Source organism: Rhinatrema bivittatum, chromosome 8, assembly GCF_901001135.1.
Source record: "Rhinatrema bivittatum chromosome 8, aRhiBiv1.1, whole genome shotgun sequence".
Taxonomy (NCBI): Eukaryota; Metazoa; Chordata; class Amphibia; order Gymnophiona; family Rhinatrematidae; genus Rhinatrema; species Rhinatrema bivittatum.
The window spans coordinates 82556878-82682190 of NC_042622.1; the positions used below are offsets into that span (position 1 = coordinate 82556878).

General features: G+C 45.1%; 2 protein-coding genes across 2 annotated transcripts; one reads left to right on the plus strand and one right to left on the minus strand.

Annotated features, from left to right (window-relative positions):
* Nucleotides 1-4376: 4376 nt before the first annotated feature.
* Nucleotides 4377-57737, plus strand: PRRX2 (paired related homeobox 2). Its single transcript, XM_029613961.1, has 5 exons — nt 4377-4821; nt 42073-42257; nt 52436-52614; nt 55147-55218; nt 55668-57737. The coding sequence occupies exons 1-5, from the start codon at nt 4602-4604 to the stop codon at nt 55801-55803; spliced, it is 792 nt and encodes a 263-aa protein (XP_029469821.1). The 5' UTR covers nt 4377-4601; the 3' UTR covers nt 55804-57737.
* A 15639-nt stretch (nt 57738-73376) lies between these two features.
* On the minus strand, nt 73377-90564 carry PTGES (prostaglandin E synthase). Its single transcript, XM_029612939.1, has 3 exons — nt 90310-90564; nt 88552-88634; nt 73377-74883 (listed from the first exon to the last, which is right to left on the minus strand). The coding sequence occupies exons 1-3, from the start codon at nt 90415-90417 to the stop codon at nt 74634-74636; spliced, it is 441 nt and encodes a 146-aa protein (XP_029468799.1). The 5' UTR covers nt 90418-90564; the 3' UTR covers nt 73377-74633.
* Nucleotides 90565-125313: the final 34749 nt, after the last annotated feature.

Genomic DNA, 125313 nt, shown 5'->3' on the forward strand with positions numbered 1-125313 from the left:
GCTCGGCAGCGTCCTCCACGAGGGAGGATCACCGCCATGCGGCCAGGCCGGCCCTGGCTCCCGCGGCTTGCGGCAGACCCCCGGACCCAGCTGAGGAGGTAGGAGCCCGGTCGCTGACGCGGCGACCGCGGCGATAACACTTCTCTGCTCCTTTTCTAGGTCTGCTATATCTTTCTTGAGATGAGGCGATCAAGGCTACGCACAATACTCAAGGTGTGGTTGCACCACAGATCTAGACAGAGATCGTAGGATATTCACAGCTTTGTTCTCCATTCCTTTTCAGATCATTCCTGACATTCTATTCGCTTTGATGACCATCACCAGACACTGAGCTGAGGATTTCTAAATATTGTTCACAAATCATAAGGACTTCAAAATCCTTGTCCTGGCTGGTGATTTCTCATACAGAACCCAGCATTGTGTATATGTAATTAAGATTATCATTCTCTCTGTGCATTACTTTGTACTTGACCACATTAATTTATTTTTAACTCTTGTCTTAACATGAACAGACCGCATGTTACATAGTTTGAAAAAATACAACCAGGAAAGAACATAAGGTTCATCTTAAAGCTTTCATAAATTAAGAAAGTAGCCTCTGAAATGTTGTACTAATGTACCAGGTATTGAAATGTTACCATTTGATCCGAAGACTACAACGGCCCTATAAACTTTATAATCTTCCAGTTTCTCAAATTAGCAAAAAAGGAATGGGCTGAGACTACTGGATTATGAAGGATAGGACAAAGTGGAGATAATTGTTCCACTTATCTACCCAGACCCTTGCAAACATGCTGCAAAATCAGCAAACAGTGAGCAATGGCAGGACCACCTCTGCATATTTTCCTGACCTGCATGCAAGAAGGGGGTTGGTGATCAAGCATGCAAGCTTCTTCCCCATTGAAAGAGCTTTCTCTATAGACATCCATTTCATCTGCCATTCAGATGCACCGTTCCTCCATCCGGCAAGGTCTTTCTGCAATTCCTCAGTCTGCTTGTGTTTTAAGTACTTTGAATATTTTCATATCCTCTGCAAATCTGATCACTTCACTCATCGCTCCCTTTTTTGGATCATTAATGAATCAGTTCCAGTACCGATATGGAATATACATTCACAATCCCAAGGGAGAGGTGCTGAGTATTTTCTAATGAGAGGGGGGGAAAAGAAGGGTTATTAAAGGGACCTATGATAAAAGTGAACAGGAACTGGGAAAAATGATAGCAAGGCATTTAATTACTGTAAATATACTGACTCCCCCACCTCCCGACCATGTTATTTTGGAGCTAGAACTAGTTGCTATCAGCAGCGGGATATGGCTTTTATTTTCTCTGACCTATTCCACACTATATATTGTTCATTCCACAGGTGGCAGCCAGGTTCAAACAAATCCTTTCCTGGGTTCTTCTTGAAAATCCTTCCTGGAGTTGTTCTTAAAAGCTTGGATGGTTCTTGTGTTTATTCTCCTGGCTTGAACGCTGGTCTCATCTCCTTCCCAGCACAAATTCAGATGATGGGATCTTTCTCAATTGCTTCTCCTTCTGACAGCCTCCCTTCCCTGTCCACAAATCCCACCTTCATGACTCCCTGCTCCTCCCTTGCTCTGAGTGCTTATTCTTGTTTGGTCTCTTAACATCAAGCATCATAACCACTGTGTATTTTATATATACTATGAGAAATAAATTGTCTTAGATAATATTATAGGGGAGACCTTTTTTTTTTTTTTTTGGAACTAAAAATACATTTGTGATCAGTGTTGGAAAGCCACTCTTTATCATCAGGTCTGTCCAGCGCTAGTCATAAATGTATTTTGTAGTCCAATAGAAAAGACTCAACAGCTATTGTGGATGAAGAGGACTACAAACAGTAGTCCTGTCAGATTGTACTGTAGCTGTTAATGTCAGCTCTTGTCACTGATTGTTGTATCACACATTTGTGTGTCTTTCAGCCATTCTCCCTCCGCTAAGGTGTGAAAGTGGATATGGAAGGGAAAGACCCGTAGAAGCCAATGATTTCACTGTGTGGCTTTGTCCATTTTACCTGGAGCGTTGTCAAGCTCCAGGTAAAATGTGTCTTTATGCCAAACCATTTTGTGGAATCCTAAAAAGTAGTACTTGTGACAAAAAAAAAAAAGGATTCTGTATCAGATTTTACTTGTAGTAAGAAATCTTGCATTGCAAAGAACCAGACACTTTTTTCTCAGTGTAAATTTGGGAAATCTCACCAACTCCAAAGAAAAGCGCAATAGAGACAAAGGTTGTAGGCATGGAATAAAGGCCTGCCTAATTGTGTGCATGTGTGTGTCATTTATTTAGAAAGTGTGACCAATAAAACATATTTTATATAAACTCATATCTGGAGAGCCTGTGACACGCACTGCAAGAGCACAGACCATAGAGGCAGAGGTAGGGGCTTCATTCAATGCGGCTCTTCTCCCATCCCAGGTAGCTGAGAATCAGGCCCAATTGAACTGAATTTACACATTTATATTCTGCATTGTACAACAAAAAATGTGAACAAAGTGGATTACAGCAATCATCATTAGAATTGTTAAAATAATATAACAGAAAAAAATCATAAAAATGATCACAAAAATAAAATCATAAATAAAGAAAATAAGACAGTAAGTTCACATCCTTGTTATACTCTCCAAACCCTCAGCTCAAACATGTTCCTTCCTTTCGGTTATCCTGAAGTCCTACAGCACCTATCTTCATAGTGGAGGAGGAGCCTAGTGGTAAGCGCAGCAGACTACAAACCAGGGTTCAAATCCCACTTCTGCTCCTTGTGAGCACTTTACCTTCTGTTCCCTCAGGTACCAACTTAGGGCCAGATTCATTAAAACTTTTCTCCCATTTGTGTCTATGAGAAAAACCCTTAGGCGAATCAGGTATTTAGATTGCAAGCTCCTCTGGGGCTGAATGTACTCACAGTTCGCGAAATGCCAAAAAGTGGAATAATAATAATAATCTATCCCTCTGACGACTGACCAAAAAGTCAAGTTTTTAAAGCCCTGCAAAAGGGCATATAGCCAAATTGTTTAAGATCTAAAGGGAGAAAGTTCCATAAATGGGGGGCATACAAGAAAAGCGTCTTTCTCTTGGTCTGGCACCTCCAGGGCCACTAACTGCTTTCCCTGGCTAGAAGAGAGGTGGACCCTGAAGGTAAATGGGGGTTTATACATTTATCACACACCACTTTTCTGCAGCCTATGAGAATGGCATTAGAAGGATGAGGATGACTTGTCTCATGGTGCAGGAGTTATCCTGAGAGCTTGCGGAAAGCCTCACGATTTCCACCCAAACATTCTGAAGAGGCACGTTTTTTTGGATCATTCACAGCCAGCAGAACCACAATGCCACAAGCCTTCATCCTTTGCCAGTGAGATAGAAAAAATAAACTGAAGTGTGGAAAGGAATTTCTCTTGATGTTTTTCTATTCTCGCTCTGCGCATTGTAATGTCCACTGTGTACCCACTTCGTGCCCCTCCCCCCTATTCTTTGCACTAGCGTGTGCCCATGCAATGAGTTACTGTGCAGTGCCACATCTGAGGTTGCTCAGACCTAGGACAGGGGGGCACATCTGCGCTCTGCCAGGGGCAGGATAAGCACCTCAGCAGGAAAGCACTGGTAGAATGTGTATTCTTTCCCTAGAACAATGTTTCGCCTTAAAATAGAAAATCTACTCAGGTCTCTCATTCCTGATTTCCTCCTGAGTGTGCATCCCGACGACAAGCTTCCGTCTCATTTTCAAAGCTTACTTTTTATGATAAAGAGGAAAACTGGTTTTTTCTTTGGTGCAAGCTGGTTTTCATTAGGGAGGCCTCCTGCCCGTGCCCCCGGGAGGGGGCTCAGGAGTTTGGAAGTGTGCTGCGGACTCTAATTATCTCATTAAGCCGAACTGGGGGTCCCCCTGGGACTGAGTCCTGTACACTTAAGATTACTCTTTACTCTCGGGATGTTTTCGGGGGGGGGGGGCGGGGGGGGGCTGGGATGGGGTGGTCAGCTTTTGGTGTTTTATGAGGTCTTAATCGGGGTCGAATCCCTGTCCAGTGGAATCTGGGACTGTGAGTGAGTCCCAGGGCAGGCAGTGGTCACGCCACTCTCCCCCCAAAACTAAGGAAGGGTCCTCTTCTTTATTTCTCATTCCTAAATACATAAAAACAAAAAATAAGGGGGGGGGGGGAGGTATTAATAACCTTCGAGAAGGGGCTGTGGAAAGTCTTCTCTAACAATCTGAAAGAAAAGAGCCAAAGAGGGAAAAAGGTTGTTTTCTTCCAGACGTCAGCAAGGCGGAACGTTGCTTGGAAAAGGAAGAGAAAAAGTTTTGGGTATCTTGGCTTTAAAGTAAATCGTGAGAGAAAGAGAGGGGGTGGGGGGGAGAGAGAGAGCTCGGACTGACTGCCAGAGAGATCTCCCGGAGAGAGCGACAAAGACAGCCAGAGTAAGAGGACGGGAGAGACAGCCAGAGATGCAGAGAGGGGAGCAGAGGGGCAGAGAGTGAAGCGACAAGAGAAACCCAAGCAAGGGATTAAAGAGAGAGCGAGAGCGAGAGAGAGAGAGAGGGGGGACAGGAGAGCCAGAGCCGCGGCTCGGCGGGCATCATGGACAGAGACCTCGGGGCTGTGCGGGTCCTGGAGCCCCCCGAGCCCCCCCAGGGCAGGAAGAACTTCAGCGTCTGTCACCTCCTGGACCTGGAGGAAGTGGCGGCGGCGGCGGCGGCTGCGGGACTGAATGGAGCCCCAGAGCCCGGGATGCAGCGCCGGGAAGGCGGCCAAGAGCCTTCGGGGGGCAGCAGTGGCAGCGAGGCGGCCCCCCCGGACAGTAAGTGCTTCTCCGCCTCCAGGGGTGGGGGGAGGGGGGGTACTCCAGGGGGGGGGGGGGTCGCGCGACACGAAAGGTGGGCCACAGAGGAAGGGGGGAAACTTCTGTAAGGAGGGACGGGAGAGATCCCGCGGCAGTGCCGGAGCAGCCCGAACAGTAAAAACCTGATTATCGTCACCCGAAAGCAATAACTGTGACCGGAGAGTCACACATTTAATTATAAACCAAGAAACCCAGGGGGGAGGGCCCAACTCACTGTCTACCAGTTACAGACAAGGACAACCTCCGGGGTGTCCCAGTGTGACCGGTGCGCGCTGGGCTCCTCTTTGCCCTGCTGCTGGCTGCGGGTGCAGGAAGCATGGGGGGGCGGGGAGCCCCCTCCCCTCCCCTCCCTGCGCGCCTCTCACAGCAGGAGCCCAGCCCAGTCCCTGCGGAGAACGATTCAAACGGAGTCGTTCCCTCCCTGTTCCCGGACTCTGCCTCTCATCTTTTAAAGTGCATTGCATACAGAATAAAGCGGCTGGCTTCCGATCCTTTGCACCAGTCGGTGCTGCTTCTCTCCCCTCTCCCCTAGCACGACGCCTCTGTTATCCTTCAAACCTATGCAATGTTACTAAAGACGATGGAGAGCTTGGTGGCACCTTAATGAATTTATCAAGGCATGAGCTTGGTCACACGAGGACTCCCTGTTGTTTTCGCTACTCCAGGCTACCATGAGGTCATTGCTAGGATGTTACTGGTTTCTAGTCAGCAGATGGTGGATTTATTGGGGACTTTTTTGTTTGTTTGTTTGTTTGCTATGTATTTACTGACATTAACTTTTGCATTTTCTGCATTTAGGTTTTATAAATAGTACTCATGAGACAGCTGGACTGGAGAGGCCCCATGTTTCATTTTATGCCAAAGGGGGATAAAGACAGCAAAGGAAGTAAAAGCAAAGTTATTAACAAGAAAGGCAGCAGTACGGTGTAAAGAGGACATGCAATAGTAACAAAACACTGAGGTCTGGCAGATTTCCCGCTTTTCACCTGTTCAGATCCTTCAGTTTTAATCTTTTTATTCCTAGTCATGGTTCATTGGAAACAAGATTACCATGAATCGGATCCAAAGAGAGCAAGGGGCTCCAGGGATCCAGAGCCAAGATTTTCACATCTCGGTGCCTTTCAGACTGGCTGTCATCCTAGCAGGGTACTCTCCAGGCACTTCTCTGCAGCATCTCCTGCCACTAAAAGCACTCGCTGGACTCTTTGAGGGTTCCGATCCCTTTTAAAGGATCAGGCAAAAAAGCAAATGTAGTACCTGAGCTTTGCAGATCTCTCAGGCCTCTTCCTCTTCTGAGGTCTGGAAGGTTAAAGTGTGAAACGTTTGTCCTATTGGTCCTTTAGAAAGTCTCGTGACATCCAGAGATTCCATACCAGGAACCTTAGAGGGTTCCACAAGCACATTGCAGCCTAAACTAGGCTACAATGGATCTCCTGTGAAGTTTTCATTACATAATAACCAAAGATTTTGCCCTGGTAGTTTTCCTTCTGCCTCTTTTGAGTTTGGTCTCTTACCGGGCTATGGCCAATAACAGATTTGGGGTTTTGCTTCCCTTGGGGAGCCTCTCTCTCTCCCCCCTTCTTAGGCATATGGAACAAAACCCAAGACAGGAGTTCCTAATGACATTTCTCTGGCCCCCCCCCCCCCCCCCCCCCACACTTGTGTCACAGTATCCACTGCACTGTGAAAGCTGCAGCGGGATGGGCTGATACTACCAAGAACCTCCCTGACCCTGCATGGACAGCTAGGACCTCAAAACCTTGCTCTCCTAGGCTCAAGTGTGCCGCCATGAGCTTTAATTCACAACTGATGTGTGTGTGTGTGTGTGTGTGTGTTGGGGGGGGGGGGGAGGGGAGGAATTCCCCATTTTTCTAATTCCTCCCAATTTAGCCCAGCCATTCCAGTGACAGTCCTTAGCCAGGGGCTACAGACTATGGCTCCTTCTGGAACTCGGCAAAGCACTTCCTAATCACAATACAAGTTGCAAGGCAACAATTAGATAATGTTTAGAGAGAGAAAAAAAAAAAAAGAAAGGCAGAAAATTGTTTTTCTCTTGGAAAAAAGTCTCAGGCATGTGGATCCTAAACATCTGAAGCCAGTGGCGAGAAGAAGGGAAACGTGGTTTGGTATCATTAAGCTGTGAATGTGAGACGATAGTACTGCTCTTGCCAAGGAATTAGGGTAATCTTGCCTGTGTGTAACATGACTAATAAATTCCCTGCATATAATTACAGCCCTGTACAGCAGAGCACGCAACCTTCTGACTGCAGGCTCCAAGCATGCTGCTTTCAAAGAAAGAGATGATTGTCAAAAGTTCAGAGACATTTTCATTCTAATTCCCAGCAAATTCTCAGGAGGAAAACTGGAAAACAGATCCACAATCTACAGCTGCTTCTCCAGGGAAGGCTTCCTCCTTCTGCTGAATTAATATTAAAACTGGGCAGCTTTGTTTCAAAAGAAAACTTGGAAATGTTATTCCTGATCCTTGTACACTGAAGGAGGGACCATTAGGTTTGTGGGCCTGGCCTCCTGGCTCAGTGACAGTGCTACACGCTGCCATGCATTCCCATCACAGGTCCTCTGCTCCCTGGGTCAGCTGGGGCTGGGGTTGCTGCAGTGGGTGTCCTTGGCATGGGTCCATGTAACCCCTTCCAGTTAAGGCATAAAGGCAATTCAGGATCCATAAATTCAAAGGTCCAGCAGCAGCGCTGGTGGACTACGGCTGCAATTATTGAACTGAGTGAGTACAGAGGGGATATAAAGTTTGGAGGAAATCCCCCCTAGAGTTGCAAATGAAGGTTCATGGTGCCAGATTCCAGCCTACCTCTAACTGAGATGGAAGCCCAACGGAGCAGGAGAAAACTCTCAGCCCCTGTCCTCTCCCTCCTCCCCCTCCCAAAAAAAGTTAGGTTTTGTGCAAGCAACTTTCTGGGTTATTATGCTCCAGAAATGACTTATATTAACCAGATACTAAGAGCCAACAGACTGAATGCTCCTGGCCTGGGGATTTTATTTTTTAATGCAGAAGATATTAAGTAAATCATATATTTCCATCTCCCACCCGCAAAAAGACCTTGTGGTTGCATCGTATAGGAAGGCATGCCTGGGAGGGGCTTCTGCCATGGGAGGCTTGGCCAACGAGTCTAATTCTCTGCAGTCTCTTCAGTTTTTTACCCTCAAACAGTAGTAGAAGCAAACACAATGCACACTAAGACCTTTCTGTCTCAGCGTTAATATGGTAAAGGTCCGTACAACTAAAATCCTGGTGGAACAAGAAGATCCCCAAGGACAGAGAATCTTTCTGCATGTGCTGCTCCAGAAGCTCAGATTTAGATTGTAAGGTCACAAACTCTTGTGATCCTTCTCCATGAGTGCAGAGGGGACAGCAGCAGTCACTTATCATCTTGAAAATATAACTTTACCTCTTTCTGAGCCCTGCTCCGCTCTCTGCCAGTCTTATCCTAAAGTACTCCTCCATTTGTGCTAAGAGAGGTCATTACTAGAATCATTTCATGTCTAAAACATGTGAATGTGCTTCTCTTAGTTCTGCCTCTTCTGTGTTCATCCTTTAGCTGCTTGTGCTCTTTCAAAAAGTTATGCACATAGAGCATCATAAAGGAGAAACCTTCACAAAGCTCAGAAGTGAAATAAAAGTGGAGTATTTTGATAGCTTTCTCCTAGCTGCTGACTGGCTTGTTTATAAAGGAGTTTTTGGAAGTAGGTCAGCATTAAAACCAGCACCTGATCTCAAGGATCTGCAATTAATACTGTTCACTGTGCATCCCAGTGATGGGAGGCATAATACACTCTCTGTGTTGTGCACAAAACCACAGAAAGACAAAAACATATATGCCAAGACCTGTTGCTGTTAATTTTACTGTTTGCTTACTATTTCTGAATTTCTTCATTGCTTCCCTATATAACTTTCTGCTTGGTTGAGATGCTAAATTTAGCTCACACAAGCTGAATTTGATTGGACTTGGCTCTAATGTTGCAAATATCACGACACAGAGTGTGTCTGGATTAATTTGTGATTTTCTTCCAAATAGGAGTGCTGGCACAGCAGTGATGGGACAATTTTCTGGGTTCAGGGGTCATGGAATGCAAAGCATGTAAAAATGAGAGACCCGTTTGTGCCCGGGCTGGTGGGGCCTTGAGATTGATTGCTGGGTATTCCTACCATCATTGAAGTGGGGAACCCAAAGAGAAGTGCCTGAAGAATTGGAAAAAATACATTTTAGAGAGGATTCTCACCGACTGAGGATAGGAATTACTGCTCTGCAGGTATTCCACAATGGTTGGTGGACAGTTTCCTTTTGGTGTCTCTGTTTTCCTGCCTGTGGTATCTTGGCTCAGACTCTTGTCTAGCTTTTCATGAAACAGCCTATGTGGAGTCTGGCACAGAAGATAGCTTAATCTCCTTGGGTAGGATGCCAGGGACTGGAAATAACCCTTGATGGTTTGTCATGATTAGAAGAAAGATGCGGGGCGAGACTGGTTATGCAGAGTGAAAGTCAGTAATAGGCTTGGTTTAGCCTCCTAATATGATTTTCTGTTTGGGAGTTTCTTTGCTTTTGTTTCTTGGAAGGTACCTCTGTGAGGGCAGAATCTCAGCCTCAGGAGCTCTGGAAGAAAGCACCAGGCTGAGCAGCCTGTAAATATGGTGTTATTCTCCCCATCTGTTCTATGAGCGGTACCAGAACAACAGGATGGACAGCTGGATTCTCCCAAGTTATTGACTGGTTACCTGCTATGCTTTATTCTTGAAAGAAAGGAGCCGATACTCAGGTGCAGGGCCATTCTTGGGGGAGTGAAGGGAAAATTGGGGAAACTGTCCCACTCCTTGCATCTACCTGGCTTCAGGGTTCAGTCACAGCATAATCCTCCCCCTTCACATCCTCCCTTCCGCTGGCAGGAGGCATACGAGAGCAGCACTTCACCTGCTGGCACCTCCTCAACCACCTTCATGGCATGGGAAAAGCACCATAAGGGGAAGGAGGTTAAACGAGAGAGAGAGAAAGGCACCACTGGTGTTTTCCTTCTTTCTTTCTTTCTTTCTTTCTCTCTGTCTTCTCTGCTCAAATTTAGATTCAAGAAACGTTATTCTCATGGCAAAATGTGTATGTTGCCAAAGTAGCATATAAACTGGTAAAAAGGATAAAGAAGAAACAAATACATAGCAGGGCTAACAACAGTAATTAAAAATTGCAGAGTACAGAATGGTTAATAGGGTGGCCTATGGCCAATTACCAGGTGCTAGTGCTGTTCTCTGCTGTTCATGGTCATGACATACAGGGTGGTTGCACCCACTCTATTGGCCAGTGCCCTTTGTTTACAGCTCCATCCAGCCCCTCCCTCCCTTCCCAGGCAGCAGCTGCAGCCATCAGGAGGGGAGGGATGAGACTGGACTGGAGCAGGCTCCCTAATCCAGCCCCTCCTTTCTTGTTATTTCCCAGTAGCTGATGCAAGAGAAAACAAAATATTTTGGTACTAAGTCCCTTAAGTTTCAGCAGAAAAAAAGCACTGGTCACCTGTAATCATTTTAATAAAAGTCATGTGGTTGCCCTCTTAGTCCCCCTTGGATACGCAGAAGTAAGAGTCAGCAGACAAGCTGTGAGTCCTTTTTAGGTGAGGTACTCAATGCATATATGTCTCTCAAAAGCTAATCAATAATGTGTTGAGTTACTCCAGTGAAGAGGTATCACTTACAGCTGGTCTATTGACCTTTCTTTCCACTGTAATTATTTGTAATGTACTCAGTAGCTAAATGATAGGAATAATTATTCTGGTCAATAATTTTCCCATAAACGGGAGAGGAGGAAAATCCTGTAGCATATAGGCTCACCTTCCATGTTAAATATCTTTTGCATTTTGTTTAATGAGGTGCAGAACTTTTAACATGATTCTGAGGTTTAAAAGGGGCTTTTGAATGTCATTGTCATTAGTTTCCTCTGGTACAAGAAATATGGCTCTGATGTTAGCCCATTGGGAGCCACTGTACCTGTTGGTATCCAGAACTGGTTGGTTTTCTGTATTGTAATTTTCTTTAGATGTACATTTGTTATTGCTGAAGTGCTGTCATTTTATAATACTAATGACACTGTGGAGGGTTCTATAATGCTAGCCCCTTTGGACATCTCTGCTGAATGACTATTAAGGGAATAGACTCAGAAAACAGAATCTATTCTTCAGGCACCAAGTCAAGTAGAGCCAGACTTGGCCAGTCCTTCTGCCTAGCTCTAACCATGTGTGGTGTGGAAGGTGATCACAACAGAAGTATGCAATATGACTCAAATATTTCCACTTTTCAAGCCTTTCATGTAAGATTTGCTATAGACATGACATTTGTTGGCAGTTAATTTCCTGCCTGAAGGAACTGATGGCCCCATGCCAAATCCATGCTGAGCTTTAACCAAACACCTGAATCAATGTTCGGAGTGAATTCTAAGATACAATTGGCTTGATTTTTTTTTTTCAGGACATTTAAAACAAAATAAGCACAAACATTCCAGATAGTAGTGAAACGGCATTCTCGTGTTTCCACCAATTAGACTGCTTGCAATCTCATGCAATGCTCCAGTTGAGTTATAATATAAAACAGACATGATGGAAGAAGGCGTTTTATTACTGGCATTGCTGATCCTGCCTCAGGTCAGGAGAAAGCCCTTGATAGATTGTGCCCTGCGTTTACAGCCTTGCTGTGTCTTTGTGTAGGTACGCTTGCTACAGTGTAAAGGAAGAAAGGGGAGGAGAGTCCTGTACTGAAGCAAAGTATGGCATTAAAGAAGCACTTTTTAAAAGGGTCTCTCCAAGACAGATGGTTTAGATTTAAAACATTTAATAATAGATATTTTTAAGTGAAAAACTAATGGCAATATCATTATTTTATGTTGCTTAAAGCAATAGTACTAGGGAAATGTAGTTAATACATTTGAAAGAAGGATACTACTTTTATTTAGAGTTTTTATTGATTCTAAGTATTCAAAGTTTTCAAAGCTGCTCAACTTTATATTTATAAATAAATCGAGCACAGCAGTACTGCTTGTATGAAACCCCACACAAGTTCCTGGAGGAAAAGTCCAGAAACCACTATTAGCCATGTAGATCTGGAAAAGCCACTGCTTGTCCCTTCTTATGAGCAAGGATCTACCTTTGGGATCCTTTTGGGTATTTCTGGCCTGGCTTGGCGATTGCCAGAGACAGGATGCTAGGCTTGATGGACCCAATATGTCCTGTAGTGTGAATCAGGGCTGTTATAAGGATATTAGACATCCCAGACAAAACTGCAGCCTTGAGCCCATCCACCCTGCTCCTCCCTCCCTCCCCAGCTCTAGTAGTACTCTTCTACCTCTCTCCAACCAGATTCAGGAGCATTCCTGTATTCCTCATCCCAACCCATCCCCAGGACCAGGGCCGGTACAAGGGGATTAAGCACCCTAGGCGAACCTTCTGCCTTGCGCCTCCACACCCCCTTCCCGGTCATGCTGCCACCCCATGGTCTCGGCCCCGACTCCTACCTCATTCTCGATTGTGCCCGCCGAGTGTGTAGTTTTCTGGGCCTCGAGCAGGTTGGGCGCTGCTCGTAGCCCACCAAATCATCACGCCTCTTTGCCGCCGCTTGTGGCCCCATATGGCTCGCACCCAGTGGCATACCAAGGGTCTCTGACGCCCGGGATCTAATGCATTTGTGTGCCTCTCCAGCACCCCCCCCCCCCAATCCTTCTTGTACTATTGCTTAAAGCCACAGAAAATCAGTGGCGTCTCTAGACAGAAGAATTTTGTTTTGGGGGGGGGGAGCCAAAATTACATTTCCTCATCACACCCACCTCCATCACATGATCTCCTGCTTTAAAATTGTCTATAAAAAAGTCTTAATAAGAAAGACCAAAGGGACTTCTGCGTAATTTTAAAAAGCTGGCCAGTTTCACACCTCTAGTAAAACTACTATTAAAATTATTTGATAGCCTCATTCAACTAATTCTATATGGCTATGAGAGTGAAGTCTGGAAAGTATACAGGAAGGAAAAGAATGTCAATATAAATCCTGCACCTCCATTTCTGTAACACACTGTGCATCCATGGAAATTCACCCAACAATGGAGCTTGGGTGTTTCCCTTACAACTCAAGCAAAAAAATATTTTCCACTTCTGGTATCACCTCACAGTAACAGCAGCACAAACACCTTCCACTGCCAGACACATTGTGAACTAACACAAAACCCTGCAAAAAAGACACTCAAAATCTATTCTGCAATCCCATTGTAACATAACAGTAATAACACCAAGGACTTAAACAACAATAACCCTACCTGTGAAAAAGCAAGGGTAAATATTACACTGGGTCCTAGAATACCAATACACCACCTACTGAGGAAACAAAACAAACCCGATTGCTATAGATCCCTACACAGACACACTAGCAGAATCTCTCATAGTCACACGCACAGAGAAGAGACAGACCCTCACCAAATACAGAATAAAGGATCACAATTAGACACTGAAATGGAATCCCCAAGAAGCCAGATTCTGAGTGTAACAATGGAAAAACAGAACCACCATTCCTCATAAAACAAATAAAATCAAGAAACATAAAGCATCAATTATAATAGTAAAACCATTCTAATAAAAGAATATTTTAAAACTACTGATAAATAGTATTATTTATATTAATTAAAATCAAATACATTTTTTAAAAATTTCCCAAGCATCAATAATATATTTCAAAAGAGCATACATAACAAATAACACCCAGTAATTAAAACTAATAAGGATTTTAAAAAGCCCCTGCTGTCCATACTTGGAACTCTTGATTTCCTGTCACTCTGAAATTAAGTTAGGGGAGCACACAAACTTTATCCTCTCTCTCACATATACTCACATGTTCATTCTTTCTCACACATACACTGTCACATACACACAGACAGACCCCAGGAAGACACCCATTCATTCTCATACACAGACACACCCTCAGGCAGGCACCCATGCATTCACACACATACACCCCCAGGCAGACTCCTATTTATACACTTGCACACACTGAAGGCAGACCCCCATCTCTTTCTTTTGCCAGCAACCCCAGAGCCTCTCTCATTCCTCTGCTACTGCTGTCACTGCTGCCATGTGGATATTTGGGGAGGTGCTGATTGCTGCTACTGGCACTGAAGCCCATTCTGCTGCCTCCTCTATGCAGGCCCCAAGGTATTAAATATTTGCGGGCTTCCACTTCCTCCCTTTCTTGTTTTTTTGCCAATTCCTTTTACAGGGTTTTTTTTTCTATTTCTTTTCTCTCCATCTGTCTTCTTCCCTCAAACACACAATCAAGTTCTCATTCTCACATCCTGTGTATCTCACACACACACAGGTTCTCACACTCACATGCAGTCTGTCTCACACATATACACATACACAGTCACACACAGGGTCTCACACTCACATGCAGCCTCACGTATCCACAGCTCTCACTCACACGTGCTCTCTTTCATACATACATATACACACTGTCTCTCTCCTGCACACGCTATCTCACTCTCACACACACAGGCTCTCTCTCACTCCCACATGCTGTCTTGCTCAAGCATAGGGTCTCACTGTCACATGCTCTCCCTTTCACACAGAGGCTCTCACATGCTGTCTCTCCAAACATTAAGGTCCTCACACACACACACAAACTCATGCACTCTCTACAGGCCCTCAGCCTCTCTCTCACCTCTGGGCCTCCTCTGCACGGGTTGCCGCAAAATGGGCTCTGCGGCGGCCCTGATCTTCTCTGGCCGCCCGCGACGTGGAATCCGCGGCGGCTCTGCTACTGGGTCTCCTCCTCTTCTCGGGCCACCACGACATTGGATATGCAGCGGCCCATTAACGCTGCGCTTCTTCTGTACGCGGCCGATGCTCCTCCTCCTTCCTGCCCACGCGGCTCCGGCAACATTTTTCTTCCGGGGCTATGCAGGCAGGAAGGAGGAGGAGCACCTGCAGGTTTGGACGCAACCTTTTTCTTCGGGCCGTGATGAGACAAGCTCCACCAAGGCCCCGCTGATCTTCCTGCTGTGTGCATCCGGCACAGCAGTAGTTCCCTGCTCACCCGCTGGTGAGATGAGGTCCACCGGCAGTGGCATGGGCGTCCATGCCGGCCATCCGCACCCCCCTATGGCCCTGCGCCTGGGGGCATTGGCTCCCCCTGACCTCCCCTCGGTATACCACTGCTCGCGCCCCCTGATGGTCGGCGCCTTAGGCCCAGGCCTAGTGCTTCCGCCGGCCCTGCCCAGGACCATTCCTCTTCCTCTTCTCCTACCCCCTTCCCACCAACCCTAGGAGCATTCCTTTTCCTCTGCTTCACCCTCTCCCACCAGCCCCAGGAGTATTCTTACTCCTCTCTCTCCTTCCCCCCCCCCCCCCCCCCCCCAGACCCCAGGAGCACTTCTCTTCCTCTCTCCATATCTCTCCAGCCCCAGCGTGTGTTGAGAAACCAGCAGGGAGCATTTTTTGCCAGCTCCTGCTACCACAGCTGAAGTCCTGGGAACAAGGTTGGTGGAGTTCAGTGCTGCTGCTAACCTGGAAATGAAGATGGATCACAGCCGCCACTGAACGCTGATGCCATGGGAGAGATTGCTGGCAGAGTGACGGAGGCAGATGAAGTGGCAGGGGACATATTGGCAAGCTCCCGCTACTGTGGCATGATTCAGGCTCAATCGATGTTGGCCTGGGCCAGTCCTGCCAGTGGCTCCCCCCCCCCAAAAAAAAAACAACCTGTGATGCTGTAGCTGGCCCTACTAATGCTTCCACCGGCCCTGGTCTGAATACAGCTGAAATCTGATCTGAAGCAAGGAGATTTTTAAAAGAAGGGATATGAGCATGAATGCAATCCTTTTATTTCAAAGTGTAGAACTATAGGAAATAAAACTTACTGAGGCAATACAAAGACAGAAGGCCCAAGAGGGAGAGCCCACGAACAGTCCAGCTGATACTTGAATACCTGATACTGGACTCAATTGCTAATGAAAGCAACAAAAGGGAAAAATACAGGAGAACAGAACAGCGGCAACCCCTTTTCCCCATCAAGTTTGCATCAACAGGACTCTGCTGTAAATTGCATGACAGTGGGAGCCTGTGGGGAAGAGCGGCGATCCCACAGGCCTGGAGACAAACCAGACTGATTCCAGCCTTCTTAAAACAGAAACTCTTTATTATAACCTCACACATGCACAACCATAGACTGTCTTCTCCTCAGACAGTGTTCACTCTTTACTTACATTGTGTTCCTTCGTCTCAGCTCAGGGTTTAGACAGTACATAACATAAGAACATAACAAATGCCATACTGGGTCAGACCAAGGGTCCATTAGGCCCAGTATCCTGTTTCCAACAGTGGCCAATCCAAGTCACAAGTACCTGACAAGTACCCAAACATTTGTTAAATCACAAGTTACTATATTACTTATTAATTGCCATAATAGCAGTTTATGGATTTTTCTTCTAGGAACTTATCCAAACCTTTTTTAAACCCATTTACACTAACTGCTGTAACCACATCCTCTGGCAATGAATTCCAGAGCTTAACTATGTATTGAGTGAAAATGAATTTTCTTCAGTTTGGTTTGGAGTGGAGGAGTAGCCCAGTGGTTAGCGCAGTGGGCTATGAACCAGGAGACCAGTGTTTGAGTCCTGCTGTTGCTCCTTGTGACTTTGGGCAAGTCACTTCACCCTCCCTTGCCTCAGGTACAAACTTACAGTCCCAGTGCTCAGGCACCTCTCCTGGGTGTGAAATTCACTATTTAAATTAGGGCCTGTGCTAATAAATCCCTAGCACCTCGTCTGACAGCCGACGTCAGTTGTGTAACCCGCTGACAGCCATGGAAAATGGATGCCAGCAAAATTGAGCATCTGTTTTCCAACCCGCAGGCAGATTTATTTTTTTTTTTTAAATTTTTATTTTTTTTATTTTTGGGGCCTCCAACTTAATAATCGCTATGATATTAAGTTGGAGGGTGTACAGAAAAGCAGTTGTACACATGCCCAGTGCCATCTGAAATTAAAATGTGTGACTTGGCCGTACATTGTGCTTTCTGTGTTGCGGGTGAATACCTAATAGCACTCATCACATGCATTTGCATGTGATGAGTGCTATTAGTTTCAGGGGGGCGGGGGGCATTGGCCACGCATTTTCCACACGCTATTACCCCTTACTGTATAAAGGGTAATAATAGTGCGTCAAAAACACGCGTCTAAACGGCGGCTGTATTGGCCTGTTAGATTGTAAGCCCTTTAGGGATAGGGAAATACCTACAGTACCTGAATGTAATCCACTTTGAAGTGCTGAAATAAAAAAGTGCAAAAAGTGGAATATAAATAAATGAGCTACTTGCTAACTCCATGGAGTGCCCCCTGGTCCTTCTATTATCTGAGAGAGTAAATAACCAATTTGCATTAACTTGTTCAAGTCCTTTCATGATTTTGTAGACTTCTATCATATCCTCAACTCAGTCGTCTCTTCTCCAAACTGAACAGCCCTAACCTCTTCAGCCTTTCCTCATAGGGCAGCCATTCCATGCCACATATTATTTTGGTTGCCCTTCTCTGCCCTTTCTCCAGTGCAGCTATATCCTTTTTGAGATGCTGTGAGCAGACTGGCACACATTATTCAAGGTGCGGTCTCACTATGGAGCGATACAGACGCATTATGACATTCTCCGTTTTATTTTCCATTCCCTTCCTAATAATTCCTAACATTCTGTTTGCTTTTTTGACTGCTGCAGCACACTGAGCTGGGCGGTAACTCCTAAGACAGAACCTAACATTGTGTAACTATAGCAAGGTTATTTTTCCCTATATGCATCACTTTGCACTTGCCACGTTAAATTTCATCTGCCATTTGGAATCCCAATCTTCCAGTCTCGCAAGGTCCTCCTGCAATTTATCACAACCTGCTTGAGATTTAACTACTCTGCATAAGTTTTGTGTCATCTGCATACAGGAGCTGCCTTCCTCCCGGAGACCTGGGCCTAGTTTGCTTATCCCCACTTGGATCCCAGCCCTTATTCCTCCCTTGCTGGGTCCCACCCACAGAGCTTTCTCTCTCAAGGGGAATTAAAGTGGATCAGGCATCCAGCCTGGTCCCACACAGATTTAAGGGGGAAAATAGGGGCACTGTCTCACAGAGCCCTGACATCCTTCTCAGGACCAGGCAGCTTGTATTCAGATGGCAGAAAGAATCCTAAAGGCTGCCTCACTTCCAATATCCATGGGGAAAGAATGCCATTGCTGCTTCTTTAGTATTATTTATTTAGATTTTTATATTCTGCTTTTTCAGCAGAATATAAAAAGTGTACATAGGTATTTCTCTATCCCCATGGGGTTTATAATCTAATTTTGTGCCTGAGGCAACAGAGGGTAAAGTGATTTGCTCAAGGTCACAGGGAGCAACAGTGGGATTTGAACCTTGGTTTCCCACCCACTGCTCTAACCAGTAACCACTAGACTACTCATCCACTCAGCCATTTTTATCCTGAGCTTCCAACCTTGCAGACCTCTTGGCTCAATCTGTAATTGTTCCTATAGACCATTGCCTATGGCATTCACAACAAAATATTTAATGCTTTAGTTTGGCAGAGAGAAATTTGGGACTCTCCAACCTGTTTCTTCTCAGTTTTGTTTGCTGGGTAGTGGAGGAAAAGTGGTTGTAAAATTGATTACCATTTTACCTTATACCCACTTTCACCAGGAGATGTAATTACAGTAAAAACATTAAAATAGGAGACTTCCTTCTCCTACTGAGTGTAGGACCTCCAGGTGAGCCATATTCTCTCCCTGTTCCTCAGTTCTAATCAAGATTCAAATAACTTTATCATCACAACAATTTTGCATGTGTTGCCAAAGTAATATACAGAATAATTAAAATAAAAGGGTAGGAATAGAAGGGAAAAATGACAAAATGGTAATAAGTCAAGTAAAGGTACATGTTATGTTACTATGTATCAATAATAAGACACCTTAGTCTCAAATATTTTATCCTTATATGTTATAATGTTTAAATAATAATTAGCCTCCTCATTCTCAAGTTATTATGTACCAAGAATAAGATACCTTTTAGTCTTACTATTCCTGTAGTTACAATGTAAACCGATGTGATATACTCCAATGAATGTCAGTATATAAAAACAAATAAATAAATAAATGGGACGTACAGCTTCAGCAACATGTCTCAGGTTTTGATGCTGATCTGTAGGTTTTATTTCTGGCCTGGCGGCAGGCTACCACATTTTGCTGCTATAGTAAGTTTCTCCTCTTTCTGCTAGTATTATACAGAGTTTTTCTTGCTCATTCTTTTGTGGGAAATCTTGGATTTTCTCTGTCAGTTTTAGGAAATGTGCATCTCAGATATCTTTGTATTTTGCACAGCGCAAGAGGAAATACATTTCTGTTTCTGTTTCTTCACTGTTGCATTGCATACAGAGTCTGGCTTACTGAAGCTTCCAGTGTAGTTTTTGTCTGCATCTTTCTGTTTCTAATTTTTGCTCACTTATCCTGCATTTGGTGAGAGTCCATCTGTTTTCTGCGTCTGTGCCTGAGATGAGGCATTCTGCTAGTGTGTATTTTCTGTGTAGGGACCTGTAGTAGGTCAGTTTGTTCCGTTTTCCAATTTGCACTTTCTAATGTGACATGTATTTTATTTATTTGTTTAGGTGTTTTATGTACTGTTGTTCCAAAAGAAGATCACAACTGTTTACAATATCAGCATTCATATTCTTGGTCAACAATCACATACTGTATGTCAACATTCACATTCTTGGTCAACACCACAGCAAATACATATTCTAGTTCATGTTCATACATATTCTAGGGCATCACAATAGCAAATATATAAACTGGTTCATATTCATACATTTTCTAGGTCGACACAACAGTATATATAAATTCTTATTCTATTAACAATACACTTTACATCATTTATTACTTATTGCTTGCTCCACTAACATTATCTCTGGTACTGGCATTGAAGTTATCAGCATATTGGTATTTTACTTTAAACTGTATGCATTTCTTAAGAGCCATGTTTTCAGTTCATGCCTGAAACTCTTTCTTTCTGTTATCTGATGTAATGACTCTAGGAGAGAGTTCCACAACTTGGGGCCGGCTATGGAGAACATTTGGTCTCTTATTTGCGTGAGGTGTGTGATCCGAGTAGAAGGCACCATTAGAAGTCCTTTGTTTTCTGATCTTAGGGTTCTCTGTGGTGTGTAATGTTGAAGGGCCACTCCTAATAAGCATGGGTTAATATTGTTAATGACATTGAAAATTAGAGTTAATACTTTATAATGAATTCTGGATTGTACAGGAAGCCAGTGCAGTGCTATCAGCGAGGGGATGATGTGTTTGAATTTTTTTTGTCCCTAGTAAGAGTCTAGCAGAGACATTTTGAAGTAACTAGTGGTTTTAGGAGTCCTGAGAGTAGGCCTAGTAATAGGGATGTATTGATGTTCTAGGACATATTGCAGTATTTGCATTGCTGTATTTTCGGATGCCAACTTCTGGGTGTTAGTGCTGGATAGGTAGGTCAAGTTTGCTACATAGGTGCTCTGTCAATATATGTGTGAGACCTGGGGCAAAGTCCCTTTGTCTCCCTGTGCCTCAGTTTTAAACTCCCAGCTCTGTCGCTGTGTGTGTGACTTTGGGCTGAGTCTTTTTCTCTCCCTGTGCCTCACTTTTAGTCCCTGGCTCTGGCATGGATTTTCAAGGTGAGTCACTTTATCTCCCTGTGCTTCAGTTCTAAGTCCCAGCTCTGACAGTGTTTGTGTGTGTGGGTGTGTCCGTCCTAGGGATGAGTCCATTAGTCTTTCTGTGCCTCAGTTCTAATCCCCAGCTCTGGCACTGTGTGTGTGCCCTTGGGGGATGAGCCCCTTTCTATCCCTGTGTCACAGTTCTAAACCCTGGCTCTGGCATGGACTTTCAAGGTCAATCACTATCTCCCTGTGCCTCACCTCCACTCATGTTTAAATGTATAGAATCTGTGGGCCAGATTTTCTAACCTGCGTGCACAAATCTATGCCCAATTTTATAACATGCGCATGCAGCCATGCACATGTTATAAAATCCGGGGTCGGCGCATGCAAGGGGTGCACACTTGTGCACCTTGCGCTTGCCGAGCCCTAGGGGAGCCCCGATGGCTTTCCCTGTTCCCTCCGAGGCCGCTCCGCACCTTCCCCTCCCTTCCCCTATCTAACCCGCCCCCCAGCCCTACCTAAATCCCCCCCTACCTTTATTATTTAAGTTGCGCACGATTCCAAGCTGGTTGGTCATCCTGGTCAACACCGTACCCTGCTTAAGATCCAGAAGTTATATTGGCGGCCTGCGATCAAGAAGGATACCCTATCCTATGTGGCATCCTGTATCAACTGTGCCGAGTGCCGGCGCACGATTCCCCGGCCTAGCAGGCCTTCGGAGGCCTCTGGCCATGCCCCCGCCCCAGACAGCCCCGCCCCTTTTTTCAAGCTTGCGCGCGTCGCTAAGCCTATGCAAAATAGGCTCGGTGCGCGCAGGAGCGGGTTTTCAGGGTTACGCGTGAAACCCTTTGAAAATCAGCCCCTGTATGTATAACGATCTTTCAGAACATGTGCAGGTGAAGTCCTTGATGTTGGCATACAGTGCGCACCTTCAGATTACCTCTCCCCTGGGGTACCCATCTCTGGTCATCTTCAGACCGCTCCCACCCCCAAGATACCAATCTTTTCACATTATCAGTGTCTCCTCCTTATCTCTGAGGTTGCACAGAACAACCATCTCAGACTCCAATGTATCCCATCTCTGCTCATCCTTGGTTCCCCTCCCCCATATCCTTTTCTGCCTGCTTTCCCAGGAAACCTGCAACCTGCTTGGGACTGTGTCTTTCAGAGTTCAGTTTGCCTTCCTGGAGTTAGGTCTCGTCTTTGATAAGAGGCTGCAGTTCTGACCTATCCCTGGCACCTTCAGTCATATAGTCCAATGATTTACTGTGTATACCTGATTTATCAAGGCCAAATTAGAATTCCCCAGTCTCATATATACCTTCTTGTTCCCAAAATTATCAGAGAAAGAAAGAAGCGGAGATGTGACTCTTTGAAATTTAGTTAGAATTGTACTACCAAAAATGAGGAAAATATGAAGAAACAAAAAAAAAGTTAACAGAAACAGAATTTAGTTGGTTTTGAAAGCTGTTTTCTTTTTTCTTTGGCGGGTGTTACATGCAGAAGAGAAAAAAAAATCTTTACAATCTAGCCTTTAGGCCCAGAAACAGTTTTGCTTTTCCCAAAATAAAAATGATCTAGAGATTGCTGTTGCGAAAGTTTTACTCTAGCAACAGACAAAGATTCAGAATGTTACAGGGCATGTGTGGCCTTTCCTTGGAATTGTACCCCACATCTAGCAAAACCAAGAACAATAAAATAACTCCTTGGGAGGGTAATTTTCAACAACGCGTGTAAATCAGTACATACACGTATAAGTATGTGCACAACTGTGTGACGGAAACCGTGGTTTAAAAAATACCGTTAAGCTCTGCTCTGCAGGTATGTACATACGATTCAGAAGGCACACAAATTTTAACGCAGGGAGCAGCATCCTTTCTCTATTTTGTAAAAGCACACATGCATATTTTCTGCATGAAATAATTGAAACATATGCAGATATTTACCTCAGTTCATGCATAGAGGCAGGTATATTACATAGTAAGTGCATTCTCCATACAGGAAAAATGTTTAATCATCAGTTCTCCCAGGCCTCAGCTAGTTCACATAGACCCTCCAGCCCGTCACCCTAATCTCTCAGACCTCCCACCCAAAAACTGAAGCAAAAGACAAGTGCGATTTCATTGCCGTGTCTCAATTAGCAGCTGTAAAAGGGTGCATATTGTTGTGTTCCGCGGCTGTGGAAGGCCACGACCGCGGCCCCCTACCTTGCCTGAGACGGCGACCCACCGTGGGAGCTCCGGGGGAAGTCCCTGATCCTGTGCCCGTTGCTCCAGCACGGGCCCCAGAGATGGTCGCTGGGTGGGGAACCGTCCCTGCTCCTCCCTCGTGGCGTCCAGCAGTGTTTCCTCCGCGGAGGAAATCCAAGATGGCCGCCGCCATCTTTAGGTGCGAGGCCGTGCCTCCTCATCAGATTTAAAGGGACCTGATCCCTTTAACTACCCACAGCTGTTCCTTATGAGCCAGAACAGAGGAAGTATAAAAGGAGGCTTCCTCTGCTCATTCCTTGACTTGGCAACGTCCCACGTAGTCAGGTCTGCTTGCTACGGTGAGTTCTTGTACTTCGGATCCTTGTTCCTGTCTCGTCTTGGTGTTCCTGGTTCCTGACTTCGGATTGGCTAGCGGTGATTCTGGTGTGTGACTTCGGACTGGCAAGCGGCGATCCCTTGGTATAAGACCTCAGACTGGTAAGCGACGACCCTCTAGCACTTGACCTTGGACTTCTTCTGGATCATCATCTCCAAGGGCCCACCTAAGTCCCAGTGGCCCGGCTCCCTACGGGCTCCTCCCAGGGGGACCGTGGGCTTCCAGGGGTGAAGCTCCAGTTAGCCCTTGCACCGAACTCTCGACTCCTTGACCTCTCAAAAGTCCACCTAAGTCCCAGCGGTCTGGGTCCCTACGGGCTCCTCCTGGGGGGATCGCGGACTTCCAGTGGCGATGACTCCATTCTTCTCCTTGACGTCACGACTGTTCATCTGCTTCCACAGTCGCCTCAGTCTCCAGTGCCGAGGGTCAGCTGGTCGCATCTTCTGTTCTGCCTTGCCACCCAACGGGAGAACCTACGGATCTTCCTCCTAAGGTATATCATCCTCCCATCGGCCCAAGGGTTCACAAGCCTGAGCATAACAGATTTCCAAGTCCATGGACCCGGCAGAGGTATCCGCCCACCAGGCCATTCCGGGAATGGCCCAGCACCTGATGGACCAGCAAAAGACCCTGGATGCCCTTGTCTCTGCAGTGGAGGGCCTGAACCAACGCATTGAAGCGTTAGGGCCCATGAACCCCACTCTGACGTCCCCGCCTGTGGCTCTGGGCGGCTGCTCTACTCCTCAGGGCCCCGTGCAATTTCCATGCAACTCCCGGTGCCCTCTCGATACGCCAGAGATGCGAAGTTGTGTCGGGGATTCCTTAGCCAGTGCCAGGTCAGTTTTTCTTTGTTGCCTGCTCAATTCCTAGTGACCTGGTCAAAACAAGTTACATTATGTCTCTGCTCGATGGGAAGCCTTTGATCTGGGCCTCTCACCTATGGGAGAGAAGAGACCCGGTGTTTGGAAACTTGAACCAGTTTCTGTCCGCTTTCAGACAGATTTTTGATGAGCCTGTCCGCAAACCTACCGCTATCTCAGAACTACTCCGGTTGCGACAGGGTACTCGGACAGTGGCCGAATACGCAACAGAGTTCCGTACCCTGGCCACAGAGCTAAACTGGCGAGAGGATTGCCTACATGGGATCTTCTTGGAGGGGCTAGCCTCATGCCTTCAAAATGAACTAGCAGCAAAAGGAACTCCCGGACGATGTCAATGGCATGATAGATTTGGCCAATCGAGTGGATTGTCGCAAGCAGTTTCGCCTTCCGGAAGTAAAGGCAGCGAGGATGCCCTCACCTTCTCCCAAGGGCGCATCGGGAGCCCTTCAAATGCCCGCCGAGGAGCCCATGGAGTTGGGCCGTGGGAGAGTTTCGCCATAGGAGCGCCGGCGGCGAATTAAGGAAGGACTTTGTTTTTACTGCGGCACAGCGAGCCATCAATTAGCCACATGCCCAACGCAATCGGGAAACTTCCGGGCCTAGGACCTGAAGGAGGTCTCTTCCTGGGCCATACTTCACCTGCACCTCCACTAACGCTACCAGTGGCGTTAACATCTGCTGATGGTGAGTTCCACACCTTAGGCCTGGTGGACTCCAGCGCCGGAGGCAATTTCATTATGAAGATCCTGGTGGAACACTTAAAGATCCCACAAATTCATCTTCCAGCTCCTTTGGTCATCTCCTCGATCCAAGGTAAACCTCTTCCGGATCGTGTAACACACACCACGGTTCCCGTCCATTTGAGGGTTGGGATCCTTCATCGGGAGCAGATGCCATTCTATGTGTTGGAGTATTCCATACATCCGCTCGTCCTGGGCCTTCCCTGGCTTCAGGAGCATGCTCCTCAGTTCAATTGAAGACCTTGCAGCTATCTCGCTGGGGGCCGAATTGTCACAGCAATTGCCTCCAATCAGTGACTCCAGTTTCCTGTTCCATTGCCTCCACCAGTCTTCAGGGCCTGCCGGCCTCCTATGCCTTGTACGCGGTCGTTTTCTCAAAGCAAAAGGCCGAGATACTTCCACCTCATCGATCGTTCGATTGCGCCATCAACCTCCTCCTTGGCACTGAGCCTCCTTGGGGGTGCACCTATGCCCTCTCACCTATGACGCAGGCCATGACGGAGTACATCAAAGAGAACCTGGAGAGGGACTTCATTCGGAAGTCAATGTCCCCAGCAGGGGCTGGGTTCTTCTTCGTCGGAAAGAAGGATGGAAGCCTTCACCCTTGCTTTGACTACCGGGGCCTGAATGCTATAACGGTCAAGGACCATTACCCCTTGCCCCTCATCTCCGAGCTCTTCAATCGGCTGCAAGGTGCGAGGATCTTCTCCAAGTTGGATCTTCGAGGGGCTTACAACATGATCTGTATCAAGGAGGGTGATGAATGGAAGACGGCCAATATGAGTATTTAGTGATGCCGTTCGGGCTCTGCAATGCTTCAGCAGTGTTCCAGAACACCATGAATGAGATACTCCGCGACCTCTTGTATCAGTGCATGGTCATGTACCTGGATGACATTTTGATATTCTCGGACTCTCTGGCCACTCACCGTCAGCATGTCGTCCAAGTATTGCAACGCCTCCGAGAACACAGACTGTATGCGAAACTTGAAAAGTGCCTTTTTGAGCAGGAGTCCCTTCCCTTCCTGGGGTACATCGTCTCCAGCGAGGGATTCCGTATGGACTCCCAGAAGCTGAAGACCATTCGGGAATGGCCGCAGCTGTCTGGACTAAAAGCACTTCAACGGTTCCTGGGTCTCGCTAATTATTACCAATCATTCATACCTCATTATGCATCCATCGTTGCCCCGATGACAGCCCTGACCCAGAAAGGCGCAGATCCCAAGAACTGGCCTCCGGGAGCGGAGGCTGCCTTTCATCGCCTCAAAGATGACAACAACCTTGGCTAGAGGGGGAACTAGAGGGGGAACTCCATGCCTCCAGATTTGCGTACAGAAACCTCCACCCCCAAGTTAAAAAAACCCCCTAAAAATGTGGCTATTTCAACAGGCCTTCCCCTCTAATACCACTCTCCAATGAGAATAATGTGCTTTAGTTTTCCCCATTATGCTTTTACCCTCTCCCCATGATTACTTTTCCCCAAATCTTCATCGACACTGTAGATGTCCAAGCTTATACACGTCCCCCTGTACTCTTTATAACTTGAATGTAATCTTCTCCCACTTCTTCCAATAACACCTCCAATTCCCCTCAGCGTAATATTAACCTTCCCCCTATCTTCCGCTTAAACCCCTACCCCTCCCTCCTTTTCCCCGTTTTGAAAATCACCTTGTCGTTCTTTTCCCCGCTGTATATATTGTACATAGAATATTAGTTCTAAATTTATCTTTCAGTTAACCTATTTATCCAGCTAATTTCTTAAACGCTATCATATATCACGTATTTATCTTGGTTCCATGTAAAGGCTATGCCTAACTGACAGATTCCCTGTCCGAGTTTCAAGTTATTTGTAAACCGATACGATGTGCAAACGGTTGTCGGTATAAAAAAAATGCTAAATAAACACCAGTTTACGGTCTACACAGACCATAAAAACTTAGAGTACCTGCATCGGGCACAACAACTCAACCCGCGACAGGCATGTTGGGCCTTATTCTTCACCCGATTCAATTTTATTCTTTGTTATAGGCCTGCCGGGAAGAATGTCAAGGCCGATGCCTTATCATGGGTGTTCGAGTCCACAGACAATTCTGATGAACCGCAGATCATCATCGAGCCGTCACGCATTCTATTGTCCGCCACCACGACCATCCCTTCTGGGAAAACTCTGGTCCCGCCACACTTGCAGAAACAAGTCCTGGCGTGGGCTCACGATTCCCGCTACTCCGGTCATCCAGGACAATCCTGGACCTTACAGACCCTACTCTGATACTACTGGTGGCTGAAGGTCATCAAAGCTGTCCGGGCTTATGTAGAGTCCTGCCAGTCATGTGCTCGCCACATGTGGATCCCCGGTTCAATCCCAGGCTTGCTTCAGCCTTTACCAGCACCCTCGAAACCATGGACCCATTTGGCGACCGACTTCGTGGTCGATCTGCCATTATCCAGTGGCAACACGGTCATATGGGTGGTTGTCGACCGATTTAATAAAATGGCACACTTCGTGCCACTCCCAGGATTGCCGTCCACACCACAGCTGGCCCAGCTGTTCATCCAGCACATCTTCAGTCTACATGGCCTACCAAGAAGTATCCTTTCGGATCGAGGGCCTCAATTTACTGACAGGTTTTGGAGGACCCACTGCCAGAAGTTCGACATTACCTTAGACTATATGTCTGCTTACCACCCACAGACCAATGGTCTTGCGGAGAGAACGAACCAAACCTTAAAGCAGTTCCTCCGTATTTACGTCAATGAGAAACAGGATGACTGAGCTAGCTTGCTACCCTGGGCAGAATTTGCACTCAATTCTCATCTCTCCACGGCTACTGGATCCTCGCCATTTCAGATAGTGTATGGGAAGCAGCCATGCCTGTCGCTGCCAATTCCCATTTCAGTTACGTCCCCGGTAGCCCAACTCTCTACAGACGAGTTACACCACTTGCGGATCTCCACACGGCGTGCGCTGATCAAAGCCAGTCAGGCGGCAAAAAGGTATGCCAATCAGCGAAGAAGACCATATCCGCCCCTCAGGCCAGGCCAAAAGGTGTGGCTGAGCACACAGTTCATCCACCTGAAGCTGCCATCAGCGTGACTGGCCCCGCAATTCATTGGGCCGTTTCCCATCATTCGACAGGTTGGTGCCGTTTCGTATCAGCTTCGTCTTCCGCCTTCCCTCAAGATACTCAACACATTCCATGTTTCCCTTTTGAAGCCTCTGGTGTTACCATGGCCTTCCAGCACGCCTCCGACTCCCCAACCTATTGCCTCCGAAGATGTCCTCACCTATCAAGTCCGAGAGGTCTTGGACATGAGAAAGCATAGGAAGAAATGGGAGTACCTGTTAGCGTGGGAGGAGTTCGGCCCCGAAGAAAACACCTGGGAGCCGTTGGCCAACATCTTAGACCAGGGCTTGCTTGAGCAATTCCACAGAGACCATCCGTCTAAGCCCAGGCCTCCGAGGAGGCGCCCTTAAGAGGGGGTACTGTTGTGTTTCATGGCCTTGGAAGGCCACGACCGCGGCCCCCTACCTTGCCTGCGACGGCGACCCGCCGCGGGAGCTCCGGGGGAAGTCCCTGATCCTGTGTCCGTCACTCCGGCATGGGCCCCAGAGATGGTCGCCAGGTGGGGAGCCATCCCTGCTCCTCCCTCACGGCGTCCGCGGAGGAAATCCAAGATGGCCGTCGCCATCGTTAGGCGCGAGGCCGCGCCTCCTCATCAGATTTAAAGGGACCTGATCCCTTTAACTACCCACAGCTGTTCCTTATGAGCCAGAGCAGAGGAAGTATAAAAGGAGGCTTCCTCTGCTCATTCCTTGACTTGGCAACATCCCACGTAGTCAGATCTGCTTGTTTCGGTGCGTTCTTGTACTTCGGATCCTTGTTCATGTCTCGTCTTGGTGTTCCTGGTTCCTAACTTCGGATTGGCTAGCGGTGATTCCTGGTGTGTGACTTCGGACTGGCAAGCGGCGATCCCTTGGTATAAGACCTCGGACTGGTAAGCGACGACCCTCTGGCACTTGACCTCGGACTTCTTCTGGACCATCGTCTCCAAGGGCCCACCTAAGTCCCAGTGGCCCGGGTCCATACGGGCTCTTCCCGGGGAGACCGTGGGCTTCCAGGGGTGAAGCTCCAGTTAGCCCTTGCACTGAACTCGCGACTCCTTGACCTCTCAAAGGTTCACCTAAGTCCCAGTGGTCCGGGTCCCTACGGGCTCCTCCTGGGGGGACCGTAGACTTCCAGTGGTGAAGACTCCGTTCTTCTCCTTGACGTCACAACTCCTCGTCTGCTTCCACAGTCACCTCAGTCTCCAGTGCCAAGGGTCAGCTGGTCGCATCTTCTGTTCTGCCTCGCCACCCGACGGGAGAACCTACGGGATCTTCCTCCTAAGGTATGCCATCCTCCTGTTGGCCCAAGGGTTCACAAGCCTGAGCATAACACATATAAGTTTGGTAATGTAAGCATGCATACCACTTACAAAATATTAAATTTGTGTGTGAGTTACTGAACCCCACCTCGGAATGCTCCTAAATCACCTCCTTTTTTTCATTTATGTATAACACTGCTAATACATACTAGGAATGTGCCTTCGTTGGTCGATTCGTTTCGTTCATTTCAGTGGTACACGTGTATCTCACAAATAGAGAGTAGGCACGTAAAATGGATGGCATGCGCATATGTAGGCGGCCATCCACATACGTGTACACCATCAGTTTTGCGTGCCTACTCTCCATTTGCGAGATACATGTATACTGCCCAAACAAATGAAACAAATTGACCAAGGAATGCACTTCCCTAATACACACACATTTCAGGCTTTAACAAAATACTACTTATGTGCCTTCATGCGTAACTTACAATTTTACACAGGAAACCTTTTGAAAATGTACCCCAAAATGTATATATGGTTTGCCTAGATTATTTTATCCACCAAGACTCCTCCCCGGGTCCTTGGGTATAGGGTCATACTGCAGATGTATGGACTGTTCTGCCTTTGTGCTCTGCCTGATCAGATCTGCTTGCAGCTGTTTAAGGAGGCCCGCCTCTTGAGGCATGGGCCGTATAACTGGGCAGACGTGCGGCAGGCAAGGGGGAGGGGGGAGGGGGGCACAGCCTAGGTGCGGAGAGGGGCGGACAATGGGATTAGGGGCCAGTTCAAACCTGGGCATGAGCCAATGAGACAAGGAAGGCGGCGTCTCCGAGCTCGGGTACTTAGAGGTAGGGCGGGGTGGGGGGAGCACATTTGCAGCCTGGAAGCGAGAGCAACCCTCCCACCACCCCACAGCGCAAGGGGGCACTGGGATTGGGGGGATAAGTCGTCACAGCCATAACAAAAGGAACAGCGGGTGCCCTCACCGGAGCATAAGGGGATGTATCACTGCATAGAGGGGAAGTTTTTGGTGTTGGGGGAGGGGGAAGGGGAGGAGCACAGCACCAAGGACTTTGCATAGGGGGAAAGCGGGGGCATGGATATAACTAAGCATGGCGGAGACCGAGATAATGGCCGGTCTGGGGGTGGCCCAATGAAGGCCTGGCATAAGCAATAACCGCGGCCCGCAAGGCCAGGGGTGGGAGGAGGCGGCAGAATACTGCACGGAGCGGCAGTAGCCACGGAGGCGTTCACGGAGCGGGATGCCAGTGGCGGGTGTTCCCCTTCACGGAGCGGAAGGCGGGATTGGCATTCACGGAGCGGGGTGCCAATGGTATACCACCTTCACGGAGCGGAAGGATGGAGGGCTGCCGTCTCCAAAAAAGCATTGGGGTGGGAAGAACAAGCAAGGTACCGGTGAGGGCGTGGCATTTAGCTAATGCCAATTGATTAAGCTGCTGCAATATAAAGTAATAAGGTTATAATGTAAAATGCTGGCTGTGGCCGTTTCTTCCACTTAATAAAAGTTATCTTGGCTTACCTACTCTGTTGTCGCGTGGTCAAGGGTGGGAGGGGCGGTCGTCCGTGAGCTACGGCGTGCCACAGTTAAGGGGGATTTCCTGACAGTGCAAGGATAGGCGTGAGGTGGCTGATGACAGGAAAGCCTCCATTCAAGGACTATTACAGGGGGGCAGCTTGACATCCTACCCAACATTTCCTAGTTTAGCAGGCACGGTATGTGCAAAACACATTTATTTGTAGACACTGACCCCAGAGAGAAATGCAGAGAATGAAGAAGTTGTGATCTCCTGGGACATTCCCATGCCAACTGATAAAAAGTTTGATGCTAGAAACAAAAACCTGAACATTGTGGTAAAGGAGAAAAATGCAAAAACAGTGCTGCTACTAGAGGCGTCAGTACCAAGTGACTATTCTGTGCTGCCTACTTAGAGAGAAAGAGAAGATCATCAATACCTACACCTGCAATCAAAGTCCAAGAAATTGTGGCAGAAAGAATTAGAAATTGTCCCAATACTGGGTGCCACTGACTTGATTAAACAGACCTTCCAAGTGCACCTTAGATTAAACAGACCTTCCAAGGACACCTTACTGTACTGGACCTTGCTCCTTCTGGAATAAGTATTAACACCAGAGCTAGCAGTAAGTTTTGAGAGATTAAGATGGTTTCCAACATCTCCTGGTTTACCAGAGATGTTTATTCCTGTCCTGGTATGCCCAAAACAAACCCATCTGGAGACACTAACCCTGGGAGCTAGGAACAGATACTAGGGATTGATTCTTCTTGGTCAGCAGCCTTCAGCAGAATGAAAATCAGAGAGAATGATATAACCCTTGTAGCTGCAGGGCATGAGTTGAATCACTGAATTAAATCCTAAGAAAGTGGGTAGGTGTCTTTAAGAAGAGTGCAAGCATTATAAATGAGTAATAAACGGATTGTGTTAAAGTGTAATTCCACCAAAAGCTTCATTTTTGTTTCCAGTAGTAAGGACACAAAAAATACTTCATAAAACTAGAGAGGTGTACAATGACCTCATCTTTGAGAAATATCTTATGCATGCCGATACTGTTAGCAATATCAATATTTAATAATTAGGATTTTTCTTTTTAGCAATGAAAGCTTACAAGTAAAAACCCTTTCTATTGTTTTATTGTTCTAAATAAACATACACATTTTGTAGACTTTATAATATTTTTTGTAATACAATGTAACTATTTTATCACAACAAATGATTTTTTTTTTTGTTATTGAAGAGAAGATCCAGACTCTTTTCAGCAGAAAATAGAGTAAATAATTAATTGAATTAATCCTTGTTTCAGCTCAGCATAGATCCCTGGTATAACTCCTTCCTTTTGAATCTGACTGGCAGGAAGATCTGCCGTATTTTCAGTTCATAGATCACTGCAGTTTACTGTCAGCCTCCAGGACACATCTGGAGGAGTTTGGGTGGTGAGTTAAAACCCACCCTTTCCGGCCCTATCTCATCTCATCCCATCTCACTTCTGTCCCCCTGGGTAATAAGGACTCTCACTCTGTCTACTATGGGATTTCAGGCCAGGAATAGCTTTTTATGGTAGGATAAAGAGATAGGATGATCTAGCCATCTCTTCACTCTGCCGCCTTCCCTCTTACCTGCAGCCCAGAGAGGTTCCTGCAGTCCAGCCCTGGCTCTTAGATCTTCTAATGTAACCCTTCTTGGACTTTCCTCCCCCTGCTGCTTGCTGCAGGAGGAATAAAAGGCGAGCAGGGAGAGCTGAGCACCGGTTGTTTCTCATTAGCAAAGTCTACTGCACAGCGCTCCAGCCCCTTTCTCTGAAGTGCAATGAATTAAACTTGTTCTCACCTTTCCATCTGCTTCTTTAATTAAAGATCAGCATGCAATTCAGCTTTCATTCTTTGGGCTTGGACTGAATTTTAATTACAATTTTTTTAAATAACATGTTTTATTCAAACTTTTGAAGCAAAAATACAATTTGCAGTCTGAGTTTTGACATACATAATTATTTATTTATTTATTTATTTATTTATTTTTAATTTTTATATACCGAAGTTCTTGTAGGGACTACAAATCACTCCGGTTTACATACAACGAAGAACTGCTCAACAAAGAGCGGAGCTTTACATGGAACCGTATAACATATGGAACAGTATAACTGGTTGACAATTTAACATAGTGCTAAATAAAGTAATAATATTTTAACTGGTAATAAATAAAGAAATATAATATTTTATATAAGAAGTATAACTATTTAATGTAGCAATAAATATAAATATAAGCAGTGCCTAATATATATATGAAATAAAGTGAATTTTTGAGCTCAAAGATAATTGTCCAGTTGCAGATTCTTAAAAATAGTACTTGATACAGTGTCCATAGTTAAGGGATACCTGGTAATTAGGAAGTCTGTCAGTCACAGTAAGTTTGTCAGTAATTAGGAAGTCTGTCAGTCACAGTAAGATTAAGTGTCTGGGAAAGCTTGTTGGAAGAGAAAAGTCTTCAGTCTTTTTTTGAATTCTTGATGACTGGGTTCTAGTCTAAGATCTGGGGGAAGCGTGTTCCACTGGTGTGGGCCTGCTGAAGATAGCGCTCGTTTGCTCAATGATGATTTTATTTGCGGAGCATGCAGTGTTCCTCTGTATGCGCTTCTGATTGGTCTGGAGGAAGTGTGCGGTTGGAGTTGAGAGCTTAATGTGATGGGGGCTAATTTGTTTGTCGCTTTGTGGATGATAGTGAGTACCTTATAGAGTATCCTTTGTTTAATGGGGAGCCAATGTAAGTTCCTAAGGATTGGGGTGATATGATCTTTTTTGTTAGTGCTAGTTAGAATTCTAGCCGCTGAAAAAAAATTACATTTTTTTTTCTTGTCCATAATCTATAAGGTCTGGAACTTGGTTTTTTTTTTTTTTAATTTTCGATATATTTGGTTTTAATTCAGATTTTTTTTCTTTTTGCTGCTTTTTTTTTTTTTTTTGTAATGTTTATAATATTGTGCATTTGGATGTTGAAAAAATGTAAATGTGAAAAAGAAATAAATTGATGGTGACGAGGATAATACAATAAGGGTCTCTGGATCTATCTCTTCTCCTTTTACCATGCCCCCAATTTATCCAAGCTGATTTGTTTCTAGACACCCAGACCCTTGGAGTGAGGGATGGAGCTTTTAGGGAAGTTCTTTTCACCCATTATAAACACTTACACAGCCAGGGCTGGATTTAGGCAGAGGCAACACAGGCACAAGCCTAGGGCTCAGATTCTGAAGGCACCAAAACACTAGGGTCTCTCTTTGCTGATTTCTGATTTCTGGGATTTAAACCTCCCCCTGTTCCTAATCCTCTATCTTTGGGCACCATAATCTTAATTCCAGCCCTGCACACACCCTACGAGCTGGGAATTTACAGCATCAAGTGCTACTGTCTATCACAATCAGGAATCGTTTTGCAGCCTCTCCTAATTAAGGACCAGCTGCAGGATCCCTGATCCCTCAGGGGCAGGAAACTTCTGAGAGACAGATGGAATAGAGAATAAGAGCCAGAGAACGTATACATCATGGGTGAGATTATATACCCCAGTCAGATCTGTAGGGAGGGGGCTGTTCCCCAATCAGATCAGCTTTGGTCTGGTGAGATGAGGGGGAACTGGTTGGCTGGACAGGTTACTCTGAATGCGCCGAGGGCATCCCCCCGTTTCCTGATTCCAGATTAAGATTGAAGGGAGATGGGGAGGTCCCTGAACACCGTTCCCTGTAAACTGTGTGCGTGCGTGTGAATGCACATGCAGATTGTGAACCCCACCCACACTGCAAAAACATAGTGTGCACAAGAAATCTTGACAATATTTACATTATATTGGCTTGTAGTGCAGAAATTTGAACTCGGTTTATAAAAGTGGCACAAAATAAAACTTTTGTACATGTAGTCTTTCAAAAATTATTGGAACATTGTCCCTGGGAGGGGGAAGGTGTATGAGGAAGCTTTCCAATTTGTGTGCAGGGGGAAATATTTCCATGCAGGGGAAGGCCTTGCCCCTCTCTCTCTCTCTCTCTCTCTCTTTTCAGAGCACAGAATGAAGTATCTTTTCAGCCATGGCTGTAGGAAAAGTTCAGGGAGCAGTGTATGAGTCCATCAAAGTCTGTGGCTAAGCAGGCGCCAGTCCCTCACACTGAACCAGATGTGGGGAGGCGCCGCTCCTTGTAGGAGAGCCTGAAGCTTCACACGCGAGGAAACAAGAGGCCGCATGGCCCAAAAGTCAGGGCAATTCCACCAGAGAGCAAGGGAAGCCAGGGTGCAGGGGGCAATCCTATTCCAGAGCTGAGGAGAGGGGGAGGTGCAATGCACCACAGATCAAAGGAGTGGAAGGGGGGGGGGGGGGTCCTGTCACAGAGCACAAGTGCCTAGGGGCAGTGGGTACGCTCTGCACTAGGCACGGAAGGAGACGTTTCAGAAGCCTTTTCCTGGATAAATACCACACTCCCTGGGTAAACGAGCTGTATGGACGCTTCCCACAGCGCTGGTACGTTTTCGCCGGCTTAAGGCACAAGGTGGCATTCCCAGTGGCATTCTCTGGGCAGGATTAGGAAACAGCACAGCTACTTTGTATTTTGAAATGTTCCTGAGTTTGTTACTCGAGCGAATTTAGCTCATAAAAAAAAAAAAAAGCAGGTGCAAAGTCTGTGGCGCAGCGGTACCCATGGGCAATGTTGAAGGGGAAAGCATGATTAATTCTTTTGAATTGTAAAAGCGGTATATAAACATTTTTAAATAAATAAATAAATAAATAAAGCATCTATGGACTTGGCACCTGGGCACACTGGTTTGAGCGCATCGCCTGCTCTATGCAGGGATGACCTTAGGAGGGAGCTGGGCCCAAGGCGCATCGACCACAGAAGGGCCCTGCAATGCTGAAATTATAGTGTTAGTCTTGAGGCTACCATGGAGGTATGGGGCCCAGGCCCCCCCAAGATCAGCCCTGCCTATATGCCACGTAGGGCCAGCTGTAATCAGCATTGCTCCAGAGGCACATCTCGGGAGAAACCTTGTCTAGATTTGCCCCTTCATGTTTGAACTCTCTGTATTTCTTTTCCTTCGGAAAGGGTATTTACAATCACGTGATATAAGCAGGCTAGATGAGTGATGGTGTGTGACAGAGAGTAATTAAGGGTGGATGGGTGAGAATAAGGACTCTAGGAGTGTTTAATGTCTACTGATTGATGTTGTAATGGTTTCCATAAGCTCAGTGTGACAGTCACTGGAATTGTATTCGCTCTCCTGTACACTTTTGCCTTCCTGTTCACTATCTTTGGGGCCGATGCAAGATATTTTCGCGGAAAGCGGGCGCTGAAAAGTCAGCGCCCGCTTTCCTAACGTGTGCATGGCGCCCGCAAGGGGGGTGCCATGCAATATCTAAATTAGGGGGTCACGCAAGGAGGTGCTAGGATCGCTTGCGCAACCTTAGTGCCTCCGTGCTAACGCGACCCCGCCGCAGCTGCTGGTTATGAAGACCGACGCCGGTAAACTAGTCATCGGTTTTCATAACCGGCCTTCTGCCAGTAATGAAAATGGCCACCGGTAAACTCACCGTCCACTTTTATTACTGGCAGATGGCCGGTTATGAAAACCAATGCCGAGTTTACTGGCATTGGTTACTGGCGGTCTGCCGAGATATTTATTTATTTATTACTTAAAAAAGAAGTACAGATAAGCAGTTTTTTTCTGCTTTTCTTTTATCTGCACTCAGCTATTAATGCCTGCTCCAGGCAGGCGTTAATAGCTGAGCGATAAATGTGTGTCTGAGACCCATATTTCTTTTTTTGCATGCAGAATGAATGAGTAATAGGCTATTACATTCACTCCATGTCCGCCATGGGTTAAATAGACGCTAATCCCCCTATTGCATTAGGGGGTGGATTAGTGTCTATTTAACCTGCGTCGGAGTGCGGTTGAGCACACTGTATTGCATCGGACTCTTTCAAGGGTTTCCAGGCTCACTACACTCTTTTGTTATCTGGTGTGATGAAATAGTGGCTATCAAACTACTGGACTATCCACTACAAATTTATCTCATGCATATTCCTGGTGAATATCCTGAAAAGCCGATTGGCTGCAGGATGATCAGGACTGGTTTTGAACCCCTGCTCTACAGCGAGTAAGGCTACCAAATGGATCTATTTTTTTTCCCAAGAGGCTGATCCATTCTTGGTCTTACTAGGGCTAGGCAACTCTAGTCCTCTAATACTGTGAACAGGTCTGGGTTTCAGGATACCCACAAAGAATACTCATAAGATATAGCTGCGTACAATGGAGGCGGTGCATGCAAATACATCTCATGCATATTCATTGAGGATATCCAGTGAACCAGACCTGTTTTTTTTCATCCAAGGACCCTTGATTTATATACTCCTAATACTGATTTCCCTAAGAAAAGTAGGTCTAAATTGCCAGGCATGCAATATAATATCATATAAGATTTAAAATCTTGTTGTTGGTACACAAGACTTTGAGTGCCAAAGTTCCATTGTACATTAGTTTGGTGTTGAAAATTTACCATCCTCTTGGTGGTTAAGATCGAGAGAGAGAGAAAGCATTGCTAGTGATGGGCATGTTATACTGGAACACTCTTCCAGAAGAGATAAGAGCTGAAAGCTGCATCATTTTGTAAAAAAAATGTAAGGTGCTGTTTTTTGGGGTTTTTTTCCAGGCCTTTGGAGCTGACTAGTCAATATGTGATGGGCAATTAGGTTATAAAGTTGCTGGCATGATAACATAGGCACAGAGAGCTGTATGTTTATAAAGGTGAGAGTATATAATAGCTCGAGTTTATGGGGAACTGTTTTTATGAAGGTAGGAAAATATGGTGAGCAGGGATTTGTTTAGGATAGTGGGCCTGTGCAGTTGGGCATGTGCTGGGTGGAGAGGCAAGCCAACAGTGGAAGGCCATGTGAGTATTAAATATGAGTTTGTAGAATATATGTTTCATTATGTATACAATCTATTGTTACCCGACTAGAATAATAGATAATGAGGGATAGAAAATGTTAAAATAAATAAATAAATGAAATACAACCAGCATTGGATTACTTGTTGAGGGAAAAAAATGGAGTCAACTGGACAACCTATTTTATGACATAAAGAAGAGGTCAGAAAGTGAAGCAGCAGAAATATTCTACGGCACACAGAGCTGGCAGAAAGTACCGAGAGTCATGTTCCAGCATATCTTTTAGATTAAATATAACAGTGACTATGTTATTGAATATAAATGCAATGTAAGCAATCAATTGAAGGCAGAGATGATCCTGACTGTGATGAGTGAGTTGGTTGTATGGCAAGGGAAGGAGCACAAGTTATCTTTATTCACCCCACTGTGGAAATGGTCATTTCTGGCAGTTAATGCCCCATGTAGAGGCACTGCAGAAAAAAGGCAAAGTAGAGGGGCCCTTGACAGCAATTGCCCTGCTGGATGGGGCTGTAAGTGACAACTTCTCTTCATTGCTTCCAGGATAGTTTCCACTCTAATGAAGGGTGCAGAGCTCTTGAAGGTGGTTAGAAATGTACTGAGCCTCACCTCCAAATCGTCTATTCACTTTTATGTCTCTTCAAACTTCGATTTAATTAAACAAAATACACAAACTAAAAGGTAGTAGCAGATCTTGTGCAGCGTTTGTGTTTCAGGCCCTTCTCTGAACCACTTCCATCCTGAAGCAGAGGTCCCCAGAGCCTCTCCTGACTGATGCAGACCTCACCATGTGGTCCAAAGGAATTAGACATCCCCAATCCTCTCTGACTGACACAGGGCTCACCATCTGGTCCCGAAACATTTCATGGTGAAGTCCTAGCTCTTTGCTATTCCCTAAGAGCTTGGGGAACAGAATGTCTCTGACATTTCCAGTAATGGGAGCCACTTTGAGTGGTAAATCCAGGGATGTTGATCATGCCTTCACTCCCCATGGAGTTGCTTTGACTTTAGATTGAGTTTCTGCTGATCAGGACAGAGTTGTAAATGTCTTCAGGTTAGCTTAGCTTTGGCTGCTCATCTGCATGGGTGAATGACCCCAAATTTATAACGCCAACTGATATATTACATTCTGGTTTATATATAATTCTACAGCATTACAAGACGTATGTGAGTGTCTGTATCTGCAGAGTTCCTCTATAGGGAGAGATGGGAGCCCCCAGGGAGATGCCCGCTTTCAGCAATCAAGCCCAGAGCTAATTTGTTAAACCCATATTTTATGCTTGAAAAGCAGATGTTTATTTTTGCTAAACTGTCCGAGTGAGATCAGATTCTGAATTTATATTTCAACCTAAATGTACATTAATAAAAGTATTTATTTGGTCTGAGCCTGGGGTCACTGGTCATCACTTCACAGGAAAAGAAACAGAAGTGACTCTCAACAGCCTGGGAAGGCCAAGTCACAGACCTGCCATTGATTTGTCCTTGAAATAATCTGCCTGGTCAGTCAGAAGAATTACAATCCATCTCCATCTTGGGGGAGAAGGGCACAAGTCTGCCTCTGTAATGTATATATGTTTCTTTATTTTGCTGCCACCCGGTGTCATCTTGTGATATTGCACAATTTACAATTTCTGCACCGTTTTAAGATCACTGCCCTGATTGGAAGAAGGATCCAACAGAAGAAAATAGGATAATGCATAAGCATTGGCAAGTTAAATGTAAGACATTGATAAGACAGGCTAAGAGAGAATTTGAAAAGAAGTTGGCCGTAGAGGCAAAAACTCACAGTAAAAACTTTAAAAAATATATCTGAAGCAGAAAGCCTGTGAGGGAGTCAGTTGGACCATTAGATGATCGAGGGGTTAAAGGGGCACTTAGAGAAGATAAGGCCATCGCGGAAAGATTAAATGATTTCTTTGCTTCGGTGTTTACTGAAGAGGATGTTGGGGAGGTACCCGTACTGGCGAAGGTTTTCATGGGTAATGATTCAGATGGACTGACCAAATCACGGTGAACCTAGAAGATGTGGTAGGCCTGATTGATAAACCGAAGAGTAGTAAATCACCTGGACCAGATGGTATACACCCCAGAGTTCTGATGGAACTCAAAAATGAAATTTCAGACCTATTAGTAAACATTTGTAACCTATCATTAAAATCATCCATTGTACCTGAAGACTGGAGGATAGCTAATGTAACCCCATTATTTAAAAAGGGCTCCAGGGGCAATCCGGGAAACTACAGACCAGTTAGCCTGACTTCAGTGCCAGAAAAAATAGTGGAAAGTGTTCTAAACATCAAAATCACAGAACAAATAGAAAGACATGGTTTAATGGAACAAAGTCAGCATGGCTTTACCCAAGGCAAGTCTTGCCTCACAAATCTGCTTCACTTTTTTGAAGGAGTTAATAAACATGTGGATAAAGGTGAACCAGTAGCTGTAGTGTACTTGGATTTTCAGAAGGCGTTTGACAAAGTTCCTCATGAGAGGCTTCTAGGAAAAGTAAAAAGTCATGGGATAGGTGGCGATGTCCTTTTGTGGATTACAAACTGGCTAAAGACAGGAAACAGAGAGTAGAATTAAATGGACAATTTTCTCAGTGGAAGGGAGTGGGTAGTGGAGTGCCTCAAGGATCTGTATTGGGACGCTTACTTTTCAATATATTTATAAATGATCTGGAAAGAAATACGACGAGTGAGGTAATCAAATTTGCAGATGATACAAAATTGTTCAGAGTAGTTAAATCACAAGCAGATTGTGATAAATTGCAGGAAGACCTTGTGAGACTGGAAAATTGGGCATCAAAATGGCAGATGAAATTTAATGTGGATAAGTGCAAGGTGATGCATATAGGGAAAAATAACCCATGCTATATTACACAATGTTGGGTTCCATATTAGGTGCTACATCTAGAGATCTAGGCGTCATAGTGGATAACACATTGAAATCGTCGGTTCAGTGTGCTGCGGCAGTCAAAAAAGCAAACAGAATGTTGGGAATTATTAGAAAGGGAATGGTGAATAAAATGGAAAATGTCATAATGCCTCCCTATCGCTCCATGGTAAGACCACATCTTGAATACTGTGTACAATTCTGGTCGCTTCATCTCAAAAAAGATATAATTGTGATGGAGAAGGTACAGAGAAGGGCGACCAAAATGATAAGGGGAATGGAACAGCTCCCGTATGAAGAAAGACTAAAGAGGTTAGGACTTTTCAACTTGGAGAAGAGACGGCTGAGGGGGGGATATGATAGAGGTGTTTAAAATCATGAGAGGTCTAGAATGGGTAGATGTGAATCGGTTATTTACTCTTTCAGATAATAGAAAGCCTAGGGGGCACTCCATGAAGTTAGCATGTGACACATTTAAACTAATCGGAGAAAGTTCTTTTTCACTCAACGCACAATTAAACTCTGGAATTTAAACTCTGGTTAGTTCAGTTAGTATAGCTATGTTTAAAAAAGGATTGGATAAGTTCTTGGAGGAGAAGTCCATTACCTGCTATTAATTAAGTTGACTTAGATAATAACCACTGCTATTACTAGCAACGGTAACATGGAATAGACTTAGTTTTTGGGTACTTGCCAGGTTCTTATGGCCTGGCTTGGCCACTGTTGGAAACAGGATGCTGGGCTTGATGGACCCTTGGTCTGACCCAGTATGGCATGTTCTTATGTTCTTATGAATGATTCTGAACTTTCTATTGGGCCTATTCTTGTTTGCTCTATCTCCTTCTCTATGCCTTTCTTCTCTTCCTATTGGTCCCTTTACCCAAGAAATCTCTGGGGCAGTTTGTTTCCTGCAGAGACTTTCAGTTGGAAGAAACCTCTTGTCAGGTTAATAGCTTGTGCTCATCCTCTTTTGTGCTCTGAGAGGCATCTTCTTTTCACCTCTTATTTACTATAAACCTAAGCTACTGTCAACTTTCAGTGAAACCTATTACAGTTGTATCAGTCTCACCCACCTATTCGGCTACTCTTGGACCTTCTCATCTACTGTGAGTGCTGAACTGTTCTTCATTCAAATAAATGTTTTTGGTAACTAAGAACTGAATTTATTTGATATCTACAGCTGGGATAGAGGTTTAACTGATTGACTAGGGGTTCAAGCTAGACATTGAATGCCAAGGGCAGTATAGCAGCTGTCCACAAATACATGATGTTAGCAAGAAATAGAAAATATGACAGTTCCAGATAAAGAGCAAGCATCCTCCAGGACAGAATAAAAGTGCACCTTTTATGTCCTGGGTGTGGCAGTGGTGGGTGTCTTCCTGTAGCTTTTGGGGTGGGAATAGAGGCTGCCCCACTTTAGATTTAGGGGTGGGAATGGAGGGTGCCTTTTTCTGCTGTGGAGATGGATACTGAGTGTGGTACCCTATATCACTGGAGTTCTTCTGATTGTTGATGTGTAATTCACCTAAGTGGGTAACTCTGTATTTCTTTCTGCCTCAGATGAAAGCCTGAGTTTGAATCACAGTGTGGCCCAGAGAAAGAAGAAGCAAAGGAGGAACCGAACCACCTTTAACAGCAGCCAGCTGCAGGCTCTGGAGAGGGTCTTTGAGAGAACACACTATCCTGATGCCTTCGTTCGAGAGGAGCTGGCACGGAGGGTGAACCTCAGTGAGGCTCGTGTACAGGTAAGAACTCTTACTTCATGTTATCATCATGAAATCTCCTCCCATCATGGTGGATTTTGGTCTGGTCTGGTCCTTGTGCCGGTTGCCTACAGCTGGTACATGTGTCTTCAAAGCAATGCTCAGGTACAGAGGCAGGCAAAGCTAAACATAACTGTACACTGGTTGGCTTTGCTGCATGATACGTCATCCTAGAAATGACATCCAGGAACTGATAGGAGCTTGTTCTGACCTTTCACTGACTTTGAAATTCTGTGCACGTTATTTGCAGAATACATTTACATAAGAACATAAGGCTTGATATACTGAGTCAGACCAAGGGTCCATCAAGCCCAGTATCCTGTTTCCAACAGTGGCCAATCCAGGCCATAAGTACCTGGCAGGATCCCAAGGGGTAGATAAATTCCAAGCTGCTTATCCCAAAAATAAGCATTGGATTTCTGCAACTCTCCCTTACTAATTGTTAATGCACTTTTCCTCCAGGAACTTGCCCAAATCTTTTTTAAATGTAGCTATACTAATATTAATAGCTTTCACCACATCCTCTGGCAATGAATTTCAGAGCTTAATTATGCATTGAGTAAAAAAATATTTCCTCTTATTAGTTTTAAATGTATTACCTAGTAACTTCATTGTGTGTCCCCTGGTCTTTGCAATTTTCGAAAGAGTAAACAACTGATTAACGTTTACTCGTGCCATTCCACTCATTATTTTATAGACCTCTTTCATATCTCCCCTCAGCTGTCTCTTCTCTAAACTGAAGAGTCCTAACTTCTTTAGCCTTTCTTCATAGGGAAATTGTTCCATCCCCTTTATCATTTTGGTTTCCCTTCTCTGTACCTTTTTAAATTCTGCTATATCTTTCTTGAGATGTGGTGACCAGAACTGAACACAATATTAAAGATGAGATCGCACCATGGAGCGATACAGAGGCATTTATTTTTATTTTATTTAGTTAAAACTTTTTATACTTTTATAGCAAATAAAATTTGATCAGAACAGTTTACAAATATTTCTAATTTAACAAAATAAAATGTAAATATAAAATAAAAAATAGATTTTTTTTAGAATAGTAAAATAAAAATAAAGTTAGAACAAAAATACAATAGATAACATATCAATATAAAATAATAAATATATATCTATAGAGATTAATAAATCTATTTTACTAAAACAAAAAGATAGAAATAAGATAGTTATTTCAACCACAGGGGAGTAGACTAAGAGAAGTACCTTGCCTCTTATTCTATGTTTTTAAATGCTTCTTTGAACAAATATGTTTTAAATGACTTCTTAAAATCCTTACTGTTGAAAATTTGGTAGGGCATTCAAGTGTATAGGTCCTGCAACCGAAAATGCTCTCTTTCGGGTTACACTCAGTCTAGCTAGTCTCTGTTTTATTCTCCATTCCTTTCCTAATAATCCTTAGCATTCTTGGCTGATGCTGCACACTGAGCAGAAGATTTCAACCTATTTTCAATGATGACACCTAAATCCTTTTCCTGAGTGGTGACTCCTAATATGGAACCTTGCATTTTGCAGCTATAATTTGGGTTTCTCTTCCCTAAGTGCATCACTTTGCACTTGTCTACATTAAATTTAATTGGCCATTTACATGCCCAGTCTCTCAGATTTGCAATGTCCTCTTGCAATTTCTCACAATCCTCTTGTGATTTAACAACTTTGAATAATTTTGTATCATCAGCAAATTTGATCACTTCAGTTGCTGCTCCAATGGAGGTGATCAAATTTGCCAATGACATAAAATTATTCAAATTTACCAAAATTCACGACTTCTGGTTAAAAAAAGAATTATTATTCACACAACGCTATTCAACTGTAGTCTTTCAGCTGCAGTTCCAACATCTGACCACTAGGCAGAATATCAATATTTTAATTAAAGAAATAAATTGGGGACTTTTATGACAGAGTCCTTAAACATCAGTAATGTCATCAAAGCTTGTAATAAAGATCAAGGGGCAGTCATGTCATCCTGACTGCTTCTTGATCTTTATTATATGCTTTGATAACTTATTGATATATCAGTAGTATGTTTATTTTCTCCTCTATACTTTATGCAGAGTCCTTTAAAAAGTCATGTTACTGCATGCTGTGCTGTGTTATTACACCTTTATTAAGCATATTATTGTGACACTGCACACTTGTCGCACACACAGTTTGTTCTGCACAAATATACTTACTGTTGTGTTACTCATACTTGTCACAGGGATATCCAATTCAACTCCAGTTTTTCCCCTGCAAGCTGATCCAGTCCTGGTTTTACCTCACTGCACGCCTGGAGACAATATCTTGCTTTTCTTAGATAAATCAGAACTACAAATCTATGGGGTAGATTTTCAAAGGCTACGCACGTAAGATATGCGTGTAACCCGAGAAAATCTACCCCTGTGCGCCAAGCCTATTTTGCATAGGCTCGGTGGTGTGCACAAGCCCTGGGATGTGCGTATGTCCCGGGGCTTCGAAAAAGGGGTGGGAAGGGGGCGGGTCCGTGGGCGTGGTGGTGGGAAGGGGGCGGGTCTGGGGGTCAGGGGGCGGTCCAGAGGCGTGGTGGAGGTTCGGGGGCGGTCCGGGGGTGGCCCGAGTCCTCCGGCACAGCTGCCTGTGCTGGGGGATGGCGCGCCTGCTTCAGGCAGGCGTAACTTCTGAAGCAAAGGTGGGGGGATCTAATTAGGGCTGGGGGGGTGGGTTAGCTAGGGGAAGGTGGGGGGGAGTGGTAGAAAAGTTCCTTCCGAGGCCGCTCCGATTTCAGAGCGGCCTCGGAGGGAACGGAGGCAGCCTGCGTGGCTCAGCGCACGCATGTTGCACAATTGTGCACCCTCTTGCGCGCGCCGGCCCTGGATTTTATAACATGCGCGCGGCAGCGCGCACATGTTATAAAATCGGGCATAGATTTGTTTGCGCCGGGTTGCGCGAACAAATCTGCGCCCGTTCATGCACTTGAGTAAAACCAGGACTGGATCAGCCCGTCAAGAAGAAAAATCCTGCACGGCGGAATCTAGGGCAAATGGAGCCCTGGGCAAAAATTGCCCTACCCAGCCATCCTCCTGGCATTTCCCCCTTCCCTTCCTTCCTTCCTTCCTTCCTTCCTTCCTTCCTTCTCTTCTCTCTCTCAATCCAGATATTCTCTCCCTCTTCTCTTCCTCCCTCCAGGCATTCTCACCCCTCCTTCCAATCATTCTGTCCTGCTTCCTCCTCCTCCTTCAAGGTATTCTCTCACCCCTTCTCCCACCTCCCCCCCCCCCCTCCCGGCCAGGAATTTTCCTCTTCCTCCCTTCTCCAGATATTATCTCCTCCTCCCTCCAAGTTCTCACCCCAGTTTCCCTCCTTCCATTCTCTCCCCTCCTCCCAGGCACTTTCTTCTCCTTCCACCACTGTCCTTTCCTCCAGGCATTCTCCTCTGCCCTTCTGGCATTCTTTGGGTTTGGGAGATGTCTCTTACCCCCATGGAGATCAAAGTTGGAAATTAGGGAGCTGGTGGGAAGGGGTAGAGAAGATGAAAAGACTGATGAATTGATTGCATGGCCCTAAAACCAGTGTTACCCAATACTATTTAGAATACATTAAATATATTTTATGTACATAGGTATGTTGAATTAGCTTTTCCATTTCCTGAATGTAAATGGCTGCACTTTTAGCTTCAACACACAGATTACTCAATCTAGATAAGGCTGAACAGGGCTCACTCTGCAGTACCATAGTAGATGACAGCAGCAAAAGACCAATTAGTCCATCCAATCAGCCCAATTATTCTAGTCCACACTACCAAGGAATAGTTGGGTTGATTGGATGGGCTAATTGGATATATATTGATGTCTTGAACAAAAACTTTAAAATCTATACGCAAGACATTTTTATTTCCAGAGGCTTTCGATTGATGGTTTGTTTATTAAAATGTCTTAGTCGCTTCACACTCACACCCTAAGTAAACATACATAAAATCACCATAAATAAAACACATTACTTCACAGACAAAATATAAAGCAATTTAAATACCCAAAGTCCGACTAGCGACTAGATCTTAAAATTAGGGTATTATTTTAATAAATGCTAGTTTCATCAGAAAAGATCTTAACCCTGATTTAAATGTGTTAGAGCACTCCATAAATCTCAAGGTCGCAGGTAGGGTATTCCACATGGCAGGTGCCGCTACTGAAAAAGCACAATCTCTAGTAGTTGACAGTCTCGCTGCTCGTACTGCATAGTCTTATTTATTAGCAGTGAATGAGTCTTGCTTTTTTTCTGATTTGTTTTGTTACTTTGGTTTGATGTCCTTTCTTTTACTGGGCTGGTTTTATGCTGGTTTTTTTGTACTCTGTATGATAATTTTATTATATTTGTATATTTATATGTGAGTTTTATTATATTAGCCACCTAGAGCTTTGGCAATAGGTGGCATATAAATGCCAGTAATAAATAAATAAAATCCCATTTGTCAGCCAGGGAGAGTTTGCTGGGGGAAAAGGGGCAGAACCAGAAGAGTGGTTGCAGGGGAAGGGAGAAAGGAGGCAGATGATGGGGAGAGGAAGAAGGAGAGGGAAGAAGGCAAGGAAGAGGATGCTGGAGGAGGGAGAAAGGAGGAATCTCCAATCCCCACTCACTTGCAAGAATTATGTGCCCAATAGCAGAGTACATCCATACACATCCCAGAAAAACTTAGAGGGAGCATTCCTGCCCATCACCCCTTTCTCTCTCCCCTCTCTCATCTCCCCTCTCTGCTTTTTCTCTCTTCCTCCCACCATTAAAGCTCCCTGGCCCACTTCCCTTCCTTCCCCTCCCCCCAATTAAAGCACCTCTGCTCAGTATCCATTTCTCTCATCCCCCTCCCCTCCAATCTACCCCTGCCCAGCATCCTCGCTTTATCTTCCCCCCTCCCTTAAAGCCCCTCTGTCCAGCATCTTTGCTTTCTCTCTCCTCCCAAAAGCTCCTCTGACCAGTATCTGTGCATTCTCGCTCCCTCACACCCCCAGCCTCTGCCCAGTGTCCTTGCTGTCTCTTCCCCACCCCTTAAAGCCCCTCTGCCCAGCATGCCCGCTTTCTTTCTCCCTCCACTTAAAGTCCCTCCGACTAACATTCATTTCTCCCCATCCTAAACTTTTCACTCTCTCTCTCTCTCTCTTTCCCACACCCACTTTACCAGCAGTTTCGGCCCTGTCACACATCAGCAACCAAGCAATCAGCAAGATAGAACTGAAAGCACTCATCCTCTGTCTGTGGACAGGCACGGGCAGGAGGACAAAGCACTGTGGTCTCCTCTCCTGTACTGTCTGCAGTGCGTGTGGCAGCCCCTCCCCCATGATCTGTGCCCTTCTGCCTCCCGGGCTTCCTGCAGCCAAGCAGGAAGATGCCTGAGCACATGTTGATGATGCATGGCTGTCAGTATGGCAGTTCTGTGTCCGTGCCAGGGTGGACAGTAAATAAAAGACATGGAGTTTCTTCATGTCCCACAGCTATGTGACCACATTAACAATGGGCGATGCTGGCGGCGCTCGGGGGGGGGGGGGGGGAACGGACCCTCATCTCACAGTGCCCCAGGCGATTGCCCGGCTCACCCTACACAAGGATTGGCACTGGCAGTGCACATTGTAATGGGTTGTTGCATACTTATCACACATGCTGTTATGTTATGGAAAGGGGAAGGAAAGACTCTGCCATATAGATAACTTCAATTTCTGGCTCAAAATATTGTATAAAGAAAGTGGTTTTGGATACTTTGGCGACTGGGGCATGTATGGAACAATAGAAGGTTATATTGTAAGGATAGTCTACACTTGACTTTGGCAGGAAAGTGGATGCTAAGTGAGAAATTTAGATCCTACATTATCAGGCATTTAAACTAGACAGCAGGGGTGGCAGGAGGTGGCTAATGAAACTGAGATGTCACCCCCAAGCAATACAGGAAGTGGAGGAGAAAATAGGAAAATAAATCAGCTTAAAAAAAGCAGAAAAGGTGACCAGGAAGAGCAGCAAACCAAGGGAGAAAAATTGGAAAGCTAATAGCACAAATACTTGTAGTCTGGGTTGTAAGATCCCAGACCTGCAGGCCCTAATGTTGGAGGTGGTTCAACGAGCATTGGTTCAACGAGCACCTCCGTTTCCGCGCCTCAGACAGACCAACCAGAAAGCAATACCTTGCAACTCTGCACACTCCCTCACCCAAACTTACTAAGCTAGTGACCTCTCCCTCGCAGGACCTTCTCTCTGGAACAACATGCCCCTCTGCTTCCACCAGGAACCATGTCCTAGAAAATTCAAGCAGAATCTCAAGACATGGCTCTTTAAATAAGCTTTCACCTGAACCCTGTAACCTACCCTTCCACCTCCTCAATGATCGCATCCCGTGCTTCCTCCCATGATCTACCCCTGCCAATGTCTCCCTCCTATTATTAGCTTAGAAATCTTTCCTCCCGTTACTCTTTTCCCCCCCTGAACTCTGAACTCCCCCCCCCCCCAATCACTCACCATCATTCACAAATTCCTCCACAACCAAGACATGCGCTGGTTACTCTACCAATCCCCCCCCCCCCCCCCGTCATATTGCTACTCCCCATTTTCTTTACTGTAAATAATTAGTTCTCTTCCTGTTACCATATTTGTTTACTGTGTAAAGCCTGTTGCTACATTATTTCCCTTATGTGTTGCTTGTAAAGCCTGCTGCTGCATGTAAACCGAGGTGATGTTCCGAACCTGCCGCGGTATATAAAAAATACATAAATAAATAAAATAAATAGGTGGATTTGGACATCATTGCTGTTACATGATTCACAGAGTTTCATGATTGGGATTCAGCCATCCCTGGCTATAACTTATTAAGAAAGGACAGAGTGAGAGAAACAAACAAACAAATCCTTCTTCTGGAAGGAAGGAGAGTGAACACAAGTTTAGTGAAACAGTATAAGTTTTTTTATTTCACGGATTTGCAAGCATGGGTATCTTACAGATGTAGACACCCCCTAGAAACGTGTACATAGTTATTTATACTTTTTTTTTTTTGGCTTACATACCTTTTTTCTTTACCTCCCAGAGGACAGGAAAAGGGAATGAGTAGCTCTTTATATCAAAAACAATATCCAAGAGACATGAGGTAGGGGAAGAAGCATTATGGGCTGTCCTAAAACAAGAAGATTATGTTTCCATATACATGGGTATGGTCTATGAGCTTTCGACTCAGACAGAAGAGCTGGACAGAGATCTGGTCAAAGACATCCAAAAGGTGGGAAAGAAGGGAGAAGTGTTGCTCATTGGAAATTTTAATCTGCTGGATGTGGATTGGAGCATCCCTACTGCTAAATCTACAGGAAGCAGAGAGATAGTGGATGCCCTTCAAGGAGCTCTGCTCAAACAAATGGTGATGGAACCCAAATGGAGGATGTGATACTCGACCTAATACTCACAAATGAGGATAATGTCTCTAACGTTCAAACAGGTGCCCATCTGAGCACAGTGATCATCAGATGGTACGGTTTGATATTGCAAATAAGATGCAGAGAAGTCACATGAAGACCCAAGTTTTGAATTTCAAAAATACAGACTTTGTCAAAATAAGGATGTTCCTGGAGGAAGAACTAGAAGACTGGGAGAAAATGGGTGAGGTGGAACAACAGTGGGCCCGATTAAAAGGAGCAATTACAAAGGCAACAAATCTATATGTCAGAAAAGTATTCAAAAGTATGAGGAATAAGAAACTGATCTGGTTCTTAAAGAAGATGGCTAAAAATATAAAAGCAAAAAGAACAGCGTTCAAGAAGTATAAAGGATCCCAGAAAGAGGAATACAGGGAAGAATATCTGGTGAAACTGAAGGAGACTAAGAAATCAGGAAAGCAAAAGGTCAAGTAGAAGAAAGAACTGCCAAAGAGGTAAAGTGAGGTGAGAAAAATGTTTTCAAATATGTCAGAGAAAGAAGGGAAGCCCAAGGTGGCATAGTGAAATTGAAAGGTGATGAGGAGCAATGTGTGGAGAGAGTTGAAGACATGGCAGAAATATTAAACAAATACTTCAGTTCGATGTTCACTATAAAAGACCCTGGAGAAGGACCATTGCTGGTTGAGAAGACCGTAAATAGGGGAGGGGTAGACCAAACTCTGTTTACAGAAGAGAATGTATGGGAAGAGCTAGGAAGACTGAAAGTGGAACAAGGCCATGGGGCTGGATGAGATTCATCCAAGGACACTGAAGGAGCTCAGAGATGAGCTGGCGGGTCTGCTGCATGATCTGTTCAATAGATCCCTGGAAACGGGAGTGGTGCCGCAAGATTGGAGAAGAGAGGTGGTGGTCCCGATCCACAAGAGTGGAAGCATGGAGGAGGCTGGAAACTACAAACCGGTTAGCCTCACCTCAATGGTGGGAAAATTAATGGAGTCGCTGCTGAAGAAAAGGTCAGTGAACTATCTACAATCTAGTGGGTTGCTGGACCCAAGGCAGCATGGATTCACCAGGGGAAGGTCCCGTCAGACAAATCTGATTGATTTTTTTGATTGCGTGACTAGAGAATTGGATCGAAGAAGAGTATCAATGTGGTCTATTTGGATTTCAGCAAAGTTTTTGATATGGTCCCGCATATGAGGCTGGTGAATAAAATGAGAAGCTTGGGACTCGGCTCCAGGGTGATGGAGTGGACTACAAACTGGGTGACCAAAAGGAGACAGTGTAATGGTAAATGGAACCTACGCTGAAGAATGAACAGTATTAAATGGAGTGCCATAGTGATGGGCTTTGGGACCGTTCTGTAAGCAACATTGCAAAAGGGATGGAAAGTAAAGTTTGTCTACTTGCGGAAGATAATAAGATCTGCAACAGAGCGGGCATGCATGAAGGAGAGAAAGAATGAAAAGGGATTTAAGAAAGCTGGAAGAGTGGTCGAAGGCTTGGCAGCTGGGATTCTATGCTAAGACGTGCAGAGTCCTGCATCTGGGGTGCGGTAATTCAAAAGAGCTGTATGTGATGGGGCATGAAAGACTCATGTGCAGGGATTGGGAGAGCGACCTTGGGGTGATAATGTCTTGCAATCTGAAGGTGGTGAAGCAATGTGACAAGGTGTTGGCTAAACACAGAAGAATGCTGGGCTGCATAGAGAGAGGAATAACCGGTAAGAAAAATGAGGTGATAGTGCCCTTGTACAGGTCCTTGGCGAGGCCTCACCTGGAGAACTATGTTCAGTTCTGGAGCCCGAATCTCAGAAAGGATAGTGATAGGATGGAGGTGGTCCAGAGAAGGGCGACCAAAATGGTGTGGAGTCTGTATCGGAAGACTTATGAGGAGAGGCTGAAGGATCTGAATATGTATACCCTGGAAGAGAGGAGGTGCAGGGGAGATTTGATCCAGACCTTCAGATATCTGAAAGTTTTTAATGATGCATGTTCCTCGAACCTTTTCCATTAGAAAGCAAACAGTAGAACTAGGAGTCACAATATGAAACTTCAAGGGGGATTATTCAGGACCAATGTCAGGAAATATTTCTTCATAGAGAGGGTGGTGGATGCCTGGAATGCCCTTCCAGAAGAGGTAGTGAAAACGAAAACAGTAAGCAAATTCAAAAAGGCATGGATAAACACTGTCGATCCCTAAAAGCTAGAGTCAGAAATTAAGAAAAAGGTGCATAGAGGTAACCAGCATTTGAAGGCAACTACTATCCTTAACAGAAGGCATAGGGATTACTACCCTTAACCAATTAGCTTACATTATTTTGACATGACTGCAGCATCGCTCTCCGCTTTGACAGCGAGAGGGAAAATGGAGAATTAGATTCAGATGACAGCCAATGCTGGGCCCTGACGTTTACGGTCCAGTGTACCGATACACAGACATTAGGAAAAAAGCGCAGGATGGCTCCTACGGCCAAGTCCAACAGCCAGCAGGTTCAAGCAGCAGCATTGTATGAATTATCCAGAAGGCTGCTCACCCTGTAAAAATGTTGCTAGCAGTAATTTTGTTGCTTGGTTTTGATTGTTAATATTACTACCCTTAACATAAGGCTTGGGGGTAATCAGCACAGAGCGGCAGTTACTATCCTTAACGGAAACATGGTGTATCCTGTGTGGAGCAGCAGTCACCACCACAAGAAACTTGCTGGGCAGACTGGATGGATTATTTAGTCTTTTCCCGCCATTTTTGCTGTTACTAAGTTATTACACTACTAATGTAAAATGTTTTCTCTTGTGCCAGGTTTGGTTTCAGAACCGAAGAGCTAAGTTCCGGCGTAGCGAGCGAGCGATGCTAGCCAGCCGTTCTGTTTCTCTGCTCAAATCTTACAGCCAGGAAGCGGTTATTGAGCAGCCAGTGGCCCCCAGAGCTACGTCCGTGAGTCCAGACTACCCATCCTGGAGCTCCAGCCCTCCATACAGGTAAGGCAGCAATTCACATTGGAGGGGGGAGAGGGAAAAGGGGAAAGCAGCCTTCCACAGTAGCGTTGCCAGCTGGCTCAAGATTTTCGGGACAAGCTAATTCAGCCTGGGTTATACCCCTTGGCCTGCATGGACTTGCAGTTCTGGTGACCCTGTTGATTTCCCTATGAAATGCAAGGCTACAGGTTCTTGCAGGCCATGGGATAAAACAAGGACTGGGTCAACCTATCCTAAAAATCTGTCAACCCTATTCCACAGGAAGACCTCCTAGCCTAGAGCTGGGGAAGGGAAGAGCATCATCTGATTATTATGTGGGTATAGCCTAAGCCTGAAGTGGCAGAACCCATCCTACTTGCGGCCAGGTTTAACAGACAGGGCAGCGAGCAGAGCCCATCCTGCTCGCAATAGAAGACAGACAGAGGCATGGCAAGGTCATGAGTGGAGCCCATTCTGCCTGTTGCTGAAGACTGATAGAAGCCTGGGAAGGCCACGGGCAGAGACCATCCTGCCCACGATAGAAGACAGACAGAGGACTGGTAGGGCTGCAGGCGGAGCCCATGCCATCCGCAGCAAGAGAATAAAACAGAGGTCCAGCAGGGCAGCAAACAGAGCCCATCTTGCCCACAGTAGAAGACAGAAGAGAGAGATGCCTGGGAATGGCTGAAGATAGAAGAGAGAGACTGGGGAGAGCTGGGGCTGGAGTCTTACTGCCTGCAGAAGGAAGAAGAAGCAGAGGCCCAGATTGAGAAACCAAGAAAGTCTGTGAGCCAAAGAAAGATTGGAAGGGTGCCACTGTGTGTGTGTGTGTGTGTGTGTGTGTGAGGGAATGAGGGTGATTCTGATTTTTTTGTTTGTGTGTGTGTGTGTGAGGGTACCTGTGTGTATGTGAGAGAGAGACAGCTTGTGTGAGGGAGTGTGTATGAGTGACAGATTGGGTGCATGTTTGTGTGCTTATAAGAGAGGGAACTTGTGTGAGGTATATGTGCCAGAGAGAGAGGAAGCCTGTGTGAAGTGGTGTTTGTGTGCAAGATACAGAGAGTGTCTGTGTGAGGGGTGTATGAGAGAGAAAGAGGGAGGGTGTGTGTAAGAGAGAGAGAGAGGAAACCTCTGAGAGAGTGTGTACGTGAGTGAAAGAGAGAACTTGTATGAGGGTGTGTGTGTGTGAGTGAGAGGGATAGTGTATGTAGGAAAGAGAGAGGATGCGCATGTGAGAGAGAGGGAGGGAGCCTGTGTGAGGATGTGTATGTAAGAAAGACAAGGAACCTATGTGTGTGTGTGAGAGAGAGAGAGGGGACCTGTCTGAGTGAAAGAGGGTTTGTGTATGTGAGAGATAGAAGGTGTGAGAGCGAGACAGCATATGTGTGTGTGTGCATAAGTGAGAGAGCATGTGTGTGTGGTAGCATATGTATGTGTGTGCTTGTGTATGAGAGAGAACGAACATGTATGCATGTGTATATATGAAAGAGAAAGGAGAAAGTCTGTGTACAACAACCCTTGTTCCCCACCCCATCAGCTAATCCTCAACAATCTCAGGGCATTTGGAAATCAAAAGTTCCCAGGTATGGTGAATGGTTCGTTTCTAATCCTTGTTAGTTTTAATCATTGGGTGTTAATATTTGATGGGTCTGCTGTTTTTCAATATATTTTTGGGAGTTGGAACATTTTATTATTATTGATGTTTCATATTTCTTGATTTTATTGTTTGATATTTTATGAAGAATGGCAGTGTTTCTATTTTCCCTTTGTTGTGCTGCTTACAGAGTCTAGTGTCGTGGTTTCCAGTTCAGTTTTTGTCTGCACATTTTTCATTTATGGTCTCTTTAGTCTGTATTTGGTGAGGGTTTGTCTGTGTTCTGTACGCATGATTGAACTTGAGGTATTTTGCTAGCATGTAGTTTCTGTGTAGGGTTCTATAGCAGCTAGGCTGTTTTCTAATAGGAGGTGTATTGGTGTTTTAGAGCCTGGTGTAATATTTACAGAGTTGCCTTTTCATAGGTAGGGTTGTTACTATTTTGAGTGCTGGCAGATAGTGCTGTTCGGTATGGGAAGTTTACTACATTGTAATTGTAATTCACTTTACTTATGCCTTTGAATACTAAGCCTACACCCAACACGCATTACAAGAAGCCCAGTACCAGATGGGTTCTAAGAGTCTGGTCTGCCTTTTAGCAGGGTTTTCTGGTTGACATACAATATGTATATTATATTTACATGCACTGCTGTAAGGGATACTTTTATCTCAGAAAACTGTAAAATCTGTTATTATAAATGCATCATTTTTACTTGTGTGTTTGGGCCAGGGTGGGAGGCAGGCTAGGGCTGGGGCTGAGGCCCGGGGAGGGGGGGGGGGGGCACACAAGGCCGAAGCCTTACACCAGCCCCCTGTTTATGTGGCACTGTTACTTAAAGGAGCTTTTCTGAAAGGAAGAGCCAAGGCCAAGAGGATTCCAAGTACTCCCTGTCAGCTACATTTAAAAGAAAGCAACCTGTACACTCAGAATCTTTAGAAATGTTTCTCTTCTCTGCTTCCAGTGCTATGAGTCCAGTCCTTGTTTCCAAGCACCCTGCTGCTGACGGTGTGACTATACCTCAAGGTGCTCCCAGGTAATACATACACTATGCTCATACACAGCTCTACTCTGGGGCTCAGCCTGAATTATTGCCCATTACTCGGGGGAGGTAGGATGAGGTTTGGATGATGACAGTAATGCTTCGCATGTCTTCTCAGATACTGGATGGTGAGAAATCTGCTAAATTCCTTCTTCCCATGGCCCCTCCTGCAGGTCAGGGTGAGCTTTTGGTGTTGCATCTCCTCCCAGGAGCCTCCAGAAATATTTCCTCTGCAATCAGATGTCAGTCTTATCTGATTCTCCCTCAAAAAAAAAAAAAAAAAAAAAAAAGGAAAACAAACTTCCAGAAATTTCTGAGAAGTGTAGTTGCTGTGTAGGTCTCATGAAGGTTGTCAAAGTATTTTTTTGTGTCCCAGGTGCAGAAGATAAGCATTACCCAGAGAGTGCTCCATTAACACCTTCCTCCTCTCTCTGCCCTTTCAGTACTGTGCCATCCTACAGCCTGACGGGCACTGGCCCCCCAGCCACAGGGGTGAATATGGCCAACAGCATCGCCAGCTTACGTCTCAAAGCCAAAGAATTTAGCCTGCACCAGAACCAGGTGCCCACGGTGAACTGACGCCAACTGGACTCATGCAGAATCAAGAAACACAACTGTCGCAGGCAACATCATTTTATCCAGAGGCAGGCTGGGGAGTTGCAGACCAGTCCCTTTTTTTCCCCCTCCTCTCACCCTGCTCCTTCTGAGCCCTCTCTCCTCTCCTCTCACTCTGCTGTGATCTCTCCCCTCCTCTAATCCCTTTCTCCTCTCACCCCTGCTCCAATCTCGGCCCCTCTGATACCTCTCTCCCCTCCTCTCACCCTCACGGCTGGATTTAAGATTATGTCACCCATAGGCAGAGGACTTGGAGCAAAGGGGGTCCCCTCGTTCTCCTTCTTGGAAATCAAGAGGGCAGCAGGGGCATCGTCAGAAATTGGCACCCAAGGCACTTGCCTACATTACCTATGTCTAAATCCAACCTTCCTCACCTTGCTTCCACTTATCCCCTCCTCTCACCTGGTTATTTTTATCCATCCCTCTCCTCCCCTCCTTCCACCCCAGTATCGTATGATCCCTTTCATGTCTCTCCTTTTACCCTTCTCCCCTCCCCCTGTTTCCATCTATGCCATCCTGTCACATGGTTTCTGTTTGATCCCTCCTTACTCTCCTCTCTCCCCGATAATATCTGATCCCTCTCTCCCCTTCTCTTAATCTCCTCTCACCCCTCTTGTCCCCTAGGATTTTGTTCTCTCTCTCTCTCCTTTACTCATGCCTGCTCTTTTATACTTACCTTTGCAGTGTGCTGTTGTGTTGTACAATTGTAAAGGAGAATGGGCAGTGCTTTAACATATTTTCCCTTTTTTTGAAATAGACCCTGCTACATCCCTAAGTGTGTTTGCTTTAACCAGTGGGGCAGTCAGCTGGTAACGAGCAACCTGCTGAGACTCTGTAACGAAATGCCATAGTAAGCCTGTGGTCTTGAGGCACGCAGGCCTCCTCTAAGGACATTTAAAATGTCCTCTGCTAGTCACTGTACATATGGGATGGGCTTGTGATCAGCTTTGTCACTTTCTAAAGTAGTTAAGCTATTCCTTGTATAATAAGTGTGCTACTATTTTATAAACTGAATTAATTTCCATGTTTATACATCAAATTGTTGGATTTTTTTTTTTCTGAAGGTCAGAAAGGAGATTTCACAAAGGATACCTGCCTTTCTATAAGCGGCAATCCTGCATATATATAGTGTGAAGAAGACCTGCCTTTCTTTGGGTTGTATATTGCGGAATGTACTAGTAACAGTAGTTGGCAGGGCCTGTTCCTGTTTGTAAAGATTTTCTATTCCAGCTGCCGTGAAGGGAGGCCTTGCGTTGACTTGGTGCCAGCCCATCTCCCAGATCCGCCTGGCCTTCCCCCCCTTGGCTCCCCCATTGGGCACCCTGGATTGGTGCAGCAGGGGCCAGGGCTGCAAAGCAGAGGAGAGGAGGACAGGAGCACCGGCGCCGGAGATGCTGCAGAGCCCAGAGCAAGAGCTTCAGTCCTGGGGAGAATAAGAGCTCTGTGCCAGAGGTCCCCCACATTTACCCCTCCTCCCCTGTGCCAGGAGGAAGGGGGCAGCCACTCTTCCAAGGAAAAAACCAAAGACGAAGATGAGAGAACTGAGAGACCAGGGGGAAGAGCAAGGTGGGCCAGCCTTTAGAATGGTGGTCTGAGTAAGATTTTAAAAATCATTGATGAGGGGGGGCAGCCTGGCCCTGTCGCTCTATCTGGAGACTCTTCCATCGAACACCAGACTTCATCTGATATCTCTTCCTCCCGGGCAGTGATGGAACATTCTGTAAATCAGACCAATCCGGTTTTGCTGTAGCAGTACCCAAATGGAGCAGCCTAGAAATGTATCAGAAATCTCCTCTCCATTCTGTGTGCCCGAGGGCTTATTGATGGTTGTTAATGATATGTATATTTTGTAAAAACAGCTCGTGTGAACTCCTTGGGAAATAAATATCTCTTATGTACTTTGCATCCAGAAAGCTGAATCTTGGCTCCATGAAATTTCCCTGGGTGAGTGCCCATTCCCCCTGCGCAGCAGTGAAACCAGCCCCACACACAGCATCTGATTTATTTAAATTAGAGAAGTTACAGTTCAGCGATGTTGGAGATTGTTCTTGCCTTTAAACCATTTTCCTTGCTTTCTCTTTCACTCTGTTGGCTCTCTTTCCTTATTATTCTGCCCAGGAGCAGTGGGAGCAGAGACAGTGAGAATCAAAGCAACAGCTTCAGAGACAGCCGTGGGAGCAGAAACAGCCAGGACCCAGGCGATGGAAGCAGAGACGGGCAGGAATAAGGCACAGTTAAATTGTAGATGATGGCTGGAAAAGTCCACATGGAAAAATCTATCTGCCCCATTATTCCAGTCCACACTACAAGGATATCCCCCAGCAGCCCAGCTGCATAAGCTTCAGCAATTGCAGGATTTTGCTGCACAGCTAAGTCCATTTTTGTTGTCTTCCTCCTTGGTTTTCTGCCCTCTTGGGAAGATGAGCATCCAACATCCTATACTTAATGCAACATCAAGCCCTCCTAACACCGTCCTAATCCCACTCAACCACATTTTACCATCAAGCTTTGTAATAATCTAAACACCTGCAAAAAGTAAAAGGTTGTTGCCCAAATATCCAGCCATCTATGCCACCCCCATAGCCTTGCTGGCAGTGATCTGGGGAGTTGTATTCTGCAGGAACCAACCTGGCTCCCCATGGCCTACAGTATCATTTGGTCATTCTTCCTTTCTCTGTCCTTCTCAGGGTGGGCAGCGTGTGGGGGCGCAAGGGCACCATGTTTAAAAGTTGAGCGGTGGGAAGTAGAGATCACGGATGTGAGATGTGGAGGCACCGTTAGTGTGATTGTAAGCTAATGTTTGGAGTTATGGGCGGTGGGCATTGTTTGGAGGATTTACGAGAGAGAGAGAGAGAGAGAGAGAGTCATGTGGCATGATGACATCACTGCCTAGGTCGGCTGGCCATCCTTCCACCAGCACTGGCCCTTCTTGTTATGGACTCTGCCCGCGGGTCTCCCAGCGAGCAGGCACTCACCTTCCCTTCATGCTTCTGTTGCCGGACGTGGCTGGTGCCGCCGGAGTTGGGCCTTCAGCGTGGCTGGAGCCGCAGACTTGCTGTTTCCCTGCGGCCCGGAGGCCGCCCATCAGGTCTCTCTTCGCCGCAGCAGGAGCCGCAGACTTCGCCCTGCCTTCTTCGCAGCCGAAGCCGTTACCGACGTCTTCTCCATCTTCGCGACCAGAGGCCGCAAGCCCCGGTCTTGCCTGGCAGCTGGAGCCGCCCCCGGGGCTTCCTGCAGTGGCTGGAACCGCTGCTGTCATTGGGGCCTTCGTTCAGGCCCAGCCCTGCTTCCTGCGCACAGATGTCGGTGCAGGACCAGGCCCCGCCCTGCTTCCTTCCTCCTAGGCGCGTGGCCGCGCCTCTCTTTAGAATTTAAAGGGCCCACGGCCGGATATGCCCTGGGCCCCACCTATGGACTATTTCCTGCTTGAGCTCAATAAAAGGGCTGGTCTTGCCATTGTTCCTTGCCTTGCATCAGAGTTATTTCACTCTGGAGGCTCCTGCCTGCCAGAGCTCCGTCAGGTCTTCTTCGTGGAGCTCCTCATCGTCTCATCTTCATGTCATGTCATGTCATGTCATGTCTTGATTGCCTGAGGTCCCCGTCCAGGTGTCCTGGTGTCTCGTCTTTGGACGTCCCGCTTCCTTATGTTCCTGGTTCCTTGGTGTCCTGCTCCTGTGTCTTCAGCGCTCCTGAGCCTTCTGGTCCTGTCAGGCCTTGGTCCCTCGGATGACATCTTTCCTGAGTGTGGAGTGGCCTGCAGGTGGAATTTGTTCCTGTGCTCCTGAGCCATCTTGTCCTGCCAGCCTTTGTGGAGCTCCGGATGACAAATGGCTCCGTCGTCGAAGTTCTGCCTCGGCTGGATTCTTCCCTGCGCTCGTCCCACTCTCTGTGTGGTCCGTGACCAGCCTCCTCGGGCTGTGTAGGGCGCGCAGTGGGACAGGGTGGTCCGCGACCAGCCCATTGGGTCCGCCCGTGAAGGTGGGCTGAGTAGGGCACCCTGAGAGACAGTGCCAATGTCCTCCTGCCCAGCTTCTCATCTCGTCTGGACTTCATCAAGTTCCTTGTCTCTGATGCCGTTGCATCGACCCTGGTCCGTGATGTCTTTGCATCAGCCCTGGTGTCATGTCTTCAACAGTCCTGGTGTCATGTCTTCAACAGCCCTGGTGTCATGTCTTCAAAAACCTTGGTGTCATGTCTTCATGTCAAGGCCTCCGTCTGCCCTCATCCTCAGGCCGGCCTGCTGCTCCATGCTGATCCAAGTGGCAGGTCCGAAAGGGCTCGGACCGGTCGGAGGACCGTTCCCCTACCAACATCATCTTGTTGTTGGCGCTGGGAGCTTGCAGGCATGGCAGAGGGTAAGACCGTAGTCCCGCCATGCTGGAACATGCTGTCAACCCTCGATTCAGTCCTGGATCTATCTGGGGTCGGGCTGAGGCCCAAGGGCATACTAAAACACCCGTTACATAACAGAATGCAAGGCCTTTCGAGGCCGTCTGCAACATAACAATTCTGTTTTTTTACTATGCTCTTGTGGGAGTGAAGGATGGGTTGTTTGCAGTACTGGAACCTCCCAACCCTATTTCTACCACCGTCATGGAATATGACATCAGACTCCTCACTCCTGAAGGAAAAACGTCCAGCTGCCCCCACCCCTTCATTTCCTTGCTGCTAGAGATCCTCTGTGCTAGCCCATGCTTTCTTGAATCCTCCCCTGGGGTTCATTCTATGCATCTACTATCCTTTCCACGAAGGAATACTTTATGATATTGACACTGAGTCTCCTTCCATGGAGGGTCATACCGTGACAATCAGGACCAAGGCAGTAGGTACAAAGACAGTCTGGAACCAGGCAATAGGAGCAATCGAGGCAAAGAGAGCCAAGACTCTGGTAGTGGGTGCAAAGACAGCAGCCATAAGGGTGGACTTCCAAACTCCCAGGTATCGGAATTGCCTGTGGTGGTCAGATATGGGAAAGAGGCTACTGGGAAAGCTGTTTATTGTCAAAGCCCTATTGTGCTATTGAATTTCATGTGCAATAACAGGGAGTTTTTCCTGGAAACATCTGAAGGGCTGCACATTGTCAAACTTAATTTGTTCAATATTGACCCAGCAACAGCCACCTTGATTGTGTCTGAAAGGGAAAATGTCTGTAAGTTACTTCATCTGCTTGTCTCCCCAGAATCTGGGCCAGGTCCTCAGGTCATGCTAACCTGATCATGTGACACAGTGTAATATGGACTCAGAGTATGTCCTACAGGCAAGGGAGAAGCTTCCTCTCCTCCCACAGTCCTTCTGGAGAAGGTGAGATCGGAGGAAGATGGGGGTTCATAATTTGATCCCGTGCTGTAAGGGAAAGGGACTCCATCCTTCAGCTGAGAGGGAGAAAAAGAGTGAAGGGGGGCAACAGTCCAGGATTAGGGAGGTTTGCAGTAGAAGGATCAAATGGTGCTGAGGAGGGGGAGAAGGATGTGGTAAGGAACCATATGGTGCCTCACTCCCCTTCCTGGAATACAAATTATCTGCAACTTTTAAAAGTCAGAGAACTGTTCAACAGGGCTCACTTTAGGGGAATGGAAGTGGTTTATTTTGTTGGCTTTTTCCCCAACATATGAATCACGCGGGTGGGATTTAGGATCGGATCCAGGGAGTTTTATTGACCGCAGAGGAATTTTTCGACAGTGACTATTATTATCAGAGGCAAATACCCAGTGTGACAGAGCCCTGAGGAAGCAATGCGTCTACTACTGCTACCCACAGAGCAGACAGCACGAAAAACCAGAGCCGAGGGGTCTCAGCACTGCACCCTGAGATCCTGTGGCTGTGCTGTGTGTCTGCAAGTAGCAGTGCACCCTCTGGTGTCTAGCAGTCTTCCACAACTGGCAAGGATAAAGCTCAATCCATTGCTTTGCAGATGTCTCCCTCTGCTGGTTGCAAGATTCTCTTCTCTTTTTCTTTTTCATCCTGCTTTGCCAATGGTTGTAATCTCCCAGTGTTGTACACGTTCTCAATCTCATCCAAAAGGTGGTTCTTTAGGGCTCAGACCCTGCACTTGGATCGCAGCATTGCAGAGGGTAATATAGGATCCAGTCACTGCTCCAGTGTATGCCAGAGTCCAAGAACTCTCTTCTATTTCATGGCACTTCCATCCTAATTTTGATGAGAGGCTGTAAAACTGAAAAAGGTGTTTAATGACTAGAAGGGCTTTTTCATAAAGGAGCTTTTCCCATTCTTTGTCTATGGAAAAAGATTTATTGAATAAAGCTCAGAGGGTCAAATAAACTATTTGGTATCTAAGGGAAAAATGTTTAAAACCTCTGGTCACAGTGCTTAACCTGCCTGAGAGAGAGAGACTGTGTGTGGATATGTGTGTGTGGGGGGGGGGGGGGGGGGGGGAGAGAGTTGGTGGAGGAAAGAACTATGTGGATAGGATGGGTTTTATGGAGGTAGAAGGGCTGAATCTGCCAAAGTGGATTTCCAGCCATATTTTCTTAGCACTCAGGCTTTGAGTTACAATAAAGTGAGATGTTTCTGGGGGTGTAACTTGGTCAGGGGAGAAAACTCTGCATGTACATCAAAGTTTAAAGAGCATCAGTGTGTTTCAGACGCTGCTTTAGGTGATTTTACAAAACTCAGCTGCTAGAACTTTGACTGGCAAAAAAAAGAATGACCATATTACAGGGACACTCGCTGAATTACATTGGCTCCCAATCGAACAAAGAATACAATACAAGGCTTTATGTATTATTCATAAACTAATCCACGAGGAAAAAGCTGACTGGCTTAACACTGCACTGCGCGTACATGTCCTGCAAAGAAACCTGAGATCGGCTAATAAGGCTCTACTAACTGTCCCCTCTGTCAAAACAGCACGCCTCACGCAAGTAAGGGAAAGAGCACTATCTCTGCCTGGCCCCGTGCTATGGAACACCATGGCACTCGAAATTAGGCTGCAGAGAAATTTAAAAATATTCAAAACAAATCTGAAAACCTGGCTATTTAAACAAGCTTTTTATAAAGATAAAGAGAAGGAGAAAAACAGCTGATTAACAAGGACGCACCAATATTAAAGTTGTTACATGCAACACACAAATGCATATTAAGGTTAAATACAAACCGCCTAATTTAGTCCCAATATACAAGCTTAACTTACACACATAGATTATTGTATTAAAATGTTACCGTATTATGATGGCACATGATTAAGTTGTAATCTATACCACTCCTTTTATTATTGTGCCTTGCTGTAAACCGTTGTGATGGTTGTCTAACTTAACGACGGTGTAGAAGAATTTTTAAATAAATAAATAAACATGTACACGTGTGCTTTTAGCCATATAACACGCCCATATTCAATGTACATGGGTACTTTGTGTTTAAACAGCGGCTGCATTTGCATGGGTTCAAAAGTCGAGGCATGGAGTGCCCGTTAGTTTTCTACTGACAATTTACCTCATAATCTTAAGGCTAAATTCAGTTTATCATTGCAAAAAGTAGGGGGGGGTGAGTGCTGTCATTTCAAATCAATATATTTTCTACATTTGGGCTGTTGTTTTGTGTCATTTTCCAATGAAATAACAGAACCCCCCCCCCCCCCCAAAAAAAAAAATGTCAGTTTTAGTGTGTGCGGAAACTGAAAAACAAAGTGAAATAAATAAAAAATCCCTGATAAAAACGACATGAAATGAAAGCTTTTGCTATGCACACCCCTAGAAGAAAGACGTTCGGAGGGGCTGGAGAAAGGCGGAAGAAGCAGGAATCAGCGGGTAGGCACAACCCTCCCAGTCCGCCTTCCAGAACGGCAAAGATATGGAAACACTGCCAAAAAAAATAAAAAAAGAGCGCGTGGCATTTCAAAGTATGATTTCGCTAGCAAAGGGAGGGAGGGGCCCTGATCTTTCATGACAGACCAGACGCTGTCTATCTAGACTTCAGGGATAGGCAAGGCCAGTCCTGGCGGGTCCCAAACAGCTCTGCTTTTCAGGATATCCCCAATGAATATGCATGAGATATATTTGCGTACAATAGAGGCAGTTAGCCTAATTTTAAAACAAGCATGCATATGGGCGTGTGAGCAGGTATGTGCTGGAGTTTTAAATCATGCACGCGCTCGCTCATGTATGATTTGAAATATGCCTACCAGGCATAAGTATGCTCCTAATTTTAAGCCATTACTCGAGCAAATGTACTTTGCGTATCTTACTTAGGACTCTTTTTTGGCTTTAACGAGCAGAGGTAAACGGATTTTAAAATGTGCTTGCGCGAAGGACATTCCCAGTTTTCCAATTAATCCGCCAGTTTTCCCAGTCACCCTCAAGGTCACCCAGGCCCCTCTGCTTCTTCTGCATCCTGCACTCCCCCCAGTTGACCCAGGCCCTTCACCCTGTCGTGTTAGGCCTAAAGCATGATTTCAGCAGACTTACTCCTCTCGTCAGGAGCAGCAGTAAATATACGCGGCTAAGAAGCCACTGCACGCTGCAGTCTCTGGTTTTAAAATACAGATTTACACGCTTAACGTTTTGCTCCGCTCCAGAATGCCCAGCCCCACCGTTTCCCCCCCCCCCCTTAAGCTCGCACGCACAGACATATACATGCGTAATTAGCGGCTTTTAAAATCTGCGTTGCTTATGCGTGGCCCACATACGTGGCCGCAACGCTTTTAAAATTTGGCTCAGTGCAAATCACTGGGGATATTCTGAAAATCGGACCTATTTGTGGTATTCCAGGACCGGCGTTGCCTACCCCTGCTTTGCAAGTGAGCTGAACTGAGATACAGAGTAGGGCTAGTGATTTTTCTTTTATATCTTGCAACCTGATTTTCCTCACTTTCCCATATTAATAAAATCCTCTTTCCTTTGTTACTATAATGCCATTTGTCTGTGTTTGCTGTAGAGTATAAGAATCCTAATACGCTGTGTAACTGTGCGTGCACTGATTTCATATGCAATACTTGTTGTAGGTGGGTTTTATGTTATCACTTATTGTTCTATTCTCTCCCCATCCCTGGGAGACCCTTTAGTTGTGTGTCTTGTCCCTAAACACACAGCTGAGAGGTGGAGTTATTCTCGTGGCCCCTCCCACAATAGGGGAGAGGTTTACAGAAACTTTACTCCGGGTCAGAGGTGGAGTAAAAGTTTCAGTGTTTAAGGGAAGAATCATATCCCACATATCTGGCATTCAAATGAAGTTCACTGAGATGCACAAAAAAATGACCTGTTTGGAGACATTACTCCCGAGGAACATGTGGCTGCATGCATGTGCCATGTTTGAATGGGAGGGAGTGAAGGAAAGCAGGTGAGCTTCCTGCCACTCTCATTTCCTCCGACGGTACACGGGAAGGAGAGAGCTGTGGAGAGCGAGTGCTGAGCCAGGGAGATGCAGCCTGCAGCCTAGTAAGTCCTCCCCGAGCATCCCGTCCCTGTGCATCATTAGCTGTGCCTGGGCGTGCCATGAGCCTGCTGCTGTTTTTTGTACCCACCCCTTCCCACGTGTTCCATTTTCCCACGCCACACGCTTTTCAAACTCCCGGTACATTAGCCTATAGCTTGCTGCATATGGGGTTTAAAAAATAATTCATCTGTGCATTAAAACTGCACTGAAATCCAGTGCACAGCTTCTTAACACACAGATTACTGCATCTTCCTCTGATTGAGGAACTAGTTAAGCAGCAGGATGCAGAGGCTGACAGTAAATGGAGTCTGTTCTGGGGTTCCTCAGGACTCAGTGCTAGGACTGGTTCTGTTCAATATCTTTAACAGCAACATTGCTGAGGAACTTCATGTGAAAATCTACAGAATAAACCAGTGTTTTCCTAACGTGTAGACAGATGGACTCAGGACCAGGGGTTTATGCTCCCCTGCCAGCAGATGGAGACGGAGCAAGCTGACTTCAAAGTATATATAGAACTACAGTGACCCCAGCCTGCCAGTATTCTGCCAGCAGATGGTGGACGTGCATCTCTCTATGGGGATTGCTTCGAGCTTTTTAGAAGGAGAAATTTGAAATCTAAATTAAGGAAAAGAAAGTCCTGCTCTCCTGCGGGAGACCTAAAGGTCCCTCCCTCAGATGAGAATTCCTGAGGTGATTTCCGTGGTCCCTCAGAGGTGTGACTTGGTCTGGTAGCTGGTTTTGCTGGCGTGGACTTAGCTGATTGAGCGCCTGAAAGGCAGCGGGCGCAGGAAGCTGAGCACGACAGTGACGGCAATTGCCCTCTTCCCCCCCCCCCCCCCCCCCGCCAGAGACCATCTCTGTGCTCAGCCAGGTAAGGCTGAGCTCCGTTAATTTAAAAAAAAAAAAAAAAAAAAAAAGAAGATATATAGAGAGACTTAATGGGAAGTTTTACTGTGCAGGGCTTCCTTCTCCCACCCAGTGTCCGAGTTCGGTGCGCCATTCCGACATTCATCCTTCTCCATGGGAGGTCAAAGGACGTAAGCAGCTTGGTGGGTTGAGCAGCCTCGGTAGGTAGGCCCCATTCTGAGGCTTTTCACTGTGTTCAGTGTGGTAGGTTGCAACGGCTTTTCGCACGATTTCAGGGGCTGCCCTCTACTGGCTTGTCGGTCTGGCGTGTGCGTCTCACTGTGCATCCAGTTGTGCACCCAGCTTTTGGGTGCACAGTGCAGCCTTGAATTTTGAGCCCCCATGGTGAGAAACGCCTAGTAGTCGCGCGCTTCCATCAGCGCTCAAGTGGCACTGTGTGCTTGAGTTTTTTGTGCGCTCTCATTTTGGTCGCCTGGGTGAGCATCTACATGTGCGCACATAAGTCTTGGCCGCATAATTTTTGGGCGATAGTTGAGTGCATATATCAAAAAGAAAAAGGCATAAAGCAGCTAGGCACACGCCTCTGGCCACTGCTCAGCACATTGTCGGCCATGATAGCGCCTGTGCCTGAGAAGCCTAAACGCCTTATCATTGCACTGCCTGTTCTTTTCGGGCGTCTCCCCTTGAGTGCTCACTGCTTTATGCCAGCACTGTTTGGAGGCTCAGAGTGCCTTGTCTTCCTCTGTTTTTGGCTAAGCCTGGTTCTTCCCAGCCGGATGTGGTCTGGTTGAAGACGTCTCAGGTGGGGCGCCTGACCTTGGCTCTCCCCTAACTGTTCCTCAGCAGGGCAAGGTGGCTCGGTAAGTAGTTCTCAGATGTCTCTCGGTCTGGATGCTTCTGCCGTTTTTCAGTACTGCAGTGGCCCTCGAGTGGCAGCGGGTCTTCTGGATGAGGAACACCCTCCCTCCCCCCACCGGATTGGAGCCGTATAGAACTATGTGACGGTTCTTTCATAGAGATGAACTGCCAGTTCTGTTTTTCCAGACCTTGATGATGCTTGGAGCTCCTGGGGCAGATTCTGTGTCTGAGCCAAGGAGAAATCCTAGTTTGGTTTTCTTGCGTAAAGCCTCTTATTTTTTCGCCGTGATGGAATCCATTCAAGAACTGATTGAGCTTGAGTACAGTGCCCCAGAAGCTATTTCCAAAGGGGCAGATTTTGGAAGGCCTGTACCCTCTGGATTCAGTGGTGAGAGAGCGCTTCTGTTTTCCAAATGTAGATGCACTTGTATGTGCAGTCTCCAAGTGGATAGGCCTTAACGGATGCTCATGTTTGCAAGATTGATACTATCCTTGAGTAGATGTTTGAAGCTGTGGCAGTGACCTTGCATTGCTTCATGTTGTTCCTTAGTGGCTCACTCTTGTTTACATCTTTCCCAGGTGGTTACTGACTCTGGCATAAATCCTAGCACTATTTTGGTACCAGGTGCTGCTTTTTTGGCTGATGCGGGCTGTGCCTTGGTGCACACCTTGTCCAGAGGGATGACTTTGATTGTGGTGACTAGGAGCCAGTTAAGGTTTAGAAATTGATCAGCCGATCAGACCTCCAAGGCTAATCTCACCAAATTGCCTTTTAACAGCTCGCTCTTGTTTGATGAGTTGAAGAACCTGGCCAGTACGTGGAGTGAATCTCCAGTTCCTCCTTATCATGAGAGGTCATGCTGCAGGATCCAGGTGTTTGCGACAGATGAGGTGCAGGCTCAGATTGTGGACCCTCCTTTACCTCCCAATGAAGGTTTGCCAACCCACCTTCGGGAACAAGAGATAGGGGACATCTCTCTCTCTCTTTTATCAGAGGTGGGTCCTGGAGGTAATATGAGAAGGATATGCACTGGAATTTCGCAGTATTCCTCAGGACGTTTTCTTGGTGTCCCTGTGCTACTCCCCTCAGAAGAAGCAGGCAGTAGAGTTCACGCTTCAAAGGCTCCTCAGACTGAGGGCTGTGGTTCCGATGCCCACATCTCAAGAAAGTATGGGGCGATATTCCATTAATTTTGTTGTACCCAAGAAAGAGGGCTCCTTTCGTCCCATCCTGGATCTCAAGAGTGTCAACCATCATTTGAAAGTGACTCATTTTCGCATGGAAACCTTACGTTCTGTGATAATGGCAGTGCAGTCGGGAGAATTTCTGACCTCCCTGCATCTGTCAGAGGCTTACCTTCATATTCCCATCTGATTGGAGCACCAACGCTTTCTACACTTTGCGGTGTTGGGGCACCATTTTTTGTTTCGGGCGCTGCTCTTTGGTCTAGCCACCGCTCCCAGAACATTTTCCAAGGCTATGGTGGTCATAGTGGCAGCCTTGCAAAGAGAAGGGATCCTGGTGCACCCGTATTTGGACAATTGGCTGATTTGAACCGAGTCTCAGGAAGAGAGCCGCCTATTGACACACAAGGTAATCTTATTGAAGGAGCTCGGTTGGGTGGTGAGCCTGACCAAAAGCAATCTTCAAGCCATCCCAGTCGTTGGAGTATTTGGGCGTCTGGTTTTACATGGGGCAGGACAGAGTTTTCCTACTGGAAGTTCGGATTCAGAAACTGATGTTTCAAGTGCATCAGTTGGTGAACACCATGTGCCCAATAGTGTGGTCCTACCTACAAGTACTCAGCTTGATGGCGGTAATCCTGAAAGGGGTGCCTTTTAAAGAAGCATTCACAGCTATGAGCCAATAATAGTTCAATACATCAGAGAATGTTTACCTACCTGATATTCTTTATTTAGGTTTTTCGGCTTCTTTGTGTTTTCTGGCTGTCTCTTGCTTTTAGTAGTTTCAAGTATAGGGAATATAGTCTACGGCATATTAAGTCGCTAAAAGAAAGTTTAGGGTCTTATCATATAAATTGTATTTTCTCCTACTGTTATTTATTTTATTTTATTTAAAATTATTTATTTAATTTTTCTTAGTTTATTTTATTTTAATTTATATTTTAGTTTTATTTTTATGATTTGATTTGTTTTTAATACCATTGTAAACCGTTTTGGTCAATTTTATATTGTTAAAGACAGTATAGAAATGTCTTAAATAAATAAAAATAAATAAAAATAAAATAAATATGCATCCACTTCAGTGCTCTCTGCTTTCTCTTTGCAACCCGCAGTCTCACGACTGTGCAGTTTGGCTCCACTTGTCAGTGGAAGTCTTCTCCTGCTTCAAGGGGTGGTTGCAGGAGGATCATCTGAGGAAGGGAGTTCCCTTGTCCTCTCCGACCTGGTAAGTACTCATGGCAGATGCAAGTCTCCAAGTTTGGGAGGCTCACTGTTTAGAGTTGACGGCCCAAGGGTGTTGGAGTGCCGAAGGGTCCTCCTGGAACATCAAATGCTTGGAAACCTGGGTGGTATGGCTGGCATGCTTGCAGTTCAGCCACAAGCTGCGGGATCAAGCGGTTCACGTGATGTCAGACAACGCAACGATGGTGGCCTGTATCAATCGCCATGGCGGAAACAGGAGCCAGCCAGTGTCACAGGAAATAGACCAGCTTATGGTATGGGCGGAAGGTCATCTGCAGATGATCTCGGCCTCTCACACTGCAGGAAAAGACTACATGGGAGCGAACTTTCTAAGCAGGGAGTCTGGACCCAAGAGAGTGGATGTTGTCAGCCAAAGCGTTTCAACTGATTATGGATTGCTGGGGCCTTCTGTTCCTAGACCTGCTGGTGACTTCTCGCAATGCGAAGGTTCCTCGATTCTACAATCACAGGAAAGATTCATGGTCCCTGGGAATAATCGCTCTCGTACAGCTCTGGCCAGAAGACAAATTGCTTTATGCCTTTCCCCTGTGGTTCTTGCTGGGCAAGATAATTTGCAAGATTGAAGGCCACACGGGACTTAGTATGCCTGGTGGTGCCGGACTGGCCCAGGCATGTTTGGCATGTGGATTTGCAAAGACTCCTGGTGGAGACTCCCCTTCGTCTTCCGCCGCACATGGATCTGATACAGAGGGAACCGGTTCTTCATGAGGATCTGACTTGGTTCTGTCTTACGGTTTCACCCATGAGAGGGTTTGCTTGTTGAAGCGTGTTTATTCTGCTGTGGTGATTGCCACCTTACTTCATGCTCGCAAGTTCTCCAATTCCTTCGCTTATGTGTGGGTTGGAGAGTTTTTGAGGCCTGGTGTGAGGAGCATGGTGTTCTTCCTCATTCAGTTATTATCCCACTCATTCTGGACTTTTTGCAGAATGGATTGAATAGGCCCTTAATTCCTTGAAGGTGCAGGTTGCAGCTCTTACGTGTTTCAGGGACCAGGTGAATGGTGGTTCATTGTCGTTTCATCCTGATGTGATTCATTTTTTGAAGGGAGTGAAGCGTCTCAGGCCTCCCTTGAGGTTACTGGTTCTCTTGTGGAGTCTTAACTTGGTGCTGGATTTTTTGGCAGGCCCTATGCTCCGACCGCTGCGTAGCCTTTCCTTGTTGACTTTGAAAACTGTGATCATGGTGGCTATATGTTCAGCGCATCAAATTTATGAGCTGCAGGACTTGTCTTGCCAGGAGCCGTTCCTTCGGGTGACTCCAGGGGCATTACAGCTGTGTACTGTTCCACCCTTCTTGCCCAAGGTAGACTCGGACTTTCATTTGAATCAGTCCATCTCCTTGCCGTTCCTGGATAAGGTCAGGAATGTGGAGGAGTATCGCCTCTTGCTCTCCTTGGATATCAAGAGACTTGTGTGGTATCTGGAGGTTTCTGAATCTTTTCGAAAGACAGATCGCCTACTTGTTCTCCATGGCAGGAGAAAGTAGGGCGCTCTGGCTTCACAGGCTACATAGCTCGCTAGATTAAGGAGGTAGTCACGGCTGTATATGTGGATGCTGAAAAGCCATTGCCTACTCAGGTTAGGGCTCATGCAGTATAATGGGCGATATCTGCTGAGCTGCGACGTGGTCCTCCTTACTCACTTTTTCCAAGTTCTGCGACATGGTCCTCCTTACATACTTTTTCCAAGTTCTATCATCTGGATGTGCAAGCCCAGGAGGATGCAGCCTTTGCACATGCGGTGTTGACTGGACAGTGGGCAGCCTCCCACCCTGTTGGGGAGTAGCTTTGGTACATCCCACTGGTCCTGAATCCATTTGTCTACACACTAGGAAATGGAGAAATTACTTACCTGATAATTTTGTTTTCCTTAGGTAGACAGATGGATTCAGCTTCCCACCCTTGGCACTTTTTCCCCTTGAACTCTCCACATTCTTCCCCATTCTTTACCTCCCCATGGGTCTGGGAATGGTGTGTATGTTTGGTGGTAGTGACTGGTAGATGTGTAAGTGGTATCGGGAGGTGAGTGGAGAGTTCGTGTGTGTAGGGGATCCCACCCACCCTCCCTCTTCTCCCCTGTGCATGTGGGTATGTGTGCACTTTCTTCCTCTGCACTCCCCATTTCCCCCTCCTTCTCCCCTGTGTGTGTTGTGGGAAGGTGAGAGTGAGGGTATGTGTGTTGGTGGATGGACCTGTTCTCTGTATTCTCCACAAACTCCCCCTCCCCTCTGTGTGCAGGGGCAAGATGATGTGTGTGTGTTTGCTATGGAGCTGTTATGAGTGGTATTAGGGATGAATTGGGTAGGTGTATGTCTGGGGGTGTATGAGTTGGGTGTGCACGTGTGGGCACATTCTTCCCCTCCCAACTTTACCCCACTATCCCTCTCCTCTCCCTGCGTATGTAAGGGGAGGTTTGTATGTATGTGTTATGGGATTGGTGTGAGTGACTGGTGTTTGTTGAGGAATAACTGAAGCTGTGTGTGCATATCAGGGAGTGGCAAGACATGTGGGGAGTGTGTGGGTGGGGGTGCGCATGTTGGGTGAAGTTGGATGGTGGGGGAGTTGGGGGTGTATGTTGGGGGTGGAAGTGCAGTGCATGCATGTGTGCAAGTGCCGAGTAGGGGGTGCACATATGTATCTAGTGGGTGTGTGGGGAGGGGTATATGTGTAGGGGGGAGGGGCACACAGGTGTGGGTGGAGGGTGTATGGGTGCTTGTGTGGGTGAAATGCATGTTTGTGGGGGTTGGGGAGAGTAGGGGTGTATGCATCGGGGACAGTGGAGGCGTCGTGGGGGGGGGGATGTGCACTCTTCTCTCCCTTACTGCCCCTCTCCTTCCTCCATCCTTCTTCCCCTCTCACTCTCCCATGCCCCCCACCCCTTTCCCTCTGCTTCTTCCCCCTGCCCCCTCCCCTTTCCCACTGCTCACATCCCTTTCCCTATCCTCCCCTTTACTGTCCTACAACTTCCCCTTTCACCCTCCTCCACCCACTCTGGCCCGCCCTCGTCCCCTCCCACCTGGCCTCTGACATCATCATCATTTGCTGGGTCCTGGGAACACCCAGCAGCCCTTCTGCTGCATTACTCTTTCTATGCTGCACTGGTGGGGTTCGGGAAACCCCATCAGCTCTTCTTTTTTCGGTGAGCTTTTTTTTCCTGTTGTCCTTTCATTTTGCTGATGGAGCAGGGAAACCCTCATCAGCTGTTCTGTCTCCTCCACGGCTGCTTCCTTTTGGCTGATGGAGCCTGGGAAACTCCAGCAGCCTTTCCTTTGCCTCACTGCCTGCAGCCCCTCCCTCTGCTCCTGGCGAGGTCATTGCGTCGGGCAAGCACGGACGAGACGCAATGATTACCCAGAGCCCTAGTAATCTTGTAATATATAAAGAGAGAAATTTATGGCAGTGGCAATTTTATTTTTATATACCAATTTTCAAATGCAATTCAAATGGTGTAAATATAAAATAATATAAACAGCAACAAAAATACCAAATTATGTAAGCATGATAAACTCTGCGGATGCCGAGCACAAGCAAGCTGAAGAGGACAGTCTCAGAAAATGATGAAAAGAATGGTCACAATATATTTCAGTTCAAAACAAAAGCTGTTCCTCTTCCCTTGAGAGAGTTATGAGACCTTGGTCCGGCAGCTATGATATTGATGTATAAGTCAAATTATTCAATCGGGTGACATGATCGAGATGCTCCTGAAGAAGCCTTTTTTACGAAACACTGGCCTTTGTCGAGCTGTGATCATTGTTACTCCTTAATCTTTTTTTTACGTGCAAGTAAAATTTTTTGAAAAAAAGAGACTTTCACAGTACGCAAATGATGTAGTGGACCGGGTGGCCCATTTACATAGGGGCACGCCATCAGGCTTGCTGATGCGTGTATTATATTAGGCTCTAACCATCTGGTATATTAGAGTCCAATTTGATATTTGCTATTGTTTGATTTTTGCCTTGTTTGGTGTTTTTGATGTCATTGTTTTTGGCAATTTTTTGGCTCTTTTTTTTTTTGTGTGTGTTTTAACTTCTGAGTTAGCCAGCTAAATGCTTTTGAATATGGACCTCATAGTTTTCAAACTTGTCCTTGCGTCTGTGTAATTTATTTTGTTCTTTTGAGGGTTTTACGGATGGGGGATCTCAGGTATCATGCAGGTGTCACACTAACAGATGGAAAGCATGAATACAGTACAAACAGCTGAAAAGCAGATCTTTACCTGAACACTGTGCAGATGTTACATTGATACCTATATAAAGCAGGAACACAGCACAGACATCTGAAGACAGAAGTCAGAAGGTCATTTTTTGTAATAAAAGATGGACAGCTTTTATTAAAAAAAAATAAAAAAGTGGGCAAATATAAGAAACAAAATATAAGGACAAGAAAAGAAAAAAGTCCCAGGTCAGCTGCTTTATGCACGAGAACAAAATGAATAACATGTTGCACCAGGAGAAAGCAATTGAGAGCTGGGAGCCGAGCGCAGTCTGTGATGGGTTGAGGAATGGCAGGCCTGGACTTCCAGCTATCAGATGCAGGTGATTTCCTCTGATCCCTGATGCTGGGTCATAGTCAGACTTACAGATTGGCTGAAAGAGGCAGCGATGAACAGACTCTGGGATTGTCTGTGGAAGAACTGGAATACTGCTGCTGAACACAGGCAAGAGGAAGTCCCTGTACATCTGGACCATGTCTGCTCTCATTTTACAGTGATTTCTATTCTGGGATCAAGATGTCCTTGTTCTAAATCCATAAATTCTCAGATTGATTGTACTACAATTTGTCATACACCCCACCATCCCAGATCCACCCCTGATCTTGGGAAACCATTTCCTATCTGGATAGAGAGAATGGCCTCTCTTAAGAAGCACCTGATAAGCCATCATGCTCACTTTACTAACATGGGGATACTGGTGTGCTGCCATTAGCTGACCTTTACACATGATAACCAGCGTTCCTCAAATGACTCACACCTTGGGTGTTTTTTGTCTGATTCTGTTTTTAACCTTCCCTTACATTCAAAGAGCTGTAGCTCTGACTACAAGAGCCAATCCAAGCTCTTCTTCTCTGGCCATCACATCACAGAGGGACGAGCTCTACAGATTGGACATCACCCTGGCCAGCTATGAAACCTGGAAGGGAACAGCAGGGGGGGGGGGGTCTAGCTATAGGGACTCTGGGGTCCGTGGCTTTCCCATGGGAAAAGGTCCCTCTCATATTGCAGCTACTGCTTTCTGATCACCAGTAAGAGATGAGAGCACAGAGAATCTGAATGGCCATGGAGAAGCAAGGCAGCTGTGCAATACTGTACGCCAGGGACCTCACCGGTGCTCTCAGTGGCAGCAGGTAGGCTACAGTGTGCACAAGGCGCCCCACACAGAAGACACGGAAGTGGATGCGAGCCATGGTGGGGTGGGGGTCCAGCAGGGAGTAGATTGCCCCCAGGAAGAGAAAGGGGTAAATGTTCTCCATGTCATTGCGATGAGCTCTACAATAGAAACAAATGTTGTTAAGACTTACCCCCCAAAACTCAGAAAGCCCCTCTCGGTTACAGCCCTTCCCTCCAACCGCCTATATAGGCCCTGCATCACAGACTCTTTCACCCAATCACACCCTTTCCCCCCAAGTAATGGAATCATCCCCCAAATCATTGCCCTGGGATACAGTTGCCAAATCACAAATCCTGGGCTGCAGCTCCTGAATCACACTCCACTGGGGTAACAGCCCTCAGGCTGTGTCTCTAATCTTGGATCCATTCTCTTCTCCTAAATCACATCCCCCAGTTGCACATATTTGCCTATTAAATAATGTACATTTATTTTGCATAATATAAAGAACATAGTTTTCAAACTTTATGTCTGTGTAATTTATTTTTATTTTGTTCTTTTGGAGGGGGGGGGGTATGGATTGGGGATTTCAGACATCATGTAAGTGTCACACTAGAGTTGGAAAGCATGAATACAGCATGGAAAGCTGAACAGAAGATCTTTATCAGAACCCTATGCAGATGTCACAAATGATACACATAAAGCAGGAACACGGCACAGACATCTGTAGGCAGAACTCAAAGGACATAGAGAGAAATCCATATGGTGTGGCATTAAGATGGTGCTGCATGGGGAGGTGGGGGTGAAGGGGAGCGGATATAATCTCTGGGTAGAGATGTAAACATTGGAAGAGCATGAAAGTCCTTCCAGGGCTTCTCTAAAGCTGAGCACATCCTCTCTGAGCAGACCCTAAACAAATAACCTCAGGTCTGTATCAGAAGCTCCCCGGGATCTAGTCCTGCCTCTCAGCCTCTGACTGTAGATATAGAATGGTGCATCCCCTTTCTGTTTTCTTAAGCAATATTTACTGCTTTAGACTCATGGGTAAGCTTCCTGCACAAAATAAAACAGACATGTTTTTAGCCCCAGCTATGGAGGAGCTACACTTCAGCTCCCAAATTAGAAGGAAATTGCTATGAATGGCATTTGTGCTTTGTGATCTATCCTAGAGAACCTGTTGCCCATACTAGGAAACCATCCATCTCCCCCTGCTCAGCATGTTGGTTGACATAGCTCACAGCCGCTCGGGGCTAGTCAGCTTTGTCATCTCCTCTTTTTGCCCCTATGATGTTCCAAGTAGAAGAAGAGAGAAGTCTCCACACCTATTCCAATACCAAGGACCCTCCCCACCAATCCCAATATTTTTTACCTACCTTCTCCACCTCTGGTCTTAACCCCACCATTCTGTATGAGTTCCAAGCCTGTGTCAACTTTGTCATGATTCTGGTTTCTTCCACCTCCACTGGTAGCCTACTGCAGTTATCTTCCACAACCTCAGAAAGGAATATATTTCTTCTGAGCCTTCCTCCCTCCAGTTTCATATCATGATCGCTTTTTCACGAATTTCTTCCTTAAGGAAAATGCCTTCTTTTCTGCTTTATTGAAGCCTGATAAATATTTGAATCTTTCTTCCTCCTTTACCATAAAGTATTTTAAGGGTATTAAGCCTTTCTTTATAATGTTGTGTTGCGCAATGGCCTCATTTGAACACGTCATGGCAGGAATCTCGGGGGCGTCCCCGCCCGATGACATCAACCTGCTAGTATATTTAATCTGACCAGCCCTTGCCTTCCTCAAGTTAGCAAGGAGTTCCATCTTGCTGTATTCTCCACATTCAAGGACTTCCTGTTCCTGACTTGGTCTTGACATCCGGATGCTCTGAGTACCCGCTCCTCGGGGGCTCCCCTGCGTTTGAGGCTATCCGCTCCTCGGAGGGCCTTCCTGCCTGACTGTGACTAGACCTGCACCTCAGGTCTCTATCTCTCTCCAAGAACCATCTACTGTAAGTACCTCTACTGACCTCTACTGTACAGACTGCGTTGTGGATTCCTCGCGGTGTACCCCGACCCTCGAGCCACTACCGTCCTTCCTCAGTAGAAGCCATTCAGCTTTTCCTGCTCTACAGAATTCATATACAACATCTACAGGAGCCACTTCCGGGTTCCAGCATCACTACCAAGTTAATCAACATCTACTGTACAGACTTCCTTGGCATACCCCGCTCCATGGGCCACTACCAGATCTTCTCAGCTCTGCTCTCACTCTGGGTAATTCCCATTGCCCAGGACTGTAATACTATACCTCCATTCTGTGGACATTACTTTTTCCTTCCTTACAATAAAGACTCCTCTTCTAGCTGTGTCCCACACCACTGAGACTGCGCCTGCTGGCGGTGAAGCCCACAGGGCTCCTCTCATCTCAGCCCAGGGTTCACATTCTTACTTAAACATACAGCTTGGAAGAATAATCAGCAAAAACGGCAGGGCCTATGACAGACTCTACATACCAAAGCACCAGACATAGCTGACCAGCAGGACAGCATCACAAGTTTCAGGTAATGTCAGGTAATCCCTGAATGGGATAGCTAGCCCAAACCCCTGAGCAGGAAGATACGTTAGGCCTGAAGCTCACCCACACTGCACTCTGTCAACGGCAGGGCTATCCATCCTGCCTACAGGATAGTTCAGGTTAGCAGGAAGACACTTTAGGCAACCTAGTGAAGTGAGAAAAGCTAAAGGTAGTATTGGCCAGAACATGGTGAAAATATGGGGGAAAAGTAGTGTCTTTTCCCCTGCAGGTATACACTAAGATATACCAGAAATACCGCAATGTCTGAATGTTCATCAATGCCAATCGATGGGTGAAACGACATGGAACTCCTGCCCGGGTAGAACTCAGGCGAGTCCCCAGGCTCAGCGGCCTACATGGATCACCCACGGACTGCATTCAGTCAGTCCTGCCAGCACCTGACAAAGGTACAAAAACAGACAGAGTCAAGGAGAGGACACAGATACTAAGCTGCAGGTGCTGTATTTTTTTTTTTTTTAATAAGGGATAGGAATAGACTCTGCCAGAGTGCACAGTGACTAAGGCCCACCATGCGGCTGGCAGACATCAGAAAGAAGAAGAAAAAGGAAAAGAAATACAACTACCGTAATATAAAGAAAAGAAAATAGCTGCAGTCTAGAAAAAAATCCACTAACAAAAACTACGAGGAGAGAGCAAAGTTGAATACCATGGCAACTACAAAGGAATCTCAGTATATTTTTACAGAATGCTAGGGATCAATTTGGGTTAAGTTAAATAAAAGACACAGCATTTAATACGAGAATCTTGGAAGCAAGTCTAAGTAACTTCCACCCAGAATAGAGTCTGCTCTGGTACATCCCACATGTATGGACTGGTCTGTAGGACGTGAAGGAAAGTGAAATTTATACTTGCCCATTAATTTTCTTTCCTTTAACAGACCAGTCCAGGACTCATCCCGAGAGGAGAACAGCGGTCAAAAACCAAAATGGGGTGAGTGCACTTATAGATAGGAATATATACAAATATATAGATAAATAATTATAGTCGCATAGATGCCTATAGATAGAGGAAGACATATAGATAGACTTAGCAAAAAGAGAGCCTGTTGCCAAACAAGAAACACAGCCCAGGGAGAGGGGAGCAAATGGCATCCTCAATCCTTGTCTTTTGTGGTTTGATTATAAAATTATTCTTGTGTATAATGTCTTTTTTCTTCTTCTCTCTTTTAGTTCCAGGGGAACCTTACACTCAGGAGAGCCAATGGCAAGTGCAAGATTTTCCATAATGAATGCGGCAGCCCTGAGTGCAAACTTGGGTTTGGTATTTGGGTCCCAGGCCTAGTACCCAATAAATGATAGTAGATTCTTGTTATAATGGTAATTGGTGAACCAGAACTAACAATGGCTCCTAGTTGTTTTCTATCTCCAGCATAGCATACTGAGGAACTGAAGTAGCACCAGATCTTTTATAGAGAGCAAAGTCAGCTCTTGCATTTTTGTCTCTGCCTCCATCTGCTGGCCGGAGGATGCATCCCACATGTATGGACTAGTCTAATAGGACTAAATGAAAGGAAATTAACGGGTAACTATAAATTTCACCTTTCTATCATCTGTTTTGAAGCTGCTGCTTGTTAGTTAAATGGAACATTCCCTTGTTTTAGTATTATTTGAAAAGGTGAAGACTGGAGGGTGGCCAATGTAACCCTAATATTTAAAAAAGGCTCCAGGGGCGATCCGGGTAACTATAGACCAGTGAGCCTGAATTCAGTGCCAGGAAAAATAGTGGAAACTATTCTCAAGATCAAAATTGTACAGCATATAGAAAGACATGGTTTAATGGAACACAGTCAACATGGATTTACCCAAGGGAAGTGTTGCCTAACAAATCTGCTTCATTTTTTTGAAGGGGTTAATAAACATATGGATAAAGGTGAACCAGTAGATGTAGTGTATTTGGATTTTCAGAAGGCGTTTGACAAAGTCCCTCATGAGAGGCTTCTAAGAAAACTAAAAAGTCACGGGATAGGAGGCAATATCCTTTCGTGGATTACAAACTGGTTAAAAGACAGGAAACAGAGAGTAAGATTAAATGGTCAATTTTCTCAGTGGAAAAGGGTAAACAGTGGAATGCCTCAGGGATCTGTACTTGGACCGGTGCTTTTCAATATATATATAAATGATCTGGAAAGGAATACAATGAGTGAGGTTATCAAATTTGCAGGTGATACAAAATTATTCAGAGTAGTTAAATCACAAGCGGATTGTGCAACATTACAGGAGGACCTTGCAAGACTGGAAGATTGGGCATCCAAATGGCAGATGAAATTTAATGTGGACACGTGCAAGGTGTTATATAGGGAAAAATAACCCTTGATGTAGTTACATGATGTTAGGTTCCATATTAGGAGCTACCACCCAGGAAAAAGATCTAGGCATCATAGTGGATAATACTTTAAAATCGTCGGCTCAGTGTGCTGCAGCAGTCAAAAAAGGAAACAGAATGTTAGGAATTATTAGGATGGGAATGGTTAATAAAACGGAAAATGTCATAATGTCTCTATATCGCTCCATGGTGAGACCACACCTTGAATATTGTGTACAAGTCTGGTCGCCGCATCTCAAAAAAGATATAGTTACGATGGAGAAGGTACAGAAAAGGGCAACCAAAATGATAAAGGGGATGGAACAGCTGCCCTATGAGGAACAGCCCTAACCTGCTGAAGAGGTTAGGGCTGTTCAGCTTGGAGAAGAGATGGCTGAGGGGGGATATGATAGAGGTCTTTAAGAACATGAGAGGTCTTGAACGAGTAGATGTGAATCGGTTATTTACACTTTTGAATTATAGAAGGACTAGGGGGCATTCCATGAAGTTAGCAAGTAAACATAGAAACATAGAAATGACGGCAGAAGAAGAACAAACGGCCCATCCAGTCTGCCCAGCAAGCTTTCGCACTCTTTTTTTTTTTTTTTTCTCTTACTTATCTGTTACTCTTGGCCCTTAGTAACCTTTTGGTTCTATTTCCCTTCCACCCCCGCCATTAATGTAGAGAGCAGTGTTGGAACTGCATCTAAGTGAAATATCTAGCTTAATTAGTTAGTTAAGTAGCACATTTAAGACTAATCGTAGAAAATTCTTTTTCACTCAACGCACAATAAAGCTCTGGAATTTGTTGCTAGAGAATGTGGTTAGTGCAGTTAGTGTAGCTGGGTTCAAAAAAGGTTTGGATAAGTTCTTGGAGGAGAAGTTCATTAACGGCTATTAATCAAGCTTACTTAGGGAATAGCCACTGCTTTTAATTGCTTCAGTAGCATGGGATCTTCTTAGTGTTTGGGTAATTGCTAGGTTTGGCCTCTGTTGGAAACAGGATGCTGGGCTTGATGGACCCTTGGTCTGACCCAGCATGGCAATTTCTTATGTTCTTATGTTAACCTTCCTTTATTACCCATTCCATCCCACTCATGATTTTTTTTATAAACTTCTATCATGTCCCCTCTCAACCATCTGTTTTCAAAGCTGAAGAGCCCTAATCTGTGTAGCCTCTCATTGTAGGAGAGATATTTCAACCCTTTTATCAAATTTGTTGAACTTCTCTGCCCCTTTTCTAGTTACACTATGTCTATTTTGAGATGGGGCAACTCAAGGTGTGCATAAGAACATGCCATACTGGGTCAGACCAAGGGTCCATCAAGCCCAGCATCCTGTTTCCAACAGTGGCCAATCCAGGCCATAAGAACCTGGCAAGTGCCCAAAAACTGTTACGGTCCCGGGCCGTGCCCCGGTTCCTCCACCTACCTCGGGGGCGGCCCGGGCCGTTTCGACGCTTCCTCGGACCTGCAGGCCCTCCAGTGCATCTCTCCCTCCTCGGGAGAGATGCCGACGGCTCGGCGCGACTGGCTCCAACCCCTGACGCGCACGGGGAGGAGCTCCCCTTAAAGGGGCCAGCGCGGGAAAATCCTCTGTGCAGCTGTGGATGACATCAGATGCTTTCAGGGTATAAGTACCCTGCATCTAGGTCACTCCAGTGCCTTGCAACAAGGTTCCTGGTCTCTGGTTGTTGTTGCTGCGTTCCTGATTGTCTTCATTCCGACCCGGCTTGGCTCCTGACTCCTCTCCGCTTCATCCTTGGTTCCGGTTCTTCGTCCCGCTTCTGCTCTGCCCTCCTTGCTGGATTGACTCTTCTGGACTCTGACCCCTGGATTGGCTTTGGACTGCACTTCTGGACTCCGACCCCTGGACTGGCTTTGGACCGCTCTTTGGACTCCGACCCCTGGTCTGGCTTTGGACCGCTCTCTGGACTCCGACCCCTGGACTGGCTTTGGTCCGCTCTCTGACACCGACCCCTGGACTGGCTGCGGAACGCTCTTTGGACTCCGACTCCTGGACCAGCCTTTGGATTCTCTTCAAAAACTACCTACGACCTGCTGGAGGCACCAGCCATCTGGAACCCACGACCTGCAGGAGGCGCCTGCGTCCAGACCATCTTCAACCTTCAGGAGTCGCCTAGGTCCCAGCGGCCGAGTCCCTACGGGCTTCTCCTGGGGGGACTTCGGCTTCCAGGGTGAATCTCCAAAAGTCCCAGCAGCTGGACTCCTAAGGGCTCCTCCTGGGGGAGTGCCGGTCTCCAGGGTGAAGACTCTTCAATTCCCAGAGTCCAACGTCGTCCGTCCTCCCACGGGGTACCGAGTCCTTGGTTGCATAGGGCTCCACCGTAGTCCAGTGTCTCAGCTTGCTCCGAGTCTACGAGCACTCCATCCTCTGTCCTAACCAGACCAAGGGTCCACGAACACTAACAAAAACTAAGTCTATTCCATGTTACTGTTGCTAGTAATAGCAGTGGTTATTATCTAAGTCAACTTAATTAATAGCAGGTAATGGACTTCTCGTCCAAGAACTTATCCAATCCTTTTTTAAACACAGCTATACTAACTGCATTAACCACATCCTCTGGCAACAAATTCCAGAGTTTAATTGTGCGTTGAGTGAAAAATAACTTTCTCCGATTAGTTTTAAATGTGCCACATGCTAACTTCATGGAGTGCCCCCTAGTCTTTCTATTATCCGAAAGAGTAAAAAAACGATTCACATCTACCCATTCTAGAACTCTCATGATTTTAAATACCTCTATCATATCCCCCCTCAGCCATCTCTTCTCCAAGCTGAAATGTCCTAACCTCTTCAGTCTTTCCTCATAGGGGAGCTGTTCCATTCCCTTTATCATTTTGGTAGCCCTTCTCTGTACCTTCTCCATTGCAATTATATCTTTTTTGAGATGCGGCAACCAGAATTGTACACAATATTCAAGGTGCGGTCTCACCATGGAGCGATACAGAGGCATTATAACATTTTCCGTTTTATTCACCATTCCCTTTCTAATAATTCCCAACATTCTGTTTGCTTTTTTGACTGCCGCAGCACACTGAACCGACGATTTCAATGTGCTATCCATTATGATGCCTAGATCTCTTTCTTGGGTGGTAGCACCTAATATGGAACCTGACATTGTGTAACTATAGCATGGGTTATTTTTCCCTATATGCATCACCTTGCACTTGTCCACATTAAATTTCATCTGCTATTTAGATGCCCAATTTTCCAGCCTCACAAGGTCTTCCTGCAATTTATCACAATCTGCTTGTGATTTAACTACTCTGAACAATTTTGTACCATCTGCAAATTTGATTACCTCACTTGTCGTATTCCTTTCCAGATCATTTATAAATACAGTATATTGAAAAGCATGGGTCCCAGTACAGATCCCTGAGGCACTCCACTGCCCACTCCCTTCCACTGAGAAAATTGTCCATTTAATCCTACTCTCTGTTTCCTGTCTTTTAGCCAGTTTGTGGTTGCACTGTGGATTGATACAGAGGCAATATGATATTTTCTGCTTTATTCTCCATTTCGTTTTGGATCATTGATAACATTCTATTGCTTTTTTGACCTCCATCGCACACTGAGCCGAGAATTTAAATGTATTGCCCGCAAAGACTCTTTGGTCCTTTTTCTGGGTGGTGACTCCTAATACAGAACCAGCATTATGTATCTGTAATTGGAGTGATTTTCCCTATGTCCATCACTTTTCACTTTTCCACATTAAATCTAAGTCTGCAGTAGCTCACAAGTTTCTGCTGTTTTAACAACTTTGAATAATGTGACATCTGCAAATTTGATCTCACTAGTTCCCTTTTGCAGATTATTTATGAGCATAGATCCCAGCAGGCCTGGATTTGTCAACAGGCTCACTGGGCCTGTGCCTAGGGTGGCAAAAATCGGGGTGGGGGCCAGCAGGCTGGCTGAAGATTTACTGCTTTTCAGCTGTGCTGAATCTCATTCAGAGAACATCACTCTGTTTGCCGATGCAGCCCCGCCCCTCCAGGCAGCATCAGGGAACAGGAGAGGGAAGGGAGCAAGCCTGGAACAGACAGAGCACAGGGGGATCATTTTAGGGAGATTAGGAGGAGCTGAGAAGAGATAACTGGAGGTGGGAAGAGAGGCTGTAGGATGAGGGGGGAACAGCTGGGTAGTAGATGTCTGTGTGTGAGAGAGAGGGGAGCAAGGACAGGGGTGAGTATGTGTGTGTGAGTGTGTGTGTCATGTTGGGTAGGATGTTAGAGAGGAGATGCAAGGAGGCGGAGGACCAGAGTATGATAGGGACACCTCCTTCCTCTCCTCCCCACCCAGTGCAAGTCAAATCCTCCCTCCCTTGATCTTGGATTCTATCCCCCAGATCCTGGAACCCAGTCCCCAAACCTTCCTACTTCCTCCTTTCCCTCCTCTCCCCCTTTCCAGATTCTTACTCTCCCCCATCCCTAGTCTTCTTTCCTTCTCACGTGCCTTCCCCTTTCTCCTCACCCCATTCCTGATTCTCCTTTCCTCTTTCCATCGCTGCGGTCTCCTCCCTGTGCCGATACTTGAGATCATGTTTCTTCACCAATAAAAACAAAATTAATTATACTAATAATTATAGTATTAAACACATTTATTTTTATAATGCGATACAAAAGATAGAATGTTTGCCAATTTGCTTCAGAATTTTTACATTTATGCCACAGAATCTATCCCTGAGCTGCCATGAGAAAATAGGGGACCGTGTCTTAGAACTTCTGCTCCCTGTTGTCCAACATTGAAGTGAGAAGGGAATGACAGCACCAACAGAGCCTAGAGGTGCCAAAATACTAAATCCGTCTCAGGATCCCTGTACCAATCCCTATGGTACCCCACTAATAATCTTTCTTCATTTGGAAAACTGACCACTTAGTCTCACCCTCTGTTTCCAACTTTTAACCATTCACCAATTCACAATAAAACACTGCCTCCTATCCCATGACTTTTTAATTTCTTGTGGCATGTCTTGTGGAGGACTTTGTCGAATGCCTTCTGAAAACTGAAATACACTGTATCAACTGGCTCACCTTTATCTACATATTTATTTAGACCTTCAAAATGTTTAATAGATTTGTAAGGCAAGATTTCCTTTTGCTAATATCATGTTGACTATTCCCCGTTAAGCCATGTCTGTCTATGTAGCCAGTAGTTTTGTTTTTAATAATAGCTTCTACCATTTTTCCTGGCATCAATGTCAAGCTCACCAGTTTGTAGTTTCCAAATGACCCTGGAGCCCTTTTTAAAAATCAGCATTACATTAACCACTTTCCAGTCTTCAGGTAGTTTGCTGTTTTAAATGATAGGTGACATATTAATACAAGTTTGAAATTTCATGTTTGAATTTTTTCAGGACTCGGGGAGGGATACCATCTGGTCCTAGTGATTTATTATGCTTTGGTTTGTCAATCTGATCTATTACATTTTCCATTATCCCAGAGATTTGTTTAGTTGCTCAGAATCACCACCATCAAAGAACGTTTCCAGCGTGGGGATGTTCCCAATATTCTCCTCAGTAAAGACACAGGCAAAGAATTCAGTCAGTTTTTCTGCTATTTCCTTGTCCACCCTGAGCAATCCTTTTATACCCCTTGATCATCTAATCATGGCTCAGCTGACTCCTCAAAGGCTCTTTGCTTCAAATATACTTGAAAACATTTTTATTATTAGTTTTTACTTCTATAGCAAGCTCCTTCTCAAATTTTCTCTTGGTCTGTCTTACTAGCGTTTTTCATCTAACTTGCCAGTATTTATGCTCTTTCCTATTTTCTGTTTTTGAAAGGTACCCTTTTGGCTTTAATTGCCTCTTTCATCTCACCATAAACCATGCTGGTAGTCATTTGGTCTTCCTTTGACCGTTTTTTTACACACAGAATACATTTTATCTGGGCTGCTCTCCCAATCCAATCAATCCAATTTATTTATATTCCACCTTTCAAACACTTCAAAGGGAATTACATTCAGGTATTGTAGGTGCCAACATGGTATTTTTAAACAAAGTCCACACCTTATGCAAACTTTTAACCTTTGCAGTTGCTCCTTTTACTTATTTAGGTTTTTGTCTGACTAATTTCCTCATTCTTTACAGTCTCCCTTTATAAAGTTATATGCTACTGCAGGAGTTTTAATTAACGTGCTCCCTACAATGACTACATCAAATTTAATTGATTGCATTGCTTCGTGGTCCCACCATGTACCTCTTTGTACCAGGTAATGTGTTCCACTGAGGATTAAATCTAAAGTGGCTCCCTCTCTTGAGTTCTAGGAGAAATTGCTCCATGAAAGAATCATTTACAGCATCAAGAAACTTAATCTCTCTAGCATGTCCCTATGAGACACTAACCCAATCAATACTGGTGCAGTTGAAATCTCCCATTGTTATTGGTTTTGCCAAATGTATTTGCCTTTCTAATTTCTGCTAGCACTTCTCAGTCTGTTTCTTCATCTTGGCTAGGTGAATGGTAGTAGACCCCCACTGCCAAACTCCTACCCATCACACATGGGATTTCTGTCCATAAGGATTCCATGGTGCATTTTGTTTCTTGTAGGATTTTTATCATGCTTGAAGCTATGCGATCCTATATATATATTGCTACCCCTCCACCAATTCGATCCGCCCTGTCACATCAATATAATTTAGACCCTGGTATCACAGTGTCCCTTTGGGTATCCTCCTTCCATCACATCTCTGAAATGTCTACAATGTCTATATCCTCGCATATTGCCATACATTCTAAATCACCAGTCTTAAACTTCTGGCATTCGCATACAGACGTTTTAAAGTATGTTTGTTGGTTTGTATTCATGAACTTCAATGATTATTCCTAGATCTCCTTCCCATTTAACAGTTTCCAGTTCTTGTCCTTCTCGTTGGTAAGTGGCTAATGGAATTTTGCACCCCAGCATTGCACGATTGAAGATTTCTATGCACTGAAGCGCAGCTTCCAAATTCTTGACTGCTCTCCTAGTTTTTCAAGTCCCCTTTCATTTTATTTCACCTCTTCTGGCATGTCTGCTCAGTTACAGATTTTTGTACCATCTACAAACAAGTATATTTTCTCCTCACGTCCCTCTGCTATATCACTAATAAAGATATTGGGAAGAACTGGTCCTAGCATTGAGCCCTGGAAAACCACAGTAGTCACTTTAACCATCAGTGTGGGCACCATTGACCACCACTGCATATCTGTCTCCAGTGTATAATATATTGAGGGCTTTGATTCTTAAATATTTATAAGTTGTAAATGTTAAGTATTTATTTCCAGGTAATTAGGGATGTTTTGAGAGTACAAAAGTCAATGATTCAGTGTTGTTTCTGAGCAGGTACTATTCCTGGGTACCTTTTCTGGTAGAATTAAATACATACGTTTGATCAGCTAAGGAGTCTTCAGCACAGAAAAGGCACAATAACTAGAGTGGAGGATCCAAGGCAGGCAAGGGGAGGTGGACTAAGGGAAAAGAATTTTTTTTTTTTTGTGTTTATCCAGTAATCAGTGTTTACTGGTTAAAACCTAAAATCAAAGCCCTAAATCTGCTACGTCTGATGTGTGGGCCATATATGAATGTCATTTCCTGCCTTTGCTAAATTAATCCTTTTGTCCTGCGTACCAAAAAATTTAGCCAAGAGAGAGAAGCCAGAATTCATTCTGGAGATCACCTCTCTCTCTGGGTAGGAAGATTCATGTCAGACACCAAGAGTGCTTTCTACTTTCACTGGTGGTGCGAAGGGCTCAGACCAAATCCCTTTGCTTACATTTCAAAGATTTTCTGTTAAACAATAAACTGTAAATCTACCCACACCCGGAATGTATTATTTGACTTCTCAGCTTGCAGACTGCTGCTTTCATAATGTCTCTCTAGTACATCAGTGAGAAAACACTAACTGAACCCAACTGGGTCCCTCTCCCAGGGCTCAGCAAGGACAGGAGAGAACCCATATATGGCCCAGCTCCCCTCTCCCCCATCAGACCCCTATCTCAGTTCTGTGTCCCCCCTCTCTGCCAGTCTGCAGGGTCGTGTTCCTTCCTGGAGACCGAGGCTCTCACAGATCCAGACTCCTTATAAGGAGCTTCGCTATTTCAATTCATTCACCATTTTATTGCAAATGTTTCCTTTCTGAGTCAGCTTCCACACAAGCTGTTCCCTCTCAATGAAGGAATGATTGTGATTCTCTACCGACTCCAGGAGAGCATTCCCGCAGGGACCAAGATTATTCCCCCAAGAATACTGTACTATACACAGTGTCAAAACTAGAACTGGAAGCAGAGCTTCACTGCACACCAAAAAAAAGGTGTAAAATCGTGCATCTAGGGTGCAAAAACTTTATTGACCACTTATCGGCTAGGACAAGAAATGGGAACTGTTAAAGGAACAAGATCTAGGAGTTTTCCGGATATCCACAATGAATATGCAGGAAACCTATACACTGCTATGGGTGATCTCCTTGAGCAGTGCTTCAGAAATCTGATAAACATATATTGGGTTTCCAATGTATTTACATTTCCCTCATGCATATTAATGGTGGATAATCTGAAAAGCTGATTGGCTGAGGGGGTTACCAGCACAGGTTGGCGAAGCTCTGCTCTAATAGAATATTTCCACTGACCCCCACACAACTCTCATAATGTCACCAAAGTACAGTCTTCAGACCCACATCCCCTGATACTAGGCTGCTTTCTGAGTCATGCTGACCCAACCTCCAGCATCCGGAATCTTCTTGCCCTGTTTCTTATTTATATATATATAAAGCTAAATATGAGTATACAGAGTATACAGAGTATACAGAGTATATATAAAGCTAAATATGAGTATACAGAGTATACAGAGTATACAGAGGATTAAAGAACACCAGGCCTGGATCAGCCCGATTACATGCACTCTGTGGAGCTCTTCTGGGAGAGAATTACAGGGGCACGCACCTTCGATATCGTTCCACTTCTGGATCCTCTCGGTAGAACTGTAACCCTCCGTGTCGTATGGCATCTTCAGGGTTTATAAAAGCCTAAAAATATCAGTTCAGAGTTTACTCAGCATTTCCAAGTGGGAGCGACTCTCTCCCCACCCTCACTCTTGGGGTATCTGTATCCACAGGTAGGGGAGGCGGGCCCAGGGCTTTCTGAACCAGGTAGGGGCTACCCAGGGCTGATTGAACCCAGTGGATGAGTAGCCACAGTCATACCTGATCTCTCTTTGCTTTATGCCCAAAGCACTAGGTTGAAATAGTGGACTTTTATATTAAAATTTAATAATATGACCCAAAACAGTGATTTTCATTTACACTTTAATTTTTTTTTTCTTATATTGATTTCCCATTACTTTACACAAGGTCTAAAGTTTCACAAACCTCCATACAACTATTTAAATGTTTTTAAAAGCAGGCCACTGTTATATTCCTGCAAGTTAGTAAATTTTGCTGTCTGATCCTAAGTGCTGGCCCAATCCAGAGTACTGATTGAGGTAACTTTATTGTCAGGGTAATGTTACATGGGTTGCCCATAGTACTGTCTGGCCCCTGGGTGCTGTGTGAAGAACAAGCACAGGCCTGAGGTGGAGGGAAGGGAGACTCTGGAGTGGATGTGGATGCTTTTTTTTCTCACTATGCTGTATCTCGGCACTCCACAGTCTGGATTTGTTTCTCCTTCACCCAAGCCTGAGCTACAAGAAAGAAAGATGGGTGTCCTTTGTGCCGAACATAAGAGATGTGAGCAGCAAGATCAGTGCTCTTGTGACCGCAAATGACCGGGACAGTTATCTATGTGCTACCACCTGTCCAGGATATGCACAGGATTGCCTACTGGCTCCAGATTTTCAAGACAGGTTGATCCAGTCCTGGTTTTACTCCCCCTGCATGCAGGTACTTATAGTCTTGATTTTCTTAGGGAATTCATAGGTAAATCAGAATAAGTCCCTGTATGCAATGGGGTAAAACCAGGACTGGATCAACCTGTCCTGAAAATCTGGAGCCAGTTGGCAACCCTAGATACGCAGTGCCTTGGACATCTTTCTAATATGGGAAAGAGATTTCAAGAGCACATGTCCTCTGCTCCTATATTATTATCCTGATTTGTATAGCACAAACCAGATGTATGCAGCACTGCAGAGATACACATTGGACAGTCCCTACTCCCTGCAGCTTACAATCTAGTCAAGACAGACACTCCTGGGAAAGTCTGTTTTCCAAAAGATTCTCTAAGCTTTGCAGTACTCAGGGCTGTCTCTTTTCTCTGTCTTTCTGCCTGTAGCTCTCTGTCCCTCTGTCTCCACGTATTGTATAGGTGGTTATAGTTTGTACTAGTTTTGTGACTCTGCTCTGTTATTTTAATCGTTATCCGCTTAAAGCTCCAGCGATAAAATGGAAAATCAACTTCAAGTCTGCCTCCGGCTTTCTGTCCCAGTGTCTCATTTCTGCCTCCCCCCCCCCCCCCCAAAAAAAAGAAAGAGAAATGGCCCAGCCTCCCACATGCGTAAACTGTTTAATTTTCCACATGCAACGTGAAAATTGCATTTGCCAAAATAATAAAGTTTCCTGCTTGGTGAACATTGTCTGATCTCTTGCTTTTCTGAACCACGGCAGCGTTTCCCCAGCTCATCCCTGTACAATGTCTCCTTTCGCCTGAAGTCCAAAAACTCCTTATAAACCTGGGCTGGGGGGGGATAGTGGCGTTGTGACTGCTCACCTTCCTGCGGAGCCGCAGCTGCCCTGTCACAATGGCGACCGCGTACATTTTCAGGATCAGAACGGTGCTGTAGAAAGCAAAGGATGAGAAAACGCCATTCTCCAGCATTCCGAGGAGCTGATTTCTCTCCGGCGCTCTGCAGTTTGCCAGCGCTGGAGCCTTGGCTGAACTTAAGAGAGAGAGAGAGAGAGAGGAAGCAGGGAGGAGGGAGAAGGAGGGAGGAGAGTGTGTAGTTGACCAGAACTAATTTTTCTGGAATGCAGGGAAGAAACCCAAGATCCAAGCTGTTAAGTTCAGAGAGTAGTCAACCTTTTTCACTGATACAGGACTGAAGGAGTCCGTTTGGGGGCAGGAGCTGTGAGAGTCCTACCCTGCTCCCTCCCCCAGGATAGAGAAGTGCTGCAGCTCTCCAGCCCTGTTGCCCTTTCTCTGGAAATGACCTTCCTAGAGTTGGTGCTGGAGCCACAATATTTGGATAGAAGAGGGTGTGAGGACATAGGGAGAGACTCAAGTTGAGTTGAGGTATTGAGGGGAGCCTCAAAGGACAAGTGCTAGAGCTGAGATTCAAAACTGATTGGCTGGTATACTGGTTTGTTTCACTAGACTGCAGCTAGAAGCCAGGTTGCCCTGCATGGGATGCTTTCTTCAACAATGCGCCAGGGAGCTTCAGAACAGGTTCATACAGATCCAAAGGGTCCCTAGAACTACAATCTTGATCTCACTTTTACCATTTGGGTCTGGAGAACAATTCTAGACCATAATTCAACTGTAGGGAGTCTCAGGAGACATCTGAAGACATGAAATAGAAAATCTGCACTGTAAGAATGCTAACAGATCCAGACCTGAGTGTGTGACCTCTATGTCCCTGATTCAGGAAGGAAGTGGGAAGGTGACCTCTCCCTTCCTGCTTTTTTGTTGAATGCTGGAAACAAGAGAGCATGCTAAGTTCTGCATGGGAGGGGGGAAGTATATCTCATCCAGGTTGGTACTCACCAGAAGCCCCAGTTCCCTGACCTTCACAGGCAACTCCAGGATCGCTAACTGATTAATTCTATGTTGCTCAGCCCAAGGCAGTGCCATAAAGGGGCGGCAGCAGCAACTCAGACATGGCTTTCTCACTGAATCTCGTAGCGTTCCACCTCAGCCCTTCTCTATGCCTTCTCTGTAGCAGAGATAATATTCTGTGCCAGGAAACTGCACCGCATCGGGGGGGCCCCTGAAGCACCCCCTCCTCTGTGTAGTACATTATGTCCCAGATTATTATGGAAAATATTTCAAACAAGAATTTCTAAAGCAGGAAAATATGTGCGTATATGTTGGACACATGGTAAGAGGCATAGAAAGGGGATGAATTGGAACAATTTTGAAAATTTATGAGCAGTAATGCCAATTGTCAGGAGCAAGGCTTTAATCTTTGCATCTTTCGTAAAGTTCAGACTTCAGTTAAAACACAAATAAAAATAGAAAGAACGGGATTGTCAAGCAGATGAAATCCAGATTAATTTACAGCATCTGGAACAGCTCTTTCTCTCAGCAGCTGGACCTACCCCCTCTCCCTCCTTCCTTGCTCCACAGACTGAGCTCCTGCAGGGACTGCAATCTCTCGGTAGAAGGCCTAAATTGGGATGGGCAGCCAGACCCTGCACTCAGTGTTTTGCACCCTGCTGTTTATTTGTGCACAATCTGTAGCCAGACTGGGCCTGGAGAGAACTCAGCCTTTCCTCAGGGCAGGCAGTCAACTCCACCCAGGGTCTGCAGCAGCATTGTTGGGGGAGAAGGAAGCCCAATGGCCACAGAAAGCCTCCATCCTCCACACCCTCTCCAGGCAGTCTGTGTAAGAGTCAGTAGAAAGCTTTCTGTCTCTCAAAAGAAAACCCAATTTGCCTTTTTCAAATCACTTTTCAATTCAGCTAAAAAAAAAGCATTTGAGGGCTCGTTCAATCTGTCAAGAGGCATTAGAACATCCATGAAAATTCGCCGTTCAGGTTTAACCTCAAGGGCCCGTAGAACCAAGGGTCTGGCTTCATCCTATTGAAAATGATCTTGATCCGATACAGATGAGATCATTTCTAATAGGGTCAAAATTGAAAAGTACTAAAAAAAATCCCTATTGAAGCACCACTTTTATTTTCTTATTTAACATGGAGGAAAACAGCAGCCTGGGTGTCACATGCCACGCCTGTCCCTCTACAGCAGGTTTTAAACAAAACTTTGAATGATTAACCTGTGTTACTACTTCAAGGCTACGCTCAATCTTAAGTGGAAAATGTGTGCTCACATAATGCAGAGTATGAAATAAAACCTGAAACTGCTTCCTGCTCTACATTTATTCTACAGAGCGTTACTATTGATGGCCTCTCTTTCACTGGAGGGGGGTTGATCAGATGTCTGCTTTTGGATATACCAGCATACAAACACGATACTAGGTTTAAAAAAAAAAAAAGAGAAGAAACATTTTAGCTAAAACTGAACGAAGGTCATAAGGAATTGTTCTAGCAGGGACTATAGAATGAAATGCCATTGTAAAACAGCCTCTAGTTTTCATGCATGTGACATTAGTGGGTAGGAATTAAAACATTCCTTCATACGAGTTGCAAGCCAAGTTAGAGATGTGTCAGACCCCCCTGATGCACCACCAGATGGCCCTAGATCCTTTATCAAGAAACACAGCCTAGTGAGATTTCCATTCCTTTTCAGGCCCTCCCAACCTGGAAAGCTGAGATTGGTTGTCTCAGGTTACTTAGTGAGGTGATCAGTAAGTTCAGGGTGGTCATTTTTAGTTAAGCCTTTGGAGAGGCAAGGAGCTCCTTTCTATTCCCCTTCTAAGTTGGGCCCCTAGCCCAATTTAGATTCTGGTAGAGAAGGTTCCCCTCTGTACACTCCCTGTCTGAGAGATCCCACTTTATTTTTGGATGAGAGATAAATTTTTACTGGGCTCCTTTTAGATTTTCATTCTGGGGAAAACTTTGGTTTCCTTGGAGAGGGTCATCCCCAATCCCGGGACCAGAGGTTGAAGACCCGTGAGCCATTTGGTTTCCTTGGAGAGGGTCATCCCCAATCCCGGGACCAGAGGTTGAAGACCCGTGAGCCATCTCTCTACTCCCTGGGTGGGGGGAGGTGCGTTAAGCACCAGTGACAGCACTATCTAGCATGGGGGATTTTTGACAGCTGGAACTTATCCTGTTTTTGAGATTGGGACTGTTGTTTAAAACTTGAACCCTTTTGGAGAAGGCAACCTCCCAGGCCCAAAAGACAAGGGCTGGAGATCTGTGAGCTCCTTTCTACTCCCTAGAAGAGGCGAGCACAGTGACAGCGTAGCATCAGCCACAGAGAGAGTTTTGAAAATAAGAAGGTATTTCCATTTTGTTTGTGGGGAGGTTTTTTGATCCCCCCCCCCTCACTGGAAAACAGAGCTGGGACAGCCAGTTACCCATTCTCCACAGACTTTTCCTTCTGAGAAGACACAGACCACTGAAATTCAGGAAGAAGGATCAAGATTATGGAGACCCTCCGCAGGATCTCCACCCAAGGGGACAAGGACACAGGCTGGGAGACTGAGATTTAACAATTGGGCTTCGGTAGGATTTTTCTGGTTCTAATGAGATTGTTACATTTTGCAGCTTGCGGGCAAGCCTGCCACTGTCCTGACTTTTGTGGCGAGAGGCAACCCAACTCTCTACCTGCTGCTTGGGACGCCGCCTCCACCTCTGCCCCTTGGGGCCATTCTAGGCATGCGCGTGCCAGACTGCATGCTACTTAAGGGGCCTACAGCAGGAAAGTGCCCGAGGCGCCTTTCAATGACTCTGTGCCTCAGCCCTATATAGGGCTTCCCTGGACATCCTCTCTTCGTCTCTACATTCCCTATAGTGTGAATTGCTGCATAGTCCCCAGTCTGCCTCTTCTTTTCAAACCCAGCCTGCCTCATCTCTCCACCTTATTCTTATCCAGCTCTGACCTTCCTTCCTGCCCTGCCATATCAGTCCTCCTCCTTGCTTTCTATGCTTGCCTTCGGACTGACTTCTGGATTCGACCCTAGCTTGGACCCTGATCCTCCTTACCTGCCATTGACCTTAGGCTGACTCTGGACCTTCGCTTCCATTGCTTCCTAACAGGCCGATACAGAACGGTGCACTCGGCCAAGCACACGTTTAGCCCCCGTTTGGCTGTGCGTTTTAGACGCACTATTATTACCCCTTATACTGTAAGGGATAATAGTGCGTGGAAAACATGCGGCCAACCCCCCTGAAACTAATAGCATTCATCACAAGCAAATGCATGCTGATGAGCCTATTAGTTATTACCCCGGAATACTGAAAGTAAAATGTGTGGCCAAGCCGCACATTTTACTCTCAGATATTAACGCCTGCCCCAGAAAGCACCGGGAAAAGTGTACAAAAAAGCAGAAAAAACTGCTTTTCTGTACATCCTCCAACATAATATCATAGCGATATTAAGTCAGAGGCACCAAAAATAAAAAAATCCCCCCCCCAAACAAAATCTGCCTGACGGTCGATGGGTTCGAAAACAGATGCTCAATTTTGCCGGCATCCATTTTCCGAACCCATGGCTGTCGGCGGGTTCGAAAACCAACGCCCATAAAATTAAGCGTTGATTGTCGGACCTGCTGACAGCTGCCGCTTCTGCTAATAAGGAAGTGCTAGGGACGCGCTAGTGTCCCTAGCACCTCCTTATTAGCATGTGGCCTAATTTGAATAGAGAATCACGTGCTCAGGAGAGGTGCCTGGGCGTGCATCGGGAGTGCAGGCGCTTAACTCGGAGCACTGGCTCTCCCACACATTTTATTGAATCAGCTTGTAAGAAACTCTTTTAAGACCTGCCAGTCCCTGGAAACTGAGGGCTCAACCCAAGGGGAAAGGGGTTAGTATAGGTGAAGCTCCAAACTCATCTCTTTCCTGTGTAGCTCCGCCAGTTGTTGGTTAGGACCTATGGGGTCCTCCCCGTAGGTTGAACCAACCTTCCCACAGCAACAAAGGTCCATGAATCTTACAGATTGCTGAGGCCATAGACCTGGCAGTCTTGACCTTGCTTCAGACTATACCAGGCTTGGCCCAATGTGTCTCAAGAGCAGCAAGGCATGCTGAACCAGGTAACTGTTGTCCAGGAGAAGCTAGCGCACTGCATGGACACCTAAACATCAGCACTGGTTCCTCTTCCAGTGACTCACCCTTTCATGACTCCTCTGGCTAGCTTGAGACTGCTATCTCAACTTTCTGAACCTGCACGATATATGGGTGATCCCAAGGAATGCTGTGGGTTCCCAAGGAATGCTGTCGGTTTAATAACCAATGCCACATGCATTTCAAGCTACAAGCTGCTCTCTTCCCTGCTGACCAATCTAAAGTGACCTACCTGCTTTCGTTACTGGGTGGTACCACTTTGGCCTGGGCATCTCCTTTATGGAGCATGATGATCCTGTACTCCAGAGCCTTTCTGACTTCCTCTGGAAGTTCAAACTCATATTTGAGGAATCTGGTCGAACATCTTCTTTGGTAGCAGACATACTCCGGATCCGCAGGGTTCTCAACCACTCAGGGAATATGCCATAGAGTTCCACACTCTTGCCTCTTAACTGCACTGGCAGGAGGACAGTCTCACCGCCATTTTATGGCAAGGCTTATCAAGCAGAATCAAAGATGAACTGGCCGGGCGTGATGTTCCACCGACATTGGCTGACTTGATTTCCTTGGCTGGCTGTATTGATCACTACTTTTAGGAAAGGGCACTATAGACCAACGGCACTCAGCAAACGGCATAATTGGCCCTCCATTTTCAACGACTTCTTCTTATCTCTTCTCCAACTGAATCCAAGGCTCTGGAGGAACCCATGCAGCTAGGCAGAATTAAACTCTCTCAGGAGGAGAAGCTTCATCAGACAGTTGGGTCTCTGCTTAAATTGTGCCAGCCATGGACAGATGGTGTCCCAATGCCCCGAAAAGTTGGGAAACTTCTGTACCTAGGGTTGACCGGGGAGTTGAAGTAACCATGCCACTCACTCTCAGGCTGATACAGTACAGTGGGCACCAATCGCGGGTTAACAGTGCGCTCCGCACTGTTAACCTGCGATTGGATGCGCGTTTTCGACGCGATAGCTTTACCCATTATTCAGTAAGGGGTAATAGTGCGTCGAAAACGCTCGTCCAACCCCCCTGAACCAAATAGCGTCCGCAACATGCAAATGCATGTTGATGGCCCTATTAGGTATTCCCGCGCGATACAGTAAGTAAAATGTGCAGCCAAGCCGCACATTTTACTTTAAGAAATTAGCGCCTACCCAAAGGTAGGCGTTAATTTCTGCCAGCGCCGGGGAAGTGCACAGAAAAGCAGTAAAAACTGCTTTTCTGTGCACTCTTCGACTTAATATCATGGAGATATTAAGTTGAAGGCCCCAAAAGTTAAAAAAATTAAAAAAAAATTTTTAAATGGGCCCATGGCTTGCGGGTTGAAAACTGGACGCTCAATTTTGCCGGCGTCCAGTTTCCGAATCCGTGGCTGTGAGCGGGCTCAAGAACCAAAGCCAGCAAAATTGAGCATTGGCTGTCAAACCCGCTGACAGCCACCGCTTCTGTCCAAAAAGAGGCGCTAGGGATGCGTTAGTGTCCCTAGCGCCTCTTTTTGCCGCAGACCCTAATTTAAATAAATTATTTTACTGTATCGCGCGCACAGGAGAATGGGCGCTCGCCCGCTCTCCTGCGATTTTTACTGTATCGGCCCGAGCTGTGCACCGGCCTTCTCCATCAGGAGATTACCTCTCTCCAAGTCCTCCCTTGGGCCATGAACCCACTTATTTTGGGGTTACCATGACTATGCCAGCACCAGCCAGACATTGATTGGAACTCTCTGGAACTGGCACAGTGGGGTCCACCTGCTTTGCCACCTGTCTCACCTCAGTATTTCCCCTGCCTCGCTTGATGTTAGCAGTTGCTAAACCTGGGCTACTGCCACAATATGCAGATTTTGCAGATATATTGTCCAAATAATGTGCAGAGACACTATTCCGCATCGCTCATACAACTGCGGCATTGACCTTTTTCCGTATAAGGTGCCCCCACAAGAAAGGGTTTACCCGTTATCAGTACTCACAGAGCCAATGAACCTGTACATCAAGGAGAACCCGGCAAGAGAGTTCTTTTGCCCAACTTCTTCTTCCACTGGAGTGGGCTATTTCTTCGTGGGGAAAAAAGATGGTAGTCTCCACCCCTGCATTAATTACAGAGATCTTAACGCTCTCACAAAGAAAAATCGTTACCCGTTACCTCTGATCTCAGAATTGTTTGACCGCCTGCAAGGACCTAAGATCTTCACCAAGTTCGATCTATGAGGAAATTATAACCTCATTTGCATTCGAGAGGGCAACAAATGGAAAACACCATTCAATACATGCGACAGACACTACGAATACCTCATCATGCCCTTTGGACTTTGCAATACGCCAGCCATATTTCAGGATATGGTGAATGAGATTTTCCAAGATCTCTTGTACTTCCACATTGGTCGTATACCTCGATAATATACTTATTTACTCCCAGTCTCTGAGCTCCCGTCAGGAGCATGTTAAACAGGTCTTGCAATGCCTGCAACAACATCATCTATATGCGAAACTCACAAAATGCCTCTTCAAGCAGGAGTAGCTTCCCTTCCTGGAGTATATCTTTTCTCAAACAGGTTTGCACATGGACCCTGCTAAACGGGCCCCAACTGGTCAGCCTGTGGGCATTACAGAATTTCTTAGGATTCAGCAACAAATAATGCCACTTCATTCCTGGGTACTCTACTCTTGCAGTATCACACTGCCTTGACCAGAAAGTGCACCTGATACCCAACATTGGACTTCAAACATTGTTAATGCCTTCCAGGCTCTCAAGCAAGCCTTTGCTCAAGGACATTGCCTTCAACACACGGACCCTGGTTGCCCCTTCATCTTGGAAGTACATGCCTCTACCTTTGGAGTAGGGGCTATCCTTAGTCAACCCAGTGACCAAGGGAGCCTCTTGCCATATTCCTTTTTTTCTAAAATGTTTGCCTTGGCAGAGAGAAATTACACGATTGGGAACCGTGAACTCCTCACAGTGAAACTGGCCTTATAGGAGTGGTGACCTTCTAGAGGGGGCTAAACACCAGATCATGATCTACATGAACCACAAGAACTTAGAGTACCTGCAGCAACCACAATTCCATGCCAGATAGACTCGCTGATCCCTCTTCTTTAACCGGTTTGATTTTGAGCTCAGTTACAGAATAGCAGTCAAAAATCAGAGAGCAGATACCCTCTCCCTCTCCCTCCAAACAGAGGACATAGCAGAGATATGCTGACACATCATTGACCCTTCTCAGTCCCACCTGGAAAGATGGTAGTACCCAAATGTATGTGGCACAAAGTGTTAAAATGGGCCCAGAGTTCTCACCTGGTAGGACATCCTGGAGTAGACCATACCCTTGAACTTCTCCAATATTACTATTGGTGGCCCTGAGTGAAGATGGACGTAAGAAGTTACATGGAATCCTGTCTTGTCTGTGCATGGCATGAACCTACTTGTGCCCAATCCTGGGGACTGTTACAGCCTCTGCCAGGCCCCAGGACCCATATGTCCACAGATTTTATCTGGACCTCCCTCTCTTACACAAATCCACCACGATATGGGTCATGGTGGATAGATTCTCCAAGATAACGCATTTTGTATCCCTTCCTGGCTTGTCTTCAGCTCCGGAGCCAGCACGGCTCTTCATCCAACACATTTTCAGAATGCATGGATTACCCCCTCATATCTTGTCTGACAGAGGCTTCCAATTCACAGCCCGGTACTGGAAGTGTCTTTGTCAGAAATTTGGACTTTACCACAGTGTACCATCCTCAAGGTAACAATCAGATGGACAGAGTCAAAACCTCAAAACCTTCCTCCACCTATAAGCCTACATGACTGGGCCATCCTGCTACCATGGGCAGAATTCTCACACAACAACCAAGTTAGTAGTGCTACTGGCTCTTCTCTCTTTCAGATTGTTTATGGCAAGCTTCCATGAGCTACCCTGCCACTGTCTCTCCCCATTGCTTGCACAGCAGCCCAATTTACGGCCCAGGAACTTCAGAATCTATGGGTACAAATGAACCATTTAATTTCCAAAGCCACAGCTCAAATGAAGAAACACACTGACATCAAATCCAGACCAGCTCCACAATTCCAAGTAGGGGTCTTGAACAGCTAGAGGAGGGGAGAAGGAGTCATCAGGTTCCTTTTACCGGCTGACATGATGATTTTGAGCCGGCACTGGGAGTTTTCTGTGCAGTGAAAGGAAGTTTACCTGTTTGGCGTTTGGATACCATTTTAGAGACTTGTTTGGGAGTCCATAATCTCTGCAAACTTTATAATTGGACAACATTTGAAATCCAACTAGTGGAACATTTCTTTAAGATACTACCTTTGGCAGTTAGCAACATTGAACCTGGAGACTTCTTCGTTGATGTGTTCATCACTGTGGATATAAAATATGTTAAGTATTCATGATATTTTTCCTCTTTTGGATTCATCTTTCTTGGATTGTCTTTTTGGGGTATTGAATTTTAAAAAATATGTGAGATGTGCGGTTTGTGATGAGAGGTGAAGATGTGTGGTTGGTGTGGAGCGTGAAAGGCATTGGCAAGTAGGTTACATTTGTATTTTGTTATTGACATTGTATTGTATTATTATTGAATGATATTTGTATTGCAGAAATGGTAAAGTATTAACTCATTAATTAAAGAATTTATATATATTTTTGTCTTATTTTTCTTATTATTTGTTTATATTTGCATACTGTTTGATATAGGTTATTGATGGTTAAGTACACAACATCTGCGTTTTCATGTCCCTTCTCTATTCATAGGTCCTTTTCCAGTCCTGTGTCAAATTGGACCAGTAGTGTATCAACTTAGACTTCCTGCTTCTTTAAAGATACACAATGTATTCCATGTATCCCTACTGAAGCCTCTGGTCCTCTCTTGACCATCTTGACAGCCTTCCAAACCCACAGCAATTTCTTTGAAGGAAGAGACGCACTGTGAGGTACAGGAAATTTTAGACTGTTGCAGACGACATAATAAACTGGAATATCTCATTGCATGGAAGTATTACGGAGTAGAGGAGAACTCCTGGGAGCCGGGCCTTTTGAAAATAGGCCCAGCTCATGCAAGCCTGGTTACACATGTGAATCCTCCGGATTCGCACGCGTAACCTTTTTAAAATCCGGCCCATAGTCTTCATGGACTCCAAGCTCCTTTTCCTGTGTGGTGATTCCCAATACAGAGCCCCACATTGTGTATCTGTAGTTGGGATTATTTTTCCTTATGTGCATCACTTTACACTTTTCCACATTACATTTCATCTGCCATTCAGTTGCCCAGTCTCCTATCCTCACAAGGTCCTTCTGCTTTTCCTTGCAATTCTGTGCTGTTTTAACAAATTTGAATAGGATTTTTTCATATGTAAATTTGATCACTTCACTTGTCTTTCTCTTTTCCAGATTATTTATGAATATATTAAACAGTACAGGTCCCAGTCAGACTGAACCCCGTGGTACTCCACTAATGACCTTATTCCATTTGGAAAACTAAAACTGACCATTTAGTCCTAGCCTCTGTTTCTGCCTTTTAAGCAGTTACCATTCCACAATCTTAGCAGTGTATGAGCAATGCACAACTAGCAGTCTCAGCAGTGCTCTTCTGTCACAGGCTTTCTGTAAGGTCTGGTATCTGGTACACAACGACATTTCACAGGATCTGCTTTTGAAAGGACAGTATCTTTTATAGGATATGTATATTAGAGGGTGGTTCCTGTAGGACCTGTGTAAAAGAGGATGGTACGTTCCAGAAGATCTGTGCATGGAAGCAGGAGCTCACTGGGGACATTTCCTCTGTTAAGAGAAAATGGCAGGGAAAGCTGCAGGCAGGACTTGCTGTGAACGTCAGTGCTGGGAGGGAATACGAGGATCCTCAACAATAGATCTTTTCCTGTCAGCTAGTTTAAAATAAACAATGATCTTCTATGTGTAAGGTTTGGTCTGCAGTCCAGGCTGCTGTTTCTTCCTAGTTATATCCCATTATACAGCTTATCTCCTTCCACCCTTTTATCTGACTCTCACCAGGGAACCATCATGCAGGGGTTTCTCACATTATATTTTCCATCTGTTTCTTATCAGGGAGGCATCTTGCACAGCTCGCCTGTACCCTTTCCACTCCCTTTTTTAAACCACTTCCTCTCTCACATACAAACCAAATGTTGCAATGCTGGTCTGCAGCCAAAACTGAGAGCAGGGCGCAGTTTTCTCCAGAGCTACTTCAAGTGGTATGACCTGTCCGTTGGATGTTACTCTGAAAAGAAAGCTTGCTTTACGATGTGATATCTCAGATTGAATGTCGGTATATAAAAAAATAATAAATAAATAAACGTTAAGAGCCATGAGAAGTATTTCCCAATCCCTCCTGGTCCTAGAGAGCAGAAATATGAGCTAGGAATACAAGTCGGGTTTCCTGCTTGCCACAGTACTAGCCATTGGGCCAGCAAGCTGGCTGTGTAATGATTATTTTCTCTGGGCCCTGACCCATGGCAACACCAGTTCTCCTGCCTCCTACCGTGGGAGTCAGCATCCATGCTTTATAGCCAGTTGAAGTCAGCTGATGGTGCTGCTTTTCTTTGCCTCTGGGGTGGGAAACCTGCTAGTCCCGAGGTGGGCTCAGGTGCCAGAGAAAGTTTCCATCTGAACTAATGAACAGGGCTGACAGAGCTCTTAAAAAGCTTTTCCTTTTCCCAGCTTATCAAAGTTTCATTTTGTGTTCTACAAACTTCCCATATTCTCAGCTCACCTTGAGACTTGGAGTTTTTAAACACATGGATAGCTTATTTGGGTACATTTACTAGAATTACTCATTCCCATACATACAGAAACAGGTCATGTACCATAATATGGGATAGATTTTAAAAGGAGTGTGCATTTTCAAAAGGACCCGGCCATGCATATAAGTGCCGATATGCACACAAGTGCCAGGCCCTGAAAAAGGGGCAGGCCAGGGGCGAGTTCTGTGTGGGGTGGGACGGAGGCTGGCTGGGACAGCAGCCATTAGCTGATGGCCTGGGGAAGCGCGTGCCTGCAGCTGGCTAGCGCACGGAAACTGTTTGTGCTCCAGAGGAGCAATAAGTGGTGAGATAAAAAGATTTCGGGTATCTAGGTAGGGGTTAGGGATTGGGGTGGAGAGGGGAAAGGGAAGAAAAGATAGGCAGGCAAGTAGGGAAGTGCCCTCCCAGCCCACTCCTTAATTGGAGCGGACTGTGAGGGAACTGGGCGAGGCTCAATTGCGTCACCAAGCGTAATATTCGAAAATCCACCCCCCCCCCCCCACTACGCACACAGGAGGTAGATTTTATAAATCTGCGCCCGCGCGTACTTTTGTTCGCACACTAGGCACAAACAAGAGTACGTGGAATTTTAATAGATAGGCGCGTAGCCGCACGTATCCATTAAAATCCGGGGTCGTTGCGCGCAAAGCTGCCCAAAATCAGCAGCCTGCGCGCACCAAGCCGCGCAGCCTTCCTCCGTTTCCTCCACCTCCCCCCACCTTCCCCTCCCTTCCCCTACCTAACCCACTCCCTTAGCCCTATCTAAACCCTCCCTACCTCTTGTTGTACAAGTTACGCCTGCCCGAAGCAGGCGTAACTTGCATGCGCTGGGCTGGCCACCGGCGCATGATTCCCAGGCCCGGGAGCCATTTCGGAGGCCTCGGCCACGCCCCCGAAATGCCCCTGGGCCGGAACCACGCCCTCGGCCCCGCCCCCAAATGATGCGCCGCCGCGACACGCCCCCCCAGGAAAGCCCCGGGACTTACATGCGTCCCGGGGCTTGCGCGCGCCACCAAGCCTACTCAACATAGCTCGGCGCGCGCAGGGGGTACTTCGACCAGGTTTTCGGGGGGGTACGCGCGTACCCCTTTGAAAATCTGGCCCACAGATTTTAAAATCTGGCATGCATGTGTGCACAAGCAACTGATTTTATAACTTGCATGCGCTAGTGCTCGCATGTTATAAAATTGGCATACTCCTTTTAAAAGCTACCTCTTTGTGTATTCTATCCATGTGTGTTTGTATATCTATCAAATTGCTTTAAGACATTTTTGCATGCTTTATGGCATGTGAAAAATGCCATAATGCATGCAATAAACAGTACACCATAATGCATATGCCCATAACACAAATTCTGTTTTGGGCATTTTTAGGCTGGGGAAGGGCCTGAGATATGAGAAAGAGAGAGAACCTCTAGGGGTGGCACCATAGAAGGCAGCTATTTAGGAGGCCCACCTAGTAACTCGAGGTGAGGTTTAGGTAGTAGGGTAGGAGTTAGAGGCCACTTTTATATGCAGAGTGAGACATAAGAACAGAGCAGTGTACAAACTCACACAATGATGGCATTTGTACAATGTTCTCTCAACCTAGCTTGATATTACCCAGGTAGAGAGTCCATCAAGCTAGGTTGAGAGAACATTGTACAAATGCCATCATTGTGTGAGTTTCCTCACTCTGAAGGACATCAAATCTTCACAAGAGTATACTATTCTGTTCGTACGTCTTACTCTGCATGTAAAAGTGGCACTTTGCAGGTAGGGAAATGCAATTATGTAAGTATTAGTGTAATAAAAATGCCCCTTTTCCTATCGCATATGATATTTAGTGCAGTTTGATAAATTTATAAAAAAAAAAAAAAGCACTAACCTTATTAAAAATAGGGGATCAAAAAATAATTAAACACCCACACATGTATCAAATTAGTAACTAAAACCCTTTCTGATAAAACTGATTTAACAAGGCTCTGACAATTTTGTAAATCATTTCAAATAATGCTAAACACAAACTAGTGCTGAAGTAAAACCATCACATATCCATTCAACAGCACACTCACAAACAGGGTGACTAATAAAATCTAAAGTTTGACCTCCATATACAACACCTATGTGTACACTACCCAAAATTGCTAGAAAACATTTATAAATAAAAAAATTTAAAAAATCAAACAATAAATCAAGCAGCTGTCTTGGTACAAATGATGTCATGGAACAATTTTGTATAAATTCCAAAAGTTAAAAATCAGTTCTTGGGTTAACTGCTTGGATCCCACTCTATATAAGGCCATTTATAACCAAAACATGCAATGGTTTCCCGAGCACCTGTATTTACAAAAAACAAACCGTCCAATCAGATCTCAACATATGGCCAGACCACCGATCCCTTCTCCTAAACTAACCAAACTACATCCACAAAAAAACGTTCCCTCATTATAGCAGGAACCAAAATGTGGAACAGTATGCCCACTGATCTGCGCCAAGAACCCTGCCACCGAAAATTTAAGCAGAACTTAAAAACTTGGCTGTTTCGAAAGGCCTTCCTCTGAAAGATGTAAATTATGCAATTACATACTTCGCTTCTCAACTTACTCTTGATTCTTATATACTGCCTCACCTTTCCCTTTCCCACCTACTCCCATTCCTCTCATTACTCATATATATTTGATATGTATTCTTCTAGTTTTACTATTAATTTAGCACATTACTTATTCCTCTGATGTTTATTGTAAAGCCTTTGGCTGAATTACTGTTTACTGTAAACCGAGGTGATGTGTATTACGTTCCGCGGTATATAAAAAACTATAAATAAATAAAATAAATAAAATATGCTAAGATCTTAAAGGCACATAAATGACAATAATCAATCCATGGACCCAGTGAGTGGATCCCGCTGAAAGCTCCCAATAAAGGCCTTCATTTTGCTGTATACTGGGTTTCTTCAGGGGATAGTTCAACCACCAAATGTGTACAAAAGCACAGGCTGTAGTCTATTACTGTAAACAAACATCTCAAGACGCTGATTGTGAAACTTCGGACTTTTTTACACACTCGTTGGTTGAACTATCCCCTGAAGAAGCCCATTATACGGCGAAACATTCGTACACACAAGCAGCTACCAATATACATCACGCCAAACATACTCCACCATGCACATTCATAGAAACAAAGAAACTTAATGGCAGAAAAAGACACCAACTTTTCAGCTTTATGATCCCTATTACTCCCTTTGAAATTCTCTGTGCTTATCCTACAGCTTCTTGAATTCATATACTGTCCTTGTCTCCACCACTATTCAGGGAGGCTCTTCTATGCATACACTATTCTCTCTGTAAAGAAATATTTCCTTATATTACTCTTGAACCTAGCCCCTTTCGTGCTCATCTCATGATCCCTCATTCTAGAACGGGGCGGATTCCGGATAAAGATCGGCCCGGGGATTTTCTGCCCAGGCCAGCCCAGGAAATACCCCGTGGTATTTCCTGGGCTGCGCTCTGTCGCGGCCGCGCTCGGCAGACCACGTGACCAGAGCAACCGGCCCACCGGGGGATGCCTGAGCCCCCGACAGGCCAATCCGCCCCTGTTCTAGAACCTCCTTTCCTTTGAAAGAGGCCTGTCTCCTCTGCATGGAAACCTTGTAGGTATTTAATGTCTCTATTATATCCTCCCTATCCTGCCTTTCCTCCAGGGTAACTTCACAAGTAGAAATAGTGTCACTTTTTGATAATGTTCTCAATATGGTAGTAGTAAAGATGAAATCTAATTGAAAAAAAACTAGCATACCATAATTAATATCAACTCCAAATATTAATTCAGAATTATAAATGACCATCATATATGGGCACAATGTGTTCTGTAGGTACACATTATTCAGTGTGCATTTGCACATCACTTCTTGCCACAATATTTAATCATCGGTCATTTTTAGTTTTTTTAAGTGATGCAAAATTAGCTGAGTTGTGAAAATAATAATTCTTTCACGTGATAAAGAATTGCACAATATTATTCACTGTATTATGAATAATAATAGTTTGACTTAGCTCAAACGATGTTGTAAGCCCAGGTAGATGGTAGAATTAAGCTGCAGAAAACATGGGCTGGGCTGGGCTTACAATATCGTTTGAGCTAAGTCAAACTATTATTATTCATAACACAGTGAATAATATTGTGCAATTCTTTATCACGTGAAAGAATTATTATTTTCACAACTCAGCTAATTTTGCATCACTTAAAAAAACTAAAAATGACCGATGATTAAATATTGTGGCAAGAAGTGATGTGCAAATGCACACTGAATAATGTGTACCTACAGAACACATTGTGCCCATATATGATGGTCATTTATAATTCTGAATTAATATTTGGAGTTGATATTAATTATGGTATGCTAGTTTTTTTCAATTAGATTTCCTCCAGGGTATACATGTTTAGATCTTTAGGTCTATCCCCATATGCTTTAGAATGAAGATCACTGATCATTTTGGTAGCCATCCTTTGGTCTGACTCCAGCTGGTTTATATCCTTTTGAAGATGCAAACTCTAGAATTGTATACATTATTTAAAATTGTCTCACCAGGGTAATATCACCTCTTAAGAACATAAGAAATTGCCATGCTGGGTCAGACCAAGGGTCCATCAAGCCCAGCATCCTGTTTCCAAGAGGCCAAACCAGGCCACAAGAAGCTGGCAATTACCCAAACACTAAGAAGATCCCATGCTACTGATGCAATTAATAGCAGTGACTATTCCCTAAGCGGCAGATTTTCAAAGGGTTACACGCGTAAGATACGCGCGTAACCCCTGAAAAGCTACCCCTTCCACCCCCTGTGCGAGCCGAGCCTATCTTGCCTAGGCTTGGCGGCGCGTGCAAGCCTCGGGACATGCGTAAGTCCCTGGGCTTCCCTGGGGGGGGGGCGTGTCGCGGCCGGCATGTCATCAGGGGCGTTCCGGGGGCGGGGCCGCGGGCATGGTTCCGGCCCAGATGCGTTTTGGGGGCGTGGCCGTGGCCTCCGGACCAGCCTCTGGACCGGAACATGGCGCACCGGCAGCCGGCCGGCACGCACAAGTTACGCCTGCCTCAGGCAGGTGTAACTTGTAAAATAAAGGTAAGGGGAGAATTAGTTAGGGCTGGGAGGTGGGTTAGATAGGGGAAGGGAGTGGAAGGTGGGGGGGCTGGAAGGGAACGGAGGATGGCTGTGCGGCTCGGTGCCCGCAGGCTGCCAATTTTGCGCAGCCTTGCGCACGTTGACCCTGTATTTTATAACATGCACGTGGCAGCGCGCCCATGTTATAAAATCAGGAGTAGATTTGTTCGCACCGGGTTGCGTGAACAAATCTACTCCCGAGCGCACCTTTTAAAATCTACTCCTAAGCAAACTTGATTAAAAGCCGTTAATGGACTTCTCCAAGAACTCATCCAAACCTTTTTTGAACCCAGCTACACTAACTGCACTAACCACATCCTCTGGCAACAAATTCCAGAGCTTTATTGTGCGTTGAGTGAAAAAGAGTTTTCTCCGATTAGCCTTAAATGTGCTACTTGCTAACTTCATGGAATTCCCCCTAGTCCTTCTATTATTCTTCTCCCTATGCACCCAAGCATCTTTCTGGCTTTTCTCATCATCTTATCCACCTGTCTGACCACCTTAAGATCATCAGAAATGATCACCCTAGATCCCACTCTTCTTTAGTATTTAGAATTTTGCCCCTTATAATATATCTCTTCCTTAGGTTTTGCAGCATAAAAGCATAAGTCTGCATTTTTTTATCATTGAATATTAGCTGCCAGACCCTAGACCATTTCTCAAGCTTCTCTACATTCTCTCTTCATATTTTCCACACTTTCCTAGCTGTCTGTTGAAGATTTTGTCATCATCGGCCAAAAGCAAACCTTTCCTGATAATCCTACTGCAATATCACTCACAAAAATATTGAAAAGAACTGGTCCAATGACTGATCCCTGTGTCAAACTTCTAGTAAGAACATAAGAACATAAGAACATGCCATACTGGGTCAGACCAAGGGTCCATCAAGCCCAGCATCCTGTTTCCAACAGTGGCCAATCCAGGCCATAAGAACCTGGCAAGTACCCAAAAACTAAGTCTATTCCATGTTACTGTTGCTAGTAATAGCAGTGGCTATTTTCTAAGTCAACTTAATTAATAGCAGGTAATGGACTTCTCCTCCAAGAACTTATCCAATCCTTTTTTAAACACAGCTATACTAACTGCACTGACCACATCCTCTGGTAACAAATTCCAGAGTTTAATTGTGCGTTGAGTAAAAAAGAACTTTCTCCGATTAGTTCTAAATGTGCCACATGCTAACTTCATGGAGTGCCCCCTAGTCTTTCTATTATCTGAAAGAGTAAATAACCGATTCACATCTACCTGTTCTAGACCTCTCATGATTTTAAACACCTCTAACATATCCCCCCTCAGCCATCTCTTCTCCAAGCTAAAAAGTCCTAACCTCTTTAGTCTTTCCTCATATGGGGAGCTGTTCCAGTCCTCTTATCATTTTGGTAGCCCTTCTCTGTACCTTCTCCATCGCAATTATATCTTTTTTGAGATGTGGCGACCAGAATTGTACACAGTATTCAAGGTGCGGTCTCACCATGGAGTGATACAGAGGCATTATGACATTTTCCGTTTTATTCACCATTCCCTTTCTAATAATTCCCAACATTCTGTTTGCTTTTTTGACTGCCGCAGCACACTGAACCGACGATTTCAATGTGTTATCCATTATGACACCTAGATTTCTTTCTTGGGTTGTAGCACCTAATATGGAACCTAACATTGTCTAACTATAGCATGAGTTATTTTTCCCTGTATGCATCACCTTGCACTTATCCACATGTAATCCACATGTAATATACATTTATTACCACCCTACATCATCTCCCACTCAACTAGTTTCTAACACAGTCAATCACTTTAGAGCCCATATTAGGGGCACTCAATTTATTTATAAGCTGTCTATGTGGAACCATGTCAAAGGCCTTCCTGAAATCGAGGTACACTCTGCCCAGCACTCTCCTCTGATCCAGTTCTCTAGTTACCTAATGAAGGAAATTGATCATACTACCTGAGGTCTTGTAATCCACTGAATTACAGACACTGCTCTAGCCTCTATTTTAGCAGTGATTCCATTAATTTGCTCACCACAGAGGTCAAACTAATTGGCCTGTTATTCCCAGCCTCCTCCTTCCTTCCAATTTTGTGCATAGGAACCACATCTGCCTGTCTGCAGCTCTCCAGAACTATTCCCAGTTCTAAAGAAGTATTGAAAATATCAGCCAGCACTGCTTCCAGAACTTAAGACTCTTGAATATACCCCATCTGGCCCCATCGCTTTATCAGCTTTAAGTTTAGTTAGCTCCTCTTGAACAGACTTTTCTGAAAATCGATTAAAGTTTACCTCACTTCCAATCCTATTTGTGTTTGTTTTGTGGTCCTGCTCCAGGCCTTCTATAGTGAACAGCAAATAGAAATAAGCCATTTTGCTTTTTTCCTCATCAGCCTCTACATATTCCTCCCTTTCAACTCTGAGTCTCACAATGCTACTTTTGCACTTTCTCTTATCACTACCATATCTAAACAAAAGGTGTTGTCCCTGCCTGTTTTAACGTATTTGATATTTTTCTTCAATTTGTATCTTTGCATTCCTAACTCCTTTCCCAGCTTCTATCAGCTTTACCAGATATTGTTGCTTGTCTTCATCTTTCTGCAATCCCTTGCAGTTTATTTTTATTTTAATTCATTTATATGCCACATTATGAATACTAATGTTTTTATTCTTTCCTTTTCAGCTACTTCTTTAGAAAACCATAGCAGCCTCTTTTTCCTCTTTCCTTTATTTACTTTTCTAATAAAATGGTTATTTATCCTTATAGTATCTCCTTTTAGTTTTGCCCATTGTTCTTCTACTTCCCCCTAGACTTTCCTTCTTGAGGTACTCCCTCATTTTAACAAAGTTAGTTTTCCTGAAGCCTAGGACCCTTGCATTTGAACCTTCACCACATGTGCTTTGATAGTGAAGCACACTATCTGGTGATCATGCATTACAACATTAGAAACACTATCTCCATTGGTGAGCACCAGGTCCAGTATCACTCTTTCTGCATGGGTTCTGTTTATTTATATGTTTACATTTTTTTTATACCTCTTATAATAGAACTACCATGCTAAATAGTGTACAATGGGACATACCATACTTAATAAAACAGGGATGATAAAATCAACAACAGCATATCTTTAAACAACTACAATTAATAATATTTTTCAATTTTCACTATAAACTGAGTCGAGGAAAAGCCAAATGAAAAAGATGAGCCTTCAACTTTTTCCTAAAAAGAAATCAGTAATCAGAAATAGCACAAAGGACTGATGGCAACTCATTCCACAAGGTGGGGCCAATGACAGAAAAAGCTCAATTATGATTGTGATGCAGACATATAGTCCTAACTGAAACCACATTCAACAGTGATTTATCAGAGGACCTGAGGTATCTGAGGGTGTAATCTATATGACAAGTAAGCAGGACCATCCTCCGTCAGTGCTTTGAAAACCAAAATTAAATCTTTAAACCGAATTATTTGTAACACAGATAACCAAATGCAGGAAAAGTGATATATTCTCTCATGGGGCAGGCTACTATCAGATGTGCAGCAGCAACATTCAGTAACAGCTGCAAATATTGTGTCATATAGGGAGGATGGCTGCGAGGCTCGGTGCGTGAAGGCTGCCGATTTTGCGCAGCCTTGCACGTGCCGACCCTGTATTTTATAACATGCACGTGGCAGAGCGAGCATGTTATAAAATCGGGAGTAGATTTGTTTGCGCTGGGTTGCACGAACAAATCTACTCCCACGCGCACCTTTTAAAATCTACCCCTAAGTAAACTTGATTAATAGCCGTTAATGGACTTCTCCTCCAAGAACTTATCCAAACCTTTTTTGAACCCAGCTACACTAACTGCACTAACCACATCCTCTGGCAACAAATTCCAGAGCTTTATTGTGCATTGAGTGAAAAAGAAGTTTCTCCAATTAGTCTTAAATGTGCTACTTGCTAACTTCATGGAATGCCCCCTAGTCCTTCTATTATTCGAAAGTGTAAATAACCGAGTCACATCTACTCGTTCAAGACCTCTCATGATCTTAAAGACCTCTATCATATCCCCCCTCAGCCATCTCTTCTCCAAGCTGAACAGCCCTAACCTCTTCAGCCTTTCTTCATAGGGCAGCTGTTCCATCCCCTTTATCATTTTGGTTGCCCTTCTCTGTACCTTCTCCATCGCAACTATATCTTTTTTGAGATGCGACGACCAGAATTGTACACAATATTCAAGGTGTGGTCTCACCATGGAGCAATATAGAGGCATTATGACATTTTCTGTTTTATTAACCATTCCCTTCCTAATAATTCCCAACATTCTGTTTGCTTTTTTGACTGCTGCAGCACACTGAGCTGACGATTTTAAAGTATTATCCACTATGATGCCTAGATCTTTTTCCTGGGCTCCTAATATGGAACCTAACATTGTGTAACTACAGCAAGGGTTATTTTTCCCTATATGCAACACCTTGCACTTGTCCACATTAAATTTCATCTGCCATTTGGATTCCCAATCTTCCAGTCTTGCAAGGTCCTCCTGTAATGTATCACAGTCTGCTTGTGATTTAACTACTCTGAATAATTTTGTATCATCCGCAAATTTGATAATCTCACTCATCGTATTCCTTTCCAGATCCCTGAGGCACTCCACTGTTTACCCTTTTCCACTGAGAAAATTGACCATTTAATCCTACTCTCTGTTTCCTGTCTTTTAACCAGTTTGTAATCCACGAAAGGACATTGCCTCCTATCCCATGACTTTTAGTTTTCGTAGAAGCCTCTCATGAGGGACTTTGTCAAAAGCCTTCTGAAAATCCAAATACACTACATCTACCGGTTCACCTTTATCCTCATGTTTATTAACCCCTTCAAAAAAATGAAGCAAATTTGTTAGGCAAGACTTCTCTTGGGTAAATCCATGTTGACTGTGTTCCATTAAACCATGTCTTTCTATATGCTCTACAATTTTGATCTTGAGAATAGTTTCCACTATTTTTCCCGGCACTGAAGTCAAGCTCATTGGTCTATAGTTATCCGGATCGCCCCTGGAGCCTTTTTTAAATATTGGGGTTACATTGTCCACCCTCCAGTCTTCAGATACAATGGATGATTTTAATGATAGGTTACAAATTTTAACTAATAGATCAGAAATTTCATTTTTTTAGTTCCTTCAGTACCCTAGGATGCATACCATCCAGTCCAGGTGATTTGCTACTCTTTAGTTTATCAATCTGGCCTACTATATCTTCCAGGTTCACAGTGATTTCATTCAGTTCGTCTGACTCATCACCCCTGAAAACCATCTCCAGAATTGGTATCTCTCCAACATCCTCATTAGTAAACGCTGAAGCAAAGAATTCATTTAGTCTTTCTGCAATGGTCTTATCTTCCCTAAGAGCCGCTTTAACCCATCGGTCATCTAATGGTCCCTCACAGGTTTCTTGCTTCGGATATATTTTAAAAAAGTTTTTATTATGAGTTTTTGCCTCTATTGCCAACTTCATTTCAAATTCTCTCTTCGCCTGTCTTAACTTGACAATGTTTATGCTTATGTTTTATCCTATTTCTTCAGATGGATCCTTCTTCCAATTTTTGAAGGATGTTTTTTTTGGCTAAAATAGCCTCTTTCACTTCACCTTTTAATCATGACGGTAATCGTTTTGCCTTCTTTCCACCTTTCTTAATGTGTGGAATACATATGGACTGCGCTTCTAGGATTGTTTTGTTTTTTTTTTTTTAGATTTAATATTTTTATTGATAAAAGCGAAATGCATAACAAGGACATCAAAATGATCATACAAACATTATCAACTGGTTTCATATAATAGCAACATATATGGATATATCTCCCCCCCTCCCCCCATCAGGCTGATAAGAAACAGATATAATATAAAATACAAAATACAAAGCAGATTAGGGCTAGCATGCCCCCTCGCTGAAAACAACTTACTCCAATATAACACATTTGGTGAAAAGTACTATCACCAAAATATCGCAGAATCGCTTCAGTAAATAATCAAGAACGTGAACATCGGACACAGTTCGAGACCTGTTCTGTGAAATGTATAGATGTCATATTACTTAACAATAGGACAAGTTACAATGTGACACCTGTAATCTAAGAGATAAAGCTGCAAAGGTTAAACGTGTTCAACAGGCTTGGACATTGTTTAAAAATACAATCCTTTATTCTCTTTATCTCTTAGATTATAGGATTGTATTTTTAAACAATGTCCAAGCCTGTTGAACATGTTTAACCTTTGCAGCTGCACCTTTCAGTTTTTTTTCTAACTATTTTCCTCGTTTTATCAAAGTTTCCCTTTTGAAAGTTTAGTGTTTTTATTTACTTATTGTCCCTCTTCCAGGTATTAGTTTAAATTTGATCAAGTTATGATCACTGTTGCCAAGGGGCCCCACCACCGTTACCTCTCTCACCAAATCCTGCGTTCTACTAAGAATTAAATCTAAAATAGCTCCCTCTCTTGTTGGTTCCTGAACCAATTGCTCCATGAAGCAATCATTTATTACATCCAGGAACTTTATGTCTTTAGCAAGTCCTGATGTTATATTTACCCAGTCAATATTGGGGTAATTGAAATCTAAAATTTATAAACAAGAAGAGTCAGTACAGTAACCCAATCAGTAAACTGTGAAAAGCAAGGGCAACTGAATTAAATTTAAATTATAGCCTAAGTGACGGTGTCATCAAGCCAGATGTTGTGATTTTAACCCAAAACCCAACCGGTCTTCTAATCATTCACCATCACTGTAAAAATTATATTTATTAATTGAAGAAATATATTTTTTTTGTTTTTTATAATTTTTTCTGGGGAATTAAAAGTCTGTCAAAAACTTTCAAAATCAGACCTATTTTGATCGCCGACCACGTCCCCACATTCCTAGCATAGTCCACCACGTCCCCGCATTCCTAGCAATTTTTTATTGCATCTTCTTGAGATTGCTCTAAAAAAAATTTCTTTGCATTTAATCATCAATTTTACCAGCAGATTCATGGGACAGCTATGGGGGCGACCATGGCCCCAGATCTGGTGAATTTGTATATGGATACCTTTGAAGAGCATTGGCTAACTCAGAATCCATTTTTCTGGTCAATTAGTGATATGGAAACGCTATATCGATGACATTTTTCTATTATGGAAAGGCACGTATGAAAGTTTCACATTATTTTTGAACTGGTTGAATACCTGTGATTCCCATTTGAAATTTACATCGGAGATCAATGATTCCTCTATATCTTTTTTAGATATTCAGATCACTATGACTGGTGAGGGTTTTTCAACTTCCATTTTTCGAAAACCCATATGTTCTAATACATACCTTTACTTTCAGAGTGCTCATCCTCGGACTTTTAAAGCCAGTCTTCCAATTAGTCAGTTCATACGACTACGACGGCTTTGCACAACAGCTGCTGATTTTGAGATACATGCGAAAGATCTTTCTGAATGATTTCTACAACGTGGGTATCCACGCTCATGTATCCGAAAGGCTTATTTACGTGCAAACTTTGCACACCGTGAGTGGCTGTTTCTTCCGCACTCCTCTTCTGATGACACGTCTTCTTTGTATACATGTGTTTTGCCTTTTTCTCCTGAAGCACATAGGATTCGCCAAGCCATTTTTGATAACTGGCAGGTTTTACAGTTACAAGAGGTTTTTCGATCTCCTCCTCGAATTACATTTTCTAGGGCATCTAATTTAAAGAATATGTTGGTGCATTCCGATTTTGTCATTAATGATACCATCAATGTAAATGTCTCTCACCAACCTTGCAATAAATATTCTGTTTGCCCGATGTCCATGTCAGTCACTGATAAAATTATTCTTAAGTCGGGTTATACAATTTTTCTCAAATATGCAACCTCTTGTACATCTACAATGGTTATTTATCTAATCCGTTGTCCCTGTGACTTGTTATATATTGGCAAAACCAAGCATCTCCTTAAAACTCGGATGATCGAGCATCGACCTAATATCAAAAATTCTCGTATTGATGAACCTTTGGTTGCACATTGCCTGGCTCACCATCATCAATTTGCTGATCTTTCCTTTTGTGCCATTGATCATGTACCAGAACATTGGCGTGGTGGGAATCGCGAATTACAGCTTTTAAAATCAGAGCAGCGATGGATATATCGTTTGGGCACTGTCAGCCCAGCTGAACTTAATACAGATCTCGATCTACACATGTTTCTGGGATAATGGGTTTTTCATTATCTTTTTATAATTTTTCATTTCATTGTTTCACGTTCTTTATTACTGTGGAGTTTTTTTGTGATATAGTGCTTTTGATGTGTGTGCTCAAAAGTGTTCAATCCCTTCTGTGATTTGTGATTTGCATTTTTTAAGGACGTCACTGCATGACATCACGTCTGTCTAAGTATTTAATGAGACATCGACGCCAGCCTTGTTTCCTCCTGTGTGATGAAGAAGAACTTCTGAGACTTCGTGTCCATTTTGAACTGGTAGCCTACAGTGGTCAGATAAGTGTTTGCCTTCTCATTTTTTCTTTGAAAATGATTCTAAGATCATGTTTTGTTCTGTTTTTAGGCAAATACTCCTGTGGTAACATTATTTACATGCCCCTGGAGGTGGAGGAGAGAGGAAGTGCCGTTGGAGGGAGAGTTTCGCCGAAATACTTGATTTCTTCAAAGTTTTCTGACGGTTGCTGGGCTTTCCTAGCCTGTATAAGGACTTCCGCATCGGCTGACGTCATCAGACCACGACCGGCGTGAGGTATAAGATCCAACCCCCTCAGGCACTCCAGTGAGGTGGAGGAGAGAGGAAGTGCCATTGGAGGGAGAGTTTCGCCGAAATACCTGATTTCTTCAAAGTTTTCTGACGGTTGCTGGGCTTTCCTAGCCCGTATAAGGACTTCCGCATCGGCTGACGTCATCAGACCACGACCGGCGTGAGGTATAAGACCCGACCCCCTCAGGCACTCCAGTGAGGTGGAGGAGAGAGGAAGTGCTGTTGGAGGGAGAGTTTCGCCGAAATACCTGATTTCTTCAAAGTTTTCTGACGGTTGCTGGGCTTTCCTAGCCTGTATAAGGACTTCCGCATCGGCTGACGTCATCAGACCACGACCAGCGTGAGGTATAAGACCCGACCCCCTCAGGCGTGTCGACGAAGCCGCGCGCCAAAGGGGCGCGCGGCTTTACCTGAAATATTGGTTGAAACATCGCCGGAGAAAAATTTTGGGTCTACAACATCAAATACTCATCTGGAAGTAAGTGTATCAAATTACTTTGATTCTTCATCTGAAACCTCCAGCTTACTCATGAAGGCAATATATATTTTTTGAGTAAAGGGGTTAATAAGCTAAACGGTGGCACTTTTCAATTACCACATAACAATATGCCTCACACCAAAAGGAAGGCAAAAGTCAGGGAGTTGATTACATCTTCCCCTGTACTGGAACCTTCCCAGCCCCGGATTTCAGCTTTTTATGCCCCTACAACAGGGCCAAACCTGGAGGACTTGGCCGCTGTAGGCACTGGTGGGGAGCAAACACCAGGCCTACTGGCCGAAATATCTTTGAGCCCCGGGGCACCGAACACTCCTCCTCCACCTTTAAATGTTTCTTCTGGTATTTCCAATGTAACCTCTTTGCTTCAAGAGGTTAGAGAAGGAGTTCCAGCAACACTTGGGGAATTTGAATCTGAAGAACTGGGGAGCTCTTATTCTGTCCTGACCAAGCCTGCAATAATAACATTGGACACCCTTTGGGGAGCTATAAAGTCTTTGGAAACAGCAGTAGTTAATTTAACTAAAATTACAATGGACTCAAATCAACGGTTTAAAAATATTGAACATTCCATATCAAATTCTGATGTTAAAATGACTCAATTAGAAAAAAGATTAGATAAGATGGAAAGATATCAGCAAAAATATCTGAAAGCAGAAATTGTTTATGAAAAAAGGTTTGAAACATTAGAAAACACCTTGAAGTATTTAAATCTTAGGGTATTAAATTTCCCTAAACACGATCTGATATCCCCTAATGATATGTTTAAAGAATATCTAGTGGAAGTTTTAAAGTTGCCCTCGCAAGCCATTCCTGTTGTGTCAAAGATTTATTATGTTCCATCAAAAGGAAATCCTTCTGGCAGCAATGTGATTGAAGATCCCCCTTTAAATTTAACAGGGATAATTGAATCTGATTCCAATACCATCATAAAAAATAGATCTGTATTGCATGTATCCTTCTCTTTCGTAACAGATAGGGAAGCAGTTTTTAGAGCTTACATGCGTAATCGATTGGCTAGTTTTCATGGGGAGAAAATATGAATATATCCTGATTTCTCTAAGCTAACGCAAGACAGAAGGAAAAAATTTTTAGGCTTGAAATCAGAGACGGAAGCTAAAGGAGGAAAGATGCTGCTAAGATTTCCTTGCAAGTGTGAGATTATTTATCAGCAGCAGAAATATATTTTCTTCGAAACATCACAGCTCCGCGTCTTTCTTGATTCTATTACCCAGGAGAGTGTAGCTGTAGAATCAGTAGCAGTAGGAAATGAGACCAGTTGAACTCAATAATTTCAATGGTTCTTCTTTAGGGGAATTTTTCCCTATTGTTACCTCTACTTAATTTTGCTCTTCTTTCTTTTTGCCCACATGAGTTATTACAATGTAAAATATTTCTAATTTTGAATATGAGATGTAATTGATATTGCAGAGAACTGTAATCAAGTTTTGTTTTCTTTTTTTTTTTTTTTTTCTTTCCTGGACATCTATATTCAATATTTATTTTTGTTATATTGAAAATGCAAAATTAAAAATTAAAAAAAAAAAAAATGACATGCCTCTGAGGAAGCTTTTCCGTGAAACACCGGCCGTGTTGGGCTGTGTTTATATTTTGCACTGAGAGACTGCTACTTAACTCTTCTTCATATTGTCATTGGAGTTGAATGTCTACAAAAGACTGATTTTGAAAGTTTTTGACAGACTTTTAATTCCCCAGAAAAAATTATAAAAAACAAAAAAAAATAAATTTCTTCAATTAATAAATATAATTTTTACAGTGATGGTGAATGATTAGAAGACCGGTTGGGTTTTGGGTTAAAATCACAACGTCTGGCTTGATGACACCGTCACTTAGGCTATAATTTAAATTTAATTCAGTTGCCCTTGCTTTTCACAGGTAATTGAAATCTCCCATTATTATTGCACTGGCAAATTGGTTTGCTTCCCTGATTTCTCTTAGCATTTCATCATCTGTCTGACCATTTTGCCCAGGTGGACGGTAGTATACTCCTATCCCTATACTCTTACCCAACACATATGGGATTTCTACCCATATAGATTCTACTGAGCATTTAGTCTCTTGTATGATCTTTATCCTGTTAGACTCTATACCCTCCCGGACATAAAGTGCCACACCCCCACCAAGTTGATCTTCCCTATCATTGTGATATAATTTGTACCCTGATATAGCACTGTCCCATTGGTTATCCTCCTTCCACCAAGTTTCTGTGATGCCAATTATGTCAATCTCATCATTTGCTGCTATACACTCTAACTCTCCCATCTTACTACTTAGACTTCTGGCATTGGCATACAGACATTTCAAAGTGTGTTTTTTGTTTGTTTTAACAACCTGCTTTTCAGTTGTTTGGAATAATTCGGAAATCATTAGCTTTGGTGATTTTTTACATATAGGCATATGGACTATATTTGCTTTTAATGGAACCTCTCTGTTGGGATGCCCTAACTCTCCTGTTTCATTAGTATCCTTCAAGGATACATTTCTCCGAACCATGCACTGCTGAGTGACTGTCGGCTTTCCCCCTTGCTCTAGTTTAAAAGCTGCTCTATCTCTTTTGAAAGTTAGTGCCAGCAGCTTGGTTCCACTCTGGTTAAGGTGGAGCCCATCCTTTTGGAAAAGTCTCCCCTTTCCCCAAAAGTTTCCCCAGTTCCTTACAAAGCTGAATCCCTCTTCCCTGCACCATCATCTCATCCACGCATCGAAACTCTGGAGCTCTGCCTGCCTCTGGGGACCTGCACGTGGAACAGGAAGCATTTCAGAGAATGCCACCCTGGAGGTTCTGGATTTCAGCTTCCTACCTAAAATCCTAAATTTGGTTTCCAGAACCTCCCTCCCACATTTTCCTATGTCATTGGTGCCCACATGTACCACGACAGCTGGCTCCTCCCTAAAACTGTCTATAATCCTATCTAGGTGACGCATGAGGTCTGCCACCTTCGCACCAGGCAGGCAAGTTACCAGGTGGTCCTCACTTCCACCAGCCACCCTGCTATCTACATTTCTAATAATCGAATCACCAACTATGATGGCCGGCCTAACCCTTCCCTCCTGGGCAGTATCCCTGGGAGACTTGTCCTCAGTGCGAGAGGACAATACATCACCTGGAGAGCAGGTCCTTGCTGCAGGATCAGTTCCTGCTACACCAGGGTGATGTTCTCCTACTGGGAGACCTTTCTGATCCAAGGCAGCACTGGGGCTGCCAGACTAGATTTGGGACTTGGCTACTATGTCCCTGAAAGTCTCATCAATGTACCTCTCTGTCTCCCTCAGCTCCTCCAAGTCTGCTACTCTAGCCTCCAGAGATCGGACTCGTTCCCTGAGAGCCAGGAGCTCTTTGCACAGAGTGCACACATACAATCTCTCACCAACGGGTAAAAAATCATACATTTATTTATTTATTTATTTATTTTTCTATTCCGATGTTCCTGTATAATATACATATCACACCGGTTTACAAGGAACTAGAACTGTCGCCTCGGGGACGGGATACATTGGAACAAATAACAATAGAGAACTAACACAAAACCACTTCGGAAACTTACAGAGAAAACAAGGCCTAATTTAAATGAAATATAGTACTACTCAGAAACATGTACAGGAGGAGAAAAGGGGACTGGGGTCAATAATGTCATCGTATTCCTCGGGTCTTAGTTCTCCGGGAATGTTTAAGCGAAAAGCCAAGTCTTTAGCTTCTTTTTGAATTAAATATGGCAGGGTTCTTGGCGAAGGTCCGGAGGGAGCGAATTCCAGAGTGGGGGACCCGCCGTGGAAAGAGCACGTTTCCTCAGAGAGGTTTTTGCCGGCTGGGTGAGTAGCATGTTCTTGTATGCACTTCTAATCGGTCTCTTGGTGATGTGCTGCTGCAGTTGAAAAGTTAAGTTGAGAGGGGAGATGTTGTGTAGGGCCTTGTATATCATCATAAGGGTTTTAGAGTGAATTCTGTATTTAATCGGCAGCCAGTGCAGGTGCTGGAGGACTGGGGTGATATGATCTCTTTAGTTGGTGTTTGTGAGAATTCTGGTCGTCGCATTCAGGACCATCTGGAGTGATTTTGTGGTGCTGGCGGGAAGGCCCAGAAGGAGAGAGTTGCAATAATCCAGTTTCGGGAGGATGATAGCTTGTAGTACCAGGCGGAAGTCTCGGTAGAGTAAAAGTGGTTTTAATTTTTTTAATACTTGCAATTTAAAAAAGCATTCTTTTGTGGTGTTGTTTGTGACACTCAATGCAAAAGACTGGAAAGCCCCCCTCTTGCTGCTGGACTGCTGCCTTCATCTTAGTTTTATTGAGTTCCTAGTTAAGGTTAGGATACTAAGGGAGTTGGAATGAGAGTACTTTAAATTTACTGGTGATTTTACTAATTAATCAGCTAGTATCCTACAAGGGGATGATTAAACTTTCAATAAGGGCTGGTACAATACTATGATTTAGATAAGACCTTGATTGATTTTTAATGAGAAAGTGTCTCATGCCTAAAGTGTCTCGTGCCATCTCTTCTTTGAATTCCAAAATGATGCTCATCAGTTCCTTTTCATTTTCTTTTATATCTTTCCGAATCTCTATAAATCATCCACAGATTGCCACATAGTCAAATTGTGGCCAATGGATAGTCTCAGCCTTGGAATCCGAGGAAGGTGACTTCATCAAACATGGCTGGAGAAACTGCCTGACCCATTAAGATCTTTTAAATAGTGTTGAAAAGGTCTTTATCAATTTATTTATTTATTTAGGCATTTTATATACTGTCGTTCCATATATAGATCACAACAGTTTACAAAGTGACATTCATAGTTATAACTCAACATATAAACAAAGAAATGTTACAGAGATTTTATTCATAGGCAGGCATTAATATCTATCATACTAAAACTGATCCTGTACATAAGGCAAAGTGTATGGGTAATTAAAAATGAAATTATAGTTTTCTCATCTTAGTCAGTGAATTGTTTTGAGAATCTTGCATTCTCTCGTTTGATTTATTCTTCATGATTTGATTATTATCTTTTGTCCTTGTCCTTGTGTTTCTGTATATTCTGAAATTTTAAAGTTAAATTATATGTGTTTTTGAATAGCCATGTTTTTAATTCACGTGTAAATCTCTTTCTATCTGGTTGTTGGAGCGTGCGTCGGCCTTGAGCTTGGGACGCTCAAGGCTTGGCAATCCTGTTGCGCTGATGATGGAACGGAGCGTAACCTAAGGCTCTCCAGGATGGGACAAGGAGAATGTGTGCCCTTGCGGTGAAGACAATCCAAGTCTCAAATCCTCCACCGACCTGCATGCCCATGAGACCACCAACGCAATGGTGGTCTCTGAATGGTCCTCCGACCGTTCCAAGCCCTTTCGGACCTGCCACAGGGTGTAGCAGAGGCTGCAGGCCAGACAGAGGTCACGGTGGAAGAAGTTTGTAAGCATTGGAGCTTGACGTGAAGACTAGAACTTGGAATGAAGACTGAAACTTGGAATGAAGACCGGAACTTGGAGTGAAGACTCTGATGTGGAGCTTGGGACGAAGACAGGAAACAAGAGGTATGAGCAAGACCCTAAGGCGCCCAACACAGCACGTGGGGTTGGTCACGGACCACACTGTCTCCTTTGAGCCCTACACAGCTGGATGGCTGGTCACGGACCACGAGGAGATCAAGACAGGCTCAGGCAGTCTGATAGCGCAGGTTAGTGGAAACCCCTCGGATCCTCCAGAGTCGGAACTAGGGAACCAGATAAAAGCTTGGAGTATGGAAACTTGGAGTAAAAGCAGGACATCTCCGGAGGCACGGGTCCCACCTCCTGGTGCATTAGGACCGGGAACATGACGGAACTTGGGACATCAGGACATCAAGGAACATCAGGACAACAAGGAGACCATGGAGATACAAAGATACAGGATACGGAAGTCCAAGGATGAAATCAGGATGCCAGGAAGGAGCTGGAACAAGGAGTCCTTGGGAGAAGTAGCCTAGGAGGACTAGCTCCTTGCGGAAGCAAGGACTGACTGACGGAGAAGCCCTTTTATAAGGCAAGATGCAGGCAACTCCCTGGGAGGAGTTCAGATGGGGCACACCTGGCTGGCCCTTTAAATCCAGGAAGAAGCCATGGGCCTGCCCCTTAGGAAGGAAGGGGCAGGATTCTGGACAGCGGCCATGCTGCCGCTGCAACGCTGAGCTAGAGAGGAGACGGAGCAGGCAGGCCCGATGAGGAGCGGCGGCTTCAGCCGCACAGGAGAGGGCCAGGGGCGGCACAGGCGAACAGGAAACCTCAAGGGATGTGGCCTCCAGGCTGCGGCACCAGATGGCAGCGTCGGTGGCCTCCCAGGCCTTGAAGGAAGGCCCGGCACGGCTCCTGCCGTGCCGGTAAGATGGCGGCCGGACCGCAAGGTCCCAGCGTCAGCAGCTCCTGCTGCGAGTAGGAAGAGGCAGGCTGCGGCCTTACTGGGCCGCAGGACGGTGGCGGCTCTACGCCGCAAGAAAGGCACGTGCTTCATGGCCTCTGGGCCAAAGGTAAGAGCCTGCTAGTGGCCCTGCCGCAAGCAGGTTCGCAACACTGGTAAAATACATAACATCTCAGGCAGAGAATTCCAGAGCTTTGGAGTCTCCATGGAGAACACTCAATCTCTTATTTGCGTCAGATGTGTGCACCCTATTGTGGGAAAAGACAATAGTCCTTTACTTTGAGATCTTAATGTTTGTTGAAAATTGTAAGGTTGTAGTGTCACTCCTAATAAGTTCGTGTTATTGGAGTGAATGATGTTAAATATTATTGTTAATACTTTATAGTCTCAATTGTACCGGTAACCAGTGCAGTTATATCAACGAGGGTGTAATGTGATTGTTATGACCGTCGGTCACAGGTGGCTGTGACCGCTATTACTCACTTCGTGTGCTGCTACCCTCTTTCCTTTGGGAAGACTCGCGGCTGTGGCTAGCTGCTTCTGACATACATTCCGACATACATGGCAGTCGGTGGCGTTCCAGGACGCCACCGACTGCCATGTCTCTCCTGGGCCTTCTTAGGCACACATGCACGCACTCCATGGCCCTCCTTTAAGGACAAACCATATACAATTGGTTTAACTGGTATATTTTTTTAATATCATTTTAAATAGCCATATTCAACATCAAAAAGCTGTGAATGTATCATTAAATGTAGGACCCACACTCAATCAAACTCAGAAGATTTTGGTGAAGGTTCACTTTACTTTCTTTAAATACTACTTTATGTTGATAATTTTTTTGTTGTTTTGAATTTTCATTAAAATGTTGATGAACTGCAAAATGCAACTTCAACTTCCTATATCAAAAAACATGGGAGCACACCTTTCATTTTTCATTAGCAAACATTAAGTGAAAATCCCGAACAAATTATATTCACGAGAAAACACATCTCCAAATATCCCGAGTTGAATAGCCAACAGGTCCTGCTTCAGGGGAAATGCAGTCTCGACTCCTCACTCCGTTTCATCAGCGATAAACCTTCAATCTTCAAATGATTGAAGGTTTATCTGATTTCAAACATGCTCCACGCGTCCTCCTTTAAGGACGCCAGGGTGGGAACCACAGGGGCGAATCCTCTTGATGACATCACTAGCCCTGGACTTTTAAGCACCACCAGGGCCTGGCTCTAATCGACTTGTCAACGAGTTCCTTCCTTGCTGAATCCTGCTGATCTCTCTACGGATGCTGGTTCCTGGTTCCTGCTCCTCCTGGCGTGAGACAATCTCGGGTACCCGCTCCTCGGGGGCCCTGCACCTCGGACCCTGTCTACCAGCTCCCCCGCTTCTCGGGGTTGCTCCCGGAACTACTCTACTCATGGAGACTTAACATTGGTGTACCCCACTCTGCAGGCCATTGCCGTTCTACTCTACCTCGTGAGGACTCAGTGTGGTGTACCCCACTCTGCGGCCCATTGCCTTATGACTCTGCTTCGTGGAGACCCAATGTAGGTGTACCCCGCTCTGCAGGCCATTGCCTCACTACTCTGCTTCGTGGAGACTTAGTGCTGGTGTACCCCGCTCTGCGGGCCATTCCCTGTGCTTGTGACTGAGCCGTGCCCCCCACTCCTAGGGGTAGCGCATTGTGTACCTTGACTGTGCCGTGCTTCCCTGCTCCTTGGGGCAGTGCCTTGTGTATTCCTGTGACTACACCTCGCTCCCTGTTCCTCAGGGTAGCGTCCTGCTTTATCTCAGATACTGTACTGCACTCCCCCGCTCCTCGGGGAAGTTTCCTCTCGCACTGCCAGAGACCCCTGGGCTTCCCTGCTCCTCGGGTAAACCTACGTCATTCATCCCGTGCTGACTCTCTCTGTGGCTCCGCCCCCTGGGATCACTCCCTCAGCACTCCTCCAAACCCTGCCTCCATTCCCCGCTCCTTGGGGGCCTGTTCAGAACCTCACCACTGGCAATCGTATCCACACCCCAGTCTCCTGCTCTCCCTGTACTCTCTGGGCTGTGTCTCCTATTGATGCAGACCTCGCCTCCCGACGGTCAGGCTCAGTGGGGCTTCTCCCCGTGGGCGGTACCATCTCTCACCTCAGGCCAAGGGCCCACTAACCCACAAATCCTAACAGATTGCCAAGTCCATGGACCCGGCAGAGATCTCGGCTCTCCAGGCCATTCCTGGCCTGGCACAATGAATTTCTGAACAACAAAAATTCTTGGAAACTCTGGCAGCAGCCATAGATAACCTGAGTACTCGGTTGGACTCCGCCTCAGCTTCTGCCAAACCTCACC

Coding starts and splice junctions, on each gene's coding strand:
- PTGES (XM_029612939.1), bottom strand. CDS start 90,417: ATGCTGGAGAATGGCGTTTTCTCATCCTTTGCTTTCTACAGCACCGTT. Junction 88,635..90,309: donor AGCTGCGGCTCCGCAGGAAG/GTGAGCAGTCAC, acceptor TGATATTTTTAG/GCTTTTATAAACCCTGAAGA. Junction 74,884..88,551: donor GAAGTGGAACGATATCGAAG/GTGCGTGCCCCT, acceptor TTTCTATTGTAG/AGCTCATCGCAATGACATGG.
- PRRX2 (XM_029613961.1), top strand. CDS start 4,602: ATGGACAGAGACCTCGGGGCTGTGCGGGTCCTGGAGCCCCCCGAGCCC. Junction 52,615..55,146: donor AGCTCCAGCCCTCCATACAG/GTAAGGCAGCAA, acceptor CTCTGCTTCCAG/TGCTATGAGTCCAGTCCTTG. Junction 55,219..55,667: donor ATACCTCAAGGTGCTCCCAG/GTAATACATACA, acceptor CTGCCCTTTCAG/TACTGTGCCATCCTACAGCC.